We start from the raw sequence: 121,896 nt of genomic DNA, 5'->3' as shown, positions 1-121,896 counted from the left end.
CCATGTTACTAGATGGACCTCCTCACTCACAAATAATGCATGCTAGCAGGTGTGTGGAAATATCACTTTTTTAAACTCATCCCTTGACAACTAAAGAGTAAAAATAACTTTGAATAAACAATGTATTCCCAGAGTGAGTCACCTAATCACCAGCACACAATGATAGTGATATAAACAACCCACTCAGTCACTGAGGCTTCCACAAATAGGAAGTCCAACAACTGGTAGTCTAGAGTCACTTTCAGGGCATTAAGTCTACTTGTCCAGATTATTGCCCCAAATGGTGTTTTATCACAAAATATAACATGTATTTCCAAACGACAAAGAATGAACTTGTTCATTTCTAGGCCCAATTTAAATGTAAATCATGTTTTAAGCAGCCAGTGCGTCCTGCCATGAATTCTTATTGTGTTACATTGCCCACTGATAAGCCAATCAGAGTGCTTGTCCTAAAGCGCAATGGACGTCAGAACAATACATACTCGCGATGGTAATGTTCTTTCAAAACTTTATTTAGTACTTTATGAATAGCAAAATTGACTCAAAGTCTCGTAAATTTTAAGATTGTCCATGAGCAACCGAAGCTGATTTTTTTCTGCTTGTCTGGCGATCCCACGTCACGAGTTGGGCATAGATTTTCCACAGCCCAGTACCATCTTTCTTTTCTGGCTCCATGCTCTTTAAGCAAAATATCACAGGCCCAGTATCCATTCAAAACAAATTCTGCTGAAGTAGACAAAAACGTTTTATGGAGTAACAACTTCTTTATTGTACATTTCATAAAACATTTTTGACACCTTTGTTATCCATCAACTTTTAAGAAATGTCTATCCAATAATTCATATTCTGCTGTTTGATTAATATGTGTTTAATACATTATACATTGAAAAGGGAAATGCCAGGGGGGATTACCTCCCTTTTGTAGATGTGTACTTTTCATCCATCACCCTTGAACTCATCCATTCACAGTTTGAGCCCCCTTGCCATCAGAAACAAATCCTTTCCAACAAACCCATCCCCTGTTTTTTGAAAAACAGTAGAAAAAGCTAATAGATTATAATACAGACAACATGACAGCAGAAGATCAAAGATATTTTCAGGTTTTTTTAAGTCTTTTTAAGGAAGTTGTTTATCAAGCAGTTGCTGAAAAACAGATATTCTCATATTTCAAGTCCCTTCAGAGCCTGTTATGTCTTTTGCTCACGTATGCTTGTACATTTGCCCTGTTTCATATTCAGTCAATCAAATGAGATTATTTAATTAATAGGCTCATGGCTCTGGTAGAGACCATTTGTACACAAATGGCATGATCATCATTCCTAAGTATCCACAAAACTGCTCCTATGGTTTCAAAAAGGCCATAAATACATACACATCTGCTGTCATGACCAAGGTCAAGAGGGTTATTCCTGGTCGAAAATCAAATTACCTGGTACATAGAAAACCAATCCTTAGGTATCCAGGGTATTTATATCTTGAATCCATTTTGATATACATTCCCTGGACCCATACACCACCAAATCTTCCTTGAGGAAGTGATGTCACAATCTCCATCTCACTATGAGCAAGCCCTTGATATAGTTCAAATATAGGACTTTACTATGAATCAGAATGAATGTCTTGCTGGAAAAGATGTTTTCATGTGCTATGAATATGGTGGTGAACTGATATGGGTGGTTCTTGTATTCAGTTTCAGCTTATGCCTAGTCACTGCTGTCCTCACTGTCTGAATAGGGCAGATTGAGAGACGGAATGCTGCCTGGTGTGACATTTGCTGCCTGGACATTGTTGCATGTAGCAACCACTGAATTGTGGACACTGCATTTGGTCTCTTCACCATCACGTCTTGCCTGGTTACACTGCCAAGAGTCCTCCAGCCCCAGCTGGCCCAGGGAAGTTGCATCAGCTGTTTCACATGTTCCCACATCACCTTCCCCTCCATGGGGACACTGTACCAAGCCATTCTCGTTCCCTCCATACCTTTGACCTGCCTTGCAAAAAACAAGTGGCTGGTCATGTAGGTCCGTATTCACGCTGTAGATAATCTGTGGACTCTCCACATGGCCATACTCCTGTCTGAAGCTGTCGTCACCGTCTAAGATAGGGGTTGTGAGTGGCTGGAAGGCAGACCTTTTACTTGCAGTACCAGCATCAGCAGCCACTCCATCAGATGACTCTGTTACAGACATTAAACAATGAGGTAGACAAGACACATGATCCAGAAACATGTTCACGTTATTCCAGTATCTTCCATCATGAGACCCTGCATATGGTCTGCCAGTGTTATTAAATCTATGTAAGACCCTGCATATGGTCTGCCAGTGTTATTAAATCTATGTTAGAACCAGCATATGGTCTGCCAGTGTTATTAAATATATGTTAGACCCTGCATATGGTCTGCCAGTGTTATTAAATCTATGTTAGAACCAGCATATGGTCTGCCAGTGTTATTAAATCTATGTTAGACCCTGCATATGATCTGCCAGTGTTATTAAATCTATGTTAGACCCTGCATATGGTCTGCCAGTGTTATTAAATCTATGTTAGAACCTGCATATGGTCTGCCAGTGTTATTAAATCTGTTAGACCCTGCATATGGTCTGCCAGTGTTATTAAATCTATGTTAGACCCTGCATATGGTCTGCCAGTGTTATTAAATCTATGTTAGACCCTGCATATGGTCTGCCAGTGTTATTAAATCTATGTTAGAACCTGAATTTGCTTTTGCAGCATCACTGCAGAGGAAGATATTTCATTGAAAGCAGTTTTCTCGAATCTTTTCTCAAGACAATTTTCAAATACTGATTTTCATAAGAATAACTTTTTGAACCATAATGAGGATGCCTGTAAATTTGTCTCATCAAAGCATCACACTAATGCGCTTGTTTACTGGCAGAATAAGTATATACCAAACACGGCCTAAACCCAAATGTAATATTTGAAATTATTTCAACAAATGAAGCTTACATTGGAGAAATATGTTCTAAAACAAGTAAATAACATTATCACTTTCTCCCGCCATGAGTTAGTGAGTGGGTTGGTGGGTTGGTGGGTGCTTTGGTGAGTGAGTGTGTGTGAGTGAGTGAGTTGGGTTTAACACTGCTTTGAACAGTATTCCAGTTATATCACGACAAGTCAGCTTAATGTAGGTTGGTTGGTTGTTATTTTACGACGCATTCAGCAATATTTCAGCTATATGATGGCAGTCTGTAAATAATTGAGTCTGGACCAGACAATCCAGTGATCCATATCATGAGCATCAATCCACGCAATCCGGATCGATGACATGCATCAACAAAGTCAGCCAGCCTGCCCACCCAATCTCGTTCGTCGCCTCTTACGAAAAGCATAGTCGCCTTTTATGGCAAGCATGGGTTGCTGAATACCTTTTCTACCCCGGATCTTCACGGGCCACTTAATGTAGGAGGAAAGCTCAAAGTGATGCAGGTCTTAGACTTCACTTCGGTGAAACCCATGAGCATGGGTATGGTAATGACAAACCTAGAAACATAATCGCGGTGACCTGGGATTCGACCCAATGATCATAGCTTTCTCGCATGAACAAGGGACACAACTCTGTACAGTGAATTGCGATGCCTTAGACGACTGGGCCACCTGTGCCCCCTTCCCTAACATGGGGCACATTAGAATTGTTTTTGTTCATATAATATGGAAGAGTGAATAATATGGAAGTTAATGTTAACTATGAAAAAAAAGAGGCCTTTAAAACCTATGAAGAGATAGACAGTAGGTTTGCTTTATGTCAAGAGAAAATCTGATAAAAATTTGAAATTAATACACACAAAATGGCACCATTTTTCAAACTTAGTCTTGATAAGTATAGATTCTCTTAGGTAAGCTTGCAAAGTTTCATTCATGTATCTTCAGTAGTTTCTGAGAAAATGTGTCCTCATTGCAGACACCATGAACTAAGTAAAACAACATGGATCAAGGTCCGTTACAGTATAAGTATCTCTTAGATAAGCAAGCAAACTTTCATTCATGTAAGGTCGCCATTTCATGCATTCCCTAAATATATCCCTCGATTGTGATGACCTGCCAGTATATTGATGTATTCCCTAAATATATCCCTCGATTGTGATGACCTGCCAGTATATTGATGTATTCCCTAAATATATCCCTCGATTGTGATGACCTGCCAGTATATTGATGTATTCCCTAAATATATCCCTCGATTGTGATGACCTGCCAGTATACTGATGTATTCCCTAAATATATCCCTCGATTGTGATGACCTGCCAGTATATTGATGTATTCCCTAAATATATCCCTCGATTGTGATGACCTGCCAGTATATTGATGTATTCCCTAAATATATTCCTCGATTGTGATGACCTGCCAGTATATTGATGTATTCCCTAAATATATTCCTCGATTGTGATGACCTGCCAGTATATTGATGTATTCCCTAAATATATTCCTCGATTGTGATGACCTGCCAGTATATTGATGTATTCCCTAAATATATTCCTCGATTGTGATGACCTGCCAGTATATTGATGTATTCCCTAAATATATTCCTCGATTGTGATGACCTGCCAGTATATTGATGTATTCCCTAAATATATTCCTCGATTGTGATGACCTGCCAGTATATTGATGTATTCCCTAAATATATCCCTCGATTGTGATGACCTGCCAGTATATTGATGTATTCCCTAAATATATCCCTCGATTGTGATGACCTGCCAGCATGCTGCAGTGTCTCCCTGATTATCCCCCCTGATTGTGATGACCTGCCAGTATATTGATGTATTCCCTAAATATATTCCTCGATTGTGATGACCTGCCAGTATATTGATGTATTCCCTAAATATATCCCTCGATTGTGATGACCTGCCAGCATGCTGCAGTGTCTCCCTGATTATCCCCCCTGATTGTGATGACCTGCCAGTATATTGATGTATTCCCTAAATATATTCCTCGATTGTGATGACCTGCCAGTATATTGATGTATTCCCTAAATATATCCCTCGATTGTGATGACCTGCCAGCATGCTGCAGTGTCTCCCTGATTATCCCCCCTGATTGTGATGACCTGAGGTGCATTCAATAAGCCATTTGGTGCCGAGGCGCCAGCGAGCACCTCCGAATATTTCCTAATGAACAGAACGCACGCTGAGAGCGCTTTCTAGCGCATTCGTGCATACTGAGGAGGAGGCACGCCGAGGGACAAAGATGGCGGACTTGGACAAATGTGGGGCCTGTGAACATTAACAAGTTGTTCCATGTCGAAAATGTAGACACACACACAGTGGTGAAGTTTGATACCACCACATAAGTAAATACATTTATTGGAAGACTTTTTACTTGTTAAAACCAGGACATTCCAATTGTTTTAGCTGCATTTTGAAGCCCCTCATAGCATGGAGTATTTTCCCTTGCAACCCATGTTAATTTCAGTACAGAAAAAATCCTTTTCATGCGTCTGTTTGTGAACAAGATACATGGATAATAAAATTTGGTATGAAGTTGCAGTTTTGTCCCAATAACACTCATATGATTTCTTTTGTAAACATTTGACATGTATTATTATGCGATATAAACCTTCATTTGTCAAAACTGGAAACGTAAATTGAGATATTTTCATAGGTGTCTATCTTCTCTTAAATAAATCTAAAACATTGCGAATTGTTATTTATATATCAGGGTGGCCTGTAAATAATCGATTTTGGCCCTGACAACTTTACCAGTGGTTGATTTTGACAACAGCCCATGCCTTCGGGGCACTCTTGACCAACTTGTGTTATTCGGGGACAAGCAGTTAGGTTACTGAAAGGGGCAAGTGGTGACGAATGGCCGTCGGGTTACAATGAAACACAAGTCACCGATCCATTTAGTTGAATCATACAATATGCATGCATAGATTACTTTTGGTCAATAAACATAACCTGGAATCCCCTAGTGTTGACTAAAAAACACACCCCAGGAAATATTATTTTTCCCAGTCGAGAGCGAGGGTAATACATTTATTCTTAGACGAGTTTCGTTAAATCAGTATGACAAACATGCGAGTGTAATAACTTCTTTGTTACCTATTATTTCTTAATCCATCTGAGCTTTCCTTTAGAGAAATGCACTGATCACGACCGCCGTGTTAGAAAACCACAATTGTCAAATGACGTCAACAGTCTTCAGCTATGACGTCATTTCTAGTGTCAGAATAAAATTTGAAAGACGATAACAATGCCGCCCGGATGACATACATATAGAAGACTAAACGTGCTCCCGTGTAATACCAATTTTATGAAACGAGTGAATAGTTGTATCTGATGAGCAAAAGCGAGTCAGATACAACAACTATTCACGAGTTTCATAAAATTGGTTTTACCCGGGGGCGAGTTTAGTATTTTATCTATTACTTGCCATTTATAACGTTTTTAGAATTATACTGTTGAGTATGAATAGGCCGACACCTACACGATCCACGGCATAATCCAATTGAGTTTAACAGAATAATACTTTAAACAAGTCAAAAGTTGAAACGTATGAATTTAATACCATACAACGGTCCACCTTTAGAATTCACAAAATTATCGTAGGGCTAAGACTATCGCAACTCACATACTTTAACAGACTAACGACTGTCAATGCAGAACAAGAAGTCGGATAGAGCGAACAAACGGATGCAACAAAATCCACGATTTACCTCCTATATATTATCATATAAAATTTACGTACATAACGAACTCTCTACAGCGAACTAACGGATATAGCGAGCTGATATCTGATCCCCGACGAGCCCATCTACCACTAATTAGTGACTTGTACAGCGAACTGAGAAATGTCATTCATTGTCAAGTGTCACTGACAATCTAGTCTATATTTTGATTTTCCAATGTTAAATAAGTCGGTAGTATTACACGAGTTGGGTCGACGTATATCACGATAATGCCATAAAATAGAGTTTTGTTGTCTGATCGGTGACCGTCTAACTAATGGAAAGTTTATCATATCTTTATTCTAAACTATAATACTTCACATAAACAATGTTCAACAATATTGCTAAAATCAGTCTGCAACACCATTTTGAAAACCGCGCCCTCTGCTGGCGGCAGTTGCCAGATCATTCGATTACACCCGAGCGCCCGCGGAGAGCACTAAGTAAGCCCTCAGAAAGCGCCTCGGCCTATTGAACGCAAGCCTGCATGCTTGCATTCTTGCAAGCCGATGTGTTGCCCTGATTATCTCCCCTGATAGTGATGACCATCATGCTAGAAAGCTGATGTGTTCCCCTGATTATCTCCCCTGATTGTGATGACATACCATCAGACAGTCGGACTGCACCTCTCTTCTGGCCAGCATATGGGCGGTCAGTCCATGGAGTGGCTTGTAGATTTGGGTTTACCTCCCGCAGACGTCGGATAAAAGCTCTATATTCACCCTTGAGTTTATCCACACGACTTAAGAACTCCTGCACAGTTTCCTCTGGGTAGCATGTTACCATACTTTGCTGAAATCATACCATTCATACACACAGTTTATTTACAAACAGCAGCCTGTAAAAAATCAGGTCTGGGCAAGTAAAAACAAAGATTGATATTATGAATTATGTCTTTCAAATTTAGGTATGGTGACACACAATCAATCAAGTATCCGAGTCTGAAGACCTAATCCATTTAGTTGCCTCTTATGACAAGCATAGGTAGCATACATGTTCTAGTCTGAAATCACCACATGTCTAATTATAAATAAGATGACACATTTTCTGGTGTAAAATCAGAGAGGTGTGACAGAATTACTGAAAGAGTTCACATGACTCAGGTGTTCAGATAAAACATAAATTCCCATTGAAACTGTAATGACAGAAGCAAATGAAAGGCATAATTTATCATAAGTGGGAGAATCATCAACTTTGTTGAATGTAATTTCAGAGACATCTTGTTACAAGTCAAGCTATTACTCTTGAACAGAGTAGAGGTCAGGTGGATTTCTTTGCCCCATCATTTAGTTCCTTATGGCCTTTCATGGACACTAGTCTCAATATCTGAGCAAAATATTGTGTTTTTCTACTGAAACACAGGTCAACTTTATATTACCTTTACACAAAATTCTATTTCTTTCTTGATAGATGGCAGCCATTTCTGGATATCTGCTGCTGTATTGAGTGTGCACTAAACAAAGTAAACATGACAATTCCTGTATACACACAAAATCATAATGACCTTTTACAGCTTGTCTTGGCACTCACTGTACGTACCGGTAATAGAGAGCCATAAGAATCTGTAGCTCACCTAAACTAGAACTGCAAATTCTAGCATGTCTAGTGTTGGGAATTGGTATGGATTGGTAAAGAAGTTTGTGTCAAAGAACCTCTTTTTTCACCATGATTTGAATTTGGAAAATCTTATTTCATAACGAAAAATTTTAATGCGCTACAAATAGACAATTGATACTTATATTTGTGATCACTTACAGGTCAAATAGCATGTTTTCATTGATCATTGTCACTTACAATTCAATCATGCATTTATACAGCATTTGCAGCAATCAATTGTCATACAGACATACCGGTACAGGTCATGACATATTTAATGCGCTACAAATAGACAATTGATACTTATATTTGTGATCACTTACAGGTCAAATAGCATGTTTTCATTGATCATTGTCACTTACAATTCAATCATGCATTTATACAGCATTTGCAGCAATCAATTGTCATACAGACATACCAGTACAGGTCATGACATAAGCTCACTTGACTTTCAGTCATGTGAGGTAATAAAAAACATTTTTTTTCAAGGTTTTAAATCCAGCCCAAAGCAAAAATATGTGTATCGCAGGTAACATGGTAACAAGAAATAATTTAATAAATTTTAAAACACATTTAACACATCTTGCTTGTTTTGGACTGAAGTTAGTTGCAATGTTTCTCAAATTTTCTCAAAATTACTTCAGCAATGATAACATGCAGAAACAACCAAATTATTATCTAAGTGTAAGGGTTAATAAACCACATATTCACATCATGCACTCCCGTACCCCTAACAGAAAAGGTACATACTAAGCTCCTTATATATAGTGACATAAAATAGTCCTAACCTTTGAGTAAATGAAACCACACACTTTTGTTGAGCACATCACTGTGGAAACAGGTGGGCAATCTGATATTGCATAAACTTTTCTTTGGATTAATTTTTAGCAGTAATAAGTGCTTTCATCAAAAAAAGAAAACTTTCTTGAATCAAAAACAAAAGAATGATTTATAAAATATGCTTCTGTTCCTCCATATCCATGTCTGATTCAAGTACAGTATAAAATCACTATCATTCAGGATGCATATGGGCAATATTTACAAAAATGAACTATAAAATTATTATGATTTACTAATTGTATTTAGAAAATGATTTTTATTTAGAAATTTTCATCATGAAGGTACTCCTAAGCTATGAAAGCTCAAGGTTCTCTTTCTAAAACATGAACTACAGTTTACTATTTGAGAGGGAGATACGTGGACAGAAACATTAACAAAGGAAATCTTTTTTTTATTAATGACATCAAGAATATGGTTGAAGATAATTATCAGTCCCATCAAACAGGATTGCTTTGAGTTTTGTTGTATGTGCCGTTGTATCTTTGTTCATCTGTCACGACGGACAAACATCTTCCTGAGATCGGTGTTGAAAAGTGCTCCGATGAACTGCAGTTGTCGAGTGGGTGTTGTTTCCAACTTTTCTATGTTGATTAGCCTGCCAAGCTGATGGAGTAGATCCAGGCTGACCATGTAGGCCCCTTGTGGAATGATGGGGCGAGGAAGTGTGACGGGTATGCCCTCTGGATCAGACTGGTTGTCGTTGGCGGGACTCCCATCAGTGGCCGCCAGTATCCCTCTGTGAGGATCTGGGACACGAAGGGGTCCTCCAGGATGTTTCAGTTGGCTGCAAAATGACTTAGTCTTCTGCCTACAGGAGTGAAGATAACGGATACGACTGGGGGGCGGAAGTTCCCAGTCGTCCCGGGGATGGAAGGAGACATGTGTTGGAGAGCTTGGCCTGCTAAGGCGAGTCTCTGAAGTACTTTGTGGCGGTGAAGGAGACAGTTCTCTGTAGAGAGCCTTTGTAGCCTCGGCCTCTACCATGTCCTCTGCCAGGAAAAAACCCTGTCTTACAGCGCACAACGTTGCGAAGATCTTAATGAGATGGGTTAAATTGGGGCCATCTCCTGTCCTGCCTCTGTTGGTCCTGTAGTGGTAAGAGATCAAATGACACCTGGAGATGCGTTTCTTTAGTAACTTCTTGTGCAACCTCATGGATTGGGAAGATGACCAAGGCATCTGATAGAGTGTAACTTTGTGGTCTTCTTCCCACAGACAGCAGTTAAGTAGTCCCTGACGTCTCATGGCAGTAAGTGTTCCCATCTGGTGAGTAATTAGCTCCATCACATCCTGGAACTTGCTCTGGATCAAGTTGACGGTCCCTCTGATATAAGCTTCGTCTGAAGTCTTAGCGTGATGAACTGACAGGCCTATCGCTTCTATGCCTGACAGAATAGTGGATAGTAATGGTAGGGTCCACCTAATAGTAAGATCCAAATGAGCTAACTCCTTACAATCTACAACAGATGTAACCGATGTGCGCTTCGGGGCAAAAGATGAGAAGTTCCCATCTAATTCTGGAGTCGCGACTAGATTAGTCATCCAATGAGTTCCTGTATCAGCTATATTGAATCTCGGCTTTGAAAACTTGTCTTTCTGTCTGCGGAAGGCCCAAAATGCCTGATCTAACTTCTTAGTTAAGTCCAACATCATAGCCACTGGTGGTAAGGTAACAGGTGAAGACTGGTTAGATGTCATCACGAAACCTGATTTGAAGTACTACGCAGTAGATGGAGGGTGTCCGCGATCAAGGTGATGATTAGGGACAGGTCGATTTGGGCGAAACTGCCCATAGATGACGGAGGTGAAGTCTGACTTTCAGGAGTAGCATCAGACGGAGTAGATGTATTATTATCTCTATCCCTTATCTCCGTTTCTGACGTGGTAGTAGTAGCGAGTCCTGTATCTGTCCTTGACTGTTTGGTGAGTTGAAAGGGATTGAAGAAGAGATCCGATTGGTTCAGATAAATTACTTTGATCCAGTGAAGTCGATAGAGGATTCGATATAGGAGGAGCCGTACTAATAACCGGGTTGACACTTGAGGTAAGGAGGGAAGTGTCACAAATGGAGGGTGCGACTTGTCTGGTGATCGCTGGTCTGTGTGCGTCTCTATTGCTCTCTATTATTCTCTAATTCAATTGCTTCACATTTGTAGACACAAAAGTAAATAACAGCTGATTGTGGAAAACATGTCTGCTAATAATTGTACATCCATATAAGTCCTCTTAAAGTTGGCAATGAACAGAAATATTAATGTAATTTATTTTTATCATTTATTTCAGTTGGCAATGCTCATTGGATAAGCAGGGATATACCTAAATAATCTAGTAGCATAAATTGCATCATTGTCACAAATAACACAAATCAAGTACAGTTTCTACTAATATACAATTTCAAGACTAGTGCTATGACTTGTACATTTTATGATAGTTATTTGATAAAAGATAATTCCAAATGCTTTTGGCTACTTACAATAATGGCTTGACTTCTTGATTTTACCACTGGCTACCTGGAAAAAATGCTAGTAGCCATATTGCTAAAAAGAATAATTTTGGGGCCTTAGACGGAGATCGATGTCGATCGCAGTCGACATCTCTATCGTAACCAAAGTGTCGAGATGACTGTCGGTAGGGATAACGCTGTGAGTCTGAATTTGATGAACGTGATCGGTCGAGGTGACAATGTCAATCTGTAGAAATCCTTGGATTTAGATTGGCGATCAATCCCTCTCTTCTGGCATTTTTAAGATAGTCTGTAAATGCCACTTGTGACAAATGAGAGCATTCCGAACACTGTAAACCCGGTTGACAGACTCCACGACAACTGCAGCATAATTTATGAGGATCCACTGGCGAAAATATGTGGCAGCACTTCATGCAGGCTGGACGTTTGGCTTGATCCTTACCCATATCTATATGCAATAAGTGCCCCCAAACTCCCATTCTCTTTCAGATTAAGTCCTCCCTTGGGGCACTTATTGCATTTTCCTTGCTCAAGAAAATCTACATGACGTTGTTGTAACCATTTTCCCTAATAAAAAATGTTACCACACAAAAAACTTCTTTTTTGTATGATATACGATCACCCTTACGGGGCCTCACCTTCCACGGCACGTCACGCTAGGGGGAGCAACTCTCACCCAAATCACTTTCCTTATGTCATCTGTATAAGACTGATGTGCTGTTTTTACAAGAGACAAAAAGCGTAAAAGACCATGGCTGACCAAACTGTATGTATGGTACTTTTCTTTCATTGCAAAGGAGTAATACCTCGCATTGTAAAGTTAAAGAGTTGTAATTATACGCCACGTGTACGGTACATTTGAATTGGCTTGGGGTTTTGTTATATCATACAGCATTGGACTACAGTTTTTTCCTTTACATAAACCCAAGGTGGTGCGTTAATTTATAACTACACTTACCTTTTCTACAGGTTATACACCTTAGCGTGTAACACGCCCCTTTGGTGTTATAATTAAACTACGACATTGGCTATTAGTATCGCATTACAAATCGCATTCTACATTATGCCTTTGCTTCTGGTTTCACAATTTTTGCATGTATCTTTTCGATCTTTATATCGCACTGATACACTTCAATTCCCTTCCCGCCCCACTCAGAAATCAAACTGACCTTCAAACTGTGTACGGGTTGTTCAGTGAACATCCCTCCCCAAGACCGGCATGAACATTGCCTAAAATGTCTGGCGGAGGACGGGCATGATGATGGGTCATGTCCGATATGCATTGCTTTTACCCCCCCGGGACCAAAAGAATAGACAAGTCGACTTGCTCCATTTTAAAGGTCTCTTAAAGGCGGGGGTAGACAACAGATCTGTTAAGACCATCATCCCCCCACCCCCTCCCCCACATCTACAAAGGATAAAACAAGTTGAAAAGTTGCCGAGACTGTCTCCTCCGCTCCCTCTCCGTTGTTGGCGGCAGACGCGGCTTCGGGACCTTGTGATATGCCCGGCGTTGGCCGAGGCAGGCCACTTGGTCTCGGGGACGATGCGAGACCGGGCTTTTGCTCCGGCTCGAGGTCCTCCCCAGCGGAGGGGTGGCAGGAGCTGGCCCGTGCACTACCGACACACAATTTTCCCTGGCGGAGCCAGACGCCTCTTCCGAGGCCGAGGCTTCCACTAGTGGCTACCTAGCCCAGAGCCAGGTGGGTGCAGCCCGGTTATGCGAGGGCCCAGGCCTTCGGGTCGGGTGTCCCCTTCCGATTTCGTCTGCTTCATCTCTCGGGGAAGAGTCGATTAACTTCTGCGTGGAATCAAGAGAGGAGGAGTGGATGGAGGAGGGTGAGGGGGGAGGACTCAGAGACCACGGGGACGTTTTCCTTTGTTTCCTCGTTCAGGCACGTACGGGACAGGATTGTCCAGGTACTGCCTCAGGTGGCTGCGCCCATGCACGAGTCGGATCTGACTGCTTTTGCTCCTAGCAAGGCGCCCCAGGTGTGGCTCTGTGTTCTATCCTCCCTGGTGCATGAAGTCATCAACCCTCTGTTGTCGGGTGCCCGCAGGAAGTTCGGCCTGCCCAAACTTATTAAGCCGTACCCACTAGCAGAGGATAGTGACTCTGAGGTACCAGTGGTCGATGAATGCGTTTGGACTTCCGTTACCCTGGAGGGGGTCTTTGACCCCCAACTTGACTAAGGTCAAGCAGGGCCGGCGGTTGCCCCCCTTTCCCACGTGCGGTGCGGAGTTGAAGGCTGCTTACATATGCTTCGAGGAGCAATATTGTAATGCATGCCCACAGCTCTGTGTGTCCGTACACTCCGCTTATCTGTAGGCTGTACAGAGGGAGTTAGCGGGGGAGGGGCCGGCCGCAACTAACAGAAGTTCACAGTCATCTTGCGCGGGATGCTATTCATAGCTATGCCTCGCAGATGATGTGCGCTGTTATGGGTATGCGCAGGCTGTGGATGTCGGTATCTAAATACTTGACTTCCACACGCCAAGACCTCCTTGCTTTGCCTTATAAGATGGGTGCCACCCTCTTCCCTGGGGCTCAGCAGGTGGTCCGAGAGGCCGCTCAATTGTATGCTTCCATCAAGGACTCTAAGGCCTTGTTGGAGGTACCAAGCGTTAAACCGTGAAAGCGGACCTCTCCACTTGACTCCTACGCTGACACACCAGGTCAGAAGTCCACGCCTGCTTGGAAGCAGACGCTTCCTTCAGGTAAGGGCGCCGGGAGGAGCAAGAGAGGCAGGGGCCGGGGCAAGGCAGCTGGTCGAGGCCAGCAGCCTTTTCGCAGGGCCGGGAACCATCAGCGCCTGAAAAGCGCCGGATGGACCCACAGTCGCAAGTTCACGAACTGCCGACAGCCGGGGTCCACTGCCTCAAGCTGGATGTCCCCGTAGGCGGCCAACTGGCTCTATTCCTGAAGGAATGGGAGACAGTTACATCCAATCCCTGGACCCTGTCCACTCTAAGGGATGGCCATTTGCCTCGGTGGAAACATCATCCGACCCCCTTCTCCGGGATAAAGCACACTGCGGTGCCTGCTACCCGAGAGGAGGCGGAATTCCTACATGCCGCGATCGACGCACTTCTTATGAAAGCTGCGATTGAACCGGTTTCCGCGGGATAGGAAAGTGAGGGCTCCTACTCGACATATTTCCTAGTCACCAAAAAAGACGGAGGGTTCAGGCCTATTCTCAATCTGAGAAGGCTGAACAAACTTATAGAGGTACCATCCTACAGGATGGAGACACTGTGCTCAGTGAACTCTGCTGTGGAGACAGGAGAATGGCTAACGTCAATTGACCTAAAAGACGCCTGTCTTTCTTTCGATGGGAGGTGTTATCAGTTCAGGGTTGTACCATTCGGGATCTCCATCGCCCCGAGGGTGTTTACCAAGCTGATGTTGATTCCTGCCCATGTGGCCAGGTCGAAAGATCAGTTCTGCCATCCGTACCTAGGTTACTAAGAGCTCTATCGCAATCCCTGAGTCAGATAGCTACACAAGAAGTGAAGCCCTACTCAGAATCTTGTCTTCCTAGGGGCGAACTTCAACACAGTGAGCGGACTTGTATCTCTATCACAAGATCGCATAGTCAAGGTCAGAAGTGTTACTTCCCAGTTGCTTCTGTCCACAAGACACACTGCTCGTACATGGCTCCAGTACTGGGCAACACGGCGGCGACAGTGGATGTGGTTTGGCGGACGTGCTTGAGAATGAGACCCATTCAACAAGCGCTCCGTCGACTTTGAGTGAACTTGGAAGATCTCGAGAATGTTCTCGAGACTCCGCAGTGGCTCATTACACACCTTCATTGGTGGACCGAGGTTGGGAATCTGTCCCGGGGGCTCCCCCTCGACACTCCCGTTCCGTCTCTTGCAGTTCAAACAGACGCGTCACTCTCCGGCTGGGGAGGCGTTCTGAACGATCACACTGCCCCGGACTATGGTCCCAGCAGGAGATCGAACTGCATATCAATGTGCTAGAACTGAGAGAGGTCAGGTTGGTGTTCCAGCGCTTCCTGGATCTGCTTCGTGGCCAAGTGGTTCGTCTAGAGATGGACAACCAAATGGCGATGACTTACAACCGGAAGCAGGGCAGAACGGTGTTTCCGTCGCTTCTCCAAGAGGCGTGGCAGTTCCTACTATGGTGCGACTCTCACGATATCAGGGTGCTACCTGTTTATCTCACGGGGGTGGACATCGTCCGTGCGGACGCTCTGTCTCGCGGGATCCTCGCTCCTCACGAGTGGAGGCTCGACCCAGGGATATTTGGGATTATCTCCCTGTTATACAGGCCGTTCCAGGTGGATCTGTTTGCGTCTTGGGTGAATCACCAGACACCAACGTTCTGCTCCCGAGTCCCCAACCCGAGGTTGGTGGCACCGGACGCCTTCCAGCTAGATTGGACGGACAGAGTTCTGTGGGCATTCCCCCCAGTACCTCTGATTTCCAAGGTCCTGTCTCAGCTAGCCACTCAGCCTGCGCGACTCCTTGTGCTCCTGGCACCTCTTTGGTCAGCGCAGAGTTGGTTTCCAGTTATACTCAGGTTTCTGGCTCAGCCTCCTGTTCTATTACCTTTATGACCGTACCTCCTATCCCAGAACGGGGCACTCCACCCGAATCCCAGGATTCAGTGGGTGGCTTGGCCACTGTCAGGAATCGCCTTCAGAAGAGCTGGTATTCCTGCACGAGTTGCAGACACAATACTGGCTACAGGATCCGACCGCCTGTCCGGCGGATCAGTCCCCCTTGGGACTTGTCAATCATTCTTGATTGGCTGTCCGGTCCTTCCTTCCGGGATCTGTCGTCTCTCTCTCTTCAGCTGTTGAGCTGGATGACGGCGTTCCTTTTGGCGGTAACGTCCGGCAGACGGGTAGGCGACATTCACGCAATGTCAGCCGATCCCGAGCTAACTGTCTTCCACCGGCAAAGGGCAGTATTCGGCTGCCGGACTCTTACCATAAGGTCGCACACGCCTTCCATGTGACGGCTCCTATTGAGCTACCTGCTCTTTCACAGCCTTTCCTCGTCGGGGACCTCTGATGAAATCCTCCTTTGGGCACAGCCACCCACCTTCCCACATTTCGTCAGCATCAGACATATGGAAAGTGATTTGGGTGAGAGTTGCTCCCCCTGGCATGACACGCCGTGGAGGGTGAGGCCCCATAAGGGTGGTCGTATATCATACAAAAACAAAGTTTTTTGTGTGGTAACATTTTTTATTAAGGAAAATGGTTACAACTGTGTCATGTAGATTTTCTTGAGCAAGGAAAATGCAATAAGTGCCCCAAGGAGGATTTCATCAGAGAATTCATAACCTCTACAGGTTTGTAAAAGTTTTGAGAATAAGAAAGGACTAAATATTCTCTCTCAAAAAAAGGAAGTCTCCACAGGGAGGCAAAAAGAAAGAGAATGATGAGGCAGTCTATGGACCAGTTCGAGGACAGCATGCTGCAAGAGATCCTGGTGCATAACCTAGATACTGGTGTGGTCGTCATGGTGATGCATTGGTGGCAGGGCAAATGAAGCTTTGAAGCTGGAAACTTTGATCAAAGACACTTCCACACAAGGGATTGAAAAAAGGAATGCATAGAGTGAGAGAGGAAAAGTTTTAAAATTAAGTCAAAGGTCAAGGCTAGCATTTAGCTGTTTGTTAAACATGGTTATATCATTGTCAGTTTCTGAGCATGGTTACCTTTCTGCAGGCATGAAACTTTATACTTGCATGTATCTTGTCAAATCCTACCACATCTATTGTTGGTGCAATGTCCATCAACGGTCAAGATAATCTTTGACTTCATCGTGAAACATGGCTGTATCATATATTGCAAGTTACTGTTGCACTATTATTTGTACAACCCTGAGACTTGGGCAATTGTTGGATCTTAAAGGTATTGTCTTGATTAAAGGGCCAGTATGTTGACTGTTCTGAAGCAAACAATAGCCTTAGCTGACTTGGCTCTGCTCGCTTTATTTTGTTAGAGAAGTTACCGTCCAGTGACCACACCGCTGATAGTGTAACCGACATTTCTCTTGTTTGTAAACAAATGTTCTTATTCTGAAGTAAGAACAGACAGGCTTAAAACAAGCCTTTCGGTGTGCTTTGCATATTGTTTTGCATAATTATATTATAGATATCCTGCTTCACCTGCAACAGTGAGGTACATGAAGTGAGAGCTTTCTTTTCAGTTTGCCTCTAATAAAAACATGACCGAAACCAGTTATTCTGAGCAGAGCTATGTGAAACTCCATTGTTTTGGTTTGAGAATTGAATTGTGCATGAACTAAAGGTGTGATGTCGCATTCAGAAATTATCACGAGCATGATTTAAGAACACTCAGAACTAGGGGTGACTATTGGTCTTGAAATCACTATTGCAATAACTATTGATATTGAAAGAAACTATTGCGATAACTATTGATATTGAAAGCAACTATTGCGATAAATATCGATAGTTTTCAGTGTATCATTTTAGATGGATTTTAGAGTTGAATTAAATCTTGGAACTGAAGTTTCCTTTGAATGTGATAACAATAACAACAAATAAAAAGTAAAGTTTGAGATATGACTGATTTGGTGTTTTTTTACCCTAATAATTTAAGAAAAAGAAAATTCATGTGTAAATTACTACCACTCATGATCAAAAGAAAAACAAATTGTACAGCATTGCATGTAATTAATTGATGTATTTAATACAATCGAAACTATCAATATTCCTAACTGAAATCGATACTATTGATTGAAAACTGATTTAACAATCGATTTATTGACTTTAAGTGCTTCCCAATAGCAATATATCAATATTTCGATTTCGATGACACCCCTACTCAGAACCGTCGACATACTGGCACTTTATGGTCATTGGTCAAGGTCAGGAAGTGATGGTTTTGGACTGGTAGTACATGTATGGTGGTACATAAAGATTTTTAAGCTTTGAGAATATGGCAGTGATGTGGATGCTTCAGTTTTTGCAAGTAAATGCAAACACCTCAAGGTAAATTCCAAGCTATGCTTACTAACTTGGGTCTTGGTGGATTCTTCTTAAGATATTCTGCAAGTGAAAAAAATGAGTTTTAGTTTTTATTTGTTTAACATTAGTATAGTATGACTCTATATTATTGCGGGCTTTATATTATTGCGGTATCGGTAAATCTCGTAATCCACACCCCCTGTCAACCTTTTAGCTATGCAAATCTAAGCACAATATTTCATCTCTCATTCGAATATAGGACTCATTGTGGTTTGTCACAGCTACTCGTAAGTACAGACGTTAACTTTTTTATGATTGTTTCTGGAATGTACTTGAAGTGGAATTACCCCTACCTCAATTCAAAATTGATTAGAAAAGAACCCATTTGTTTGGATGAAGTCCCATGACCCAACCTTGGTCGTATGCATAATGATTACGCATAATCCAAAACAGGAAGTGGTGTAAACCACATATTCTACATGTATCACACAACAAAATAGTGATACCGTGATAATATAGAGTTGCCCGCCCTTGCTAATGACAGGTATTTTGTTTACCAAACTCGGTAAAGAAAATCAGCATCGTTCAATCCTATTTGATGTGTCATAAATGTTGAACAAAGAACATCAATCTCATTAAAATCAGATCTTAGTTTTTGCTATCGCTAAACAAAGATCTGAAGAACATCCCTTCACAGGTCAGGTCAGAACGACCTTCCGCGGACTTTGACCGACCAATGAAATGACTGACAAGAAATCGATATTAGCCAATCAGAAGGCAGCTATCTCGAGCTTTACAACTCTAGTTTCAAACTGGCGACTACGCTTCGAAACATATTCTGATGTATTCTCGATCAGTTCTTTTTAAACTGATCAAAAGATCATTCTGGAATGGCTTATAGTTGGTCTGGATTGTATGGATATAATCATAAAACCCGTAACTGTCGTTCGGAATACCCTCTGTTAAATATTTTGAGGTTGCATAATTAGAAAACACATTCCGACTGTCACTTTCATGATCTGGTAAGCGACACTCTGATTGGTTGGATGAAAGGTCGTTCTGATGTGACCTATAATGTGATGTCCTCAGATCTTTGCTTAGAGGTAGCAAGAACTAAGATCTGATTTTAATGAGATTGAAAGAATATGCAACAGTTTGCCTATGACATATTTAGGCTAATAGGTCAGTAAGCGTGCGCATTACAATCAATCATAAATTAACGGCAACAAAGCAGTTTTCTCTACCATCTGCTCAACATTAATGTGCTATGGCGCGACCACTGTCTTGCGATACCGTTACCATGACTCACTCAAGCTTTACAATCCAACACCCCTTTTCGGTCTTGGGGACACTTTTACATATTTACGATCCAACAACCCCTTTTCAGTCCTTAAGATTAGCTTGCTTAGGGCATGGGTTAGCCATAAATTCTTATCTTTTCATGCGTTAATCCGGTTAATCCGATTGGTCGGTCATGTTCACATAAACAATGGCGGGTGTGGTTTCAAGACAAGATGAATGGGAGAGCGGACCATGACGTCACTAGCGTGTGCAATTTATTGTTTACGTAATTACGCATGCGTGTTGATGGGGTGCGAATGACCCGTTAAAAGAGCACTTATTACATGTTATAGTGCTCGTGGTCCAGTGATAGAGCATGAGCCGGCGAATCGTGTTCGAGCCACAGCGCTAATTGGATCTGAAAAAGTGCGCCCAGTAAAGTGCACTACTGTGGTAATATAGCGTACCATGCTACCTCGGCATTGTAATTCACCGAAATGGTTGAGAATAAGAGACGATTATAGCGATTTGTTTCAGTCATCAGGTGATACGGTGTGTGCGTTGTGTGATTTACAATATATACTCGGACCCCATGGTACCGCAGCATTCATCGTATCGCGGCATTTGTGATTTCCGATAGTTCGCGCGGGACACGCCCCTTAGCGGCTGTCTATTCATGCAAATCAGTAACCAGGAAGTGCTCACTTCGTAAACAATTTCAATTTCATCGGAATGTTCCGTCTGCTGTAAGTAAGGAGTTATTAATCCGTTGATACATATTTCTGGCATCTGTTGCCTTACCCCCATCTATCAATGGCCAACGATATAACCCGCAGTTCCCCAAGTAAACTTTCTCTATCGACCTGAACTAGATCATCTGCATATTCATGGCGACTAATGAGGTAACGGAAGTTACCTAGTCCTCACATTTGTTCCTGCTCTGTGCCCAGAATCTATTGGGAGATCATAAGGGCCATAATGCCAAACTTAGAAATACGTTCTTCACTAGTAATCAAAAGATAAATACATACTTTGGGCATACTAGGAGCGCTTTTTATACATTTATTGTTGACTTTTAACATTTTTCCATTTTGTGACAAATTATTGTCACCCAATTTTTTTTAAACAATCTTAAAATATCATTTCTGATATTTTGATGTTGACTTATAAAAATATTTTTCTCTTACTTTTCGGTAAGTATGCATTGAATACCTATTGCTGATAACACATTTAGAATTTTACTTGTGCTGTCTTTGCACTTGTCTGGACAAATCACTGATGTCCTGCATGATCATACCAAGTGGTTGGTAGAATTATGTCCTCTTTTTGTCCAATTCGGACCTCCATACACAACTTTTCTCTGTACCGCAATACGATGGAGTTCTCTCCCTTGTAAAACAGAGCGCGAGGCCCGGCTTTTACTCGAGGCTAATAATGTAAATAATGAACTTTTATCAGTAAAATATGCATTGTTTGATAACATGAATGATATCTGATACAGAGAACACGAATAAACATAAAGGTTAGTGAGTGCATTTTGTTCCGTTTATCGTACATGACAAGTACCGCGATACCCCGAGGTTGCAGGCTACATACTCGATACGATTATTTTCCTCGTTTTCAAGGAACAATGATGAAACTTGACAATTATTTCTGTTTCATGATAGGTATCTTAAGTATCATAGGATAAGAATAATTCATTTATTGTGTTCTTACCCTCCTTGTCTTTTTGTAAATAAAACCTATTTAATCGGGCAAGTTGTTTTTCTTCGTTCCTTGCCATTAGCCTACTACAGTTGTCTCCCTTTATTTATTCGTGTAGTTTCGTATTATATGTTTCACTTGGTATTTGTGTACGTATCACATTCAAATGGAAAATCTCAACTCGATGGAATATTGATTTGATTTATAATCAACTTGATCTATCAGCGCAATGAATAAAGAAGATGTTGATTTCAATATAATCCATGTTAGGTAAAGCTACCAGTGGTTGAGTATCATGGCCGCCGAATGGTGTATACCTATGTGATAACAGATAATATATTTCTATTTTAAACAAATCACAACTTTGAAATCCCCAAACAAGTTCTTAAGATATGTCTGCGTCTATGTCTACACCCCAGGTAAGTAATTTCTTTGTGAAATCTATGGGACGTGTCGTTTCTCGTCTGGCAAAGACTTGTACGCATTTTTTGGTTTCGCCCAAATTTTGTCCCGTGCCTGAAAATATATTAGGGTAAATACATAAAATTGCGGGATTGAAAATGTATAGGCGGCCATTCGGTAAAAAAATACAAAGTTTAAAAAATGACAAAAGTACGCAATTAAGATCAAATATTACGAATAAAGAACTAAATGTTCCTACTAAAGGTCAAAATACAAAACAAACAGACGAGGGTTAAACATACAAAGTTGAAATAAATGTCAAAAGTACGCAATATTAATAGTCAAATGTTACGAAAAGACTTCATAAAAAGAAAGAAGAAGGTGTACGAAAGAACGTCAGTGAGCACAAAAGGATGTTTTCAATAAAGAACGTCAGTGAGCACGAAAGGACGTTGACAATAAAGAACGCCAGATGGCGATGCAATTTGTAAAACATTCTGAGTTTAATCGGCTCGTTCCGTGTATATGTTAACTGCCAAGCTCGTTCCCAGCGCGTGACACCTTCGTTACACTCTCGGTAACATAATATAGAGAGCTCCGCGAACGGACTATCGCTGTCAGGAGCTTGGATGACTGCATGCCGAGGTGCACAATGTATTACGTCATTCCTCGTGCACTCACTGTCAGATGTCACACACATATATACATGTGTAATCCAACATCTGCCTAACATTAGTTCATGTATTTTGTATACAACCTTCAAACGCACATTTTCATCAACTTACAAGTTGCCTTGTAACAAATATAAATGTGGATGTAAACAAGCGAAATAAATATGGTTTGAACACAAACGCTGACGTCATAGATGAAAATCGATTTTCTTTATTTATGGCGAGCTATTTTTCCTAGCGAATGTGTAAGTTATACATATGCATACAAATCCATTTGATATATATATACATATTTGTTGTTAAGATAATAGGCAGCATTTTCTTTGCACACAGTTTCCGAAAAGCTGTTAAAAATAAATCAAATTCTCGCTTAACAATGATCACTTTTCAGATGAAAATGTGCGTCTGAAACAAAACTCGGCATCATAGTACCCTAGTGTTGCACCAAGCATGAACAGTTATTGGATCATTGTAGATGAATTCTAGATTAGCGTTAAGTTAGTGTTTTTTGAAGGTTGTATACAAAATACATGTACTAATGTTAGGCAGATGTTGGATTACACAGTATACTGTATTTGTGAATAGGCCCTTTAGCGGTGACAAAGCTAAACGCAACATGTTTATGCACAATGTGTTCATTATACATTATAAATACATGTGTATATATGTGTGTGACATCAGACGATGAGTGCACGAGGAATGACGTAATACATTGTGCACCTCGGCATGCAGTTATCATATACAGGGCGGAACAATCCAATTAAACTCAGAATGTTTTACAAACTGCAGCGCCATCTGGCGTTCTTTATTGTCAACGTCCTTTCGGGCTCACTGACGTTCTTTACTGAAAACATCCTTTTGTGCTCACTGACGTTCTTTCGTACACCTTCTTCTTTCTTTTCTTATGAAGTCTTTTCGTAACATTTGACTATTAATGTTGCATACTTTTGACATTTATTTCAACTGTATATGTTTAACCCTCGTCTGTTTGTTTTGTATTTTGACCTTTAGTAGTAACATTTAGTTCTTTATTCGTAATATTTGCCCTTAATTGCATACTTTTGTCCTTTTTTTTCAACTTTGTATTTTTTTACCGAATGGCTGCCCATAAAAATGTTCCGACCCTGTAGTGACAAGTTCCGGTTGACAGGAACAAATGTTCGGGTGTGTTTATGAACGATGCTTCTTTATATTGTTAATGTGCTACATGAAAAACATGGAAAGTAAGATCACAGGACCATGTAACTAATAATTATGATTCACAAAATCGCAAAAAAAAGTCGTAGATGAGCTTGAAAAGGAGTGCAGCACAAATTTCTAAACTTGCCCACATAGATTTTTTTGTCTATTTTTCAAAGCTTCCTCTTCGGCCTCGTCTGCGAGTTTGTTTGTTATTATTACATGGTCCTGTGCTAACACATACAATCGCAATACAAATACACAAAAGTAGAAGAATATTTATGGATGTCAGCTTCTTTATTATGAGGATCAAGGTTTCGAAGTATATACTTACTCCTTCATCAGGTGAATAAATGCTATGAAGCAGAGAGCATATATATGTACCTGTCAGAACAACAAAAGTAATAAGATAATAAAGGTGGAAACTTAACAAGTGAAGCCAACAGTTAATTGGCGCTGATAGGTAAAGCCACCTATTAGCAGCAGTTAAATGTTGGCTTTCCTTGTCACAGCATCTATCAGCACCCATTAACTTTTCTTTGTTCAACAACACCAAATGACCAACAACTTGTTGGTCATTTGGTGTTCCTCTACAACTTCTGTTAATTTATTTATGTATTGGTTCCAAGATTTCTGTTTTTCCTATTGAAAATATCTTTGACCTTGTCAATATCTTCAGGATTAAGTTAATGATGTGTGTGTCAGGTTCTGTCATACAAGAAGGAAATAACTTATCTATTCAACATTAAGGCCACTTTTTTTTAATTTTATGTTTCACAGATTCATTTCAGCTTTTCCACACAAGTTGGTCGAAATAAAAATAGATAGCTATGTCAATCATTATTTATTTAAATCAAAGTCATTCTGCCATGAAGTAAAACCGCAGCTGGCTTCTTGAATCACTGATAGTGATGTAGACATGGTATTTATATGTAACATTTTATGTTGTAAAAGAGTCAAAATTACAATCTGGAGACATAATAAAAATAAATATTTGGATGTTTAAATTGTTTCTTTTCCATCTGCTTTTCAGTAGTGGCACCAGGCCCGTTAGTTACATGTCATTCAGTTGATGAGCATCTTCCCGAGGCAAGAGAGTTAACTGGCTATTAAAAGTCCAGTTTCCACCCTTGCTGAACTTGGCTGGTATTATGGAGTTACATTTTGGATGGACAAACAAGTCTATGCATAGTCCAATCAAAATTGCACACCAAAATCGAAATCCGGTTCGTAAACTGTCGTGCAGATTTCAGTCGATTGCAGATATTTTCCAAATCTTTTCATGTTTTTAATCAAGGTGCTCACGTGATTATAGATCATTTTGCGATGTAAGACCCGTTTTATCACAATATAGATCTTGATTATCGATCAAATCGTCCTGACTGGGCGCCACCATTTTGTGTGAAGCAAACGCAAGTGATACTAGAGGTGGAAATTGACTGGTTCATAGGAGAGGCTTAGAGGGGACGTAACTACGATTGAGCCCAGTAATTCCAGCCTAGTTTGGCAAGGGTGGAAACTGGACTTTTAATGTCAGTTAACTCTCTTGCCTTGGGAAGATGGTGGATGAGATGATTATATATAATAAATATATTCTAATGGCTATGTGATTGACTAATCCTGATGTTTCAGACCTCAACCTCTGATGTCCAGGAACATGTTGTCAGAGTACCAAGGTTTGTTTTTGTACGGTTACATTGATGGTTTGTTTTCTGCTGCTTACTCCAGACAATACTTCACCTGCTAAATGTACATGTTTGGTATTATTTCTCAAACAGTCATCTCCCAAAGAGGGAGAGTTAAGGTAAGTTTCATAATCATATTAAATTTATCATATGTTCATTCTTGTGAGAAGCAATGTGATGTTTTCAGATTATGTAACTTTTTAAACACATCCTATCTCACTCTATGCCTATCTTCTTTCTCCTTTGATACTTCTTGAACCATGTTTCTAGCTTCTAAAACAAAATGGGGCATGGTTGGCTGTCGTCTAAGGCGCCATGATTCGCTGAGCAGAGTTGCGTCCTTTGGGCACACCAGAAACCTATGATTGTGGGTTCGAATACCTGTTTGCCCAGATTATGTCTCTAGGTTTGTCAGCACCATACCCATGCTCGTGGGTTTCACAGAAGTGGTAAACGTCTGAGACCTGCATCACTTCGGGCTTTCCTCCCACATTAAGCTGACATGCTGCGATATAACTGGAATGCTGTTTAAAGCAGCGTTAAACTCAACTCACTCACTCTAAGACTAAAACATTAAGATTAACCCAAACACACCCCAGCATCTCTGTTATTATGACCAACAACTGGGTCAGTTACGTGCTCTTGTGCATGGTAACCTTTGACCACGTGCCTCAGTCATTCTCTTTCTAATTGCCTCTGTGTGTGAGTGAGTGAGTGTGTATTGTTTTACGCCGCTTTTAGCAATATTCCAGTAATATCACAACGGAGGATACCAGAAATGGGCTTCACACCTGTGTCTTCGGCGTGACGAGCCAACGCTTTAACCACTAGGCTACCCGACTGCCCCGCCACTGTGTGTGGAAGGGTTTCTTGGACCTAGAGAATATATTTTAAAATTTCTTTTTGAGATTTGATTTGCAGGCATCTGTCCGGAGAGCGGAAGGTCTGGGGTTTGATCCGCATCTGCATCATACCAAAAGACGTTAAAAGATGGTACTTGTTGTTACCCTGTCTGGCGCTCGGCATGATTAAGGTGCTTAAACAAAGACTCAGCTGGTCCACTCAGACTGACCTTGTTATAGCGATAATCCTCAAACTCGCCCCCACCCCCCCCAACCCCCGAAGGATCGACGTTCTTCACCAAACTTGGATCAGGAAAGTCACCGTTTACAAAGCTGTTCCCGATCAGTTCACAAATCTCCAGATCGTACTCCTCCCAGTTCGGGTAAGCCAGTATCTCATGCACTGATCCTTCCTACTAGTTGGCCCCCTGAGACCAAAGACAGAATGGGGAATCCTGTGCCTCAGCAGAGGGCTTCAAACCCACTGATCCTTAGTCCGTTCTCCATTGAATTGCTGACAATGTGCAACTACGACGAACCACTTCAGCTGTGGACTGACTGACAGGGTTTGTGGTACCATTGGCCAGTTCTTCAAATATTACGCTTCCTCCAAGCCTTGTATTATTGGACATCTCATCTTACCTGAATAAGGTCTTCACCTCGTTCAGTCGATTAGGTTATAGACTTTAAGTTCCTCACTTCACCCTTGAGCACCATTGAGGGCACCGCCAGACATCTAATGTGACATGAATTTGATAGTGACTTTTTCACCTTTTCTCAGAAACGTTCGTGTTTGTCATACAGTTTTGAGGATCGGGACCTCATACATCTGGATACCACAATATGACACACACTACCGCTCATCTCAACTATTCTATTGGCAACAGAAGCTCTCTCCGCCTCCCCCTTCCCATAAATATCAAGAGGATGCTTTTGTTAGAGGCACAGTACTTATACCGCACAGGATATATACAGGATAAGATTACTAACTTCCTGGATCTTTTATCCCATCACACTGGTGCTCAACATCGGCTCAGGATGACTAGTTCAAGGCCAAGTTATACTAACTCCCATGGTCATCATGTACCTTGTTCGCAGACTGAATGGAGCAGGTCACAGAAGGACAACAATTTACAAGTGACTGTAGATCTTCTTCACCTACAGAAACGTCAATTAGAAGACTGCAAGATTGTAACTACCCTTGGTTTGTGACTGCCAATGAGATTTGAGGGATCGTATCTCCTCTCGTGCTAATCCTTTTCGTGTACGTGGAAGAGGATGTAGAAGACAACTGGGATCCAGGGAATCCAGACGTTCGGCCACCTTTACTGGACCTAAGGGCACTTGAGAGTCTTCAAGGAGGAGGAGACAGCCGAAAGACAGTCTAAAGCTCCGGCTGATCTTGAACTTGAAGGTTTTCAGAGCGAAGTATTTGGAAGTCCTGCCTCATTTTCACAAGGCTGCCACAACCAGTGGAAGCTGCTTCCGTTTTGTTTTTTTCAGTCCTGTGGCTGTTTACCCGCACTACATGGCCCATCATTAAATTTCTACATCTTTGCGGGATTGTGTTCGATGCTTATCTCGGTGAATGAATGCAAGTTTACGCTGATGCCGATATCCTACATCAACAGCTCAACTTCACGTGCCTTTTTCTGCTGTAAATCGGCTGGTTGATCAAGGTTGACATGTCAGAGGTCGTGCCCACCCAACAACCCCAATTCATTGGGGCTGTCTTCAAAACTCAGCAAGGCATGATGTTCATCCCTCGCAATCATTGGGTAAAGTTTCAACTTGTTCCACTGGCACACAAACAACTGCTCCAGCTCCTCACTGTGTGAGGTCAAATGCATCTACTTCCGCTTCAATACTTTTTCGCAACCCTTTATCAGGATTGACGATTGTCAGACACAGATTTCTCTACCGTTTCATCTCCACCCACATCTACAGTGGCTAGTTGCAACAAAATTTTACAGTGTCATCTCTTTAAGGCTGTTGGTCCCGTTCTTTCATCTGTTTGTCAATGCCTCAACCGTGGGGTGGGGAGTGCACTATCCTGATCTCCAAGCTGCAGGGCAGTATTCCGATGAAAGATTGTTGCCTTCACATCAGCAGCTTAGAATTCAAGGCTGTCATTCTAGCAGTGTCGCATTGGTCAGAGTTCCTCTCACCTCATGATAAAGTCTGACAACACTGCAGTAGTGTGGTACATGAACAGAACGTGATCCATGAAGTCAATGTCGTTTTTCCAGCTCATTGACTCCCACAACATACACGTCCAGGCACATCACATTCCTGGGGACACCAACATGATAGCAGACTCCCTGTCCAGGCAATCACCAACAGAGTGATCCCTGCACCTGATGCTGTTCCGGTGGGTTTGCCATCTGTACTGGGCCCCAGAGATAGACCCCTTCAACGTTCAGCGCTTCGTGTCACCCATCCCCATTCCTCACACTTGGCATCAGGATGCATTGTAAATCTTGTGGGAGGGCCTCAATGCCTACACATTTCCTCTTACATTCCTTCTTCCTCAGGCCCTGCAGAAGATAGAAGCCACCAGTCACCTGTCTCATTTTGGTCTCACCTTATTGGTTCCCCACTCAGCATCGATCGTCTACTTCAACTTCACTCTCAGTGGTTCCATCTGTCCCTTGCAATGCACCATCTATGCATCTAGCACATCTGCAGAAGTACCTTATCGCTAAAGGCTACTCCAAGCGGGTAGTGAAGACTATCACTGCAGCTCACGTTTATCTACCTCTCATGTTTACGATCACAAGTGGACAGCCTTTGAGAATTATTGTCATGCTCATGACATTTCCACTCCTACCTCGGCTTCACCTAAGCAAATCCCTGAAGATTTGCATCATCTACGATCTACACGTAAGCTTAAAGGCTCTACTTTAGCCACCTACCTAGCATTGATTAACAACTTCCAGTGCAATGGTCTCTACTGTTCATCTACCAATTTCTCATCCACTTACATAAATTGGCTGACAAATCCTCACATTTCCGGCCCTTTGTGGGACCTCCTACAACATTTGATGTCCTGTGATTGTGAGCCATTGGTGAATAAAGACTTTGAGACAGTCACACTGAAGACGGTGTTTCTTTTGGCTTTGGCTACTGTTGCTTGGATTAGGGACCAGTTTAAGTGATTCGGAGTTCGAAGGGCGTTCCTTGGCCTTCTTTGGGATTTTTTGGCCAAAAGTTAGTTTCCCGGCCAACCTGATCGATTATTTACAATTCCTATGCTTATTTGTCCTTAGGATCAGATGCCCAGAAAGATCTCTCCCTTTGCCCAGTTCGAGCACTGCATTGGTTTCTGGCGGCTTCTCATCAACATGGACGTTCACAGAAGAGACTCTTCATTTCGCTGTCAACTGTGTCCATCTTAGAAATTTCTGTACCACAATCAATTTTAGCTTTGCTCTATCATACTTTGAGCGTATACATTTGCTGGGCTGACTCCACCTACAACGTCTAACCCTCATGAAACCCGACCAGTTGCTTCAACAGTGGCCTCACACAGTTCATGCACCATTTCTGCGATCATGGAAGGGTGCTTCTGGAAGTTCGACACAGTTTTCGCCTCTCATGACCTCCACGACACCTCAGTCACATCTGTTCTGGGTTTTCACAAGTTTGGCCCTTGGTTCTGGCGCAACAACTGTCACATTCCAGCAAATGCAGTTAGATATGTCATATACTCATGACCCTTGCACTTGCTTATGATAGTGTATATGTAATAAAACTTTAAATGTGAACCTTGGTGTTGTATGTATTTTTTATTGTTCGGGTTTCCCAGGCCAAGTCCCTTTGAAAGGGTGAAAAACTCATCTGTAGAGACTATTAGTTTTCAACATTGAAGTCGCCGTAAGGCGTTTCTAAAAATAGAACCCTGTCCCAAAACTTTATTGGACTCACCTCTGCCTTGAGTATTTGTGATGTAAGGTTTTGGTTTGAGGTCTTCTTATGGGTGTTGTCAATCATTCCTCTTCGCATCCCGGTTCGGTTCATGCACTAGAATATGTTTGAAAACTTTGATGTAGCACTAAATGAGATGGTGAACAGTCACTCCATATTGTCCGTTGGAGATAGCGCTGTGACTAGTTTGAAGAATCGATATCGTTCCAGAATCGATTTGAGTTGTTTATGCATTTACAGCTATGTGGTCATTCTAAGATACATTCTATGACCACATATGTGAAAACATGTTCGACATGTATTCCCGATCACATGGTGTTTCGTTTAATTGACATCTGGGGATTGTCAATAAAGGTTGATTGTGTGTTTTTCCTGCTCACGAGTTCATCCAGCTTCCTCTTGTATTCTCACGGTTGTAGTCTATACAGGCTAGGGTGTCTGAGGCCCACCATCCAACTGGGGGATAAAATGCATACTGTGGGATAAGATAAGTTTAATAGTTTGGAAATTTTAGTATAAATTGTATATTGATATTCCTATCCTATTTCTCACGCGATATGTGCACCCAACCATACCCGCATCTCAGTTCCTTTAGCCTGAAAGCTCAAAGAAAGAGAATGTGATGGTAGAGAGATGCATATGGTCAAGGCTTGGAAGGTTACCATGCACGAGAGCATGTAATTGACCCAGTTGTTGGTTGTAACCATAGATATGCTGGGGTGTGTTTGGGTGAATGTTTTTGTTTTAGAAGCTAGAAACATGATTCAAGAATGTTTCCACATAGGATTGAAGAAGAAAGAAGTTATGCATAGTGTGAGATAGGTTAAGTTTTTTAATATACAATTTATACTAAAATTTGCCATTACCATATTCGACGTAATAAGAGCCCCGCTCTAATAAGCGCCTATGGTGATATTTGCTAACATGAACATTTAGGCTGTCACCATAAACCACAAAATTTATCTTTAAACTCTGTCTTTTTCCACCCAAATAATATTCTAATAAGAGCCCCCTATATCTAATTTTGAGAGCATCCTGGGCGTTTATTTTGTCGAATACGGTATATAAAATATGAATATGTGATTAGTATTCCTTACAAATTTCCCATTTTCAGAGAAAGAAAAAAGAAGTACAGCATGATGAAGATCGGAAGTGGTGTGGACCTTGACTTTGTGAAACTTCAGCAGGCACAGGTGGGTAGATGCAACCCTGTGATTGAAGCTGCCACAAAACATTAGAGTTAACATGTAAATGGCATACATTGCAAGGAGAGGTCAAGAGATATGTCCAGTTAAATGCAGATAATCCAAACGTTATTACACTGTGAACTGATGTGTAATTTAAGCTGATGTTGCCTGAGACAAAGGCGGCAAATGGTTACTTTGCTACCTTATTAGCCTACTGAACAATTTCTTCAGTCCTTGTCAAAATTCAATTGTAAATACATTCAATGCAAACCAAGTAATTGAAAAAAAATGCCCTACTGTCATGACTACAGTAGATTACTTGTGTCTGTCAGTAGTGAAGCGGTGTGACCTAGATGGCTCGTCATTTTCCTTACTGAACATGAGGATACATCCTGCTTAAGTTCTGTATCTTCGTATGTGAAACATATGGAAAAATGTCTTGGCATCATTGTTTGCTCTTCAGACTTCAGTGAGGATAGAGAGAGAAAACAACTTCAAGGAATTTAAGAGTGCTTATGACATTGACACCATGCCCAAGTTTGGCGCTGGGAGTGAGTTTGGTCGGGAACAGAAGGAGGAAGCACGGAGGAAGAAGTATGGGATCAGAGTGAAGAAGTATAACCCGGAGGACCAGCCATGGATGCTGAAGATAGGCCAGGGAAAAAATATGAAGAAGTAGGTTGTTTTCAGGTTCAAATATTAAACTGGTTTATTTTCCTATACACAATAAACCCAGAGCAGGACACCTGTATTGTATATCAATGTTTGAAATAATTTTAAAACCCAACAAGACAGTCGGGCAGGTGACCCATTAATGTTGCCTGCTCATTTTCAAAGTTATTAAAATTGAAAAATCACAAATAATAGGAGACAGATCGCATCATGATTCAGTTAAGAATATATGACAAGTTATTATAAAACTGAATACGTAAATAGTCTTAAATTATCTGACAGTCGGGCAGGTCGAGGAAAATTTCATGCAGCCCAAAAGAAATGTTACCAGCCACAGGCAGGTGGGCAAGCAGGCAGTTATTTCAAACACTGTTGTATACAATTGTATTACACTGTTCCTTGCCTGATAAATTTTTTGGACTGATGAGATTAGGGCATCTTAACAACTATTTAGTTCTGTTAACAGATTAAGGAAATGAAAACATCACACAAGAGTGTCGGAATTGTTATCTAACTGAGTAATTTTCTATATAAATTGTGCAAAGCAACTGATTGGTATCATTTCATAGCCATGACATTACTTATTATTATCATCTTGTCTATGTTGTGTGTTACAGTGCAAGTCTCATGGGTAGGCACAACTTTGCAGACCTGGATACATAATAACATTGTTAATTCAAATGTCATATTCAAAACATCAAAAGTGGCGTGTAGATCAGGTTAATTTAAACTTATCCTATCTCACTCTTTGCTTTTCTCCTTATTCTTCGTTCGTGGTGTGGAAATGTCAAAAACAGTTTCCAGCTTAAAAAAACAACTCGCCCCTACACATCCCATACATCACTAGAGTCACCACTGTAGTCATGTGTCATGCACCACTGCAGTCCTGTGCGATGTGACCCCTTGCAATCTGATTACCTGACATTGCCTGTACCCTTATTCTCTTTTGTATCGCCTGGCGGCTAGGACGTTCATAAACAGAGGATATATGTTTTACCTTACCTGACGCTACATAGTGCTTTAGCTTCCCTTCCTTATACAAACAGACAGTACTGGAACGAAGAGACAGTTTAAACAGACTACAGCCCGTGCCTAGGCATCCACCAGTTATCCCCCTTGGCCCCCACTCCTCATATTCTTCTCTGTCTGCCTCACGGACAGACATACTCAGGAACAGAGTTCTACTTACCGTGTAATATTGTCTTCAACATTCCTCTTCAGGTAGTGTTACCCCCATATATCTTTTCCATGCTTGATAATGTCCGCTCGTTTGCAGTTTACAGCTTGTAATTCGATTTTTATTCGTGGCTGCGTAACTCTGCGCGTTTCGCGCCTTGGTCACCATTATTAACTTCATGCGTCTCGTGTTTACGAGATAGCACGTTAATGTACCTTTTGCTATAGTTTTCTTAAGCTATTGGTGAATCTAAATTTATTTTGTTGATGCCTTTCTATTGACATAATTCCTATTACTTAGGTGTATTATGTTTTAGAATTGCTCCCAGTCACGCTTTACACTGTGTTAGCTTGTGTGTTTGTGCGCTTTGTTCACATATTGTCCAATAACATATTTTGTTTCATATGTGATTCTGCTCGTTACACTTATGCACTGTTTACATTTTTTGCAGAATGTGTTCTATGCGTTGTGCTTTATGTAGAAGGCCCTCATCAGCTTTGCTCCTACTGCAAGTCTGCATGCTCGTTTGGTCATCGCTGCTCTGTTTGCGCTCTCATGTCAATTACAGACTTCAATTCTTACAGAAAGGCTCTTTTTCGTCGCCAGAAACAACTTGCTTTTAGGAGGAAGATGCCTGATACTTCGCCGCCACCAATCTCTCCCTCTCCGTCGAATCCGGCCCCTCCGACTTCGGATCCAAATATGCCAACGATGGATGCTCCTCCCCAATCTACGCCATCTGCGCCGCTTGATTTTATGAATCCTACAGTGATTCGTGCTTTTGGGGAGCAACTACTTCAGCATTGTCCAGATGACCTGCTTTTGCACTCTGTCATCTCGGATCTTGCCAGCTCCCGCCAGTCGCCGGGTCGTTGTTCCCTGGCCTCGTCCGTTACTTCGTCACACTGTTCTTCTGGTCACCCTTTGGATGATGAACAACATTTTGTCCCGGACTATAACGAAGCGTCACCAGCCAAGTCTCTCACTCCTGCCTATATGCCGGCTTGGGTTGTAGATCATCTCCCATGTGCTTCACCTGGGCAAGGCGCCTCCCCCCCAGGTGGAGCACAAAGTTTTGGATTCGGGTGAAGTTCTCTTTCCATGTGACCAGTTGGTGGCTGATGTGGCAAGTCTTTAGACACTGCCTGTCCAGCCATCAATTCAAGTACAGATGCTCCTCTCGGCCCAGTACCTGGATTCTGATGACAGATTCACAAATTGGTAGTATGGACGCTGCGCTCCGTCACTTTCTCTATCCACTGTCGGCAGTGGCTTCTGCCAACTCGGCCACCTAGGACTGCTTGGAGAAGAATCCATCAGTGGCCAATGACCAGCTCCTCTCTGTCCTGGATTGGCAACAGAGTCAACTGGTACACATTCACCATCATAAGACGTTCTGCTCTGCTCAAGTAGTCCTCCTGGGATCCGTTGTTCAAGAAGCAACTGATGCGCCAACCTTGGTCTGGGTCGGTGCTCTCCAACGGCCAGATCCTGACTGTTGCTAAGGAGACCCAGCTTTGGGATACTCATCAACAACAGTTACGACTCCCTAACAACATGGACCGTCTCATTTCTTCACAACTATCTCAGCAGCGAAAATCTTATGTTGGGAAGAGAACCAGTTTGAAGCGGAAGTCCTCTTCTTTTTGGCCCCAACGCCAGTACCCCAGAAAAAGATCGGTCCTCCAAGCCTCTCCGCCGAGATCGCTTTTCCGGGGGGGACTGGCGACGAAAGTGACTTTCTTTAGACCCCCGACAACTGGCAACTCCCTCTGCCAGTTGTCCCTGTTCATCTGTCTCAAGTAGGAGGAAGACTTCAGACCTACTGGAGGAATTGGCAGCTGTTCCAGCATCCGTTTGTTACCCAGATCCTCTGCTACGGTTACCGCCTGCAGTTCCATGCCGTTCCTCCTCTGACTACTACTCCCTTGGTACCTCCATATCGGCGATGTGCCGGATCTTTGGGCCAATATCAATCTACTGATCGCAAAGAATGCAGTGGATCTCCTGGACACCGATTCCATCTCTCCAGGGTTTTATTCTCCAGTCTTCCTGGTGCACAAGAAGGGTTCGTCCAAACTACGAATGATCCACAATCTGGCACTATTCAACCTCCATTATCTCGCGCCTCCGCCACATTTCCAGATGATCTCCATCCGGTCTCTGTGCCACCTCCTTCAACCGATGGACTACCTCATCAGTCTGGATCTCCAGGATGCCTACCTGTGCGTTCCCATTCAGACGACACATTGTCGTTTACTCCGCTTCATCTTCCGGGGCCAGCACTTTCAGTGGAAAGTACGCCCATTTGGCATTTCCACGGCTCCATGGTTATTCACACGTATAACCCATCCCATCGTTGCATTCCTTCATTGCAGGGGGATTCGGTTCAGAGCCTACCTTGACGACTGCATCCTCGGTCATGGCGTAAAAAAACCCTTGATTCTTCAGCGTGATTTCACCTTTTGCCTCCTCCATCGGTTGGGTTGGATCATCAACATCGAGAAATCAGATCTGACTCGCCATCTCACTTTCATAGGCGGTCTCTTTCTGACAGACCTCTCCTTGATACAAATTCCACCGGATCGGTTCACGGCGATCCAATCCAGGGTCAGGAGAGCCCTCTCTCAACCTCTCGATCTCCGCCAGTGGCAGAGCCTTCTTGGGCTGTTGACCTCAGCTCAGGATCTAATGTCCAGGGGTCGTCTTCAACTGCGTCCCCTTCAACGGTTTCTCATGCAATTTCTGTGCTCAGACCTGTAGGGCCGCCTTCTTCCTCTGCCAAGGGAATTACGTCCGTTCCTGGAGTTGTGGCTAGTCCCATCAAACGTCTTGAGTGGTTCCTCTATGACAAGAATGAGGCACCCACCTTCTCCAGGAAACCGCTTCCCGTCTTTGGACTCCTTCGGAATGTGCATGGCACATCAACAATCTGGAGTTGGAGGCGGTCATTCGGGCGATTCATCATTAGCGTCAGATCCTACGCAACAGCTGTCTCATGGTCGCCTCAGACAACTCTGTGGTGGTGTATTACATTAGCAGGCAAGGGTCGACTCGATCTGTTTCTCTCCTGGAGCAGACCTTTCACTTGTTTCATCTGGCTGACAGTCTCCGTTTTCTGATACGGACCTGTCACATTCCAGGTTGTCGCAACGTCTTAGCCAACTCCCTGTCAAGTGCCCCACAGAATGGATACTCCACCCAGAAGCCTTCCGGTTCTTGTGCCCTTGCCTGGGGACTCCTAACGTGGATCTCTTCACAGTGGTGTGCAACCACCAATTGCTGGTGTATGTGTCTCCGGTCCAGGACCCAGCTGCTTGGGAGGTAGACGGCGTATACTTTTCCGCCCCCCAATTCTTATCCCCCAGGTCATTCAGAAGGCGGCCCCGACCTGTCCTCTGGATCTGCTTTAGGTCGCGCCACACTGGCCGGCCCGGTTTTGGTTTCCAAAGCTCCTTCAGCTCGCAGAAGAACCCTGAAGCATCACCTGGCGAGGCCAAATCTGCTGCTCAATCCTCACACCAGACAACCGCATCCAGACCCTGATGGTTACAGTCTGCACGTTTGGCATGCTTCAGAAGTCACTGATCGCTAAATGATTTTCAGCTCCTGCTGCGGCGGCTATTTCCAGAGCTCATTATCCCTCCACTTGCTCCCTATATGATGACAAGTGGCTTTCTACTTGTCCAGGCACATCTTTCCAGTGGAGGCCACCGTTCCACAAGTGGCTGATTTTTTGGTTTTCCTTCGCCAATCCCGTCACCTGCAACGATTCCACAATTGCAACCTATCTTGCTGCGCTCAATTCTGTCCCCAAGATAGCTAGAGGTTCCAGGCTATCATCGGTCCCAGCCCTTTTTGCAATGGTCCAAGGTTTTCGACTGGAGGACCAGACTAAGAAGTTCCGCCCCCTAGCTTGGGATCTCAATGTTGTTTTGCAGGATTTACGCCGGGCTCCGTATGAGCCACTTGCATCTGCCTCGTTTGAAGATCTTACCTTGAAGACTTGCTTTCTCCTGGCCCTTGCAACAGCTGCCAGGGTTAGCGAGCTTCATGCCCTGGATGTGACCCGTGTCCAGTTCGACCAGCGTCCTCACGGTTTGGTTCACCTTGGCCTTCGTTGGGACTTTATCGCCAAAAAACAACTGCCTGGCCGTCCGATCCATCATGGATGGGTGCTTATGGTCATCTACTACTGTCTTCGCCAGCCATTATCTTTGCAACATTTCTGTGGAGGACGTTGAGGGTACGCATAACTTTGGTCCACTTGTCCTGCCCCAGCAGCTGACCAACCCCCGACACCATTGACCATGCCGATTCCGAGGAGTGTGGCTGTCTGCGGCCCCACTGGCCTCGCTGGCCCCGCTGGCGCCTTTTGCCAAGGTTGGACCATCCTTTGTGCTCGTACCTCGTAAAGTTTGGGTCCCGTTTTTCCCCTTCTTTTTGAGACAGACACGGAATACCTTGCATTTACCCTCTGTCAAGCATTGTTCTCTCTACAGTCAGACCACCATTCTGTTCAGAGAAGGATTGTTCTGCATCTTATCCTCTTGCCTGCTGTCCCGGGAGCTGCTACTTTGCTGTTGCCTGCTGGGTTTCCTGCAGGACGGTTTTTGTTGTGCTTCTTCAGTGTGCCTGGCGCTTCTCACGGTAAGCCCGCCTTCCATCAGTCGAATAAAGCACTGTGTAGCATCAGGTAAGGTAAAACATGAGCATTTCTGATTAAATGCAATGTTTTTATACTTACCTGATGCTACACCTATAGGCCCAGCCGGACTCCGTCCTCCTCCTTCGCCTTACCGTTGGCGCCACTGTGTCCTCTACGTCTGATGTCATCCTGTGAAGGATATGAGGAGTGGGGGCCAAGGGGGATAACTGGTGGATGCCTGAGCACAGGCTGTAGTCTGTTTAAACTGTCTCTTCGTTCCAGTACTGTCTGTTTGTAAAAGGTAGGGATGCTGAAGCACTGTGTAGCGTCAGGTAAGTATAAAAACATTGCATTTAATCAGAAATGCTCATAACTATACTCCATATATGGTCATTGTTGGAGGAGATGTCCCAAGTTACACGCTTGATCGCTCAACAACCCCTCCCTCCATTCACAGTCAGAGTCATAGCAACTTTACAGACTTAATACTTTAGCATGTTTAGGGCATAATCACAAATACTTGACCAAAATTTAATTTACAATACAAAAATTGCGTAAAAGAGACGACAAAAAATGACAGGCAAAAAATCTGGAGTTTGACATGCTGATCAGTTTCAATGATCGGCCGGTGCCCAACCTACCTCCTTTAGCCTCTGATTTTTTAATCACATTACAGGGCTTTTTCTGTCTGCTCATCCATTTGATTACTGTGTCCACAACTTATGCCATTGTGTGAAATAGGAGCAAGGGCAGCAGCAGTTGATACATGGTATCCAAGGAGGATGTTAGTCATAAAAATCTAATTACAAACATCAATTGTTCTTTAATTATTCACAATGTCAAGATCAAAGGTTGTTTCACACACTCTACAATAATGGCAATGCTATTTATGTAGAATTAACAGAAATAGCAACACATCCTGATGTATCCATATGGTTGTCAACTCTTCACATCAGCCAATGAAAACAACTGTCACACACCGCTGCGCAAGTAACTTTAGGCCACGCTCACAAATGTTTGGTTTTGGAATCCAGTTATGGAGCATGTGTTTTCAGCACTTTCACTTGGACATTTAAATGACTTATGACTTTTTTTTCTCTCCCTGGAAGTGACTTAATGTATCTAGGAAAATTGAAATTTGCAACAAAATCATGCATTTTAAGTATTATTCTTTGTATAAATACATGTACTCTTCTACATCCCTACATCTGAAAAGTCAGATGGCGTAAGAGCAAACTGATCCATGTTTAAGGATGGTGCACTTGTAGGCTGTGGAAACAATTGTGTTGTATTAGACTGGTGTTGCTTGAGTGTTTGTATCTATATTTCAGTTGTCTCTCAAGTTCATGTGATAGCATGTTGATATACTATATGTGTTGCACAGATACAAGGGTGTGCGTGAGGGAACGATTGCTGACAACACATCGTACTACATCTTCACAAAGTGTCCTGACGGAGCGTTTGAGGCAGTGCCGGTCGAGGAGTGGAACAATTACACCCCGCAGATCAGATACAAGTACCTCAACTCTGAGGAGGCAGAGGAAGAGTTTAGTCGGTCAGTCACCTGGCCACTGTGTTGTTTTGTCAGTCAGTTAGCTGGCCACTGTGTTGTTTTGTCAGTCAGTTGGCTGGCCACTGTGTTGTTTTGTCAGTCAGTCACCTGGCCACTGTGTTGTTTTGTCAGTCAGTTAGCTGGCCACTGTGTTGTTTTGTCAGTCAGTTAGCTGGCCACTGTGTTGTTTTGTCAGTCAGTTAGCTGGCCACTGTGTTGTTTTGTCAGTCAGTCACCTGGCCACTGTGTTGTTTTGTCTGTCAGTCACCTGGCCACTGTGTTGTTTTGTCAGTCACCTGGCAACTGTGTTGTTTTGTCTATCAGTCACCTGGCCACTGTGTTGTTTTGTCAGTCAGTTAGCTGGCCACTGTGTTGTTTTGTCAGTCACCTGGCCACTGTGTTGTTTTGTCAGTCACCTGGCCACTGTGTTGTTTTGTCTGTCAGTCACCTGGCCACTGTGTTGTTTTGTCAGTCACCTGGCAACTGTGTTGTTTTGTCTATCAGTCACCTGGCCACTGTGTTGTTTTGTCAGTCAGTTAGCTGGCCACTGTGTTGTTTTGTCAGTCACCTGGCCACTGTGTTGTTTTGTCAGTCAGTCACCTGGCCACTGTGTTGTTTTGTCAGTCAGTTAGCTGGCCACTGTGTTGTTTTGTCAGTCAACTGGCCACTGTGTTGTTTTGTCAGTCAGTTAGCTGGCCACTGTGTTGTTTAGTCAGTCACCTGGCCACTGTGTTGTTTTGTCAGTCACCTGGCCACTGTGTTGTTTTGTCTGTCAGTCACCTGGCCACTGTGTTGTTTTGTCAGTCAGTTAGCTGGCCACTGTGTTGTTTTGTCAGTCACCTGGCCACTGTGTTGTTTTGTCAGTCAGTCACCTGGCCACTGTGTTGTTTTGTCAGTCAGTTAGCTGGCCACTGTGTTGTTTTGTCAGTCAGTTAGCTGGCCACTGTGTTGTTTTGTCAGTCACCTGGCAACTGTGTTGTTTTGTCAGTTAGTTAGCTGGCCACTGTGTTGTTTTGTCAGTCAGTTAGCTGACCACTGTGTTGTTTTGTCAATCACCTGGCCACTGTGTTGTTTTGTCAGTCAGTCACCTGGCCACTGTGTTGTTTTGTCAGTCAGTTAGCTGGCCACTGTGTTGTTTTGTCAGTCAGTTAGCTGGCCACTGTGTTGTTTTGTCAGTCAGTTAGCTGGCCACTGTGTTGTTTTGTCAGTCAGTTAGCTGGCCACTGTGTTGTTTTGTCTATCAGTCACCTGGCCACTGTGTTGTTTTGTCAGTCAGTCACCTGGCCACTGTGTTGTTTAGTCAGTCACCTGGCCACTGTGTTGTTTTGTCAGTCACCTGGCCACTGTGTTGTTTTGTCAGTCAGTCACCTGGCCACTGTGTTGTTTAGTCAGTCACCTGGCCACTGTGTTGTTTTGTCAGTCAGTCACCTGGCCACTGTGTTGTTTAGTCAGTCACCTGGCCACTGTGTTGTTTTGTCAGTCACCTGGCCACTGTGTTGTTTTGTCAGTCAGTTAGCTGGCCACTGTGTTGTTTTATCAGTCAGTTAGCTGGCCACTGTGTTGTTTTGTCTGTCAGTCACCTGGCCACTGTGTTGTTTTGTCAGTCACCTGGCAACTGTGTTGTTTTGTCAGTTAGTTAGCTGGCCACTGTGTTGTTTTGTCAGTCAGTTAGCTGACCACTGTGTTGTTTTGTCAATCACCTGGCCACTGTGTTGTTTTGTCAGTCAGTCACCTGGCCACTGTGTTGTTTTGTCAGTCAGTCACCTGGCCACTGTGTTGTTTTATCAGTCAGTTAGCTGGCCACTGTGTTGTTTTGTCTGTCAGTCACCTGGCCACTGTGTTGTTTTGTCAGTCAGTTAGCTGGCAACTGTGTTGTTTTGTCAGTTAGTTAGCTGGCCACTGTGTTGTTTTGTCAGTCAGTTAGCTGACCACTGTGTTGTTTTGTCAATCACCTGGCCACTGTGTTGTTTTGTCAGTCAGTCACCTGGCCACTGTGTTGTTTTGTCAGTCAGTCACCTGGCCACTGTGTTGTTTTGTCAGTCAGTCACCTGGCCACTGTGTTTTTTTGTCTGTCAGTTCCCTGGCTACTGTGTTGTTTTGTCGGTCAGTCACCTGGCCACTGTGTTGTTTTGTCAGTCAGTTAGCTGACCACTGTGTTGTTTTGTCAATCACCTGGCCACTGTGTTGTTTTGTCAGTCAGTCACCTGGCCACTGTGTTTTTTTGTCTGTCAGTTCCCTGGCTACTGTGTTGTTTTGTCGGTCAGTCACCTGGCCACTGTGTTGTTTTGTCAGTCAGTTAGCTGACCACTGTGTTGTTTTGTCAATCACCTGGCCACTGTGTTTTTTTGTCTGTCAGTTCCCTGGCTACTGTGTTGTTTTGTCGGTCAGTCACCTAGACACCAGGTTTAATCAGTCAGTCATCTGGTCAGTGTATGTAAGATGTTTTCAAGAATTTAAAGATGCATCCTTTTCAGTCTTAAGCAGTGCCTGTAAAAGCGGCTGCATGATGTGCTTGTTCGAATTTGAGTGGCGCCACCACTAGATATCTGAGAGTTCATACATGATAAGGGGTACGGGCAGCCCAGTTGTCTCAAGCGCCACAGTTCTACCAGCCCCATAGTTTCACCTATAATCATTGTCCCTACCCTCATAGTGACTCAGCCTGGAAGCTTGGACACATGTTACACAAGCTATGAGGAAAGTATGTGCACAAGACATTCATGTTGCAGGAGAGACAAAACTCTGAACTACTTCCACATCATGGTGAAGAAGCGCTTACGCAATGACGTAGTGGATATGGACGAGGAAGCTTCTGAGAAGGTGCCCAAGGGTAGCAAGCGGAAAGGGAAGGAGTTTGTAAGTATGGGTATTGCAGTGTTCCCGCAGGCTTTTGAAACTGCCAGTCCCAGTGGACTGGCAACTTACAAATTACCAGTCCCCTTTAAGTTTTGTCAGTCCCAACTTTGAACAAAAAAAAGAAAGAAAAGAAGTATGAATATTACATGCTTTTAATTCTTTAATCATCATGTTCAACATTTCTCTTTGGTTCAAGATTAAGTCTCTAAAAATAGATATTTAAACTCAAAGCAAAGCAAAATGTTATTTGCTCGCACTTTAAATAGACAACGGGAAATCCTGATGCTGAAAGACAAACTGACTTAGTTTGAAAAATATACTTTATTGATTATTTCCGATATTTTATTCAACAACAAAGATTTATGAGGTATGTTGTTTGCAGGTCCACAGGGACTGTCACTCACATGAATGACTGAACCCAGACCTCATTTTACTTGTAAAACACTGTTAATTACCAGTAAAATGAAACACTGGGTTATGTATTTGTCATGGAATAGCCATGATGATAAGCATATCACTCTTCTCATTTATCAATATGAGCCAGGTTTTCTCATCTGGCGTGAAATGTTTGTTTTACACCCAGTCATTTTATGCAAAATGATATAGTGATCCGTATGTGTTGCAGATAATTGGAAATATTTGCTATATTGGGGGAATAAAGTTAGTCTTACTCAGTCAGAAATTTCAACATGGTCAACATGGTCAATAAATCTTCAGGAAATTATTCATGAAGCAAGAAGACTATGTCCTTTCCTGATGATTCTGTTACCTTTAACATCCAGAAACTGACGGATCAGGATGACTGGGCTGAATTGTCTGACGATGATGAAGAGGAAGATGAGGATGGAGAGGATGGTATGCAAACCTAATTCCAGTGGTCATATTTGTTCCAAGCATAATTCATTTGGAGATAGTCTCCATCAACCAGACAAAGATTACCATTATAAACTAAATAACTATTAACTAAATACAACAACTTTGTTCCTCTTTAAACAAATCTTCTACACAGATGACAGCTATAATATCGTGTTGACACTGCAAATTCATTCAACTCAAGGTGATGCTGCAAAGAAGAAACCTAAGAAAGGCAAGGGAAAGTCTGACCCAAAGAGGAAAAAAAATTCAAAACACAATTCTGATGATGAGGCTATCGAGGAGAGTGACGAAGGGGACTTTGATGACAGGGAGGTGGATTACATGAGCGACTCAGGCAGGTGAGTGGCATCAGATAAAGGGGAAGGTGAGGGGCATCAGATAAAGGGGAGGGTGAGTGGCATCAGATAAAGGGGAGGGTGAGTGGCATCAGATGAAGGGGGAGGGTGAGGGGCATCAGATGAAGGGGGAGGGTGAGGGGCATCAGATAAAGGGGAGGGTGAGTGGCATCAGATAAAGGGGAGGGTGAGTGGCATCAGATAAAGGGGAGGGTGAGGGGCATCAGATGAAGGGGAGGGTGAGTGGCATCAGATAAAGGGGTGGGTGAGTGGCATCAGATGAAGGGGGAGGGTGAGGGGCATCAGATGAAGGGGGAGGGTGAGGGGCATCAGATAAAGGGGAGGGTGAGTGGCATCAGATAAAGGGGAGGGTGAGGGGCATCAGATGAAGGGGGAGGGTGAGTGGCATCAGATAAAGGGGAGGGTGAGGGGCATCAGATAAAGGGGAGGGTGAGTGGCATCAGATGAAGGGGAGGGTAAGGGGCATCAAATGAAGTGGGAGGGTGAGTGGCATCAAATGAAGGGGGAGGGTGAGGGGCACCAGATGAAGGGGAGGGTGAGTGGCATCAGATGAAGGGGAGGGTGAGTGGCATCAGATGAAGGGGGAGGGTGAGGGGCATCAGATGAAGTGGGAGGGTGAGGGGCACCAGATGAAGGGGGAGGGTGAGTGGCATCAGATGAAGGGGAGGGTGAGTGGCATCAGATGAAGGGGAGGGTGAGTGGCATCAGATGAAGGGGGAGGGCGAGTGGCATCAAATGAAGGGGGAGGGTGAGGGGCATCAGATGAAGGGGGAGGGTGAGGGGCATCAGATGAAGGGGAGGGTGAGTGGCATCAGATGATGGGGGAGGGTTAGAGGCATCAGATGAAGATGGATGGATTACTGCATGGCGAGTTAGAGGCACTGCTTCCTGACAATGGTTGGTATCTGTGTTTGCAGTGAGTCTGAGGTGGAAGACAAGGAGAAGGCAGATAAGTATGAAGAGAAGGGAGTGGATGAGGAGGCTGGGCTGAGAAAACTTATTGACTCGGGCGAGGAAGATGAAGACGAAGATGAGAACAAGGAAGAAGAGAATGATGATGAGAAGGAGAAAGATAGCAAGGGCAAAAAGACTGGTAGGTGGAGTCATGTCATGGATTATGTGATCATTGACACTGAGTAGAATACGGAGCTAAAGATGTGTATGTAGACTAAAATAGAGCCTATGAAATCTTTTATCATCGTGCAAGCTTATGTTAGAGAGAACAAATAATCTGTTCAAGTTGGTTATTCTTGTTTCTTGCCAACAGGAACATTTCGTGTTGTTATGCATGCATATTTACATGGCAGGTACTGACAGCGACAGTAGCAGCTCCAGCTCTGACAGCGACTCAGATATAGAGAAGGACGACAAGCTCTCCTCAGCTCTGTTCATGCAGGTCAGCTCCCTCACTCTGCAGCTCATTTGGGCAGCTTTTACTCAGAGAAGAACCTAATGGAAACAATTACCGTATTTGACGTAATACGCGCCCAGGGCGCTCTCAAAATTAGAAATAGGGGGCTCTTATTAGAATGGTATTTTGGTGAGAGAAAAAAACAGAGTTGAAAGATAAATTTTGTGGTTTATGCTGACAGCCTGAAAATGTTTATATACGACAGATATATTTTTCCAGAATTTAATTGCCCATAATTAGGGTGGATATAACACACAAGTGCGTATTATACACGAATAAATAAGTCTTGTGTACATTGATCAATCGGAAGGGGTGCGAATTGGGATTGTTCACTAGCCAAAATATTAACAAATATCGCTGTGGGCGCTTATTAGAGCGGGGCCCTTATTACGTCGAATACGGTGTGTTTTCTATTTACAGAGAGTAAGGAAAGTAATCTTATTGATCTTCTGCACAGAAAACATTGCCATTGAGTTTCTCCTGTAGCAATAAAATGCTTCTATGGTTGTAAAATGCATTCTACCATGAATTGGCAAATTATTTGATTCTGTTTGGTCATTCAGAGGCTGTTAAATCACAATAAACCCCCTCTGTTTGAAACAGCTGGTTTGACGGCTGCATCACCACGGAAGCTAATGCTAATTAAATTGTACTTTTTTTCAGTCTTGTCGGTAGGCATAGTTAAATAATTATATCTACAATTATAGGTTACAAAATACAAAGTTGTGATTACTACAATATTCAAAGGATGTGTGGCAATACATTTCATGCAGAAAACATGACATAAGTCTATAAAATGAATGTATTTAAAGTTTTGGGGACAACAGAGAGCTTGGAATTTGGCACTTTTCTTCTGTTTGTGTTGAGTAAGGTGTGGATCAGAGTGTTACAGTGTGTCAGTTGGCTGATGGTGTGTGATTTGTTGCCCATCTACCTTCCACTGGTCATCTTCCCGAGGCAAGGGAGTTAACCAATTGTAAAAGTCCAATTTCCACCCTTGTGGAACAAAGCTGGAATTTCTGGGCTCGATCATTGCACCATTAGTGGCTATTACGAGTAGTGTCCTTTCTGTGTCCCTATTGACCAATCAGATTCCACCTCTCATATCACTTACACTTGCTTAAAAAAAAATGGTGGCGCCCAATCTAGACAACATGATCGATAAAATCTATGTTGTAATAAAAACGGGTCTTACTTTGCGAAGTGCATCAAATCATGTGAGCACCTTGATTAAAAACATGAACAGATTTGGAAAATATCTGTTGAGTCACAGTCACATGGCAGTACACATGCTTTGCAAATCCTGCAATCGACTGAAATCTGTACTGCAGTTTATGAACTGGATGTCGATTTCGTTACCTGATGTTGATTGGACTATACATAGACTTGTTAGTTCCAGCCTAAATATAACTCCATAATTCTAGCCTCGATGGCAAGGGTGGAAACTGGACTTTTATAGTCAGTTCACACCCTTGCCTCGGGAAGATGTCCACTGGTTCATCAGATCCACACACTTGATTACCTAGAGGCTTGATACAGCTGAAATATTATCATACACAGTCAAACCTACGCGTGGTGTGTCGGTGTCGGTGTGTCTCTGTGTCTGTATATCTTTGAAGTGGCACAGGCTTAAAGTGTACGATTAAGAAAACAGATATATGTATGTTTGGGCTAAACCTGGTTAACTTGGACTCATTCCTACATAGCACAAGTATCTTGTGATGTTTGGTAAATGTAATGCTTCTGATTTTGTATATTAATCTGTAATTTTCAGAAAGGCTCGGAGAAGAAAAAAGGTGATAAAACAGCATCTCCAAAACCTGATGAAAGAGGTAACCTGCATGTCATGTATAGCTCTAGTAGGCCATGTCCCTGTCAGAGCCTCGTTTTTATTCTTGTAACATTTTCATATATAAAGAAAATTATGAAATCATGTCCTGGTCTGCTGACCTAGGTGTTGATTGCAAGGGGTAGAACATGAGTGGAAGAACTGGCTGGCATGATAGTACAAGAGGCAAACAAGCACTGGCTTATAGTGGACTTTTTATTATCTCTATGTGTTGTAGGAGTGAAGAGGAAGATGGATGGAGAGTCATCATCCATGAAGAAGTCCCGGACAGACAGTCCTCTCACGACACAGGGCAGTGGAGGATCTAGGCAAGTATAGACCCTGCAGGCTTCAGTTCAGCCTGACACAACCAGGAGTTCCATGTCTGGATTTCTCTGTCATTTCAATGAGTGAGTGAGTTGGGTTTAACGCCGCTTTTAACAGTATTCCAGTTATATCACGGCGTGTCAGCTTAATGTGGGAGGAAAGCCTGAAGTGATGCAGGTCTCAGACGTTTACCACTTCGGTGAAACCCACGAGCACGGGTATGGTGCTGACAAACCTAGAAACATAATTGGGGTGAACCGGGATTCGAACCCACAACCATAGGTTTCTGGCATGCCCAAGGGACGCAACTCTGCAGAGCGGATCGCAGCGCCTTAGACGACTGGGCCACCGGTGCCCCCCCCTGTCATTTCAATGAAGCAAATTTAATTATTAACTTACTTCTACACCCATAATGGTGAAAACTGGAATGGAGAAGCTATCAATGGCATTTTGTTTTTGACATTTTCTGACTACAGTGTTCCCTCGTTATTGCACCCTTCAATAAAGCGCTAACTCGGTTATAACGCGAGGAAAAGCATGGCTCCCAAAATTTACTAACATTTTCAATAAACTCAAGTTTTCCAAAGACATGATGTACTTAGACATTGAAATGCATAATTAAGCCTTGTACACCAGCGGGTGTATTTACATACAGGTATCTGATTTAGATCTTATCGTACATGGGTGGTGGGGTAGTCTAGCAGTTAATAATCATTCTGAAACCTGGCTGGTTCAATTCCTCACATAGGTATACAGCTGATTGCTATTTCAAGCTTAGTTTACACACAGTAATCTCAATCTCTGCATATAAAACCATGCCTAGAACAAAAGGAAAAGCCATTAAAATGATAAATCTTCATGTCTAGTGATGTGTTATCACAGACTTCACATTTACATTAACAAAGTTTGTTATCTTCAGTTCGTTCACCTGAAGCAATTCAATGTAGTTTTTAACTGGGAACAATACACGAAATAGCAATGATACGCAAGTGCTCACAATGAAAAATAGTTCTCGGAAAGTTAACATTCACATAGGCCGACTCTTTTCTAAAGAATATTTTGTGCTGGTCCTCAAAATCTGGCTTATCTATAGTCATATACAGTAATGTTTGTCCCCTGCCATGATATGGCTGTAATGTTACTGGTACAGGAGGTGGTGTAAAGGCCAAAACTCACTCACCCTATCATAAATGCTCAAATAGGATGGCAATGAATCCCAAAATGTAAGTGAGAAATATACTTGCTTTGAAATAACATAAATACTATGGGTTAACCTATACTGATGATCCACTGGTGTATGCTGTTGCTCTTATGAAGGCCAGCACTTCATGGTTCAAATCCCAGATTCACCTTGATTAAAGCCTTTGGTTTGTTTGCACCATGTTTGTTTGTTTCTTGTTTAGTGCGCACACAGCAATATTCCAGCTATATGATGGTGGTCTGTAAATAATCGAGTCTTGACCAGACAATCCAGTGATCAAGCAAGTCTGACCACGCGATCTCGTGAGTCGCAACTTATGACAAGCATAGTCACCTTTTGCGGCAAGCATGGGTTGCTGAAGACCTATTCTACCCTGGGTGTTCATGGGTGTTCACACCATGAACATATGGGTTTCACAAAAGTGGTAAATATCTCTGACCTGCAACACTTCCTCCCACATTAAGCTGACACACTGTATGCCTGTTCATGTTTACAGTTTTGGCTTGAGATGGATATATGTTATTCGCTGTCATTTAATTATTCTTTGTCATCTTTGTTTATAGCGAGGGTATAACAGAAGATGCCATTCGTCGGTACCTCATGCGGAAACCAATGACAACAAAAGATTTACTGCAGAAGTTCCGATCTAAGAAACTGAACATGACAAATGAACAGATGACTCACACTATTGCCCAGTTGCTAAAAAAAATCAACCCGGACAAGAAAATTATCAACAAAGTCATGTATCTCTCTTTAAAATCTGACTGAGAGTTGGTAGTGTGGTATTACTGGTTCTGTGCTGGTCTGGCATTACTGGAGCTGTGCTAGTCCGGCATTACTGGAACTGTGCTGGTCCGGCATTACTGGAGCTGTGCTGGTCCGGCATTACTGGAGCTGTGCTGGTCCGGCATTACTGGACCTGTGCTGGTCCGGCTATACTGGAGCTGTGCGTGCCAGCATTGATGTCCTTTCGACTAGGTCCAGCAACTTTGGCTGGTGATGTCTCTGCCAGATCTTCAATAAGAAATCATCTACGACAAGGTGACCTGCACAACCCAAAGAGCAAGGTTTGAGACAGTGATGACAAGAGGAGGACTACAATACTCAGCATGACTGTTGACCCCTGCAGCTTTGGTACAGAAGGAATTCGTCACTTGTCTTTCCCCAGCAGCAGTACAGTGTTTTACACTGCCAGTGTACATATGTAAATAAACATTATATTCCCAACGATGTTGTTTTATTGACAACACAGTGAAATGTGAATACTGAAACACTTTTAAGATTATGACTCTGAAATGCTTTAATGGGAACTACAAAATTGTTGTTTAACGTCTCACTCAGCAATATTCCAACCATATGAAGGCAGTCTGTAAATAATCGAGTCTGGACCAGACAACCCAGTGATTGATATCATGAGCATCGGTCCTCGAAATGTGTGATCAATGCATCAACCAAGTCATCGAGCCTGACCACCCGATCCTGTTAGTCGCCTTTTACGGCAAGGATGGGTTGCTGAAGACCCATTCTACCCTAGATCTTCACGGGTCACTACTAAATTGCCCAGAAAATCACGAGTCTGCATATCACTAACAGATGTACTTGTATATAGATCTACACAAGTCCTCACTTATGACAGATGTACTTGTATATAGATCTCCACAAGTCCTCAATCATGACAGATGTACTTGTATATAGATCTCCACAAGTCCTCACTCATGACAGATTTACTTGTATATAGATCTTCACAAGTGGTCAACCATGACAGATGTACTTGTATATAGATCTTCACAAGTCCTCACTTATGACAGATGTACTTGTATATAGATCTCCACAAGTCCTCAACCATGACAGATTTACTTGTATATAGATCTTCACAAGTCCCCCTTTATGACAGATGTACTTGTATATAGATCTTCACAAGTGTTCAACCATGACAGATGTACTTGTATGGCATTTTAAGACTTGCAAACACCTCTAGCTTACATTACAGTCTATGTACATACACAGCTCATGGGAAGTTGGGCCTTCTCATAAGAAGACATGGATATCAAGGTATCATTTGGGGAGAGGTGAGGTGAAATGGGGTTTAATGTTTCAATCAAGATTGTTGCACTTATGTAGCGACTGGGTGTGTGCATGCATGCATGGTTGCAGGCTCTCTTGTACTAGTCTTGACTAATGCCGATTTAATTGTGTCAGCCCACCGAGATACCATGCCAGTTTTAACATGAATACCACACTCAAGACACAGTACTATACAGACTGTCTTTGTTTCAACCCCTTAATGTCGAGCGCCAAACAGGGTAACAAGTACAATCTTTCAACGTCTTTTTGTTACAATGTGCTCGGGGGTCAAACCCCCAACCTTTCAATCTCTGGGCAGACACTCTACCACTAGATCGTGGAGGTGGTCGATCTTGGGAAGTCCATTGTATGCCATCTACTGTCAACATCAAGGGCCTTACTGATCACAATGCCCAAATCCCATTATGGGTCACGTCAGACCGACTTTGGTCATTCCATTGGTCGGTCAATCAGAAGGCAGCTTTCTCGTGCTTTACAGCACTACTTTCAAATTGACGACTACGCTTCAAACATATTTGAAACCTGAACTAAAGAACATTCTGTAATGGCTAATAGATGGTCTAGATTGTATGGATACAGTTGTTAAACCCGTAACTATCGTTTGGAGTTAAAGTTTTCGAGGCTGCATGATCAGAAATCACATTCCAACTGTCGCTTTCATAATCTGATAAGCGATGCTCCGATTGGTCGTTCTGACGTGACCCCTAATGGGATGTCCTCAGATCTTTGTATTCACCCGAAGTGTGCTTTCATCACCTCCAAATTAATGTTGAAAATGTGATGTCGCACATCATTTTAAGAAATGAGTTATGTCATGCACAGCTAGCATAAATGTGTGTGATCATGTTTTCATGCCTCGATTTAGTACCCTTGTATAATGACAACTCTTGGCCCAAACTATACATTACATGTGATAAAATGCAAGGTGGTTTGGTACTTCATAAATCAGTTGTAAGGATAGAGTAGACCTTCCATGCTGCTGTGGTAGTAGCACACCTGCAGTACTTTCTACTCTTTGAGCATGACACGATACATCTATTTCAATTACAAAGCAAGAACTATCACATATGCATTTATAAAGCATCTGATTACATAACATGTTCTCTACCTGCTGGTATGTTTACATTGGAAATTATAATGGAGCCTGAGACCGTGAGTTCCCTCCCATTGTTTCAAGATTAATGAGTTTGGTTTAATGCTGCTTGTCTACAGGTCTTCTATGTTTCCGAACAGGCAATGCCCACGAGACAAACCTGGAAGCATTATCAGGGCAAATCTGGGATTCAAACCCCTTAGACATGGCCACCTGTGCACCCTCCCAAAGAAGAGCTCTCTACAATGATTTATTGTGAGGGGTGTCGCAAAGCTTCAAGGTGAATGTGCCAATTGCGGTACATGAAAGGCTGTATTCAATACAATTGGCTTACCCTCACATTCTCTATACAATACTCAAAGCCATTGAAAATGCAATTCATTTTCAGATTGTGTGTATTTTATTAGTGAAAGAAACCAACAATAATGACAAATATAACCATCATGTCGAATGTTCTGCCAGTGTCAACTCAGCCACTGTCCGAGTTGGGTGCTGAGGAGTTCGAACCCTCCGTCCAAGCTCTTCCCACAAGTGTTCAATTGGAATCATGTGAGGTGACATGGCAGGCCAGTTCATCACACGGATGTTGTTCCTGGTCAGAAAGTCTCCCGTGAACCTTGCAGTGTGTGGACGTGCATTGTCATGCTGGAGACAGGCTGATGTCAGCTGCCATGTTGAGCCAGTAATGGCAAAAGGTGGACGAGGGATATTGTTCACATAACCTCGAGCATTGAGGTTGCCTTGGCTAACTGAAAACAAGCATTAATGGCACCCCATACCATCACACAGCCTCCTCCAAAGCGATCCCTTTCGAAAACACAGTTGTTAGTGAAGCACACAGCTGCTCATTGCTGTCTGGCAACCCTGTGTTGGTGTAGCAGGATCTGGCTTTGATAAGGTCTATGACACCGTATGCCAAATGCAGCCAGGCGCCTTCTGACGGTTTGAGAGCAGATGCGGGGTTGACGGGTCCCAAAAGTCCTCCTGGTTGTATCTACGGCTGTTTGGAATCTGTTTCGAATGTGCAACAGACAGATGTGACGGTCTTGGCGAGGTGTCATCACAGGTGCTGCACCAGGACTCGGGCGATCACCAGCTGTCCCCGTTGTGTTGAACAATGCCACAGTCGAGTTATCATGGATGGATGGACAGTAAAACGTCTGGCGAAGATCACTTGAGTTGCCCCTTCTTGCAGCATTCTGATTGCTTGATTCCTGCTGGCTTGGACGAGTCTTGGCATATTGAACAAGTGACTGATGACCATTTTTGTGTGTACTTTAAAGGACCTGTGATCTGGTTTTTCATGTGCAGCATGTGGCCAGCAACAGTGGTTGGGTTTCTATGCTGTGTTCACAGATGCATTTTTCACTTTCAGACTCATTCTTCCAGGATGGCCTGAGGTTCCAACCCGAACTGTCACATGGGGACACATATTCCTCACAGCACTATCATGATGTTTAAAAACGTTTTGGGTAATTGCTCTTTGCACAAGTGCACGCATCTAAAGCAGTTGCGTTTTCAATGGCTCTGTGTATATGTACAATTTCATGTTGGATGACAAACAAAACAAGAAAGAAGTGAGCAAAGCTCACATACCCGTTATCCCCACTGGTCAACAACAAATAGTAAATAGTTTGTTAATTTATGAAATATACCTGTTGCTTTAAGTCAGAGGAGCTGCCCTTTCCTTTGTAACCCCATGAGGATGCATTATGTTTGAAATGAACACGTTTTTGCAAATATATTTCAATCTAGTGTGGGATAATCAATGCTTAGCACAACATACATTGTTGATGTTCCTTAATGTTTCCATGGAAACAGCAAAAATTAAAAAGTTCAGAATCTTCAAACTTGCAAAAGGCACAAGTACTCATTGTGGTTTAATGTGTGTAGCAAGTTTGGTGAAGCTAGGGTGCATGGTTTAAAAGTTATGGGCCGTACAAAAGCTCGGACAGACGGAAAGCTATATACCCTGATTTACTTCGTAAACGGGGGTATAATAACTATCAAAAAAAATAACCGGGGACAGCATCCTCTCAGTCTTTTAGAAAATGGCCCCCTTTCTTGAAAATGACCCTACTTTATGACAACTAGAATGAATACTGCTTATGCAAGCATGATATGCAACTATCTGGAAAGACAACACAAGACATAGTTAAACCTGACATTTACTTTACAATGTATGATACATTATTTTGCCACAGCGGTTGATGGGGCAGCAGCTCCCTTCCTTCTGGGCTTGGGAGTTGTTCCTTCACGGAATCCATTTCTGAAAACAATATCAAGTGTTAAGCAATCAAGCATATTATGAAAATAAGAATACAAAAACAGCACATAGAATATTTGTGTAAAAGATTTCACATGAGCAACTAGTCCACATTCAGTTTGAAATAGTTAGTCATTGCCCATGAACTCTTAAAACCAGTCAAACAGAAGCTTTTACTGCTGTGACACCAAGATCCAAGATTCTAGGGTGATAGATGAAGCCTACATTTATTAGGGCTGAAACGATATCCCGGGACACTGATGCATCGCGATTCACTCCAAACAATACGGTGTGCGATTTGTGAGGTGCTGCGATTTTTCACGATACGTTTTTTCAAAGACGTATATATGTACGTCTTGTTTTTTGTAATAAACTTTTATCACAGATACGTTTTTAATGTGTTTTAACTCAACAACACCATAGGCCGGTAAACCGGCCAAGAAGCATCGAGTCCCTAGGGTCCGTAGGCTGGTTAACCCGCCAAGCTGTAGTCACGTCAAAATAGTATATAGTTTTAAGAACCTACCTGTCATACTATTCATTTATTAAATCTATCACATCTCACAATGTCTGAATTACGTATTCTATTTCAATTTATCATTTTTTTATCGATAGATTGAAAATATAATTCTCCGACTGATACTTCGACAACGGGTGCACATCGAACATGTCAAAGAGCAAAACAAAGACGTTTCAAGCAAGTCTTTAAATATGTTATACAAAGTGATAAATAAAATCAATAAAAATATATCTAAAAGTGGTCAAACTTACAGGTAAGTTATTACTTCCATCTTTGCATGCGATCGCATGTAATGTTAGTCAAATGACATCTCGGCTTTGGTCGCCTCGAATTCTCGGATCAGACACGATGTTCAATGCCAAAATATATGCATGAAAAATCTTTGTCACAGCTTGTAACCTAAAATGATACATCCACGAAGCTCCATATTTTTAATATAGATCGCGATTTCCTGCTTAAAAAGTTCAGAATAACACTATTTAACCAAAATATTTCGTAAAAATTTGAAATTCATCGTACACGAGGATTTGTAATTTGATTGCCTGCCTCAAGTCACGTGCTCAAATTTGACCAATCATTAACCTTGTAGCAGATTTCGGCAAGAAAGCGTCGTTAAAAACAATTTGTTATCCAATGAAATCTGATGTTATAGCAAAGATAAGACTCCAGGCAATATTACGAGCGTGTAGATGAACAAACAAGCTTTCTTCGACGAACGTGTTATTCATACGAAGCTTTCGAAAATGGAGGTATCTCTTCATGTTACCGAGCGGACAGCCGCTGTTATCCGGAAATGGGTGAAAACAGATACTATTCATAATTCTTTTTCAAAATAATTTTTCAATTACGTAAATAATGAAAATAAAAAAGAAATGACAAGTAGATCTTTTGAAATCTTATATTTGCCCCAAATCGTCAAATTTTCGCTTCTTTGGTCCTTAATTTGGACGTTGTGAATGTGTTAGCTCACATTTTTATAATTTACAACGAACTTAATTAAGTTGTCAATGCATTATTTAAATAATGTGATAAACATAACTTTCATATTTATAAACACTAGGATTAGACCTTTCAAATGTTGTATAAAATGGCTGTTGCTATAATTGCTTTTTTGCCTTTATACATGAAAATGGCAAATCATTAGTTACTGGACACTGGTACATTTAGTATTTACTCCTACCATCTAGTCACAACTCACAAATATGTAGGAGTGTTACTTGTTTGTTTGCTAGCCATTACATGGAAATGGCAGATGATTTATTAAGTTAAAATACTCATTACAGTATATATTTTATGACTCATGAACATTCATTCACTTTCATTTAATTTTTCATTTTAATAAACTAAGTTATATTCATTTATCTCTTGTCTTCTCTTGTCACAATATGTATCGTAGCGTATCGAGATACATATCGAATCGTGATGTAAGTATCGAGATACGTATCGTATCGGAACTTATGTGTATCGTTGCAGCCGTAACATTTATCTAGGAAATAATCTGCCTGTAAAACATCTATGCTACTACATGTTATACACCATTTGAAAGGACTAATCCTTCTGTTTATACATATGAAAGTGCAAGCTAACAAAATCACGATGTCCAGATTAAGCACTAAGGAAGTGAAAATTTGATGATTTTCGGCAAATATACGATTTTATAATATCCACTTACCTATTGTTATATTATTTTATTTTCATTGTTTTAAGTAATCAGAAAAATATTTTAGAATAAATATTAAATAGTATTTGTCATAACCTATTTCTGATAACAGTGGTGTCCGGTCAGTAATGACACTTTCTTGAAGAGATCTGCTACAAGGTTCGTGATTGGTCAAATGTAAGCATGTGACCTAAGGCAGCCAACCAAATTACTACAATGGTACCATCCTCGTGTAGAAATTTCAGCTTTTGATGGAGGTTTTGGTAAAATTGTGTTATTCTGAACGTTAAAGCAGGAAATCCCGATCTATATAAAAATTATGGAACTTTGTGGATGTATCAAGCTGTGACAAAGATTTCACATGCATATACTTTGGCATTACACGTGTGAGCCGAGGAATCAAGGCGACGAAAGTCGAGATGTCATTTGACTTACATTACACGCTATAGCACAGAAAGATGAAAATAATAACTTTGATGTATGTTTGACAACTTTTAGATATATTTTTGTTGATTTTATTTATTACTTTATATAATATACTTAAAAATTTGCTCTTTATTTTGCTCTTTGACATGTTGGATGTGGACCCGTTGTCGAAGTGTCAGAGCATTGTATTTTTAATAACATTGCAGGAAATAGTGAATAATTTTTTAATCTATTGATAAAATATAAATTACAATGAAATACATATTTCAGACAATGTGAAATCTGATAGATTTAATAAATGTATGATATGACTGGTAGGTTCCTAAAATTAAGTATTATTTAGACGTGGCTAAAGTTTGGCCGGTCTACCAGCCTGCGGTGTCTAGGAACTCGTGACTTCTTGGCTGGTGTACCGGCCTGCGATGTTGAAAGAGTTAAACTTTCTATAAAACAATCCACATGTGATGTAATGCCATATTGTGTTCAATGAAAAATTCCAATTTTTTTTAATTGGTCTGTTTTCAGTGATATCATATTACAGCTATATGATGGAAAATCAGGACCAGACAAACTAATGATTGATAGCATGAAGACAGTAGCATGCCATTGAGAAATGATGCCTCACAACTTAGTTCCAAGGATAGGTTTCTCAGGACCCAATTAATCACCTTGTACAACAAATATGGGGCTACTGATCACAATAATTCCCATGGGTTAAATTTGTCTTGTTTGTCTTTTAACACACACAATAGACGGTGGTCTGAAAATAATCGAGTCTAGACCAGACTATCCGGTTAATTGACATCATGAACTCGATCTACGCAATTGGGTTACGATGACATGCATCAAACAAGACAGAAAGTCTGAGCACCCAATACTGTTAGCTGCCTCTTACGACAACAATGGGTTGGTGAAGATCTATTCTGTACCCGGATCTTCATGGGTCAATTTTGCCTTCAGTCACTGTGAGAGGTAGGAAGTATCTGATGACTACCAGGGCTCAAGATGAAGGCCGTATCAGTGTATGTATGCATGAAAATATGCACGATGCGGTGGATAATCACGGCATACATGTACGGTCTAACATACATTAGAGACATATTTCCAAGAAATAATAGATTTCAAATAGCCTATTTCCTTGAGTATAGTGTGCATTTTAGTTCTAGAAAAAAGGCGGTGTAACACACAACAAATGAATTTTGATTATTTTTCCCCAACGCAACATGAGCACATAAAAACAGAAATACCATGTCAACAAATCCATACTGAAGTACGCAAGTTAATCATGTAATTTCACTGTCTGACCTGTTTACATGAGAGTAGCAATGATGTGCATATCTAAAATGAAATACAAGATTAATCCATCAAATTCCATTCAGTACTCCTAAGTGTACTGTTTAGTTTTGCCAGTACTCCTATATTGAAATAATAAGGCAGGGTTCCCCCTAGACACCAATATCTGAGAGTCACCTTGACTCAGCCTATGCATTTTTGGGAGTCAAAAATATTTTTTGAGAGTCAAATGTTTTATTGTATGATAAATGAAATTTAAAGTGTTCACCGTTAATTTTACACTTAAAAGTCCTTAGTTTAAGTTAACAAGTACTAGTCAGTGTATTCAGCTGATTGTACTACAGAGAAATAAAGGATATATGAATGAAAAACAAAGTTTGTTGGTTTTATTTTTTCACTATCTTTAATTATTTCACAATTCATAAAACAATTTACAGTAACAGTAATGTCAGGACGAAAAAATAACATCAGTCTTAACTATTAGAATATATTTCATGTTTAGATTATTATAATCATATAATATCACCAACTCATTCTGTGATCAGTGAAGTTGAACTGAACTTGTGAAGCATTATCACATTTGTGTTAAATAGTGTTCAGTAGTATTTAACTACTACATGTACTAGTATCTTGGTCTACTTTCTCCTTTCTCTTGTTTGAAATAGTTCGACAGCTTTTCCAAAGTCAAATTGTGTCACTCTTGGCGGGCCTTGTAATCTTATAAACATAAGTCTATTGAGTCTTTGGTTAGTCAGTCGATTGCGTACAGGATTCTTTATGGCATTCTGAACACTGAACCCCCTCTCACAGGGCGCTGAAGAAACAGGTATAATGCACGCTAATATAGCTAGCTTCACAAAATCAGGATATGTATCTGCATCATCTCTGATGAGATGTTTACACAGTTGGTCAAAAGTAAACACACCCTTGTAGCCTCTAACATTATGTTTAAACAAGAGGAACTGGTTCAAGGCTCTGTCCCTCTGTAAAAGTTCTCCATAGTTTTCCAAAAGCTTCTCAAGCTGTTCCTGACAATAGGTGACAAGATCATCTGGATATCTTGAAGGGTTGAGAAGCATGTCAAAACACTCCAAGATATCTAGATCATCTTGAGGGAACCTCTCTGACAGTTTATTCTTAAGAGAATTAATGTAATTGACACGAAGAGAATTAAACCTGTCTCTCATTGGGCCATTGTCAACTACCTCCACATTTTTGTAATTCGTCTTCTGCCCCTGTTGTGGAGCGCCTAGGTCTTGAAGGACAGTATTGACATGGTGTGATCCCTGTTTCATGGTTTCCAATGTCTCCATCGTTGCATTCACACAGTGTCTAACCGCAGACAAATTGACTTTGTCCTTTTGGAATGTAAGGCTTAAAATCCCAATTACGGACAAGACATCTAAGAATAAAGCCGTTACAAGAACGAACAAGGAGCTAGCCATGAAATTATGTAAGCCAACTGCTTTAGGATCTCGCACTGCATGTACATCTTCCAATGACATAATAATGGCATCCTATGTCTGCATAATCATTTTCACTGCTGCTTCCACTGATAAACATCTTACTGAGGTAGGTTCTTGAACCTGTCTTCTGTTACCATGTAACAGGTCTTGCAACTCTCGTAGTTTATCATACTTCACAGAGGAATCTGTATAATATCTGTATAAGATGTCGATGTGTCTGTGATAGTCGTTTAGGTAGGGGACATCACGAGCTGCTTGTGATGCCGCTAAGTTTAATCTGTGAGCTGCACAATGGACCTGCACCAATTTGGGATTTCTTCTTTTCAGCCTCGCCCCCAACCCATTTAATCGCCCAGTCATGACAGCGGCACCATCTGTGCCAAGACCCATTACTCTGTAGAAATTGTCATTGTTCTAATTTACTAGATGTTTTCTGTGAAGAAATTCGATTAGACTTTTCTCTATCCCTGCAGCAGTACAATCATGAACGTGTTCATTTCCAGCAAAACCAACCTTAACTTCGCCAGTGTTTACATCAACGTATCTAACATAGATAGCAAGTTTTTTTTCTACATTCACATCACGTTTCATCTAGCATGACACCATAGAAGGGACTGTCTCGGATAGCTTTGATTTGATTTTTTTCTAGCACATCAAACACACACTGTTCCATCTCGTCAACAATTCCGTGCTTTCTGTAAAAATTGTTGCAATTGCTAATCCCGTTTTCAACTTGCGTTTCCATCAAATCTCCAAATGCATCTGACGAAATGTTACGTTTTGCCATCACATAAACAGTTCTTAGTTGTTTTACATGTGATTTGGTTTGTGCATTTCTATTGTCTTCTACAACATTCTGTACGTTTGCTTTCGCGGTTTCAAATTGTCTTTGCAATTCTAAAATCTTAATGGAATCAACATGATCTTTTGACTGTTCATGTCGGGTGAGAGTTGAATGTTGGTAATTTGTGCAACCTTGCACAAAAGGATTGTTTTGTTTTGCATTCAAACAAATGTCACATGTCATTCCACTTGTTCCACGCTCGTATCTTAGCCACAAGAATTTTGACAGCCATTCCGTCCGGAAAACGCGACTTACTTTCGGTTTCTTTGGACTAGACGCTTCTGTGTCACTAACAGTACTTGAATTGTTTTTATCGCATATCTCTTCCGTTTTCTTTGAATACTTTTCATTCACGTTTTCTTTAAATTTGAGAAATTTCCCCAAACCAAGTTGTTTCTTTTTGTCGGCCATCGCGACACACAGAACTGTCAAACACAACAAATGTATTGTCCCCTCTGGGAAGCAATGGTTCAACCAATCAATAACGCTCAATATTACTCTCTAGAGAGGTCAATGGCTTAATTTAGAATTGATATTAGGCCGGGGAAATCCCAAACCGCGAATCGACGTTGCGTTTTAACACTTAATATTTTCTGGTTGAATACAGTTTATAAGCAACAACAAACACGCCCGAAGCTTTGTATTTAGTATATACCATATTTATTAGGGGCAATTAACTTCTGGAAAAAAATATCTCTCGTGTACAATACACACAGGCTTTAGTATCATTTCAGGCGGAAATAGCATAACAAATCCGAATTGAATTACGCAAGTTAATCCTGCTGTTACACTATATCTGGTAATAAGAATGTGTTCTCTGTATATCTGACATTATGTTTGTCATCTATTATATTAATTTTATTTAAAATTTCATTCAATAATGTTTACCTAACCTTCGGCAAAATCGTCTGTCCCTCTGATACTAACAACTTCCATTTACCCCGTTCCATAGGGTCCGCTAAACCACATTCCATGACCGCATTACTCATTACACATTATTCACAGCACCAATGTTAATATTTTATTCTGTTTCGTTTTTTACGAGTCTACACATGTAGATAAACATGTGAGAAAATATGTCAAAACGTAAAAAAAAAATTCAATTTGCGTAGTTTTCCTTTGTTTACATCACGTGCTGCCATCGAAGCCACACGATGTGTGAGTGATCACTTTAATGAACAAATATATTTTGTAGTGTATCTCACAGTCGCAAAGTTGTGTAGCATATCTATAAAATTATGCAATACAATATGTAAAGCCCCCGTCTGTTCTGATTTTAGCGTTTGTCTAAAAACGAGAGAGAAGTCTGGTCATGTGATAGGGTTTGAAAATTTGCCCGCGGCAGCGGTGATTTGCGAAGTTATGTTACTTCTAAAAACGACGATTAATTAAAAACAAGACTTAACTTTTAAGACAATATGTTGTCTACGGAAAATGTTTATGAATAAGTTCAGGTAGGTAGTTGTAATATTTACATTCCAAAGCTGATAAACAAGAACCAGAAACCATATGCCGAGTGGATATTTTTTAATTGTGTCAGTCATGACGCAGTCATTTATTTCTGGACGTATTTTTCCTTAATTGAGAGTCATATACGCAAGAATCCTGCGTCAGGGAAACCCTGATAAGGAGTATGTACTCCTGAGGCTGAAAATTATCTGGAGCCCTGGACTACAAAACAAGCACACTATACTATTGGCATACCCTTTCCTTGCAGATACTCAAACATATGACAGCCTCCTACCTGAATCTCCTGAAGACAATCTTGAGATGCCTCATCCTGCCAGTGCCAGTTGTCCTCCTCCTCTTGGACTTAATACTCCAGTTAACTGTAACAATGCATTGTTTGTCATAACAGTCATAAACAAACAGGGCCATTTTAATTATGTACTTGCTCCAAGCTAACTAAAATACAATCCTCAACTTATAAAAAAACGTAATTAGGCAATCAACAACTATTTAAGTGACCTATGTTAAAGATATACCTTGGGCAAACAAACTTCACATTTTTGATTGTCAGATCAATCAGGTAGGTACTGAGAAGATTGAACTCCTTCCCCTGAAGTTATTGAAATGAACATCATTGAAACAAGGGTTCTCATGCTATACTGCACTATGATGACACTTCAACATGTACAACAATACTTCTTCTGTATTTGCAAAATAATATTCTCAAGCAGGATTTTATAGCTAGAGACTCAAGATCAATGGCCTATTTCCTAAAAGTGCCAAATGCATTCTCGCTTTCTTGACTTAACCCACAAACTGTTTTCACTGAGAAAAAGACTCAATGACAAGATTATCAATCATTTCTCACAATCTTCACTTCTGAAGAAAAACTTACATGTCCTTTTCCTGGCGGCAGGGTAGCCACATGATGCACAGGTTTTCTTCTGGATATGATAACCACGGCGCCCACACCTGCGGCAGTGTGTGTGGGTTTTGTTGTGCCGCTTACCAAAGCTGGATGTACCTTTGGTCTACAATCAAAGAGGTATTGCTTTTTCGAAAGAGTAATTCACCTGCCTGGAAGCAGCAGTATTTGTCCATTACAACTATTTAAGGAAGTTGCACTTATTTCAAATACAAATTGTTACCTGGTGGCATTTGAGATGAGTAAATTCAAGGTGGCAGCTCCACAAAAAAATACATGGATGTGTCACGATATTAGTTATTCAACTACATTTTTTTAAAAAATTCATTAATAGCAAAAGTAACAAAAGGCACTAAAGGCTCAAATCAGTGTTCAAAATTAAGCTGGTCCTTAGTGTTCTTGACATCTGTTCCTATAGTATTTTAATTTAAGGATCCATAAATCTTTAACATAAGGGTTATGGCATGGACACTTGACTTTACTGTTTAATTTAACACTGCAAGGTTTCATTACAGTCCAATAACTAGTAAAAAATAGTGTCCTCTCATGCCTTTCCAATGTTGTTTATTGCACCATACTGGGCTACAGTCATCACACTTCAACAGATTAATAATACCTGTATTCTCTTTAATCATATTCTTGTAGAAAAAGGACTGCAACTATCTTGTCAGATATTTTGCTAAAGCCAAAATTGTCTCAAGAGATTTACATGTTGTAATATTTGACAATATGGAAAGTTATAGGTCGAACTGAAAGTAATGTTGTCCTCAAGTGTTCATAATTAGTATGTTAGTAAATGAAATAAATATTGTTTGGTGATGTCATGGCAATACATCTAATTTCCAAAACTCTGCATCCTTGGCAGTTGGATGCATTATCACGCAAACTGTACTATAAGTGGGATATTATAGGTTGTAGAAGTAAGAGGTTACACGGCATGGAAGTCAGGCGAAAAGGAACTTTGTGTATTGTAAAAAAATCCTTCATTCAAAAGAATAAAATTCCTCTGTGTAGGGCCTGGGGCATGTGTCAAAATATGATCTCGTCGAAAACCTAAATTTCGATTTAAAACATTTCTGAGGAAAGTACGTCAAAATACCCCGCACCAGATCTAATTTATTGTGCAAAAACTAACACTTCCGTGGGCTATCCCTACGTATCGTTAACCATAAACTACATCTAACAGCACACTTAGTGTATAGTTCTTTCCCTCAGTAATGTACTGAGTTCACCGTGGCTTTCACGTGTATATGGTGAATTCTAAACTGAATTATTAACCGCTGTACAAGTTTCCTCTCGAAAATATCTGTTTACTTGAACACACATAAGTTTAATCTTATGAAATACCACATTTTAATAATCATATTGTTTATAGAAGACGTGATGTTTATGGATTTAGTAGTTCCCCTAGGTCACAAACCAACCATTTTCTATCCAGCGGAAGTGAGAGAACGAGTTCAACCTCGTTTTGGTTGTTACCCCGGAAGTTGTGATATTCGTATCACATGATCATCACATGATTACCTTATGCAGCATTCAGGCAAGGGCAGTCGAGAAGAATGCAAAACTGTATTTTTATGCCCCAACAAAATGTCGGGGGTATATAGTTATACCAAGGTTCCGTCTGTCAGTCTGTCCGTCCGTTCGTCCGAAAACTTTGTCCGCGCGATTTCTCTTAAACTATTCAGGGGATTCATCTCAAACCTAGTACATATAATCAGTGTCATATGGAGGGGTGCAGTCCAAAGAAAAAAAATGTTTTTATTAATTTTCCATTTTTTAATGAATTTTTCAAACCCTAACGTCCGTCCGAAAACTTTGTCCGCGCGATTTCTCTTAAACTATTCAGTGAATTCATCTCAAACTTAGTACATATAATCTGTGCCATATGAAGGGGTGCAGTCCAAAGAATAAACTGTTTTTATTAATTTTCCATTTTTTTTAATGAATTTTTCAAACCCTAAGCTAACCCTATCCTAGCTATTTAATTTGTAACTACTGACACACTTGGCGGGTCGGGGGTATTAGTGAGCCACGCTCACTTTTGCACTTGTTAAATTAAAAATAGGTGGTAACCAAAAAATGCTTCAATGAATGAGGTTTCGCTTTAACCCCCACCCCAGCCGAAAATGCGCCAATCTTATTAAAATCAGATCTACCGCTAAAGCTCAGCAACCCATGCTTGCCGTAAAACGCAACTGTGTGAGAGGCGACTATCGGGATCGGGTGGTCAGGCTCGCCAACTTCGTTCATGCATCGTATCCCTATTGCGTGGATCGATGTTCATGATGTCAATCACTGGATTTTCTGGTCCAGACTCGATTATTTACAGACCGCCGTCATATAACTGGAATATATTGCTGAGTACGGCGTTATCCATGCAGTTGGGATCGATGACATGCATCAACCAAGTCAGCGAGTCTGACCACCCGATCCTGTTAGTCACCTCTTACGACAAGCATATAGTCGTCTTTCACGGCAAGCATGGGTTGCTCTCAAAGACCTATTCTATCCCGGATCTTCATGGGTCACGATATCTCAGGGCTACGATAGTTTCGAAAATAGACTACGACAATCACGAATTTTCAACGATAATTTTAGGGCTAAGATCGCTTCGAAAATCTAGGCCCTGCGCCAAGATCAAAGTGCACCTCAAAACTCTCCCACGATAAAGCTCATATCAGACGTGATACCGCAAGGGGAGACCACTCGCGTTGTTTTGATGGCTTGATTTTTCTTCGCTGTTTCGTAGAAGATCCTCAGTGTTGGATGTTTTAACATGGAACTCTTCTGGTGCCTCAAAAGAGAACCAGGTCAAAATTGTTTGAAGGATGATAAGTAACCATGAACTAATAGAACAAAGAAATTAGAAATATGAGATAACACCACCATATCTTTAAACAAGATATTTATTAACATGGGTATATAGGAACCGTGGACCCATAAAATGTTTGAAAAATATTATACGGTTCAGATTGTTGAAATAAAATAGTCGCATAGATATAATTAAAAGATACCTTGTTTTGCAGCAAAGGGCACTTTTAGTACATACCCGGTAACTGGCGTGCATACCAAGTTTCCCCATATGCCCCGGAGGAGAGCCCTGCCTTGTTTTAACCTATTGTGAACCGAAGAATAAACGACTGTTCAACCGACGCAACATTGAAGAAGGATATATGAATAATTGAAGAAACATTGGATACAAAACATCGCCTGCCAAATAAGGAGAGTGGGGGAACTGAAAAACATATTTAAGTGTCTTTTACATGAGATAAATACATACAATAGACATAAGGTTATTTCCAGGCTATAAGACTAAACTACTGAGCTAAACATAGCCCCCTCTCATTATTATAGCAAAGTGTCTAATAGAAATGCTGGAATTCAAGGCGTCTTTGAAATATATTTGATATTTTCATAAATAGACGCCATGCATACAACACATTTCACTTCAATCCAAATGAAAACAAAACACTGCATGCTTAGTCTATTCAGTTATACCCATAGTGCACAATGATCACTGGCGAAGACTCCGGCCGCTTCAGAGACAGAACTTGTGTCTTATCTTGTTAAATAACGTGTCTATGTGTTGGAGTGACATGACACAGTTAACATGTGTATGAGTGGCACAGGCTATATAGCCCCTATTTCTTAATAAGTGAACACTATTGTTATAATCTGAAGACTGTAAGGACGGTTATTAAAACAGACAAATCAAGTAAACAGCACCATTCAACAATGAAAGGTCTTGATTTGTATCTGAAAAGAAATTTATGTAAATTATATTACACATATACTGTGTCTCATGAATCACACTACATATAATTAATTACATATAATAACTGTGCATTAATAGTGTTAGATCCACAAATAAATTATGTATAAATGTATTGTATTCTGGGCTCCGACCGCCACGAAGTTTCTAATACTGTAACAGGTGAAGTTTACGATAACTTGACGTCCCACAACACAAGGAAAAAATAGTTGTATCAGGAACGTAGCCGGAATTTCGTCAGTATATCATCCAAACTGTCATTCCTATTGTAAATAAAAGCGACAAAACTCTTTCCATAGCCACAAGAAATCTCTGGTGAAAGCAGAGTCGATTGTACGATACCGACTGTACCAGGAACGTGCGCTTATGAATCGCTATTGAATAGTGATGACACCAGGTGTTCGGGAAAACGTGAGCGTATCCTGCTCCACAGGTGACACCCGTCATAAACACATGCAAATGCAAGTCAACGGGAAATATGGTAGAATCCAAAATAGGGAACTGCATCTGACAACATTTTTGTCACTGATGCGTCAAATTTGGAAATGTCTACCATAAAATGTTTTGAAAGCTTTACTGAGACCTTGAAAGTTGTAACCTTGATCAAACAACTTGTCAGCGAAAGTGGTATAATGACGATGGGGCCGACGCCCAGTCTGCCTGCTTCCTCCTCGGATGCTTTTAATACATTACCCCTGTATTTTCTGTCTGCGTGTGGTGTTCTCCAAGGACGATATTGTTTGCTGTAGTAACCCTACGACCTCTGGACTAAAAATGAATACTGGGTCAATATTAGTTAATGTTTATTTCTCATAACTAATCGTGCGTGGAGCGTTCTCGGTTATGGTCCCTACAGGTTCTTGTCGATCATACCGCCATGTGATGTCGATCATACCGCCATGTGATGTCGATCATACCCCCATGTGATGTCGATCATACCGCCATGTGATGTCGATCATACCGCCATGTGATGTCGATCATACCGCCATGTGATGTCTATCATACCGCCATGTGATGTCGATCATACCGCCATGTGATGTCGATCATACCGCCATGTGATGTCGATCATATCGCCATGTGATGTCGATCATACCGCCATGTGATGTCTATCATACCGCCATGTGATGTCGATCATACCGCCATGTGATGTCTATCATACCGCCATGTGATGTCGATCATACCGCCATGTGATGTCTATCATACCGCCATGTGATGTCGATCATATCGCCATGTGATGTCGATCATACCGCCATGTGATGTCTATCATACCGCCATGTGATGTCGATCATACCGCCATGTCTATCATACCGCCATGTGATGTCAATCATACCGCCATGTGATGTCTATCATACCGCCATGTAATGTCGATCATACCACCATGTGATGTCTATCATATCGCCATGTGATGTCGATCATACCCCCATGTGATGTCGATCATACCGCCATGTGATGTCTATCATACCGCCATGTGATGTCGATCATACCCCCATGTGATGTCGATCATACCGCCATGTGATGTCTATCATACCGCCATGTAATGTCGATCATACCCCCATGTGATGTCGATCATACCGCCATGTGATGTCTATCATACCGCCATGTGATGTCGATCATACCGCCATGTGATGTCTATCATACCGCCATGTGATGTCGATCATACCGCCATGTGATGTCAATCATACCCCCATGTGATGTCGATCATACCGCCATGTGATGTCTATCATACCGCCATGTAATGTCGATCATACCACCATGTGATGTCTATCATATCGCCATGTGATGTCGATCATACCCCCATGTGATGTCGATCATACCGCCATGTGATGTCTATCATATCGCCATGTGATGTCGATCATACCCCCATGTGATGTCGATCATACCGCCATGTGATGTCTATCATACCGCCATGTAATGTCGATCATACCCCCATGTGATGTCTATCATACCGCCATGTGATGTCGATCATACCGCCATGTGATGTCTATCATACCGCCATGTGATGTCGATCATACCGCCATGTGATGTCTATCATACCGCCATGTGATGTCGATCATATCGCCATGTGATGTCGATCATACCGCCATGTGATGTCTATCATACCGCCATGTGATGAGCGAGTGGTCCGGCTAGACCGTGGGTCGACACCCGGGTCCGTACACGACCGGCTTACCATTACCCTCTCAGCTCCACCGCGAAGTGATCTTCATGAGGAACAATACAGTAGTCCACGACTGCCAGGCACCGTGTCGACACTGATGTGAAGTCACCGACCATGCAATTTTGACCATTCAACTTGCACAAATTAGCCTTGATAAGAAAATAGCACATAATCTGTCTTTGTCTACACACTACAATTCCTCCAGAACTACACTTAGCTCTGCGATGAACTTTCACTCTGTTCTGACCAAGCCACACATAGCCAGGTAGTGTAATCTTCTCTTCACCTTTCCAGTGCCGTTGGGGACTAGTGATACTTGTACAAATATTTGCCCTATTTACCCTAGAGACCTTAAAGAACACATCATTGACTGTTAATATATAGTTACTATGTACTGTATGAGTTTATGTATAGGCTTGACCATTACATATAGGTCTGATTTCAGATCTACACATTGCAATCCTTGCCACCGCAGTCACACAAAGCAGTGCATTTCAGTTCTGTTTGCTTGCATTTGCAGCGTCCTTTACAACCCTTCTTGCACCCACAGTGCACCAGCTCTCGAGCTGGCCTCAGGCAGGGTTGTCCAGAATGGCTTCCAGTCAGTAGGGTCGACCCATCCCCAGTCACTTGGAGATGGCAATTCTGGGGCCACTTCAAGAGCTTTTCCCCAGCAATGTCCACCCTGGTACACAGCCAGCCCTCTTGATATGCTGCAACAGTGCTGCCTGAGTGGGAGGGATAGCATCCATAGCACGTCCTGTCTTAGCAAATAACTCTTATCAAGCATCATTGATGTTCTCCCTACTGCTCGTGCGGTCATAGAGCAGGATAACGAACCGTTCCAGCACAGGCACTTGAGCTTCAGATACATCATCTGGTCCTTCTGACAAAGCTAGAAATGTTGGGGTCACCTCCTCAAAAGCCTGCCATGCACCCCACCCAATCTTTTTTCCCCTCGTGCTGAAAGATGAAACAGTATCACAGCCAGTGTAGGCCTGAAAGAGTGGGACAGCCTTGGATTTCTCAGGTCCAATCGAAGCCGAGATCTCGTGTGCAGGTATATAGCGAAAGTGCTGTCCCGTTCCAAAGACAACCCATACCTCCTGGACTTCTACCCTGACTACTGCACCCAGTGCTAAGACAACAATGGCTGTATCGACTGTCCTGAGGAGGATCTTCTGGTAGCCATGGTGCACTGCATCTGCTTGATGCAAGATCATCCGTGTATCCGCCTCCTCGTGACTGCAAGGGGCCAGTAGGCTGGTGTGTTGTGAAGGATAACACAGAACATGTGAGCCGTATGTGGTAATAACCTGCTTATCAGTTTCCAGTTGTGAAATGTACTCTGCCAAGGATGCAAACAGCCCTTCTTTGTTTGCATCAACACGTAGAAACTGCTGTCAGTTTCCTGGGAGACTGGTGGATCCTTCAACTCTCCTTCTGTTGCCTTTTCCCCGCTTACTCCTAGTCTAAGCCTTGAGACTGTTTTCCTGATACTGATCCCAAACTACATCAACCCGATCAGCTTGTTTAAGTTGGGTCTGTATGTATAGACAGACTACATTCATAGCGTAATCTCTGAATGTTTTGGCAGCCAGTGGTTTGAGAATGTTCACCAGCACAGCTCCGTCTGGCACATCGGGTTTGGGTTGTGCACAGCAAAGTTCCAGTGGTGGGTGGGTGGGTGGGGGGGGGGGGGGGGGGGGGGGGGTGGGGGTGTTGCCGAGTGCACAGTCATCAAATCGACCAGCTTGGCTTCCTGGTTCCAGGGAATCTGTGTACTGGGTGTAAGCCTTCCTCGGTAGGTTGTACAAGCTGGCAGTGGTGTTTCTTCAGCTTTGCTGTGATGAACTCTTGTACTTTCAGCCCGTCGATGAATGGAACTGTTGAACAGAAGTAGCTGAGCCAAACTGAGAGTTGCCTGATGTACTGCACCATCTGTCTGGGATTTTATGTTTGGTCCCTCAAGGATTATGGATACCAGTGCCATAAGTGACTGAGGAACAGCTTTCTTTTGACAGTCATGATCAAATGATCCTGTGAATACCGCTCGCATCTCAAACATGTCTCTGCAAAGAATCTTGGCAGTCTTTGACAGGCAGATGGCTTCATCATCATAGTTGTCTTCACATGCCTTGCGTAAAACAGGCCCTATGTCTTCTTCAAATCCAAGAAGCACATCATGACCTTCTTTGTGTGCACTCAAGCCTGGAATGTGAGCAAGAATCCGATTTTTCAGCCTGGTGCTATGGGTACACACATTTTGCTCAACTCCTAGTTGTTCTAAACGTGCCGAGTAGAGTCGGGCAAGATCAGCTAGTTTGAAAACAGTTTTTTTCTCATCATCCAGTTTGGCTTCCTCAATGTATGAGAGTAGCTCAGCCAGGGCAATGCCATGGCTGACCTTGGAAGTTTCATCCCCTAGATCATCCTGATCTTGCAGTGCTGCAGCTTTGTTGTACAGTGGCGCCAAGCAAGGTGCATGATACTTAGCCCCCTGTGCCACCATGTCCCCAGCACTCAGTTTGGCAAGGAGCCCTTGGTCTTGCAGGTCTACTGCACATTGTCTAACACGACTGTCCAGGCGGAAAGTGGATACTTCGTGGAGTTGCTCTGTAACAGATGCCTTCTCACAGAAGAAGCAGGCATTTTCTGATGTGGCATCCTGTTGATGACTTTGACGTGTAAACTTTTTAGTGCTTGAATCAGGGTCATCATATTTTGCTGTTTACTTCCTCTTTTCTGCCCTTTGTAGCCTTGCAGCAGTAAACTTTGAAGGCAGTATTTGTGCCACTTGGCCTTGTTCACCTGCAGAGTAATGGCTATGCCACCTCCTTCATCTTGGCGTCTCACATCTAGGGCATGGGTAATGTATGCAGCTCTTGGAAAAGCACAATGTTCTCTGAAACGGTTGAGTAACCATGGCCATCACCAACATCATGACACTTTGATTCTGCTGGGCATTGCAAAGCTTGGCTGTTTGGCAAAGAAAACACCTGGTCCAGTCAGTTATGGGTGTCTTTATGGGATCAGGTTGCTCTGGACTATAAAGCTGATAGGCTTGAGACATTGTCACTGTTACCACCACCACCTCGAAATTACACTTTCTGCAAACTCAGCATTAATTCTTTGCACACACTGGAGCTGCAAAAGACCATGTTCTGCATCATTCAAACATAGCTTAATATTACTAATATCGGGGGCAATATTCCACTTATTTGGGACCTGCAAAGAGTCATTATTGATAAATAAATACAAACATTTCAACATCGCGTGTGATTTTGAGTCACCATTTTCAAAATGGCTGCCAATGCTGACACAGAGACTTTTTTTCTGGTGGAGCCAATTCTGGAATTGTTCTTTAAGGAATGGTCTATGACTATACCAAATTTCATGCTTTTATGACAAAATGCACAATCCCTTGATATTGTTCACATATCTGCTGGACTAGATGTGTTTCAGCAATACCAACGATGCCCAGGGTGCCGTTTCACGAAAGCCTCTCAGCGCTACGACCTCCTTACCGCCCTCTTTATGATCTCCTTCCGACCGTTTCACGAAAGCATCTTAACAAGTCCTAAAGTCAATCTTAAACTAGAATGTCGACCTTACGACATCGTATTTAACATAGCAACAGGACACCTGTCAATTCCATCGATGGATGATCAAAGGAGCATCGTTTATACACTGAGACGGTTCCCGATCCAGAGATTTAAAAGGAAAGCATGGGCTGAAAGCACTCTACTATTCAGTTATTTGTCGTTATCATATATTTCCATTATAAACTATCAACATTCTGGAGACTATTTGAGGAATACGTGAGCGTGGTCGACCCTCATCTCTCGTGTGTTGTGAGGAGCTTCGTGGGAACACTCTATAGCCTACGATAGTGAGTTTGTCCTCTCCGAACGTGTTTACTATTGTTCTCAGGCTCTGCATATGCCGAAGCTGCTCTGGTGTACTGTACGCTGCGAAGTAAACATCTTTAAAGTTTCTGGCCGTCTTTAGATTTGCTTTCTTTTTAAGGATTGTCTTCTTATCATCAGGTGACACACACGTAGCAAGCACAACGCCAGGTTTATAATCATTATATGTTTCGTTCCCTTCTCAGCATGTGGAAAGGTTATATCAATGATCTTAAGACCGTCTCTGACCACTGAGTTTACTTTATTTACAATGTTTTCATTTTTGGATTCAGCTAGATTCATAAACACAACTTTCACTTCTGTGTTGATCGTCATTAGATATTGACGCCGGCCGTCTCACGCTCCACTGTCTCTGCACGCGTTCTGTCAGGGGTAATCTCCCAGTTGTTAGACAGCCAGTTGTTAGACAGCCAGTTGTTAGACAGCTAGTTAGTAGACAGCCAGTTGTTAGACAGCCAGTTGTTAGACAGCCAGTTGTTAGACTGCCAGTTGGTAGACAGTCAGTTGGTAGACAGTCAGTTGGTAGACAGCCAGTTGGTAGACAGCCAGTTGGTAGACAGTCAGTTGTTAGACAGCCAGTTGGTAGACAGTCAGTTGTTAGACAGCCAGTTGTTAGACAGCCAGTTGGTAGACAGTCAGTTGTTAGACAGCCAGTTGGTAGACAGCCAGTTGGTAGACAGTCAGTTGGTAGACAGCCAGTTGTTAGACAGTCAGTTGGTAGACAGCCAGTTGGTAGACAACCAGTTGTTAGACAGCCAGTTGTTAGACAGTCAGTTGGTAGACAGCCAGTTGTTAGACAGCCAGTTGTTAGACAGTCAGTTGTTAGACAGTCAGTTGTTAGACAGCCAGTTGTTAGAAAGCCAGTTGGTAGACAGTCAGTTGTTAGACAGCCAGTTGGTAGACAGCCAGTTGTTAGACAGCCAGTTGTTAGACAGTCAGTTGTTAGACAGACAGTTGTTAGACAGCCAGTTGTTAGACAGCCAGTTGTTAGACAGTCAGCTGGTAGACAGCCAGTTGGTAGATAGCCAGTTGGTAGACAGCCAGTTGGTAGACAGCCAGTTGGTAGACAGCCAGTTGGTAGACAGTGGAGTGGAATGCTAATTACGGCAATACCCACAGAGATAATGGAACAGTCCTACTCAGCGGCGTAATTAGCCTTATCTCTAGGATTAGTGGGATTACAGATTTGTGTTTGTTCAGTGTGTGTTACAGTATGGTAATCCTATATGAAATTTGTTTGATCTTCCTGACAGCTTTTGCATACTGAAGACCTGCCTTGGTCATATTTGTTGTGTCACTGGATATCTTCTCTTTTAGTATGTTAATCCTCTATGAAGTTTGTGGATGATGAATACCTCTCTTTATCATGTTTTTTGTAACTCGATTGGTACTCCAGATGCACTTTTCTGATTCTAATAACATCTTTAATTACAGAAGAATCAAACCTTATATAAGAGAAAACACTATCTTATCCTCCATATGTCTTCGTTATTGCTTATTCAATAACAAATTGATTCCACTGAGCTTCTTCAGCACTGTTTAGAAGTACATGGTAAGCATCTTAGCTTAGGACTGGGAAGAATGTCGTACATAAAATTACAAATCTTTCGGGATATTAAACACGTGATCATCACACACACACAGCTCAGTGCCGTTAACAGTGACATATCAGCGTTGCAAAGGATAGTACTGTTTATCGTTTGGCTAAACTTCTGTAAAAAGTTTTTGTATTCGACAATAAACACTAATCTAATTAATTGTTTGAAGGAATACATAACAATATAAGAGTTACCAAACTATGTAATGTAGCAAGGAAATATCAACATGCGAGTTACACTGTACAATACTACACTGTACACTACTACACTGTACAATACTACACTGTACAATACTACACTGTTCACTACTACACTGTACAATACTACACTGTACACTACTACACTGTACAATACTACACTGTACAATACTACACTGTACACTACTACACTGTACAATACTACACTGTACAATACTACACTACACTACTACACTGTACAATACTACACTGTATAATACTACACTGTACACTACTACACTGTACACTACTACACTGTACAATACTACACTGTACACTACTACACCGTACACTACTACACTGTACAATACTACACTCTACACTACTACACTGTACAATACTACACTGTACACTACTACACTGTACAATACTACACTGTACACTACTACACTGTACACTACTACACTGTACAATACTACACTGTACACTACTACACTGTACACTACTACACTGTACAATACTACACTGTACACTACTACACTGTACAATACTACACTCTACACTACTACACTGTACAATACTACACTGTACAATACTACACTGTACACTACTACACTGTACAATACTACACTGTACACTACTACACTGTACACTACTACACTACTACACTGTACAATACTACACTGTACAATACTACACTGTACAATACTACACTGTACACTACTACACTGTACACTACTACACTGTACAATACTACACTGTACACTACTACACTGTACAATACTACACTGTACACTACTACACTGTACACTACTACACTGTACACTACTACACTGTACACTACTACACTCTACACTACTACACTGTACAATACTACACTGTACACTACTACACTGTACACTACTACACTGTACAATACTACACTGTACACTACTACACTGTACAATACTACACTGTACACTACTACACTGTACAATACTACACTGTACACTACTACACTGTACAATACTACACTCTACACTACTACACTGTACAATACTACACTGTACACTACTACACTGTACACTACTACACTGTACACTACTACACTGTACACTACTACACTGTACAATACTACACTGTACACTACTACACTGTACAATACTACACTGTCATGACTGCAGGTTAAGGAGAACAAATACACAAACAAAACAAAATCACCAAAATGTTTAAATGTACAAGCACTGAATCAATTGTTCAGTGATGAACTCGTGTAGATAATGGGGAAAGTTGCCCCCTTCAATGATTGTGAATACTATATACTCCAAACGTGTCTGATAATCGCACTGTTCATAATTGTGAATAATATATACACCCCTCAAGATTAGGAGTGCCAGATAATCGCACTTATATGGTCGTGTGGGTAAAAAATTACAAATTTCGAAATAATTCGTTTGAATTTTATATATGTTGCGTGTATGATGTGTGGTATACCTGCTATCATATCATCTTACCGAGGCAAGGGTGTTATCTGGCCTCGGACTATAGACTTTTACAGACAGTTAACTTCCTCGCCTCAGGATGCTATCATGAATGTTTATTGAGGAATTGGTTTTCTCAGCAATCTGTACTTTTTGTGTTCAGTTATTTCAGTCTGGTAAAGTAATAAAGGTGTGTGTCACGGATCTGACATAACACAGAGGTGTGTGTGTAGGGGATCTAAGGCAACCAGATAATCACCCAAATATGTTTATAGCAATTAAATCCGTTTTAAATTCATTACATGTCTTTGCATATGCATCGTTTGAGACAGGTATTCATCATATTTTCGTCGCGGTAGAATTTCAAAATGAAACTTTCTGAAAGACGGGAATAATATATCCTACAAAATTAATAAATCTAGTACTCAAATAAAATATGAAACACATGCTTATAAAAATGCTAAACATTTTTATTCAGGAAGAAATAAATACAAAAGACTTATGTACAATAGAAGACAATTTATTTACAACTTTGGCACTTTGACGGATCACTGCGACTCATCTAGATATGTAGAAGTACAAAGTTACAACATTGAACAGAAATAGATGCTTCAAACCGTGCAGAATACAAAATGTGAATATTGGTGACGCTCGAAACACTGAGCCACTGTGGAGTCAAAATTGACAATGTGGTGTTTTCCTAAACACTAAGAGTATGTGCAGCACATATATGCTCATTTAATAAATAAAGATAATGAATCACAGTTATCAATGACCAATACCCTTAACTGTCTTGGATTATTGTTTCGATTATGGCAAGATGAAGGAGTGAAATATTATGACGATAAACAACAAATATAAACATCTTAGTGAACACAACATTGAACATGTTCCTTCTGGTGCCATGACCTACGGTCTGTCTGAGCAGAGTTAGGAGGCCGTAGTGTATACACACGCAGGACGCACCCTGATGCAGAGGAAAGTACAGGAACAGACATGACATCTAGAAATCTACATGCAACTGACACATCTGAAGTCGTGGTGTACAGTTATCAACACAGGCGAATCCTTCCCTAACTTGAGGAATGGCATCAGGCTGCTAAAGACACCTGGCGCCGGACTGATCCTAGGTACTCCTGTAACAGATGAACAGTAAGATATAATCAAATACAGTCAAATACCCTTAGATACTGTCAGACACAGGCACATAGCGTCACATACCATTGGATATAGTGAGATATAGTCACATACCGCCAGCTACAGCCATGAGTATTCAGATGCACTCCAATACCCTTAGATACTGTCAGATACTGCCACATACACTTTGATAAAGTCAGATCGTTGTATACCCCAGATACAGCCAGCTACAGCCATACATGGTCAGATAAGACATATAGAGTCAGATACATTTACATATAGCCAGGTAGTCAAATATAGTCAGATACCATTTGCTATAATCAGATACAGTCACATATAGTCAGAAATAATCATAAACCTACAGATATAACCAGATAGTCATATATAGCCAGGTACAGTCATATATAGTCAGAAATAGTCAAATACCTACAGATATAACCAGATAGTCATATATAGCCAGGTACAGTCATATATAGTCAGAAATGGTCAAATACCTACAGATATAACCAAAGAGTCATATATAGCCAGGTACAGTCATATATAGTCAGAAATAGTCAAATACCTACAGATATAACCAGATAGTCATATATAGCCAGGTACAGTCATATATAGTCAGAAATAGTCAAATACCTACAGATATAACCAAAGAGTCATATATAGCCAGGTACAGTCATATATAGTCAGAAATGGTCATATATCTACAGATATAACCAGATACAGTCACATATAGCCAGGTACAGTCATATATAGTCAGAAATAGTCAAATACCTACAGATATAACCAAAGAGTCATATATAGCCAGGTACAGTCATATATAGCCAGAAATAGTCAAATACCTACAGATATAACCAGATATAGTCACATATAGCCAGGTACAGTCATATATAGTCAGAAATAGTCAAACACCTACAGATATAACCAGATAGTAATATATAGCCAGGTACAGTCATATATAGTCAGAAATAGTCAAATACCTACAGATATAACCAGATAGTGATATATAGCCAGGTAAAGTCATATATAGTCAGAAATAGTCAAATACCTACAGATATAACCAGATAGTCATATATAAAGCCAGGTACAGTCATATATAGTCAGAAATAGTCAAATACCTACAGATATAACCAAAGAGTCATATAAAGCCAGGTACAGTCATATATAGTCAGAAATGGTCATATACCTACAGATATAACCAGATAGTCATATATAGCCAGGTACAGTCATATATAGTCAGAAATAGTCAAATACCTACAGATATAACCAGATTGTCATATATAGCCAGGTACAGTCATATATAGTCAGAAATAGTCAATAACTACAGATATAAGCAAATTCCTTTATCATCCAGAACTGGCTCCCACGGGAGATATCATTTGTGTGAAATCAAGCCATATCTACATTGTAGATATGGCTGCAATGAAATTGCAACACGATGCTCTGCAGACCATTGTGACATCATTGGTTACCATGACGTCACAATCAAAGTACATCACTAATGGCTCTGCTACTGAATCTGTTAGCAGTACTTTTTACACTTGAGACACAGCTTATTACTGTCTACAAACTGAAAAAGTTGAAAGAATGAATTTTTTCCACTTTTATCAACTTGTGTTGATATATTTGATATCAAAAGACACTTGGGTGAGATTCTCCATATATAGCCAGGTACAGTCATATATAGTCATAAATAGTCATATGCCTGCATATATAACCATATACAGTCATATATAGCCAGGTAAAGTCATAAATAGTCATATACCTGCACATATAACCAAATACAACCAGGTACAGTCATGTATAGTTAGAAATGTCAAATACCTACAGATATAACCAGATAGTCATATATAGCCAGGTACAGTCATATATAGTCAGAAATAGTCAAATACCTACAGATATAACCAAAGAGTCATATATAGCCAGGTACAGTCATATATAGTCAGAAATGGTCATATACCTACAGATATAACCAGATAGTCATATATAGCCAGGTACAGTCATATATAGTCAGAAATAGTCAAATACCTACAGATATAACCAGATAGTCATATATAGCCAGGTACAGTCATATATAGTCAGAAATAGTCAAATACCTACAGATATAAGCAAATTCCTTTATCATCCAGAACTGGCTCCCACGGGAGATATCATTTGTGTGAAATCAAGCCATATCTACATTGTAGATATGGCTGCAATGAAATTGCAACACGATGCTTTGCAGACCATTGTGACATCATTGGTTACCATGACGTCACAATCAAAGTACATCACTAATGGCTCTGCTACTGAATCTGTTAGCAGTACTTTTTACACTTGAGACACAGCTTATTACTGTCTACAAACTGAAAAAGTTGAAAGAATGAAATTTTTCCACTTTTATCAACTTGTGTTGATATATTTGATATCAAAAGACACTTGGGTGAGATTCTCCATATATAGCCAGGTACAGTCATATATAGTCATAAATAGTCATATGCCTGCATATATAACCATATACAGTCATATATAGCCAGGTAAAGTCATAAATAGTCATATACCTGCACATATAACCATATACAGTCATATATAACCAGGTACAGTCATGTATAGTTAGAAATGGTCCTACATGTAATATTTGAGACAGAACAATTTTTCTGAACCCACAACATCTTAAGTTTCAAAATACCAAGCATGTCCACTGAACAAAATGTGGACAATATATTTCTTCCAGCATGTTTCGGGAAGAGATTATTAATTGTCTTGGTCGGCCGTTATGGCCTTCTTGAGATGTCCGTACATACCTTCAGTTGTTCTGTGAAGACATCTCGAACCACCGGGGTTCTGTTGCTGCTCCACCAGTCGGGCATGTACTGCAAGACAACAGTAGGTGCATTAGCAGGTGCGGTACAGCAGGTGCAGTACAGTAGGTGCATTAGCAGGTGCAGTACAGCAGGTGCAGTACAAGTAGGCATTGACAAAAGAACCTCATGGTTGATAGCGGGTACTTTACTTTAAAAAGGGGACGTAACACGGTCAAATTAGCAGTCACAGCAAGTAAGACTCGTGTGGATCAAACATCACTTTGTTCGTCTGCTAACTCAAAATGTATTATATTAGTATAATAGTTAATAAGTCTCGTAATCACAGAGAGCCAAGTACTCCACACAAGGTAAAACTCAAAACGATTTTCAACTATTCTGAAAATGGACAATATTTAACATGTGCAAGTGATATATCACTTGCAAATGGAAATTTGTTAATGAAATGAGTTTACTGAGTAAAGGGGCCACCGGCCCATGATACAAAGCACATATGACACTGAATTACATAGGTGCACCGTGGCAATTTATGGTAGAAAAAGCATACTGGTCATACATGGGGGTCGAGGCGCTTTTGTCGTTCTTTAAATGCTAAAAATATATGTTTACAAAGTGTTTCACTCACACTTTTAGAGAAATTTGTATTCCCATACAAAATTCAATAAATAAGTATGACCCAAATTGACTTTGGCATTAATGTTTACACAAGATTCCATAGATAACACCAGCTGTAATCCAATTTTGGAAATGCTTGAAGGTAAATATCAATACATCTCTGCCTATAAAGTACAACAGAATTCTTTAGGAATTACTTCTAGATTGTCCCAAACATAAGTAAAACCATTTAAATATAACAGTTTCATTTCACATTTAATGCCCAACATGTTATGTCCTTTTCAGCAATATTATACTGATAAGAATAGACCTGATTTAAAATAATATTACTCTTATCCTGTTGCTCAAGGAAAGGCGTGCTCCATTTGGTATGGAAATCAGAATGTCATCTGTGGGATATTAAATACTCACCCTCCACAAGAAAGACGCCTGGTCGCAAGGTTTGCAGACAGTTTTGCCCATTCCTGTCGCATCCTGTTCACACTTGCATGTTTGACACACAGGTGGTGCTGCTGTCATGGCAACACGGGAGGCGAAGTTCCGGACAAATTCCCTCCTGTTTTTGGAGCTTCCACCCTGCATATGGGTGGAGTCGAAGATTGAGCCATTAGAGTTGAGGGCAAGTTGGGAACATCTGTCGGCTGGCTGGACTAGCTTCTTGAACAGCTCATCATTGCGTGTTCGGCGAGACCTCATGGTGAAAATCTGTGCTTGGTCCATGCCTGTAGATAGGACGGGAAATGTTTTAACCCTTTTACAACATTAACGCGCCTTCACCAGTGTAAGGTTGCATTGTGTTATATAAAGGGACTCATTTTGAATACAAATGTTTGGACTTATTTGAACTCCCATTAAAACTAAGAACTTTATATCATCCATCGCTGTTATAACACTCACCATATATCTGAACATTTCTGACAGGCCTGTTGTCTCGGATGTCCATGGGCTTGCTGCGGAGTACATGCATGACGAAACCATGGGCTGTCAGTATGCCGTCCATGTCCACATGAGCCTCATTGGCCTCACAGTCAGAGGCTGGGATAAACAAGATGACCTTGGCCACTCCCGTCCTGAAGGGGTAGGTGGTGGCAAGTCTGATGGCGGCCAGGCCGTCCCCTGCTACCTTGCTGTCGGAGTACACAATACTTTCAACGCCCCTCAAGAATCTTTTGGCATGGCTGAAGAGATGACCGTCAAATGTTCGACTATGCTCCGTCTCTAGGCGCCCGGGCCCTCCGTAGCCAACCAAGCCATACTTGTTCTGGTTGATACCTGTAGGGGGAAAAGATATGAACCTAAGATGAAATCTATTCCCCAAATCTATGCTCCATTATATTACTAAAGAAATGTGGTTCGTCTGTTGTTTTAGCAATTACAGCTTCATCTCGTTCACGGCCTGTATGAAACCTGGGGCATCTGGGACATGTGAACCAGTGATTGAAGGAACGAGCAATGTCCCAGGCCGTTCAGAATGATGACACGCAAATAGTTACAGAGCCTAACCACTTGATCCAATACAAGCCCTTAATGAGTGAGTGAGTGAGTGGTTGAGCTGGGTTGAATGCCGCTTTGAACAGTACTACGGTTAAATCACGGTGTCTCAAACTTCTAACGTCCAGATGCTTAGAACGTATCATATCCCATGAGCAACGGGACGCTAATTAAGGCCCGAAACATTAGGTTTAATGAACAAAAGAAGGAACTGAGTGAGAGAGTGGGTTTTTGTGGTTTTGATGGTATTTCAGTTATATCATTATTGTTGGCTGATTGTGTACATAAGTCCAAAGTGACGCACTTGGTAGATGTTTACAAATTGCTATAACAACTCGAGAACGGGCATGGTTCAGACCATGAATCACTGTCACTTCCCAGATCTTGGCACTACTAAAGCACACAACTCTACACAGTGAAGTGCTGCCTTGGGCTATCACAGAACCTCTGAACTTATGACCAGGCTGAGACATACCAACATTCCCGAGTGCAGAGTCCACTTCAGTGATGAGATCTCCAAGTGTTGTTGCTGTTAACTTCTGAGTGTTCTTCTCCTCTAGAACCAGGATGACGTCTGCGGACGACGGCAGCGGCGCTTCCTTGTCTCCAGCGGTCAGCTGCACGGACATACCACTGGTGATGGAGGTCAGGTCGCTGGTCAGGGCACAGCTTACTGAAGGGGAAATAATAATTGTGTGAAGCACTTCATACATGCAATGAGTACATTTTTTAAAATTTGTTAGTAAACAGATCTCATCTCCATACATTAGGATAATGATTAGACACAATAGTATATACTTAGTTACTACTGACCACAGTTGGTGGGCACACTCAGGTAGACACCGTGGGTTCTGCAGAGATGCGTATACTGGGCAGCAGTCCTGCAGCTGGCATTAGTGGGTGTGGCTCCAGTCTGGACGTAACCTACACACGTGTGAAGGAACTCTTCAGCTGGTACCTACAACAGCCAATAGTTCAACTTAAAACACGGACACTCTTCGCTGTATTTTCAACAGCATTTACACATCAGTGTAACTACATTACTATGTATTTGTTGTCTGTCTGACTGACTTACCACAGAGAAGCAAGGTCTGAACTGAGATGTCTGGGCCTTGAAGTATGCTACACACTCTGGGTAGATGGAGTCAACATTGGCCATGCTGATCTCGGTGGCCTTGTTGGAGGCTCTGCATGATCGGTGACCAACCTCCCAAGAGTTGGCGAAGTCAGTTACATCAGTCAGTTTCTGGCGATTGATGGAGAGCATGTCGTTACTGTTCTCGTTGTCAAATGTTCCAAGGAGTCCGGCAACCCTGCCGTGGTACCAACCACTCAGTCCGATAGTGTAGATGTCGTTGACTGGATCTACCTCCACGGTCAGCCCGGTACCATCTTCGACGGTAATGTGATTGTTCTCCCTGATGGCCTCCACCTTGCCCTGGGTGAAGGGCAGCTCCACTGGCCGGTCGTTCACCAAGACCTGGAAGAGGCAGAGACAATATGTTACATGGCCGATGATACGCTTTAGACTCGGACCACTGCGGTACTGATCATTGCTTGTTGTTAAATGGCTCACTAATCTTAGCATTTCATTTTTGCATGGGTATTAAATGGTAAGAGGTATTGATGGGGCTGACCTTGTAATTGGTGCTGATTTCAATGTTAATGCCTCTCAACATGACAAGCATAGACTTCTTCTTGGGAGCACGCATGTTGTTGTCGTAATTGACGACTACAGTGAAGTTATCATCGACCATGTCGCGTGTCAGCACATAGCTGCAGCGTCCGGCAAAATCAAAGTGATTCTTGTCAAATGTGATGAAGTGCTGGTTACCCACAACTGCTGCATAGGCTGTAAAGAGAACAAGACCTATGTGTTACAGGAGGACCTCCATCCACAGACGTGTAAACATCATCACCTATGTGGGATTGGGCTGGCCTATAGAACACCCTGCCATGTAAATAATGCATTATATCTTTCTACAATTTTTGTAATAAAAATTGACTGCATGCAGTTTCTTATAATGAATTCTAGCGAAAATACCATGTAGTTTGAAGCCAGAGCTGTGAAACCCAGTTAGTGTATACCAAAAATGGTTGCAACTGAGTGTCGCCATCTGTGCACTCTGTCTTACTTACCTCTGTAAGGTGGCATCCATGTGGAGGAGTCCAGTGAAGGAACAAACTTGTAGTAGGTGTCCCACACGGAGTAGTTTCTGCCAGGGATGTATCTGTCAACAAAGTTCTTCACCTTGCGGATGTAACGGCGGATGTTGAAGTCCGGTGCTTCTGCCAGAGACTTGAGTGGGACAGGCAGGTATAGTTCCACCTGCAGCTCTCCGTTCAGGGGATCATACACAATAACCCTGGACTTGTCAAGGTCCACCAGGCTGTCCTTCAGTTTGTTCATTTCCATGAAAATCATGTCGCGCGATGCCTCGTACAGCCTGAGCATGGTGAGACGGAGGTTGGAATCCAAGTCCCAGTATTTGTAGGTCCACACAAACTGCAATAACATAGAAGCATAACATAAGTATCGCCGGTAGAGAGAAGGAGCAGACACAGACAAAAAGAAACAAACAGAACAACCATTTAATAACAATGGAAAGCTGTAACACAATACCTGTTGGTGGATTTCATTCGCGATATGATGTGCTCGTTTCAGGTCTTGGTGGATGTTCAGGGATTCAAACGCTTCCTTTGCCTTAATCTTCAACACATTGTACTTTTCTCCCAGCGCCAGGGGTTCTAGAGCTTTCTGTAAGGCCCCATCTAGGATTTCCCCATATTGTTTGTAGTCCACTTCCGGTAGGCTGGCAACCTGAGACTTCAGGTTGGCATACGTGGCCCGGATGCCTTTTACTTTAGGATGATCCATGATTGATGAGGCAAAACCTGGATCATTCAATAAAACATGCATCATGGGAGTACCCTGACATATAGGTTAAACGTACAATTCATGGGGAATCCACCACACCCATTAGTGACATAAATGAAGCAGCAGACAAATATATGATGTATTTACTAAATCTATAAAATTTTGGTTTCATAGTTTGCTGCTTAATTGCTATGCCGCTTGTGAGAATGTTATTGTTATTCCACAAACCTTTCATTTTCCTTTGCAGAGAACGTGTGTAGGTAAGGTAGGACTTGTACAGCTCATTGGATGCCTTGTCCATCTGGTATGTCCACATCTGCATCTTGGCTGCACTCAACTGGCGGAAGTTCTGAACATACAGTTACATTACAAAATAACATGAAATGAAGAGCATATATTGCCAATAAATGCCCCAAACCATGCACCTATTCTTCATACATGATAAAAGGAATGGTGTAACATTAATGTTTCAACATATCTGGAAACCTATTTCCTCCAACACCACCCCCTCCCTGGAGTTTCAGAGCCGCTGGTACACTGCACGTGTGTCGTAGGAGCTGGTCATATGATTATCATACATTCAAATCCACTGAAGCCATGTTAGGTACTGGAAACCTGGAGAGTACTGACTAATGCATGACATGCTTATATACTCACCTTGAGATCACTGATGAGCTTATCTACAAACTGCATATATTTCTGAGTGATTGGGTAGTCCTTGACAGTGTGAAGCAACTGTGTTAAGGTCCTTTCAGTCTTCATATAGAACCTTTCAAACTCTTCAACAAAGTTGCCAAATCCTCCACTGAAACAAACATCTGCTAATAACCCTGTTGTCACAAACTGAAACTCATATATTTGCAACTGAAAAAAGTCCTTAAACTTAATCATTTTGAATTAAACATTTAACATCGCATTGCGATTTTGGAGCCACCTATGTCATCTGAGCCCCATTTCTTTTGAAGAGCTGACTACCATGGTGATGGGAGGAGTACAATGTGTGGAGCAGATTGTCTGGACTGTCGCACATTATACAACCACTGGTCTCTCAATACATGACTGTGATGCACATCAACATTGAACTAGTATGGTTTTACACCACCTTTAGCAATATTCTAGTAATATGTCAATGTGTGTGTGTGGGGGGGGGGTTGGACACCTGACATTGGCTTCCCACATTGTACCCATGTGAGGATTCAAACCCGCCATTCCACGCAATGTATCAAATATTGCAGACCATGATGCAAACACACCATTTCTCTGTGCAGGTATGTATGTATGTATATGTAAGTCAACTTACAACATCTGGTTGAAAGCGCTATTGACAGCATTGCCCATGTCCTTGATATACAAGTCGTTCCTTCTATAAGCTCTGCGCACTTCACGTTGGACTAGGTCCAGATTGACCTTGGCATTTGCCATCTCCTTCTCCAGAAGAGTAAAGACTGGCTTCATTTCATTGAAGATTTCGTTGGCGATTCTGTTATATTTGGCTGTCACCTCCTGTCCCATTGCTTGAGACACTTCACTCGCTGCTTCATTCATCACATAGCTGTACACCAGCGCCTTGGATGACACGAACTGCTGCAGCTCCATGAGAGAGCTTGGTCGCCAGGTGACGCGTGTGTGGAGGATGTGCGACGAGTTGAGACGTACGGCTATCCAACTTTCTGGGATACGCTGCCGGCTGACCTTTCTGTAGATCTCAGCTTGGATGGCTGTGTCGTTCACATAGCCGGCCGACAGATGGATGCTGTCATTAGGATCCTCTGTAAACAGGACACATGGTCTTTTAGAAAACCTTGATAGCCGATCGACAATGAAGTTGATAATAAACATAGCAAATTCAGTGTGGATCATAATCTGCATCTTTAAAGACTTAGTATCCATTTTAAATTTGGAGGAATGTATGGCTGTCAGTATAGGTAAGTATAGAAGTAACATTGCAAGTGAGAAATAAGAAGATTTTCAGAAAATGTTAATCACAAAGTTATGATTATTTAGGATGCATTTCAAAAGAAATGTTGGCCATGCCTTACCAGAGTTGTAGGCAAAGTCCAAGTTGAGTGTTTTTCTTTCAGTGTCGACCATAATCTCAGTGTTGACAACCTTGTTATGGTCGTATGTATTGGTAAGTCCAAAGTGGTACTCAATGTCCTTAAACATCCGGCCACTCAGCACAACATGTTTCAGTGGGGAACTCGCCTGCAATAGTTTGTTATCATTATAATTAGTGTTGCTTCAACATGTCATATATGTATTTACTTTCAACTTGGATTATTTCTATGATAAATGTATATCTGAATCCTAGGTTCAATTTTGACTTCAAATCAGAGATTTCATGTTATGTTAGAGTCAGACGTTTAGCAGGTTGACTTTTTACATTCAAACTACATATTAGGCAATTATTATTATGGAAATGAAAAAAGCCTTACCTCAATATTCATTTTCTTCATTTTGTGGTTTACATCACCTTTGAGAACAAAGTACTTCTTCTGTCTGTTCCGGGCTTCATAAGAGAGGACGAGACCGCCCGAGCAGGACATGGAGGTGTTGCCCAGGTGTGTGTTCAGCAGCAGGTTGGTAGAGGTCGATGGGTGGTTGATACCCACAGACACAGAGTAGTTGTTGTAACCATTGGCACCCAAATTCTCCATCTTTGTGGTGAGAGTCAAGGCCTTGCGAGGATCTGGAGAATAGGTGAATATGGTTGTTCCATCTACGAGAACGTTGCCTTGATTTCTGATCATGGATGTTTCCAGCTTGTAGTCCTGATCACAAGAATAAGAAAATGTCTTTGTAGATTTCAGCAAATGTACATTAAGTATCAGGCCATGCAAGGGTTTATTTGAGAGCGTCCAGATCAAATATATATTAAGGTTTAGGATGTGTGTTAATGTGGTTGCATTGTCACTGAACATTACTACAATTGTATTAAATGGTAACATTTTTACCTTTTTGATTGATGGTAGATGGACCAGGACAGACCTCTTGACAGACTTGCTTCTCTGATCCATATCCAACTTGACAGCCACTTGTTTGGTCTGGTCTCTCTCTGCATCCCACATCACTGTGGCATCTAAGCTCTTGCCAAACGTACTGTTAACATAGGATCCACCTACTTTGACACTTCTTGTTGGGACGACTACCAGAACACTGCCATCACGTGCTTGCCGATATCGACTATTTCGGTCATTCCACTGCACATCATAAGCAAATGTGCTGCCCATCTTTTGGTCCCAGGTAATGAGTGCTTTATTTTGCATTTGCATAGGGAGTTTCTTCACTACAGTCTCAATTCCCATTGTTCGCACTGGGTGGATAACCATAAATTTCAAGTCTGTGTCCACGTTAGCATTGACAGTTCTATCATTGTAGGCTGTCTCAAACTTGACGTTACTCTCAAGATCATCGTGGTTCCAATTAAGGAAGAGATCTGTGTGAAACTGTTTTACCTCATATTGACCATCAACTCTCATTGACATTGGTCTGGGTGTTCTGATATTGATGGAACCTTCATGTCGATGCCCATGCGTATAGTCCATGTCAGCATCGAGATAAGATTTTCCATTGTAGTCAAAAGTGATCCTCTCTGCAACCTTCTCAGAATTGTGCATGTGATCCAACTTGAAGTTTGTTGTGGCAAGTTGGCTAAATGGAGTTGTGATGGATGTTCCAGTAGCCAGTTCAACCCCGCTCATATCGTTTACAAAGCGGAAATTCGAAGAAGTTGTGATCACTTTGCTCTTTTGCCAACCAAGTTCAGAATGGAGCTCAGATATATCTCCTGTCCTTGAGCCTCTTAGCAATAGTCTGATATCCTCCATGTTCTTCAAACCACTTGACATCGTGAACAGTCCATTAAAATCCTTTCCCATCCGGAAGAGGGACGATGCTTCACCAGTTATTGTTTCCATTTTTGGGAGATTGGCTGTCACTGTTGTTCTAAAGTCACGAATATGTTGTCCCCGATGTGTGAAGAGCATTGTGATTTGTTCGTATCCTGTGAATGGTGTGTTCACCATAGCACTACCTGTGTAGGGAGCACCGCTGGTATCAACAGTAGACTCTGCAGCGATAGCACCATGCTTACCAACATTAGCAGTGGCAGAGAATGTGTGGCGGGTGTTTCTCTTCTCGTAGTTTCCAGATGCTTTGATACTTCTGTATCCTTCATGGGGAGTGATTATGTTCAGGGTTGCAGTGACTGGTACAGTGTAGGCAACATTGGCATCAGCAGAATAGGTCTTCCGTCTATTTTGGTAAACCTCTGCCTCGGCTACCAACCTGTTTTTCCTCAAGCTATGCTGATATGTTAATTTGTAATCTTCATGACCCTTGTGAGGCGTCTTCAGCTCAACAGTAGTTTCAATCCTCTTTTCACCTTGTTTCAGGTTTTCAACTCTTGCTTCATAATCCATGTCATCCCGAATGTTGAATCTGGCATTGGTACTAAACCTGTTTTCATCCCCAGTGTGATCAAAGGAAACGCCAACATCAGTGTATTGTTTGAAAGGAGTGGTAAGTCTAAAATTACCTCTTGATATTCTTCCTCTCTGGAAAGATGTAACAGCATGCATAACTTTGGAGTTGAACTTTCCACCAAGCTCCACATTGAAGTTATTAATGTCACCCTGCTTGACAGCTGTAGCTCCAATCAACCTGCTTTCACCTTGCCAGGTGTATCCCACATCGTAACGAACACTGAAGTCTGTGCTGCTAACCTTGAACGATATGGCCTCATCAAGCTTGTAAGCTGTACCATAAGCCACTTCGTACTTGGTTGAGAAGTCTGTCCAGTTACCAGTCATCATGTAGCTTAATTTCATGTTCTCAAGGGATGGTGTCTTCAGCACAGATGCAATACCAAAACGGTCATCTTTCAGGGCAAATTGAAGAGCACCTTCATGACTCTTTGTGCCATATGTCAGGATTCCCTTCAATTTGAAGTCATTAATTCTACCTTCTCTATCAATCTTGGCATTTATGTTTTCAAAACCTTGGAATGGTGTCTTCACAAGAAGGGATCCAGTTGTTTTAGTGCCATGTCTGAATGAAACGTCTCCCTCAATTCGCTTATTGGCATACTGGACTTGTGTCTTAGATGTGAAATCTCTCCATGTTGTGCCGTGATGATTAATGGTTACTCTGATGGTCTCTAGTCGCTTTAATGGTGAGCGAAATGTTACACTGCCATCAACTCCATCATTCCAATTCAAATACAGGTCTGATTCTATCTTTTTCCCTGGTCCGTAACTCACCTCAGCATGGGTCTGGATATTCTGCCTGGACATGGCATGGTTAAAATTAGCTGAAAGAACTTTGTAAGTTTCAAAAGGAGTCTTCAAAGATGCCCGTCCTTCCATTGCCATGCCTGGTTTCTTGAAAGAGAGCTCAGCTTTGAACTTCCTGTACTTGGGATAGGGAGTCTCGAGAACCGAGTCAAGTGCAAAATCAGTAATAGCATTGATATGATATGTAGTGTTCAGAACAATGACTTTGCTGGGATGATATTCCATTTTCAAATGACATGTCTTGTCAAGTGTGTTGGTGAGATGGGTTCCTGTCACTTGAAGGTATCTGAACTGTTTGAAGGGTGTGTCTAACCTGATCATGCCACGGAGCTGTCTTACAAGGTTCCAGCTGACTTCTGCAGCCATTTTCCGCATCAATGGCCTTATTTCAACATCGGCTGATAATCTGGCATTCTTATTAACCGATCCAGACATTTCAATTCCACTTTCAAAATGTTGCATCTCCGGGAAGGAAGAGTCTATAATTACTCTGAACTTTCTCAAATTGTCCATGTGGAGATGAGTTTCTCCTGTAATGTACATACCAAGGCCATACTCTAGTGTCACTTTGGATACCCACTCTTTACCACGTTTTTTGTTCTTATATTTAAAAACGATATTTTCTGCCCCCTTAAATGGTGTCGTGATCCTAACACTGGAATCAACACTGTAAACGGTAGGCTGCAAATCAAGGTATACATCCATTGATATCTTCTTCCCTCTTGCCCACTGGAATTCTGCATGTCCTCTCTTTGGATTACTCTCATATTCATTTACATTCACTTTACCCATGATATCATTTGCTAGCATGGACCCAGTAAGGCTGACATCAAACTCAGCAAGACCATGATTTCTTCTGTAATTCGAGTCAAGTAAGACTAAAGTTTGTCTGTTGTTCTTAGCTAATGTATTCAGCTTGAGGTATCCTGTTCCTTGTTCATAAGCGAGGTTCACATCTACATCATTAACTGGTGCCCAAGGTGTCTGGATAATCACTTCACTGTTAACCTTCGTGTTGACTATTTTTTCATAGCCAGCACTGACATCAACAAGAATCTTCTGTCCTTTGCCCCAATCAGTGTTGAAGGTGGTACTTAAGGCATAAGGGCGGTGTTCATGATGAAGGGTAGTAATTATTTTGTTATTTGGAGATGTGAGGATAAGGTTACCATTACCATTGAAATTTATCCTAGTATTTATAGCATTCATATCAAATTCTGCTTTGTACATGTCGCCATTGTCATTATATTTCACTTTGCTTTTACAGTATGTATGTCCATCATCACTGTGTTCAAAGCTAACAGATACAATTCTATATGCACGTAGACTGGATTTAAAAACAAACCCTGCCTGGATGTCTCTTTTGAGAGTTGTGACTGCATATTCAGCAGAAAACTTCATGTCAGCATTGTGTGGCCCAACTACATACTTCACTTGAGACAGCAGTGTTTTATCAAACTTATTGATGACATTGATTTCAATGGCTTCAAATCTCTGGAATGGTGTTGTTGCAGCAAAGCTGAGACCCAGATTTGTTACTTTGAAAGGCTTGTCCATACTTGCAGTGGCTGATATCTGTTTATGTCCATATCCTGCAGAGCCTTTAACGCTGACTTCCTTCCTGTCATTGGAATAGTCAAAGTCTCCAGCAACCCTTGCATAATTTTCAATAGGAGTCCTCACTTCAAAGCTTCCTCCTAGTCTCCTGTTGGCTCCACCTTTGTTGTGGAATAAAACTGATCCAGAATATCTAGATTTTGCAGCAGTCTCATCATTTAATTCAGCGTCAAATTCTGCTTTATATTTATCACCATGTTTTCCACCATTCGCTTTGACTGTAACCTGTTTCTTGAGGTAATCTACCACCAGCTTCCATTTACCGTTCTTCTGTTTTGTATTGACAACAGACTCTCCTGTTAACCCATAGGCATCACCTTTTCTGCTTACCTTTCCTGAGAGTTTCAGATTTTTCCAGTTGAGATTAGCAGATCCAACAAAACGTACAGGCTCATAGCCATGTATAACGGCTTCACTTGATAATTCAACGCTGTTTGATGTGGGTCTCTCAAAATTAGTCACGAGAGTAGACTTTTGTCCCTTCTGCAGATTCAGATTGGTGATGTGCAAGTATTTGGTACGGCTTTTCTGTGTTAGGTTACTGACAAATACTATGTCATGTTCAGGGTAGGCTAGGGTAAAAGAACCCTCTAAATTGATCATTTTGTTGCGAGTGCGGTCACGAAGTTTGAAGGCTGTTTCCAAGTTCTGTTTCTTACCATAGGACACGGACAGGGAAGAGGCCAGGTTCTTCTTATCATGGCTGTGGTGACCTTTAGCATGGAAGTTCACATCCTGTAAATATAAATTGTAGTTCAAGGAACTGAATAGAGCTGTCATCTATTTCTAAAACTGATATAAAATGTTTTGAAGTGTACTTACTTTGGGAGGGTAGGAGACTCTGACAACATAGTCAATAGATGCAGTGGCACCAGAGGAGGCAACCTTGTGGTCCACTGAGGCCAGGAGGTTTAACTCCTTCCTCTTGTCCTTTACGTCACGTACGTTGGCCCCATGCCGGAACTTCATCTCAAGCTCGTTGTGGCGAGAATTGCTGTTGACACCCACATCCAAGAGCATGTTGTAAGACTTGTTCTGTTTCCAATCAAAGTTGCTGAAAAATACGTGATCCGATTGACTTTCGTGTATTTAACATCATACAAATCACAACTTATTACCATAAAATTATTTTGTTGATAACAGGTTCGTCAACTGTCATGGTCATATTCAATATCTCAATTACATGACACCTACGGTAGTGAGAATAGGGAAATCACAAAGAAATCAACTTCCAAAACCGATGACACTCGAAGCTATATAACCCTCAAAACAAGCTCTGCATGTTAAATGGTAAGAGTGATCGGTAAGCTGATGAACATATGAAGATGAATGCCCATGTCCGATATAAGTGAAGAGACATGCTTGTACCAATTAATCTTGTACTTCTTTGTTGTCTTCGTGCTTCTGTCAATAAACTTGCTGCTGAATGTAACTTTTTGTTTCTTGCTTTTAGGTAGATTGTAGTCAAGGACGAACTGACTGGACACGGTGCCTTTCCCCCTCTTCTCCAAGCTGGAGCTCAGCTTGAGAGTAATGAAGTCTGAGGTGAGGAGGGCACTGCCTTTATACTTGTGCCTCTTCTTCTTGATGTTCTCAGATCGGACCAAGTCAGCTGAATAGGAGGATACATAACCTTATTATGATGGCGATTATAGTGTTCATGGACAAACAACATTCCAAAAGTTAACCATTACTGCCCATGTCAGATAATAAGCATTACAAATGGAACCTTTTTGCATCATTGACCTCCTCCATAACTGACCAATGTTTTGCCAGGTATAACTGTATTGGCATTCATAACACATATCATTCTTACCTAAACAGAGTAGATAATAGCAACAGTTGTCCTATCAATCATTAATCTTACATTATTTAGAAACATGCCTCTGGTTCACTTACCCTTGAATTTGAGTGGATTCTCGAGGATTGGCTTCATCAGAACCACTGTCTCCACCTTAAAGGACTTTTTAGTTTTGTACTCGGCAGATCCTTTCAGGTTGATAATCTCTCTCTTCGGCATACTGATGACGAGGGTGGGCACGATGCGTGTGATGGAGTTTCCGCTGCTTACTATCAAAGCTCGTGCAAGGAAATTGTACTCATCCTTCTTGTAGGTGTATGAGCCCCTCACGCTCTTCTCGGCCATGGTGTTGACATAGCCAGCTAGCGGGAAACAGAGAGCAGGGGACTATACGGGGACAGCAACACATGTTTTATAGTCATGAGATCTGCCAGACTAATGAGTTGACTTGGGTCTACAGGATGTCCAAACACTTTAACCGTGCGATGTCTTGAACAGCTTCTCTGTAAAAATGGCTTGCAAGAATGGATGAACAGGAGTTTTGCCTTTCAGGTTAAGATTGTTAATTTGGAATGCTTAGCATGCATTGAAATAAAGTGAGCAAAATAAAAACAATTGTGTACAAAATAGCATCATGATATAAACATAATCTGTTACAGAAGTACATAGGAAAAAGTGAAAACTCGTTTGGTCATGTGGTGTTACCACACATTTTTTCAACAATGTACCAGGTATAGAAGATCAGGCTATTTTGACTAAATTAAAAACCAAAGGGTTTTAACTTTCACTCCAAACGTTGCCACTATCCGTTACCTTCAAAAGTAACTTTTTGGCCTTATATGATATGCAAGCGATCAAATCTCATTTTCAGCAAGCATATGATGGTAAGAAAGTAGGTCAAAAGCAATTTAGTGGATTTGTTTTGCATGGCAATGAAGCAGTTTGTTCATTAAGATACAGCTAGCTAGGTTTATAGAGATGGGCAAGATCATGGTGCCTATGGTTACAGTCAAGGGGTACTGTGTACCACAACAGTAGGAAAACAATGCTTCTTGACTGGAACATTGTGGCATTATAATATATAACCATTCCTAAATCTGTTGCACACCAGGGGTGACTGATATCTGTTGAGCCTCACATAAAAAGAAGTGCCCCTAAAGTCATTAAAATTATGTAGTTTTGAACATAATCCTTTAACCATTTCTGTTGCTGCTGATGTGACAACCCTTCCAGGACAAAGGTCGCCTCTGAAGGCTCTCTCTCACTCTCTCTTTCTCTCTCTCCCTCAAACCTAACCTCACGCTGCCCACCCCTTTACGTCGGCATAGGAAGGGGCATCCTTCACTAATGTTGTACTCATCTCTTCATGGATTTCTTTTTGCGTTTTGCCATTTTTCTGCCAACACAAGATCACTGCCTATGTTCCAAAAGTTTGTCCATTTTCCCTTCCTAATTTGACTGACGTGTCACAGCAAAACGGTTTGCTCAATTGATTTATGCTTTAGTGGATATATGTCTATGACACACAAGTCATCAGTAGATGACAAATCCATCCCCTGGTCCCCACAAATTTGAAAAAGAACCAAATCATCTGACTGTTGATCATAAATCCAACTTGATGAAAGAATTTCTATCTTATCTGTCTGTCCGTATACAACTGCAATTATTGAGGTATCAAAACATTACCATGGAATATGGATTTGGAACTTTGTATCTCTATGTAAGGTACACACCACTATCAACAGAATCACATTAAAAGGCACCAGTTGACAATCTGGTCTTTGTGTCAATCACATTAAAATTAGATCTAACTTCTCGCTGCTGCTAAACAAAGCTTTGTTTAGTGATAGCCAGAACTCAGATCTGATTTTAATGAGATTGGTATTTGTGTGTGCATGGTCCTGACAAACACTACACTATGAACAGTGTCAAAGTCAATCTTGTTGCCATGGAAAGGGAAATATATTAAATGTAAACACTCTGAAGTAGCAAAAGGCACCATTTGACAAACTGTTCTTTGTGTGTGCAAAGTGTCATGAAAGAGTACCTATATTGGTTTCAGAGATATGGTCCGGACAAACACACCACGATGAACTATGAGTCCAAGTTAAACTTGCTCCCATTTTTCTAAAATTCCTAAATAGCAAAACTCTGCTCCAGGAACGACACCTACCTCCGTTTCAGCTAAGTCTAACTTGTTTCCATGGAAACTGGGAAAAGTCGAATGTTGAAAATTTCCTTAATAGCAACAGGCACCACTTCAGCCCTTGGTTAATACATGTACCAGATTTGGATGAAAAGTCTTTCACAGTTTTCATGTTGTGCTACTGAAACGACACATACCCCTCCCAAAATGAGTCCAAAATGTTTCCATGGAAATCAAGACAACTAAAATGCCCCAAATCTGCAAATAGCAAAAGGCAAAACGTTTTTTTGAAAGATATTGAACGGTTATTAAGTTGTGCAGCGGAAACAAAATGATTACCGGTCGGCGAACGGACAGACGGCATCTTACGGCATCTTACGCAATTCCTTCTATATGAAGCTCAGAACATATCAGTCAACCATCACATATTGGACTACAGCTGAATTATTACCTTTAATATTGACCGGGTCTGCCGTGACGATGTTGGAGGTGAGGTCGATGTCGATCTTCTGAACGCCATCCCTGGTGATGGAGCCGGTGAGAATTTGCTGTGTGTTGGTCAGCCTCCGCAACTCCATCGTGGGCAGGTACGTCACCTCACTTCCCTTCTTGCTGATCCTGACCTGGGTGTCCAGGCCGTACCTGTCCTTCTGGTCAAGGAGGAGGGTCCCCTTCAGCTGTTTAATATTGACGCTGTCCACAAGAGACGCTACAACACCACACGGAACATCACAACATACACCATTTGACGCCGCAAAGGGTGGTATGGAAGCGTATTAGTGCCACAGTTGTTTTTATCATCTAGGGATACTTACATCTACGTAGATGATACCAGTATCGACGTAGATGGCACTTACATCTACGTAGATGATACCAGTATGGACGTAGATGGCACTTACATCTACGTACATGATACCAGTATCGACGTAGATGGTACTTACATCTACGTACATGATACCAGTATCGACATAGATGATACTTACATCTACGTACATGATACCAGTATCGACGTAGATGATACTTACATCTACGTACATGATACCAGTATCGACGTAGATGATACTTACATCTATGTAGATGACATCAGTATCAACGTAGATGATACTTACATCTACGCTTGGGAACATGCTGGTTGTTTATTTTCATTTGACCTTTTCCGTATTTTTACAACATACTGAGGTCATTTCAACTTGTCAAACTATCAGCGCTAAAATCAATCTCATAAAAATCAGATCTCAGTTTAGCTGTAGCGAGAACTAAGATCTGATTTTAATGAGATTGCGCTGAAATAAAAACACAAACTGCACAATTGTACCCTCAGTGTTTTATAGGATGATGACGAGTATTGGTTTGATATAGGTTTATAGTATGAATGATTGTCACCCCTTCATAATCACGTCTTACCTCTTAACCTAATTTCTGGCATGGGGAAATCATGAGGATCAACATATTCCTCCGGCTTTAACCATGTTGAATAATGACCTATAGATGTTTATTTGTTTGAAGTTTGGAGAACATTTTGTGCTCGCCTCTCTTTATTACGGCTGTTCGTGGCGTGTGTCATTCTCCAGTAACTTCGACACATTGAAATGATTTGCTTTGTGCAACGTTTAGATAATACCTCAATATAGAAATGTCAAGATAGAAAGTCAAACAAATCGGTCATTATGAATTAAGCCAGTGGTTTTATATAACTGACCCGGAACTAGTGTCGATTATACAAACTAATTATGTGGCACGAATACGTTTCCATAGGGCGGCATGGAAATTCTGTGAAGAATTCGCTCACTAAAAGGTATTATCGGTTCGAATCCTAAATCCCCCCGAATAGATGATCCTTGGTCTATCAGCACCTTGTTTGAGGTCGTGGGTCTCGCCACATCATTTTTGGTTTTCAACCAATTTTAACCTGTCCCACCCTAACAAAATTGAAATAATCAGAGCAGTGTGAAGCCAAACTCGGTGAATGCATGAGACAAAGCAAGTCAAAGTCAATATGGTAGCTTACATTTAAATGTAGCTTCTTTCCAAGGGGAGACAAGTGCGATTTCCATTGCTTTATCTTTGTAGTTGACCGCTACATCCAGAGACATGGCTCGTTTCACACTGGACCCAGGAGTATCAAAACCTAGCTGACCAAACACCTTGTCCCGTGTCTGAAATAGAAATAAGGGATAAAGGTTACTCGCTGAGAAGGTGACATCAATGTTTTGTGTAGGAATGGATAATTGAAAACTGGCAATACAAAGCCCTAATTAATACAATTTAGGGTTGTAATAAGTGTTGAGTTATTTCATACATTACGAGCGCTTTGTTCAATACCTTGGTCCTTGTTTCAAATCTCATTGATGCCAATTTGAATATGTAAACCCTATTTCATTAAATAAATATCCAATTATCATTTAAAAATATTACACCACGTGTTGCAGAGAAGGACTAAAAAATGCAGTGATATTAGACAAAAACCCAGATGACTCGTTAAATATTTACTGTAAACATGATATTGATCTCAGACTTACAGAAATGCTCTTGACGAGCATCTTATATCCAGAATGTGTGTCCTTCTTGGACAGAGTTAAACCGAAACTAACAGGTCCTGTGAATGGGAAGTAGGGCGAGTCGGTGATCATGGAGGCGTTGGGGAAGGAGATGTCCCCACACAGTTCTACTCCGGTGAACTTTGCCAGCCGGTCTCCCGAGCACAGCCTCCTCGTCTTCCTGTTCTCTTGAACCATCTTCTGCTCCTTCTCCACCTTATCGTGCACGATGAAGAAGCTGGACCTGAGGGACACAGTAGGCATCGTGTTAGGGTCTGAGTCAGTCACGGCTAACCAAGGAGCTGCTATAATGTACAGACAGAATTGAAGGTGTTGCAGGGTCACAGCCCGTCGTGTGTATAACAAACGTGAAGATAAACTAACGTGTAGGACACGTGAACTATTCCCAAATTATACAGATTGTTGACACTCACCTGCACATGAAACGGGATTGGTCTACATATATGTGTAATCACTCACTAAATCAAGGGATTAAGGTTCAGGATATCATCAACATATTAGTTCTTGTTATTATTGTTCCAATTCTACTTTGGAGCTCTGCACACATGTATATATGCCGTAAGAAAACGATTCCTTCACCAAGGACCAAATGCCAGTACTGCAAACTTGTGACTGCACAATAGGTAATCGAATGGAATGTGATATGTAAATAAGATATCCTGGCCCATACTTGACATTGAAGATCTCCATTTTGTCCTGGGGCATGTCTAACTCCAGGTTAAAGATCTGCCCTCTGGACAACTGCACACGGCCCTCCACGCTGGAACTGGAGTGCACACTGGACACCATCTTCAGGCCTGTCTTCGCCACAAAGGCATCAACTGTCATCGTCCCTGTGATCTCTACAGCACCACTGAAATACAACCAGTATGGTTAACACGCCATTGTATATCTGTACAAAATGTATCAGGGTGATACGTTCATCACCTAATCTTCCTTGAGAGTTATTCCAACGGCAACATGACCAGCACATTTGTCATACAGAACCATATTTCTCCATTTCTTAGTTTGGTTAGTTGTGAGACAAAAACTTAATACTCCTAACAACAAGAATTCAGTATGCACTAATGTCCTGAGGAAGTATCACAGATGAGTGGCGTATAATTTGTAATAGGAAAAAGAACAACATCCGTAACATAGGAGATAGATAGTCTAACTGTAGATTAGATACCTCTTATTTTAATTTGCAGCTTAACGCTTTAGCGCGAGGTTTCAAATCTATAAATAATAGGTATCTTTTCTACAGTTAGACTGTCTCAAATTCTCAATTCTGTATATCTCCATTCTACCATGACGACAGGGGCGCTTTGAAAACGGCGCTCTCTTTGACGCGAACTTACACATGAGCCGATAGGCCAGATATCTTAGAACGTACCGAAAAGTGGTCACAGGTAGTGACAAACATAAAACAAATTACTCAGTTTCAAGATTAATTAGTTATATTCCTGACTAGTTCAAAACAACGGTTGCAAAATACATAGCTTTTCAAAACGAATTGATGATATTTCCCTTTATAAATATATAATTACTTTCAACGCAACCATATTTGAACTATTTGGACTCGACCAAGTTATTTCTTGGAAATCAACATGACATCTCACTTTGTTGGGGTAATAGGTTGTAGAAATTGTGAAAAGAAATGCAGAACAAATTTATTTCTCCAACAATCTTCATTAAATAGCAGGATTTCAGTTGGATTGAAAATATTCCCCAACAGTAATACATTACGAATATCCATCTTCACCCTGAACTACAACCTGGATGAACTTTTCAGTTTCTTGTGGTTGTCTACGGCTGCCAAACTAGTTGTTCACGGTGACAGTGTCATTTGCAAATTACTTTAACCCAGGGGACAATCTGGTCCTGTCGTTATGTTCAACCTGATAACTAACTTACTGGTGGAAATTAGCCTCCTGGCACAACCACTGCCAACATAAACACCCTGAAGTATGGATCTATAAAGCTTTTTTTTAGCCAAGACGAGCCGACCCTGCACCACATGGGATTTTTGCTGTTTTTTGTGACACTGGTTAAAGTGTGTTTTACTTAATTGTAGGTAATATTTGATAAAATGTTGTGACCAAGTGCTGAAATTGAATTAGATACCTGATTTTGACCAATCAGAATCAAGCATTCTTCAGTGTCATGGCGGAGTGCGTTTTAGTAACGATTAACCAACTGAGACTATAGTCACAGAATAGCGTCACAGAACAGATATTATCATTCAGATTTACACCCACCTCGGTTGCATGAGGCCCTCTATTAGGAGGCTGGTGGGCTTTGTTGCCAGGTTACGGAGATCAAGCTTGCCCTTGACATTCATGTTAACAGTGGCAGCTCCGTGCACGGTGAGGTTGAGGGGAAGCCCTGCACAGGTTGGCACAATGATGCTGCTGTCCAAGAACATCACGCTGTTGGCGAAGGAGTAGTCGTGGTCCTTTGACATCTTGATGAGGAAGTCCAGGAAGTTGAACTTGTCCTTGGTGAGAGGCCAGCTGGACGAGTCAAAGTGCATGTACCTCAACTCGTTACCAAAGATTCGCAGGAACACAGCGGCGTGAAGGTCATCTTTCACTTGTGCATACTGTAACAATATTATGTCAACGTGAGTTACCAACAAGTGACACATTATTTTGTGCACATGAAATGAAATCATATGGAAGCCGTTTGTTTTACTATTTTACTACATGTAATGTGGACATATTTGATGTATACAGCCAGCTAACCTTCTTTTTCATTCTGTCCATCTTTTCTTTACGAACTGATCTGGAATCTTCATAGCCCGTCTTTTTGCTTCCAACGCCAGTCGGGGAATCTGCACCAAAGAAAGATTCCAAAACACTCTCAAGCCCCTCGACACGTCCTCCCATCTCAAACAGGTTGATGGATTGACCAAACAGATCCACTGTCAAGTTCACAGAGGCTGATCGGGGAACGAAGGACTTGGATGAAAATATCAAGTTGCTCTCAACCATTGCACCTGCATTGAATTTCTCCCAGAAAAACGAGCCCTCGTAGTTCCTGGAGAACTTCCTCTTGTCCAGGTCAAACTCTCGCGAGAGTTGCTCGTCCTCCAGTATGTGGCGGATCTGCTGCTTGAGGGGGCTGGATGTTTCCTGCAGGTTCATGAGGTGAGACCACACAAAAGACCCCACTTGGTTGGCCTTCTCCACCTCCAGAGTTGCACGCACCTGTGTCAGGATGGTTTCAACAGGGCACTGCATGACCACCAAGTAGGCGGCGATCCTCACCTCGGCGTCAGATTCACCGTCCATATACAACTGCATAGCGTTGTTTCTCTGTGGAAATAAAATAATTATTAAAACAAAATCAATCGTTTGTTGAAATCCTTCAAGGACTTGTTCAAGCCAGTTTAAAAGCGAGAAGAACATGCTGAATAACTCACATCAGCACCACACGGTAGTCTGCGGAAGGCATCAAGGGCGGCAATTCTGACCTCCATGGGGTTTTTCTCCCTAGTGAAGCACCGTTGCAGAGACAAAGATAACCTATCAGCATTTCCAATGTTGCCAATGGCCCGCAGCGTCAGTAGAATCTGTGCAGAGAAGGTCAATTGCTTATTTTTAATATTTAACCAAACAAACCGGGTTGGATTTTTTATATGTCTGATAAAATCGATTTTGTAGGTTTCTAATCAACAGTATAACCGAAAGCATTAACTGTATTTGAGTAAACATCACAATTAATGTGAGTTGTGTTGCATTGACATACATCTTCTTCGTTCTGGTCCGTCACAACACAGCCTCTGCCAATATCGTTCTCGAGGATGGAGATGATGAGGTCTATGACAGGGACTTTCGTACACTCTGCAGTCTTCACGCAGAAGTTGTTCACCATGGCTGCGACAAGGATCTTCGTCCTCTTTGAGTCGGACGTCAGCATGAGCGGCTTCAACAGATACACATATCAGGTATAGTGGGGAGGTACTACTTATTCTTGTATATAATGACTGCAAGGATGGATGAGGAGGGATTTATGGTTTGATCAGCAACATAGTGGGAACATTTTGTACCATTATGGGGAAACGAACTAGCCATCGCTTTGACCATTAGGCTACCCCACCTCCTCATTTGTGCATGAGAACGACGGATGTGCTGTTTGTGTGTTCGCCGTGTTAGTGTGTACCTGGATCTCAATGATCATCTCTACTGTGGGGTGTTGTATGAAGGCGAGTGAGGTCAACCACATGTCGGCCTGGTTGCTGTCCACATCCTTCGCCGTTATCAGCTCTCGCATCATCTTGATAGCGTCAACTGAGCCAATCATCGGGATAGCATCAATGAAGAACTTCCTGGAGCGGGAGAAGAGAATTTGTTAATAAAAGTGGATGTCATATCCAAGTTCTATGTTTTGTTTGTTTGTTTGTTTAACGCCACTCTCAGCAATAGTCCAACTATATGACGGCGGTATGTATATAATCTAGTCTGGACTGGACAGTCCAGTGATTGATATCATGAGCATCGATCCATGCAACTGGAATTCGATGACATGCATCAACCAAGTCAGCGAATCTAAACACCGGATCCCGTTAGTCGCCTCTTACGACAAGCATTGTCGCATCTTACAAAAAGAAAGGGTTGCTGAAGACCTATTCTAACCCGGATCTTGACGGGTCCCAAGTTACATGTATTTAGGTTCAGCTACCAGGTCATAAAAACCAGGGGATTATCGAAATTGTTTCGCGTTATCTAGGCTTCGCGATAATCATGTGCCGATAATTGACGTGAAATACCAGATAACGTGTCCATACAATGTGTAATTTGTGTACAGTGACACCCTCGTAGTCCGACCGGTATTGTTCCAGGTACAATCGACCGGATTTACAAATTGCAACATTTCCGAATTATGTGTATGCTGCAGTATCGATTTAGTGCCAAAAGTATGTACTACACACTGTTCCGGAGAGTGAGGATTCCGTATCAACTATCGAGATTCCACTATACAAATAATACTAAGATGCAACATGCATTCACACATGATATTAATATGAATGTTCACCTTTCAGATACATGTTCACTTGAAACGGTTCTACAGTTCATGTGAATGTCAGTGTTGCCACCTTAAGGAGAGGAGTGTGTAAGCGTTAACTGGCGTAGGGGAATTAAAGGGTGACTGGGGTTGACTGACTTTCCTATCCTGGAGTTCTTGCTGCATATTTGTCCTGTTTTTAGCTGTCTGTACAGAGCCTGCAGGGACCGGAAGTTGGAGTTCTTCAGAATGTAGACCAGCTCCGAGAACATCTGGGGGACCTCGGGGCGGATGTCCGTCGCAGTCACGCGGCACAGCTCCCGCATCTTGGTGCTGGCGTCACGGCGGTTCACCTCCTCGTCTCGCAGACCGTACGTGTGTTCAAACGTCAGGGCACTTCTACTGGCGACTAAGCCTGCAATGTCCAACACAATCCCAGTTCATTACCTACACTTATTGATAAACGTGAAGATGTGATATTGAGCCAATGTTTGATCAAATTATAATCGAATCTTGATCATAGGTCTGGAAACCATTACTCCATAACTGAGACCCAGGACCTCTAAAAATCGGCCTGACTGTGTCTTTCCCCAACAGCGTGGATCGATGCTCGTGCTATCGACCACTGGTTTGTCTGGTCTTGGTGACGTTGCTACAGGAAGCCGTGATATAGCTGCAATATTGATGATTACGATGTGAGGCAACTATCACTGCTCCAGGAAACGCCTACCTTCCTGACTTCGGACATAAGGCTGAGTTCTTCTGAACTCCAGGGTGTGTGATGCCTCGGTCATAGCTCCATTGTTGTCCTTAGAGAAGGGCCTGAAGACGTGCGTCTCGCTGCAGGTAGAGCGCTGTAGGATACCCTCGCTCGTGATGGTCTGGCTGCAATCGTGGGTGCTCTTCAGAAGGGGGAGGGAGTGCACGGCCTGGAAGTAAGAGCAGGAATTGAGGGAATGTACAAACAAGTCTTCTTGAATGAGGAGAGATTACGCCATATAATGGTCCATTACAGGAATATTATTAAGGCCGTTTCTTACGTTTGGCATCTTGTATGGCAGAGAGTGGAAGGACGTCTTGTAGCCGTGCCTGTTTTCGCACCCAAGCAGATCCTTGCTCTTCTTGATGATGGACGTTCTCCGACCTCTCTGTGTGACCCGATAGTCCGTGAAACACTCGCCGGTCACGTCACTCTGCACATAACACAATACCGTGAACACTACATAACATTTGTTTGTTTGTGTGTTGTTTAAGGCCGCTCTCAGCAATATTCCAGCTATATGACGGCGGTCTGTAAATAATCGAGTCTGGACCAGACAATCCAGTGATTCACATCATAAGCATCGATCCACGCAATTGGGATACGATGACATGCATCAACCAGGTCAGGGAGCCGGACCACACGATCCCGTTAGTCGCCTTTTACGACAAGCATGGGTTGCTGAGGGCCTATTAATACCATGAACACTTCGTAACACAATACCATAAACACAACATTACACAATACCATGAACACTACCTTACACAAAACCATGACCATTACCTAACACAATAACACTACGTAACACATTTATCATGAACGATGTACGTAACCTAATACCATGAAAACTATGTGACCCAATACCATGAACACTACGTAACCCAATACCATGAACACTACGTAACCCAATACCATGAACACTACTTAACACAATACCATGAACACTACGTAACTCATTTATCATGAACATTACGTAACCCAAACCATGAATACTGTGCATTTAAGTGACTCCAATATTTTTTTCGCTTGTGGAGTCATAAATGTAAACACCGATGTGCATACTGTGCAAATTCGTGAAATGTCTGAAATTGTTAGTTTCAACCCCAAGAGGAAATGACTGTGGGGTGTGACCATAGCACACCTAGCATCACCCCCCAACCCCCTACAATGTTCACAGTTATCACTGTGTTCGTTCTCCTAGCCCGGGGTGTTCCTACGGCCTTCACCTACATTCAGACATTGTAAACATCCCAGCTGTCAAGATAATTACAACGTGCAGAATCAGCGGAAACACCTCCTTTGTGTGGAACTGCTCAACACCGCCTAAATGGGCTCCGCAATGTCACACGGAAATTGTCACTTATAACAACGTTTTGAAACAAACAACTACAATGTACATCTTCTCTGCACCGGGGAAGTAGTCTGCTTTGTCCTACAGTGTCAGGGTATGTATGTGATGATGTGACGTGCTTGTCTGTGTTATACATCAGGCACAACATCTCCCTTCCTGTCGTAACACCGAGATCTCACAACCCGACAGTCTCCCTTCCTGCCGTAACACCGAGATCTCACAATCCTGACAGTCTCCCTTCCTGCCGTAACACCGAGATCTCACAATCCTGACAGTCTCCCTTCCTGCCGTAACACAGAGATCTCACAATCCTGACAGTCTCCCTTCCTGTCGTAACATGGAGATCTCATAACCCTGACAGTCTCCCTTCCTGTCGTAACATGGAGATCTCACAAAACTGGCAGTCTCCCTTCCTGTCGTAACATGGAGATCTCACAACCCGACAGTCTCCCTTCCTGCCGCAGCCCTGGCAGTCTCCCTTCCTGCTATAACATGGAGATCTCACAATCCTGGCAGTCTCCCTTCCTGCCGTAACATGGAGATCTCATAACTCTGACAGTTTCCCTTCCTGTCGTAACATGGAGATCTCACAAAACTGGCAGTCTCCCTTCCTGTCGTAACATGGAGATCTCACAACCCTGACAATCTCCCTTCCTGCTGTAACATGGAAATCTTACAATCCTTACAATCTCCCTCCCCGCCGTAACATGGAGATCTCACAACCCTGACAGTCTCCCTTCCAGCCGTAACATGGAGATCTCATAACCCTGACAGTCTCCCTTCCTGCCGTAACGTGGAGATCTCATAACCCTGACAGTCTCCCTTCCTGTCGTAACATGGAGATCTCACAAAACTGGCAGTCTCCCTTCCTGTCGTAACATGGAGATCTCACAACCCGACAGTCTCCCTTCCTGCCGCAGCCCTGGCAGTCTCCCTTCCTGCTATAACATGGAGATCTCACAATCCTGGCAGTCTCCCTTCCTGCCGCAGCCCTGGCAGTCTCCCTTCCTGCTATAACATGGAGATCTCACAATCCTGGCAGTCTCCCTTCCTGCCGTAACATGGAGATCTCATAACTCTGACAGTTTCCCTTCCTGTCGTAACATGGAGATCTCACAAAACTGGCAGTCTCCCTTCCTGTCGTAACATGGAGATCTCACAACCCTGACAGTCTCCCTTCCTGTCGTAACATGGAGATCTCACAACCCTGACAATCTCCCTTCCTGCTGTAACATGGAAATCTTACAATCCTGACAATCTCCCTCCCCGCCGTAACATGGAGATCTCACAACCCTGACAGTCTCCCTTCCAGCCGTAACATGGAGATCTCATAACCCTGACAGTCTCCCTTCCTGCCGTAACGTGGAGATCTCATAACCCTGACAGTCTCCCTTCCTGTCGTAACATGGAGATCTCACAAAACTGGCAGTCTCCCTTCCTGTCGTAACATGGAGATCTCACAACCCGACAGTCTCCCTTCCTGCCGCAGCCCTGGCAGTCTCCCTTCCTGCTATAACATGGAGATCTCACAATCCTGGCAGTCTCCCTTCCTGCTATAACATAGAGATCTCACAATCCTGACAGTCTCCCTTCCTGTCGTAACATGGAGATCTCACAAACCTGGCAGTTCCCATACTCTATCCACCTTTTCAATTAGACATTAACATGGCAGTATTATTTGATTGGTATGTACTTTTTCTCCGACGTGCCCTACCCTTGCTACGTATTGCTGTGATGTCCAACATGCTGATGTTTCCCCTCTGGTCCTTCTCGGCCTTCTCTCAGCATATACTCACCTCCTTCACTCTCTGATCTCTCTCAAGATCTGCCATAGAGTTCTGGAAAGCTGACAACATGGCTCTCTTGACGTTAAGGGACCACGCGGAGTCGTCATCTTCAGGGCAAATCTGTTCCACTACGCCATCTTGGAAGGAGAACCGCAGTGGGTTGGCCTCCAGGGCCCGCCGAAAGTCCCTCGTTTTATCTCCTGATGTCATTGGCCGAGCCAGCACTTGCACGCCAGACAGCTGTGGGGGTAGATAGGGGGCAGAATAAAACACACAATTAAACGATGACTGACGACATACACAATGACTTGAACGACCTAATATTAACTGGTTATAACGATATCATACAGTACGACGTTAGAAAAGGTAATGTTTCCTTTGTTATGAGACAAAACCTTTGTGTTTGTTTGTTAGTTGTTTAACGTCGCTCTCAGCATTATTCCAACTATACGACGGCGATCTGTATATATAATCGAGACAATCCAGTGATTGGCATGATCATGAGCATCATGGGCTACAATGACATGCATCATCCAAGTGAGCGAGCCTGACCACCCGATCCCGTTAGCCGCCTCTTACAAGCGCAGCGTCTCTTGGGTTTAAGACATGTTCCTTTAGGTGATCCTTATATCCATTGACATTACTTACCGTCAGTATCATCTCACACGATGTCAAAGCTTCAATTGTGACGTCAGCTTTGATTCCAAGTCCGGCGTGGTCCTCGGCTGCTCCCGACATCGTCGTTCGCGTATTAGCATTGTACGTGTACTCGTACGTTGACCCCGCGGCGTACTTGAACTTGGTGGCGTCTGGGAAAAATAGTCATGTGTGTGTGTACAAAGAGGGCATGGGACCTTTACCATTCATTGGCTCCAGTGTATTTCTTCTACTCCAAGGACGTAGATCTGTATAAACATTTCTACAATTAGACTGATGTGTAACCCCCTCAGAAAGATAGTTATCTGACAATAGCGACGAAATAGCTGGCACCTTGTTGAATATTGCACACACGGAAATGTCGTTGGCTACGACATACAATCCAAGGTGTCCATGTAGGACATTAACCCTTCCGAGTTCGGACACCTAGAGCTTGGGGTACGGAGGATGACAGTGACATTAACGATCTGAGGTTCTTACGAGGCACAAATATTATGGCCAGCCACAAAATCATTTCCACACGTAGAGTTACCTTTTAAAAATTGCACTTTCGTTATTTTATCCCAAATGTCAAAACACTTCACTTCAGTCTAGATTGTCATTGTTTGCTTGGTGCTAACTGCATTATGAATTTGCCTTTCATGTAGGTAATTTCTTATTGCCAGTGTAACGCCCAACCTCCTCCGTGTCGGCTTGGTGGTGTGATTAGGTGCGAAGAACAAGAGAATAAATATGATTGACCCGAATTGTGACCAGTAGCGCGTACGACCGATTCTATGTAAGCAACAGGCACACACTGTCCGCTGTCGAGCAGGGAATCGGTTCCATATACAGCGGGATTGCCTAGCTAACGCCATCATGCCTGTCCCACCTGATGTGTTTCTGTGGCACAATCTTGCATTCACTGAACACGCATAGGAAAGACTTTAATGTTATATCAGATACGGACGCAATATTTAGCATGTCAGTACTTATGATGGCCTTTTAAAACAATTATTTGGTCCTCGGCGAAAATGTGCTTCCTTGTTAACTTTTACCACTGTACGTCTACCGAGGTGATAGGAGAGGGGAATAACGAAACAGCAAAAACACCCACATAACGTTTACTAAAAAGAGAATAAAATTCATCAAGTCTGTTTGTTCACACACAACAAGGACACTTTCTCTTTGTGTTTGAATGCAATACGAAGCTTGGACAGGTCGCTCCTCCCCAACAGCTGACCTGAGATAGTGACCGTCATTGAAACAAGCCAGATCTTATCAACTACTAAACCAACAAAATCATCATCATCACCATCACCATCACCATCATCCAAGGTGTGGGCTGACTGAAGGTGGTGACAAAGGTTGCTAATCATACCTCACTGAAGATAACAGTTCGTGTGTCATTAACTAGCCCAATGGTTCATGTTCCCACCTCAGAAAACGTCCAGGGCATATCCACAGAGACCAACTGAGCACGTACCGCCATCTTGCAACTCGGCCTCAGAGGGGACAACACGGAGAGGGCGGACTCGGCACAGTAAACCAGCGTTAGCCGGCTTCCAATAACTTTGACTACTTCATAAACGTCAGGAAATAACTTAACATGATGCAGCCATGCCCAAATAAAGTTATTTAATTTTTCCCTTAGGTATTGGATAAGCCGACAGGAATGCGTCAATATTATTTAACTGCCATCTGCTCGTGCTTTAGAGTTGTGTTCATAGTATTATTTGGGTTATCATTGTTTGATAGCGTCCTAAGTGGCCTATACTTCTAGTTGACCAACCGTCAGGTGACAGATATTCCAGGACACAGTTAGTGATATAATAGGGCACAGTTATCGCAGATGGGTTAATGAAAGAGTCGCCATCGCGGCCCCTGACATCAGCTATCTGGCAAGCACTGAAGGTCACGTGGACGGCTGAAAGTAGCTATCAGCCCATCGGTGATCACATTCAGATATTTAACTGAAGCTTTGAAGGAGCCTTTGATATGATATGATGACACAACCCACAACGGGGCTTTCTTGTAATCCAGAATACTGGTTGGGTAGAATCTCCTCAGCATAATATAGCAGTGCTGGAATCAACCCACGTACATCTTCCCGAAGCAAGTGAGTTAACTGACTTTAAAAGTCCAGTTTCCACCCTTGCCGAACTCGACTGGAATTACTGGGCTCGATCGTAGCGCCACCAGTGGCTATTACCAGTTATGTCCCTTCTAAGCCTCCCCTATGGACAAATCAGATTCCACCTCTCGTATCACTTGTGTTTGCTTCACACAAACTGGTGGCGCCCAATCAGGACGATCTGATCGATAATCAAGATCTATATTGTGATAAAACGGGTCTTACATCGCGAAATGCATCAAATCTCGTGAGCACCTTGATTAAAAAGATTTGGAAAATATCTGCTGACAAAATCCTGCAATCGACCGAAATCTGCAGGACAGTTTACGAACCGGATTTCGATTTCGGTGCGCTATTTTGATTGGACTATGCATAGACTCGTTTGTCCAGCCAAAATGTAACTCCATTATACCAGCCTAGTTCGGCAAGGGTGGAAACTTGACTTTTATAGTCAGTTAACTCTCTTGCCTCGGGAAGATGCCCACGTATGGCACCCTTACATTGTCGCCTCTTTGAGCATGTGGACAAGGCGTCATAGCTTGGTCTGTGGTTCGAATCCCTTCACAGAACTCAGACATTGTATGACCGCTACAGTTATATCAATGGCAAAGATTATAATCTTTTGACCTCACACTATCATTCAAGATATTAATCAGGCCACATCATGCGGCAGGCGTGATAGCTCACCATACCCGTATCATTGATACAAGGTGCGCAGCTACCGATAACCGATCTCCATCTAATCACCTTCTCGCAATGTAGCACTGATAACAACTAACGTTTGTCTCGTAATTAGTTCTTAAACATTTGTTTAGGAGTTGAAACACCGTGCCTATCTAATAGCTTGTGTCCGGTCTTATTGTAAAAACAGCATGGCGTAGAAATGGTGGGCACAAAACCGTGCCAGATACACGATGAGTTGGTCGTGCGCGGTCAGGAGATTCTGGTCAGAAAGAATTATTTCGTTGTCGGCACCGTGTATGTCGATGCCAAGCTGATACCAGAGACCATATGCTGATACATTCTGCTGATACATTCTGATAATCGCTAGCATGCCCCATGGACAGTACCTTGTAAACACACTTCATTGAGGTGGAATCGGCCATATTTCTATGCACCACCCATTAACCATCAACTGGCGGCAGATACAGACATCGCTAGATCTTGACAAGATTCCACGTGATTACAGCTGACCCACACCTGAACTTGGGGGAGGGGGGGGGGGGGGGGGGGGCGTGGTGGCAAGGGACGTGTGGCCAACGAGAGAGTTCTGGCCAACTGTTCGCCTTGAACTACATCTGACATGTGGGATGAGGATGATTTGGTCCTCATGTTCATGGGCCACTAGACTTTGGACCTGGAACTATGCTACGGTTTCCGCAGTACGAAAACGAAATTAAATTAAAAATAAAATATATGTTGTTGGTTGTTGGAAAGAGATGAAGTTCCCAAATCATCACAGGATATACACAGATAAAGGAGGTGGAGCGTGGAATGGTAGGGGGGCAGCGAACAGCACCACCCTTGTTGGTGTAGGGAGTAAGCTAATACTCTATCAGAACCACCAGTTCGGCGACACAGGGCAGGCATGGCAGGGAAAGGGTTATGTTTTCGTCAAAATCTGAAACCTAAAACCAGGAACTTCAAGGAATTAACACTTTGAGTGTCACATGTGTCAGAAGATAAATACATTTCTACACCCCGGGTATCTAGGTGGCACCCGGGGGTTGCCTATTTCCTCCACACCAGGGAGCTCTCTGTTGGCGTGTATTGTGTCGGGACTTCATTAGCATCACGTTGGGTAAATCTGTTACAGTTGACGGACAAAGGGTTAATGAGATCAGCTGATGAAGGATGTAAACACACTCACCATTGCACTGACTTGCACATGACGTCGGGTCCCTCGCATCTCGCTGGATGATTGGACCTGAAACAGAGACACGTACAACTTGGTTGGTCGAGATCAATCACACACACAGCAAAAACAACGCCAAATGTCCCACTGTTGGTGACTTCTTTAGGTGGGTTTGGGTGTTTATGCGTTGATTGTAAGGGAGATAGAGATGGTTGCTGTTGACCAAACTTAATATGTATTGAAACGATGTCGACAACTTTGTTGGTGCAAACGATGCCAGTTAATATAAAGAACATGATCACCATATAATATATTCAATATAATAAGGCAGAAGGTTTCCAACTAGTTTTTGAGGCACGTATACGGTTCTTTGAGTGTCATTGTAATTTAAATTTCACATTTCACTTTCCTGCGTGGATTCATGTTTAATTGTTAGTTGAGAAAGCTACCCCAGGGAGAGCTGATAACAGTGACAGTGTATATACCACTGTCTGGAGCAGTTGGTCTTGAACGCGGTCCTTTGTTGGCTAATCGTGTGAATTCGTAGCTATTTACATAAAGATTTGTGATATGCCTGGGTCCGTCTAGCAAAGCAATATGTAATTCAACCAGCGTTTTATAGAGAGTGTAGGACTGGAGGCGTTGTCCTACAAACTCATATGGCACCCATACCATATCCTGCCGCTTGGAAGAAAACCTGGGCCGAGTCAAGGCTTGCCTGTCTGAATATACCACCCATTACATGTGTAGATCAACTCAAGAAATATTATTTATGAATAAAAATTATTCCATAAATGTGTAATTGATATATTTATATCACGAATTATTTCTAAAGAACTGCAGATTTTAAAAATTAAATGTTAATTGTTAAAAATATACGATATGAGGTACGTACCAGCTAGTGCTCCTGCCGCGAAGGCTACAAGCAGGATCAGCTTGGGCTCCATCGCGCGCATGTGATTGTGACCTGCGTGATAACAGTCGGGCTTTTATATCACCAATGATTACAATTAAGTCCAAAGTCAAACTTTTCTCCAAGCTGTTTGCATCCTCACGGAGTGATGTTGCTGATGTTGCTCAGTGCGAGGCAATACCTCTACTGGCTTATAGTGCGCAGATCACTCGCACTTGGCAGCAACACGGAGGTCAAGGGTGAAGGGGGGGGGGGGGGGGGGGGGGGGGTGTCAGTCGGGGGGGGGGGGGGGGGGGGGGATTTAGGTGATGGGGAGTCAGCACTCTTTCTGTCAAAACATTCACATATGTGTATTGCGTAACATTATATCACTTCATGCCCCTTCACTCAGTGTCATAGCAAAGGGTTCAGATTTAGATATTCCTACGTACCAAAATGTTGACAATGTTGACGAATTGAACATAAATGTATAATAATTAAGATTTTGTATACATACATATATTCCATTGCATACCATATATAATCTCACAGAAACTGAAAACGGAACATTTATTTCACAGAAATGTTTGGCTGGTTTATTCTGTGGATACCATTGTCATGTGACATCGTAGTTAAATGTTTGTGTTGGGTTAAAATGTTTGTCGTATCACAGAGAGGGACAACCAAATGGTCATTATCTTATTCTTGTTACTCGTCGATAGAAACAATTCACCATAAAACTGTTTTGTCTATTGTATATGTAATTGTTGTTTGATAGTGTTTGTGGGATAGGAACTATATCAATGGTGGCTTATGTCGTGTGAGATATCACTTGTGTATTGTCTCGTGTCATGAAGTACATATGATGTATGAACTATAAGTAGCAGAGATAACAAGGATGTATATCCATTCATTTGAAATCAGGAAATATCCTTTCAATACTATTAAATTCTCCTTTCTACACTTGCCAGAAAAGATGGGTCATATGCCATTTAAAGTCACACTGACAAACGTTTATCACGCGTAAGATTATCAACTGAATCGTAACTAAAGATTTCATGGGAAATAATGGTTTGAATCGAGCTAACGCTACAAAGGTATATTTAACATCATCGTTTAAAATGAAAGACAGTCTTACAGGAACACTCAAACAGAATAGACACTCACACCCGTGTGTTGTATACTGAATCACGGACTAACACCCACTCACACCCGTGTGTTGTATACTGATTCTCTGGACTAACGTCCACTCACACCCGTGTGTTGTATACTGATTCTCTGGACTAACGCCCACTCACACCCGTGTGTTGTATACTGATTCTCTGGACTAACACCCACTCACACCCGTGTGTTGTATACTGATTCTCTGGACTAACACCCACTCACACCCGTGTGTTGTATACTGATTCTCTGGACTAACACCCACTCACACCCGTGTGTTGTATACTGATTCTCTGGACTAACACCCACTCACACCCGTGTGTTGTATACTGATTCTCTGGACTAACACCCACTCACACACGTGTGTTGTATACTGATTCTCTGGACTAACACCCACTCACACACGTGTGTTGTATACTGATTCTCTGGACTAACACCCACTCACACCCGTGTGTTGTATACTGATTCTCTGGACTAACACCCACTCACACCCGTGTGTTGTATACTGATTCTCTGGACTAACACCCACTCACACACGTGTGTTGTATACTGATTCTCTGGACTAACACCCACTCACACCCGTGTGTTGTATACTGATTCTCTGGACTAACACCCACTCACACACGTGTGTTGTATACTGATTCTCTGGACTAACACCCACTCACACACGTGTGTTGTATACTGATTCTCTGGACCAACACCCACTCACACCCGTGTGTTGTATACTGATTCTCTGAACTAACACCCACTCACACCCGTGTGTTGTATACTGATTCTCTGGACTAACACCCACTCACACCCGTGTGTTGTATACTGATTCTCTGGACTAACACCCACTCACACACGTGTGTTGTATACTGATTCTCTGGACTAACACCCACTCACACCCGTGTGTTGTATACTGATTCTCTGGACTAACACACGCTCACACACGTGTGTTGTATACTGATTCGCTGGACTAACACCCACTCACACCCGTGTGTTGTATACTGATTCTCTGGACTAACACCCACTCACACCCGTGTGTTGTATACTGATTCTCTGGACTAACGCCCACTCACAACCGTGTGTTGTATACTGATTCTCTGGATCAACAGCCACTCACATCACCCTACTCCTGCACCATGACCGTGGAATATATTTATTTTATGAAAAAACATAATCTAGAAATGCAAACAAAAGCAAGTCTAGCCAGCTCAAGCTAGCTCTGAAATCAGCATAGGGAATTATTTTTTTAGAGTCAAGAAGGATCTTGTGTAATATAAGATTTCAGAGACTAAATGTTAGTCTAACATCACCCGTGAAGGTTAGATTTTATTTTCAGCAACCCGTGCTTGTCGCAGGAGGCGACCAGCAAGATCGGTTGTTAGGCTCAGTTATGCATGTCATCGCATCTCAATTGCGTAGATCAATGCTCATGATATCAATCACTGAATTGTCCAGATTCGATTAGACATAGACCGCCGTCATATAGCTGGAATAGTGCTGAGTGCGGCGTTAAACAACAAACAAACAAACAAACAAACCAAGTGAAGACTTTCGGATGCTGGCGAATGTTTCATAAAAAACAATAAGCTGTAGGGTCTGTGAGAGAGAGACTCATCTATGTATAGTGGTACTTCAGCGTCCTTACGCCCCTCTCCACTCCTCCCCCCACTTGGGCTGTGATGACACCACCCTCTCCTTGTAGCGAGATTGGACTTTGCCCACGTCCTGTGTCGGCCAACGGCCGATAATATGGAACAATTCACTTCTTATCTTACTAGATCACCAAGTTAATACACACTATGAACAATACCAACATAGATTCCGCGTGTCTGGTGACAAGCAGCATTGTTTTCTAGCGAGGTAGAGTAAACAACTTAATCAACCCATCTGCTCCGTTACACCAGGTGCCATTGTATAGGTCTCCTGTACTGGGCATCACCCATCAAACAGGTTTCAATAAGTCTTACATAGAGAATCTGAAGATGGGACCTATAGTTCCAGTGAATATGGAGAAATATAACTGCAGATAAAAGTGTATCATTTCAAGTGGACACGTGAACATCCTAGTTAGAATAGGTCTTCAGCAACCCATTTTTTGTTGTAAGAGGCGACTAACAGGGTCATGTTGTCTGGCTAGCTCACTTGGTTGATATCGATGCTCATGCTAATCACTGGATTGTCTGGTCGATTATTTACAGACCGCCTTCATATAGCTGGAATACTGGTGAGTGCGGCGTTGAACAACAAACAAACAAATAAACAAATACTTTCGGTGATTCAGTGTCAGCATCTATGGTGGAGCTTTTCAATATGTTCATCAAAGGGTTATTGGGCAAGCATGTGCAAAAATATATAATAACTTATATTTAATTACGATCTGTCTTTTCATAATTATACTTAGCTGATAACCCTCAATTCCCCGCATGTGTACACGTAGTCTTGCTCCAAGAACTGAATGATAAGTCCCTAGATCTATAGTAATTCTATCTTTATTATAGGCAAGTCTAGATTAGACGTAATGCAGACTACTATAGGGACATCTTATTATTTATATAATCTTGGAATTATGATTTAAACTAAATATAATTTCCTTGTACACTTGTGCAAGTCTAGTGTACATTGTGTAATCAGAGTTCAGAGTTAAGAGGCGGAAACACCAAAAGAACTCACTCGCTTGTTACAGCCCAAACACAAACCAAAGGAACAAATTAAATATTTACATCTCAGCAAATAAACCCAACAGAATTAAGACTGGTTATGTCTTTGAATTATTAATAATCTCAAGATTGATAAGCATTCATTATGACTGAAAAATCTGCAATATCGCGCCCGGCAGGTGTTATCTCACAAGCAACCGGCCGTATTGCATAAGCCATATCTTCTTCCTCAACACCAAGCAGCGATCATGCCGCCTCCAGTGCTTTGTTTGTACATTGGTCTTTAGGTTTGATTACAGCCGTGTGTGACGTAACACAATCAGCAAGACATTACGTCAAGACGGATTTCCACGATCCCAGGAGGAACTGACCACGGACAAGAATAGCGATGACCAAGTTACAATCTGCAAAGGCAACAAGGCTGCCAGTGTCCGTGCTTGTTGCGTAACATGCATGCCCACAACACTCTTTGTGGCGGCTGGATGCGCCCAGTGTGACGTCAGACCCATTTCCGGCCGCCCCAAGGGAAGAGTTGAGCACGGCACGTCCTCCTGACAAGAACATGGTCATGATGGGATCCCCGCCACCACGGACGTAGGAACAGCCAGCGGTCAGCTGCAGGCGGAGAGGTCGTGTGTTCCTCCACCTCAAGGCCGCCAGGTTAGAACAGCCCACACTAGAGCTGGCGTGCTACATGTGAGTGTTGCCAAGAAACACTTCAAGTGTAGTTTAGGACAACCGTACGTAGTTCAAGTCGTGACTATCACGTGATACAGTTTCCCGTTCAGATTGTGCATGGAACTCATAAATAAACCACACATACAGACAGACAGACACATGCTCACAGACAGACAGACGCATACACAAACACACCCACACACGGAAATCCATGAAAATACTCCGAACTTGTATCTTCTGTACATATTTAAATATGACATGGATCTAATTGATCTCATTACATATACCAAGATATGAAGGATCTGGTGAAACACTGGTACAATAACACTGTATGCATGTGACAGAGAGACGTCTGTAGGGACTAAAGGTCTGCTACATAGATTGACGGTTTAAGACCCAGATACTAATATTCCAAACAAAGTAGGACATCATAACAAGGTATAATTGTGTTATAGGAGGGCTGGTCAAAACGTTGTAAGCCTAACAAACAAAACCTACAATTGTGAAAGTGATTTTATTTATTTTTTTCAGCACAACCTTCCTACTTTTCATCACAATTCTCATATCGATAGTAAAGCTTTTCAATTCCAGTCAGGAAGAAGTTTCCTAAAGCAACCCTGAAAAACCCATTCACGGCAGCTTTGAGGTCATCGTTGTCGTCATAGCGCTTTCCACGAAGGTGTACCGCCTCCGTGGTCTAGTGGTAGAGCGCTCGCCCGGAGAGCGGAAGGCCCGTGGTTCGATCCCCGGCCACGTCATTCCAAAAGACGTTAAAAGATGGTACTTGTTGTTACCCTGTCTGGCTCTCGGCATAAAGGGGCTAAAACAATGACTGGTCGGCTCGGAGTCAGTATACTGTGTCTGAGTGGGGCGTTCATGTTAAACTGCGTCATGGTATCTAAGTGGGCTAGCAAACTGAATAACATGAATAATAGTTTCAACTGATCCATGGCTTAGACAGGTACCTTCCTCAAGTTCAGCACTGGTAACACATCTATCTAACAGAATAAGTTTTTTCTATCTCCTTGATTGAATCTTCATTGGTGGAAGTTGAGGAACGTCCAGACCTAGGGTCATCATCAAAGCTTGTTCTCCCAGCCTTAAACATGGCTGCCCAACGTTTAACAGTGGAATAGCTAGGGCACTTATCCCCATACACTTGTGACATGCGGTGATGAATTTCTAGGTGGAGAACTTACAGACTGCTCGGTAGTCGTTCTCTTCCATTTCTGTGTCCCAATCAGGTTAGGACCTTTGGACCAGCCTTCGTATGTTTCCGACTACATATCAGTAACGACCAGTGGTATGCCACATGAGTACTACATCACGCACATTTCCCACTCGGCAATAAACAAGACATAGCGATTTACCTAGCCAGTACTATATCAGGCACATTTCCCACTCGGCAATAAACAAGACATAGCGATTTACCAAGCCAGTACTATATCACGCACATTTCCCACTCGGCAATAAACACGACATAGCGATTTACCATGCCAGTACTATATCACGCACATTTCCCACTCGGCAATAAACAAGACATAGCGATTTACCAAGCCAGTACTATGTCACGCACATTTCCCTCTCGGCAATAAACAAGACATAGCGATTTACCAAGCCAGTACTACATCCCGCACATTTCCCACTCGGCAATAAACGCGACATAGCGATTTACCAAGCCAGTACTATATCAGGCACATTTTCCACTCGGCAATAAACAAGACATAGCGATTTACCAAGCCAGTACTATATCCCGCACATTTCCCACTCGGCAATAAACAAGACATAGCGATTTACCAAGCCAGTACTATGTCACGCACATTTCCCTCTCGGCAATAAACAAGACATAGCGATTTACCAAGCCAGTACTACATCCCGCACATTTCCCACTCAGCAATAAACACGACATAGCGATTTACCAAGCCAGTACTATATCAGGCACATTTTCCACTCGGCAATAAACAAGACATAGCGATTTACCAAGACAGTACTATATCACGCACATTTCCCACTCAGCAATAAACGCGACGTAGCGATTTACCAAGCCAGTACTACATCCCGCACATTTCCCACTCGGCAATAAACACGACATAGCGATTTACCAAGCCAGTACTATATCACACACATTTCCCACTCGGCAATAAACACGACATAGCGATTTACCATGCCAGTACTATATCACGCACATTTCCCACTCGGCAATAAACGCGACGTAGCGATTTACCAAGCCAGTACTACATCCTGCACATTTCCCACTCGGCAATAAACACGACATAGCGATTTACCAAGCCAGTACTACATCCCGCACATTTCCCACTCAGCAATAAACAAGACATAGCGATTTACCAAGCCAGTACTATATCCCGCACATTTCCCACTCGGCAATAAACACGACATAGCGATTTACCAAGCCAGTACTATATCAGGCACATTTCCCACTCGGCAATAAACAAGACATAGCGATTTACCAAGCCAGTACTATATCCCGCACATTTCCCACTCGGCAATAAACGCGACGTAGCGATTTACCAAGCCAGTACTACATCCCGCACATTTCCCACTCGGCAATAAACGCGACATAGCGATTTACCAAGCCAGTACTATACCTCACACTTTTCCCACTCAGCAAGACACACGGGATAGTGTTATACCACATAAGTACTATACCTCACACTATTCCCACTCAGCAAGACACGAGAGATAGTGTTATACCACATAAGTACTATACCTTACACTTTTCCCACTCAGCAAGACACACGAGATAGTGATATATCACATAAGTACTATGCCTCACACTTTTCCCACTCAGCAAGAGTGAGTGAGTGAGTATGGTTTTACGCCGTTTTTAGCAATATTCCAGCAATATCACGGCGGTGGACACCAGAAATGGGCTTCACACATTGTACACTCAGCAAGACACACGAGATAGTGTTATATCACATAAGTACTATACCTCACACTTTTCCCACTCAGCAAGACACACGGGATAGTGTTATACCACATAAGTACTACACATCACACTTTTCCCACTCAGCAAGACACACGAGATAGTGTTATATCATATAGGTACTATCCCTCACACTTTTCCCACTCAGCAAGACACACGAGATAGTGATATATCACATAAGTACTATGCCTCACACTTTTCCCACTCAGCGAGACACACGAGATAGTGATATATCACATAAGTACTACACATCACACTTTTCCCACTCAGCAAGACACACGAGATAGTGATATATCACATAAGTACTATGCCTCACACTTTTCCCACTCAGCGAGACACACGAGATAGTGATATATCACAGAAGTACTATGCCTCACACTTTTCCCACTCAGCGAGACACACGAGATAGTGATATATCACATAAGCACTATGCCTCACACTTTTCCCACTCAGCAAGACACACGAGATAGTGTTATATCACATAAGTACTATACATCACACTTTTCCTGCTCAGCGAGACACACGAGATAGTGTTATACCACATAAGTACTATACCTCACACTTTTCTCACTCAGCGAGACACACGAGATAGTGTTATACCACATAAGTACTATACCTCACACTTTTCCCACTCAGCAAGACACACGAGGTAGTGTTATATCACATAAGTACTATACATCACACTTTTCCCACTCAGCAAGACACACGAGATAGTGATATTCCACACCTGCACATCCAGACTCGAGTATTAACAAGACCGCCATCATATAGCTGGAATATTGCTGTGTGCGGCGTTAAGCAACAAACAAAATACATCTCACTCTTTGCCCACTCAACAGTAAACACGACAAAGTGGGATTCTCCCCCAAAGTCTTCCTGATGCCACTGAAAAAAAAGGCAACTTAGATCATGGCAAACAGAAACATATCAGACCCGTATCTATATTTCTTTTTCTGTCACTGGTAACCGAATTGGCTGTAATCTTAAGACTCAAGAAATATTCATATAAAAGCTCTGTTTTGACGAATTGCAGCCAGCCTACAGGCAGTACCATGGTACTAAAACTGTCACACGATCACAGATGTGGGTGATGGAATGGTACACAGCAGCGCAAGTGCTACTCAACTCATCACAGTTGCATGGAAACAGTTTTTAGCAATCACTGCAGCGCATGTTGGGCCATTTCTCTAAATTAGTGGCACTGTGCTGTATAGGTAGATGTGTTTCGTCCCTGAAATGAAGATACATCAGAGTTGCTTAATATGCCAGAGTTCTCTTGTAGAGGTAGCTTTATTCAACCTTATACTTCGGGGACTACTCGTATATGTCCATGATGTTAGTCCAGGGTCAGCTCTGTACCGCGTGCGTTTCGTACTCACCACTGATGTCACTGTATAATATATAGTTCTGGATGCCATTAATCACGCTCCAACTACAGGAAGATAAGACTGAGCCCATCACATTTGGGTCAAAACAACTACGGAAGGATGACAGTGGGAAAATAACACTTGCGGATGCACATGCAAGTGCAGTTGGTAAACAATGTGAAGAGGCCTATCGACAGCATCTACGTGGAGTTCCAACATCAGTCCTGCTAAGCACACGTAGCTAACACCAGTGTTCAGAGAACTCCACTCACTACCTACGAGAGTAAGAACTGATTTCTTACCCGTCTCAGTGGGTTTACGCCACTATTAGCAATATCATGACGGGGACACCATAAATGGGCTTCTCACTTTGTACCCATGTGGGGAATCGAATCCGGCTCTTCGTCGTGACGAGCGAACGCTTTAACCACTAGGCTATCCCACCGCCCTGATTTCTAAGTACAGGAGACTCAATGTATTAGGAGCGGTCGGGTAGCCTAGTGGTTAAAGCGTTCGCTCGTCACGCTGAAGACCCGGGTTCAATTCCCGACATGGGTACAATGTGTAAAGTTCATTTCTGGTGTCCCCCGCCGAGATATTGCTGGAATATTGCTAAAAGCGGCGTAAAACCAAACTCACTCACTCTTTCACTCACTCAATCAATCGATGTATTGCCTCCCTCGTATGTCTCCGAGCGTCACTCTTCTATACCCGCCAACCAGCTGTCAAGCTCATAAAAATCAGATATGTGACCTTACCAACTCATCGTAGCTCCACGTCACACACTCAAGTCATTTAGATATACACTGTATGGCATGTCATCGCTCAACTCCAGTTCTCCTCAACTTTCTTCTTGCAGTTGACATTTTCAAAAACGGACATAGACGTGTTTCCTACCCCGG

The 121,896-nt window shown here is 42.1% G+C and overlaps 5 protein-coding genes across 5 annotated transcripts; 2 read left to right on the top strand and 3 right to left on the bottom strand.

Moving 5' to 3' along the window:
* Positions 1 to 741: 741 nt before the first annotated feature.
* On the bottom strand, positions 742 to 21,629 carry LOC139479766 (uncharacterized). The gene is made up of 5 exons (XM_071262623.1): positions 21,553 to 21,629; positions 18,602 to 18,636; positions 8,061 to 8,135; positions 7,288 to 7,474; positions 742 to 2,176 (listed from the first exon to the last, which is right to left on the bottom strand). The coding sequence occupies exons 1-5, from the start codon at positions 21,617 to 21,619 to the stop codon at positions 1,704 to 1,706; spliced, it is 837 nt and encodes a 278-aa protein (XP_071118724.1). The 5' UTR covers positions 21,620 to 21,629; the 3' UTR covers positions 742 to 1,703.
* Positions 21,630 to 21,835: 206 nt separating this feature from the next.
* On the top strand, positions 21,836 to 49,556 carry LOC139480139 (general transcription factor IIF subunit 1-like). The gene is made up of 13 exons (XM_071263170.1): positions 21,836 to 21,959; positions 25,425 to 25,468; positions 31,361 to 31,439; positions 31,897 to 32,108; positions 39,315 to 39,485; positions 42,212 to 42,338; positions 43,121 to 43,193; positions 43,396 to 43,552; positions 44,488 to 44,663; positions 44,878 to 44,966; positions 46,756 to 46,813; positions 47,048 to 47,138; positions 48,901 to 49,556. Exons 1-13 carry the CDS (start codon positions 21,933 to 21,935, stop codon positions 49,103 to 49,105), a joined length of 1,509 nt encoding a protein of 502 aa, XP_071119271.1. The 5' UTR covers positions 21,836 to 21,932; the 3' UTR covers positions 49,106 to 49,556.
* Positions 49,557 to 53,670: 4,114 nt separating this feature from the next.
* Positions 53,671 to 63,836, bottom strand: LOC139479796 (large ribosomal subunit protein eL37-like). The gene is made up of 4 exons (XM_071262673.1): positions 63,789 to 63,836; positions 62,335 to 62,470; positions 61,735 to 61,819; positions 53,671 to 53,784 (listed from the first exon to the last, which is right to left on the bottom strand). Exons 1-4 carry the CDS (start codon positions 63,789 to 63,791, stop codon positions 53,706 to 53,708), a joined length of 303 nt encoding a protein of 100 aa, XP_071118774.1. The 5' UTR covers positions 63,792 to 63,836; the 3' UTR covers positions 53,671 to 53,705.
* A 7,333-nt stretch (positions 63,837 to 71,169) lies between these two features.
* LOC139479479 (protein SON-like) lies at positions 71,170 to 73,327 on the top strand. Its single transcript, XM_071262326.1, has 2 exons — positions 71,170 to 71,304; positions 72,716 to 73,327. The coding sequence occupies exons 1-2, from the start codon at positions 71,170 to 71,172 to the stop codon at positions 73,325 to 73,327; spliced, it is 747 nt and encodes a 248-aa protein (XP_071118427.1).
* A 2,582-nt stretch (positions 73,328 to 75,909) lies between these two features.
* LOC139478226 (uncharacterized) lies at positions 75,910 to 112,405 on the bottom strand. Its single transcript, XM_071260626.1, has 35 exons — positions 112,200 to 112,405; positions 111,320 to 111,376; positions 107,328 to 107,488; positions 106,689 to 106,919; positions 103,822 to 103,974; positions 103,512 to 103,710; positions 102,941 to 103,196; positions 101,939 to 102,104; positions 101,525 to 101,701; positions 101,199 to 101,348; positions 100,519 to 101,091; positions 100,033 to 100,376; positions 98,463 to 98,645; positions 97,754 to 98,015; positions 97,243 to 97,390; positions 95,686 to 95,943; positions 93,187 to 93,450; positions 92,656 to 92,899; positions 92,110 to 92,341; positions 87,331 to 92,022; positions 86,812 to 87,147; positions 86,416 to 86,581; positions 85,677 to 86,145; positions 85,034 to 85,181; positions 84,605 to 84,725; positions 84,122 to 84,393; positions 83,638 to 84,004; positions 83,136 to 83,350; positions 82,574 to 82,978; positions 82,312 to 82,456; positions 81,974 to 82,171; positions 80,905 to 81,279; positions 80,419 to 80,729; positions 79,375 to 79,443; positions 75,910 to 76,596 (listed from the first exon to the last, which is right to left on the bottom strand). Exons 1-35 carry the CDS (start codon positions 112,258 to 112,260, stop codon positions 76,552 to 76,554), a joined length of 12,453 nt encoding a protein of 4,150 aa, XP_071116727.1. The 5' UTR covers positions 112,261 to 112,405; the 3' UTR covers positions 75,910 to 76,551.
* Positions 112,406 to 121,896: the final 9,491 nt, after the last annotated feature.

Source organism: Haliotis cracherodii, unplaced genomic scaffold (assembly GCF_022045235.1).
Source record: "Haliotis cracherodii isolate W230 unplaced genomic scaffold, xgHalCrac1.p SCAF_4, whole genome shotgun sequence".
Lineage (NCBI taxonomy): Eukaryota > Metazoa > Mollusca > Gastropoda > Lepetellida > Haliotidae > Haliotis > Haliotis cracherodii.
Note: the sequence above shows the minus strand (reverse complement) of the source record. Positions and strands in the feature narration are given on the sequence as shown.

Excerpts from the sequence above, each read along its gene's own strand:
- LOC139479766 (XM_071262623.1), bottom strand. The coding sequence starts at position 21,619 with ATGGCAAGGAACGAAGAAAAACAACTTGCCCGATTAAATAGGTTTTAT. Across the intron at positions 18,637-21,552 it reads TTTACAAAAAGACAAGGAGG|AATATCTTAAGAAGAATCCA; the intron begins GTAAGAACACAA and ends TTTCACTTGCAG. Across the intron at positions 7,475-8,060 it reads AAATAGAATTTTGTGTAAAG|CAAAGTATGGTAACATGCTA; the intron begins GTAATATAAAGT and ends GTATGATTTCAG.
- LOC139480139 (XM_071263170.1), top strand. The coding sequence starts at position 21,933 with ATGTCTGCGTCTATGTCTACACCCCAG. Across the intron at positions 31,440-31,896 it reads TGAAACTTCAGCAGGCACAG|ACTTCAGTGAGGATAGAGAG; the intron begins GTGGGTAGATGC and ends TTTGCTCTTCAG. Across the intron at positions 32,109-39,314 it reads CAGGGAAAAAATATGAAGAA|ATACAAGGGTGTGCGTGAGG; the intron begins GTAGGTTGTTTT and ends TGTGTTGCACAG.
- LOC139479796 (XM_071262673.1), bottom strand. Across the intron at positions 61,820-62,334 it reads TGCCGCCAGGAAAAGGACAT|TTAACTGGAGTATTAAGTCC; the intron begins GTAAGTTTTTCT and ends GCATTGTTACAG. Across the intron at positions 53,785-61,734 it reads ATTGTCTTCAGGAGATTCAG|AAATGGATTCCGTGAAGGAA; the intron begins GTAGGAGGCTGT and ends TATTGTTTTCAG.
- LOC139479479 (XM_071262326.1), top strand. The coding sequence starts at position 71,170 with ATGTATGCAGCTCTTGGAAAAGCACAATGTTCTCTGAAACGGTTGAGT. Across the intron at positions 71,305-72,715 it reads CAAAGAAAACACCTGGTCCA|TTGGTAGACAGTCAGTTGGT; the intron begins GTCAGTTATGGG and ends TTAGACTGCCAG.
- LOC139478226 (XM_071260626.1), bottom strand. The coding sequence starts at position 112,260 with ATGCGCGCGATGGAGCCCAAGCTGATCCTGCTTGTAGCCTTCGCGGCA. Across the intron at positions 107,489-111,319 it reads ATGTGCAAGTCAGTGCAATG|ACGCCACCAAGTTCAAGTAC; the intron begins GTGAGTGTGTTT and ends TATTTTTCCCAG. Across the intron at positions 101,092-101,198 it reads GACTACCGTGTGGTGCTGAT|AGAAACAACGCTATGCAGTT; the intron begins GTGAGTTATTCA and ends TTATTTCCACAG.